Raw genomic sequence first — 127,148 nt, 5'->3', positions numbered from 1 at the left:
AACTTTTGGCAAAGTTTTAAAAAATTCTGTAGGTAGGGTTCAGAGCCACTCTAAAGTTTCGAAAATTTAAGGTAGCTCTGAACACTACCTACAATTTTTTTTAGAAATCCCGATCACAATTGTTTGAACCTAAACTACCATGAAGATCCACCAAGATCAAAGACATCAGAGGTCAAGACAAGGACGAAAAAGACTAGAAAATGGTGTCGCGTCTGCCATGATTTATTAGGGAGTTTACGGAACAATGACGGCAACGGCAACGGGAACGTCACTGAACAAAAGAATTAATGAGCAGTACAATAGCTGTGAACGTGCGTTATAATTCTTGGTACATTTCTTTGCCGTCCTCTGCAAAACAACAACGTGAAATGACCAAATTTTGCGTTGTCTGGAGGACGTGAACCACGACGGCTAATTTTTTAAATTTTTATTTCAAATTTATCGCTGTGTTCCGGATTTACTTTTGCGATAGTTTTGACAGTCATAAACGAAGTAAATGACTTGAGAGTATCGCGAGATTCGTAGGTAAAATATAAATTCATTTTTTAATCGACGTTGTCCTCGGCGTCGGCGTCGTGGTTTCGTAAACTCCCTATTTATCTTCTTAAAGACTCTATTTACCATTTACTTTGAATGAATGATATCCTTCTAGTTCAAAGAACATTTACTTATCACGGAAATCTAACTGATAAATAACGCATCATGGGCTTAAAAAAATAGCAAATCACGTATCACGTTATGATGTCCTGTCCCGCGTCACGCGGCTAATTTGGCCTCAATCACGCATCACGCTGCTAATTTTGGGCGATCACGCGTCACGCATTAACTCTTTGCCACCCTCCGGTTAACTAGTTCTAGAAACTTGTAACGGCCTTGATTTGGATTTTTTTAAATACAAGTTCAAACTTTTAACTCGAAAAGAAAGTAGTCTAGATCATAGCCCTCACTGGTCCGAGAGGCTACTTTCTTCTGTAAAGGAAGGAACACTCATGCAAACGTTACGTCGCCTCGCGATTTTTCTTTTAGATTTTTTGCTCCACAAGTACTGCGTCATTGCTTTTATTCATATGGTGGCTCCTAAAGGCTGGTTTTCACTAGCGACGGAGGCGTAGTCGGAGTCATGAGAGCGCTTACGACCTAGTGAAAATCGAAAATCGGAGTCATAAGCTCGACGGAATCGGAGTCGGAAGAATCAGAATGTTTCCATTTCTTCCGATTTCGTCCACACTATTCTTAATTTTTATTTTTCCCTTCAATAAGGTGTCATTTTTCGGGTTTGGGCCTCAGAAATGGACCTAGGGTGTCATTTTTCATGTCCTTTATCCTTAAATAGGGTCAAGGTTTAAGACCCTTCGCGGCACACACCTATCCGAAATCCACGGAAGTAGGCTAATCTGAGTGATATTCAGTCTAACCGGAGCGCTATTCAGGCTAATCGGAGTGCAGCATTCGCTGCGATTAGCCTGAATAATCCTGTTTTCGGTCGACTCAGCGCTCGATAATGGAAATAACACGATACTGACAAGTCTGTAGTCTGCATTTTACCCTTGGTCTGCAGTCTGCAGTCCGGTGTCTTCGTCAAGTTACACTGACCGGATACTGAGTAATGAGTCCGCCCGAAGTCACACTGGGGATTAGAGCGGTTTTCACTTGACTGTCGAAATTAATTCAAATTTGCTTTGTCTAGATCTTTTGAATTTGACTTCGCTAACTTAGGTTGTATATTTTGGCCTCGATCTGTCGGTCAGCCTCGTAAAAGTCTGCATACGAGCAGAGTGGCTCATCAGTCCGGAGTTTATCCCGGTTTCAGTAGCGTGAAGCGACTAGGAGTATTTCGACTCCCCCTGGATGGGATGCTAGTCCATCGCAAGGTACCCCCCATCATTAAATTCGCCGGTGCTCGTTTATACACCTGGATGGAGAGAGGCACCGTGAAAATAAAGTGTCGTGCCCAGAAACACAACACATGCCCCCGGCGAGGCTCGATTCCGAACCGTCGGCTCCGGAGTCGAGGACAAATTGTTAGGTATTACATAACAAGAAATTGCGGTTTTTGGGTCAGCAGACAGACATAAAGTGCCCGGATGTTTCTCCATGTGACTTCACAAGCGCCTTCAAAGTTGTTGTTGTTGTCCTCGAAAAGCAGGTTATTTTGACGTCTTAAAGGTATTTACATTTTACTGTCCTTCCTTTTTGGTTACTATAAACTTTTCTGAACATACTGGTTGTACAGACACTAAATGAAGTTGTTTGTAGTTTCGATTTAGTCTCACCTAACTTCGCACGTGTTTATTCGCTATCACAGAACTGTTCGTGACGTTCTTGTGTTTGTAACCTCGTGCTTTGACTCGTTTACCAGATTTGAAAGAAGTATGCGCCGTACTCGGTCTAGAGGAATGCGTGGAGGACCTGGCCGAATGCCGCCTTTCATGCGCGGTCCTCCAGGACAGAAATTTGTTGTTAGTCATTCTACGTTTGATCCAGCAATGGTAGGTCAATTGATAGTGAGTGATAAGTGATGAGAGAGGGAAGTAAGTGAAGAACTTGGTTGTTTGTATCTCCGTATCTCCAAACTGCCTACAGCTGTTTACATTTGCCCTCATGGTAGACTGTCCGACAGAAGGAAGTCTTCCAGACTTGTTATGTACAATATGTGTCTGACCGGAGTCACGAATTAACCTTATGTGACTGCTCTGTTAGGTATCCAGTTTAAATCTGGAAGAATCATAAGGTGAAATAACTTGATGTAATTATTGCCCAGATGAACTATTTTTTGTGCACAATTCAAGATGCACATGAGCAGATTGTCTAGACAGAGACAAGAATTGTAACCAGGCACAAAGTTGTCCAAACTATGTGTTGCTAGTTTGAAAACTGTCAAAGAGTATGTGTTCTGGAACCAGACCCCAATCGAGAACTGGAGATGGAATCATTACTGCCTGTTATAACACTTGCTTACAGTCTGTTATGATAGGACTTAATTTAGCAACAAGATATTGTCCCATTGTTGCAGTGACTGAAATGAAGCCCACTAAATTATACACGTATGTCTTTTGTTCAGTTGATTTCAAACAGTGGCCTGCTTTTTGTGTTAAAATTAAAAAGAAAAACAAACATTTATTTTCCAAAGGAACTTAGTACAAGATTTAAGTAAATATTGATGGCTTTTAAGAATGCAATAGTTGTTGTTTGATCTATAATTGTTTGTTTTGTTTCTCCCACTTGCGCATGTAGGCTGAAAACTTCTTTCCAAGAACTACTCCTGTCTTGGATGAAACAGCTTTTACACAGGTATGCCTGCAAGGAAATTCAAACAGATTGAAGGATTTGTGCTGCATACAAGTTCAACAGCCCTCAAACAATTAGGCTAGATTACGTGGATCAAAAGCTTTAGCTGTAGCTGAGATCCTGCATCCTTCATTCATTTAATTTTCCCCTAAAATGGCTGGTTATTGAGCTTACAGCCTTTTTGTCATTGTCTTCATTGCTTTTGTCATTGTCCTTCTCTTCCTTCTCTTCCTTTCGATTCTTGTCCTGCATGTAGACCTGAACATCATTATGAACACAATAGTGTGGAAAGGTTTGTTACATTCCACCTGTGAAAATGTAAACTTAATTGTGAACCATGATCTACATGAACATGTATGAATCATTTTGTACATAATATGTCAATTTATTTTCACACTTTGACTGGTTCTTACTTATGGACAGACACATAGATGATGTCGGAAACATGTTTTGTTTCTTTGTCATATAAAAACAGTTAGATTCAATGGTGCCTCGTGTCTGTACAAAAATTAAATAGATCATAGATGATGTCAAAATGTGGTAAGAACATTAATGACACCTACCGAATGGATTGTGTTTCACTGTTTTTGTTCTTACCACATTTTGATTTCATCTGTAATCTATCACTGAACAGAAGAATGGCAACATGGAACAGGTCTATTTGTTAATTAGTGACTGGTATCTGTTGAACCTTAGTGTACTGTATTATTCAATGTATCTTTATATCATTAGGCTCTTCTGAAAAGAAATCAAGAGTTAACTCCCAGTGGACAGGAACAGGTAACAGATTATAAACAGTGATAAACTGATATACATGTATAGCATAATTGTTTTTAGATGAATGGACAACATTCAAGGAAAATACACATGTAATCCAGTTGATTGCTGCGGAGCGAGCGTAATGAGCGAGCAGCAACATAATCAGGATTAAAGAAGAATATATAAAAGGGAGTACGAATTCTCGAATTCATCACATTTTACCAGAATGCATTGCATTTAACCAGAGTGCACTGCACCACTTTTTACCAGAGTGCATTGCACCACGAACAACACGAGGTTGGGACGTCGAGCTGTCGTCCTTTTTCGCCTTTTTCGCTTGGATTCCAGTGAGAAAGATTAGTGGTTATGTTTTGGTCTGATTAACTTGTGAAGGAGATCGTGCTTGACTTTCACAACTCTTGCTTTTGCTCTTAATGTAGAGTGTGAAAGTTTGTAAATCTGGACGATTAATAGTCCAATTTTGACACATTAAAATTCAGCCTAAAACAACAGACCTCAGTACGAGTCTCTGGGGAATAACTACAGAGATTGAAAGGGGTTTATTCCCCAGAGTCTCATGCTGAGGTCTATTGTTTTAGGCTGAATTTTACTAGATCGAAATTGGTATCTTAATTCTAAAATTAGTATGTCATTTCTTAGCAGTCTCGCCACCTTGGGTGAATGCTTAAATTAAGAGAAATCGTCGTTACTAAAACTTGTAGAACAATTAAAACAAACGAAAACCGTAAAACACGCTAACTTCATATACGCGATCTCTTCCTTTTCATCCAAACATGAATTTAAGCTGAAGCTTTGGCATTTTCACACATCGCGATGGACGCGTCCTCGACAGAGTCTGTCAACATTCTAGAGACATTTAATGCATATCAGTACAGAAGTTAAGTTTCTGCTCCTACAATTTCCACATCTTTCGACTTTCGCGATCTGATAAAGGGGACGTTGATGTGTATCGTTTTATGTCTAGACATAGTTCAGATTACTATGTGCTTTTTGTCACAATCGCTTCTTACACTTCGCCATTGATGTGTCATCGTGCTTGAAGTTGTTGATGAATCACTGCGAAAAATATGTCACTATCAACAGAATGTGCCGCAGCATTACTATCTTTTAGATACCCTAGTAAATAATTTAATATTGGTGTATAATCAAGTGTTGCATCATGATGAGTTTCAATTTTGTTTTTTTTTTTTTATGTTTTATCAAGTCATTGTCAAACTGTAAAAGCAATTAAAATTCAACACAACAATCCTGACTGCATATTGTGCGTATCTGTAGAGCTTTATGTACAGTTCAATATTATTGTTGAATCGTGGTATTTATTTTCTGCATTATTTTTTCAGGCTGCTGTTCAAAATCTTGTGACCAAAGTGACAACAGTTTTAGATAATTTGATTGTTACACCAGATGCAGCTGAACTGGTAAAGATATTTTTAAGTGTGATTTGTCCTTCATTGGGTTCACGTAGTGTAACACAATCCTAATCCAGTTGGTATCTAGATTTTTTTGGGACAACCATGTTCACTGATTTGGCCTCCCCACAGGAGGGTCAAACTGCATAATGAGCTCATGAACAGAGTCACGACCAGTCATGTGCACTATGTAGATTGTATGGTTTCTGCAAAGCTGTAGTTTGCATATTAGCACTGTGATTTTGGCCTGCTTGCCTTTGGCAACAAGTATCGAAGCCTGCATCATGGGAAACGAATATTTTCTAGCTTGGTGATGGCAAATGACCATGATTTGTGGTCAGAAAACAAATCTTCCGAGTTGTGTAGCTCGCAGAGTAGCTCTGCAAATTTGTTGTGGTCGTAATTGGCTGCCACAAGACAAACTTTCCATGTTTGGTAGCTTGTGTAAAGGTCGTGATTTTTGGTCAGAATGGTTTATTTGCCTTTTTCGTTTGCAAAAACAAGAATGATGTAAATTCAAGCAGTGCAAAAAAATACAAACACGTGGGTAAAATTGACAAAATCTAGACATTTGGCAACGCGCTGTTGTGCAGGGCCGGTCACTGTTCAAAACTTTATTTTCTATGCAAGAGAGATTTGGTACAAGTGTTGATAATCTGAAATTGAAGCTGCAGTAAGTGTGGCCAACAGTTAAAAAAATGGCTTTTCTGGAAAACATTTTGTCTAGTGCAAGTTAATACTTTATTAAAAACACTTTTACAGCAGGTTATAAATTTATTCATCGCTAGTCAGCCTCCTGTACAGATTGTTATCTGTCATTCAATCAAAGTTAATTTTTTATCCAACCACTTGAATGCCACCAAAGTTGACCAAACATGCAAAGTATGCGTGTGAATGCGCTGCTCTAATCTTTGATTACTGTCAGTATTATAAACACATGTACATGTAGTTATGTGGCCTGTGTATTACAGCATTACAGTGTGAAGAACATGAGTACCGTAATGAACCCTCATTCAAGTGTAGTTATTTCCTTATAGGGTTTAGAAGAGGTTCGTGCTGTAGGCTCACACAAAAAAGGAACAATGCTGCTTGGTCATCCAGTTGCTGATTTGACTGTAATTCTTAAAAAGTTGCCATCAGGTATGCAAATGAAATAAGCCCTCTAATCCATGCTAGGGTCAATTACAATATTTGAATATATGCAATAGCTGAATTCTAATTGTAATTTCCAGCTCTGCTGTTTCATAGAAATGTTCTACAGATAACACTAGCCAAATGATATGAGGCCATAGATGAAAAAAACATTTAGATTCATCTTGTTAAATTTTGTGTTGCTTTCAGAAATCTTCTTGGCTGTGGAAAAGTGATAGGTTACATGTACATCTTTAGTTACTGTCTAGGAAGTCCAATACAATGTACATTGTACACTAAACTTTTCATCAATTTTGTTATTTACTTGCTGGTCTTTATATCTGTTTTGTTAACAGAAAGTGATATTCTTGCTCTGGCAACAAGAGTGCAGAAATCATTAAAGGATGATGGTGCATCAGCAGGTATAAACAATGTTACAATAATTATTGCAATGCATGTACAGACCCATGTATTGTATTTGTAGTTCTTTCCCTGTTCCCTTCATCAGATTATTTTAATCATGTTTGTATTAAAATGGCTCGTGCCTCTGTTACCTTTACATACAAGTTGTAATGTGTGCACAGCTTGTTCACTGTGCAGCACATGTCCACTGTACATGAATTATGGTTTGTAGAACCTTGTTAATCTTTTTTTTTTTTTTCATTTTTGGCAGATTATCCAATGCAGTCAAATGAGGGTGGTAGGTATCCACTTAGTGCTCAATGTATTTAATTATTATAATTAAAATAATCCAAGCCCACAGCAATTGAATGAGTGGGCGCTCCTTCCTCCAGGTCAGTTAGATGTACAGAGTCTGAAGAGTGAAAGAAATTAGGTGACTACAGGGTGTAGCTGTAGCCAATGTCATAACTTGACCTAATAGGATGATTTTCTTTTTTGTTTCTGTGTCAAGGATTCAATATAAGCAGTCCTGAGGGTGCCCTTGTTCGTGTACTGATCACAACACTTCCCAAAAATCTCCGAGATGCTGACCCAACAAAGCATGGTAAGTGAACTGTCATAGACCATATTAGCATGCAAGGCTACACATATTATTCAGCATTGTACGATAGAATTACAGTCATGTGCATGTATGTGAAGTGGCACACAAATTCCAAATTGTTTGTCTGGTGAGGTAGTGAATGTGTACGTCAGTCTGGAAGGAAACAAGCAGCCATGGGATAGATGCACATGTGCTGTGGCTTGTGGATGTGACCAGTATAGTATTCCAAAGGTATTTAAAAAACTAAATATTGTTTTCACTTTTGACAGTTGATGTGAAGCTTCTAGAAGGAGCGCTGGCAACAATTAGACATGCTCGCTGGTTTGAAGAAAATGCTTTTCATACAAGGTAGAGTTTGTACGCATGTGACTGTCGTGTTTTGTATGTAGATTTTGACTAAAACAGGTTCCTTTGGCAACATGAGCCAACAGTTATTTATAATTGGTACTAAATTAATAATTGATTTTTTTTTTCCTTTTCAGTACCCGTCTGTTGGTGAGACTTTTTAAAGACCTTAGAAAACGTTTTACAGGATTACAGGGTCTCACACCATGGCTTATAGACTTGCTTGTAAGTCCAGTCAATATTGGTCAAATATTAAAGTCTGATATGTAATATTGAGAGCTCAATAAATACGAAAAAAAAAATAGAAAATGTGAAAGATGTTACACTGCAAACTGTTGAGTGTAAATCAAATCTGTTAACAGAGAGTCACTATGCAATTGCTACTGAATTGAGATTGACATTGACATTGAATTGAGCTTTCCAGGAAATGTTTATGTATAGTTCTACAAAAAATTTTGTGCTTTAACTTATACCTTGTAGGCCCATCGTGCTGCTATGGTGAATTCTTCTCGACAACCTCTTCCAGTCAATGTTGCTTTTAGGTAAGAGCAGAAATTTCTCTTGTTTTGTTAAAACAGCTAGGTAACAAAACACAAATAAATGTGCACTATGCTACTGTATTTGCCTCCTTGCTAACTTTTAATTCCTCTGAGTTACCAGCAATATGGATCATGATCACAGTATTAATAATGTCACAAGCATGTGAAGAGCATTTTCTCTGAAAACCACTGAAATACTTTTTTACAATGCCTCACTTGCAACTTGCAGAGTTTCCTTGCACGTGTACAACTTTATTACCAAAATTTCATTACAGAAATGTATGTTTGAAAGAATACTGTGGTTTAATTTGTCATTTGTATGTGTAATACTTTGGTACAATGTACAGTAGTGTGGATTGTAGCTCTATTTTTGTCATTTTATCTCAGGCGTGCCTTCCAGCTCCTCTCAGCGGGACTGTTTTTGCCAGGTTCTTTAGGAATAATTGACCCATGTGAGGTAAATGTAATTGTAATATGTTTACTCTGTACTTGGATGTGTGCTTTTAGCTCTCCTAACTGCACCAATCTCACAAGTACAATGTATGTACAACAATACTACATTGTACAAGTTTGTTCAGACTGTTTTACAAGAGACACAAGTTTGAGTGATGTTCTGTACACGTTTGAGTGATGTTTTTTTTTCATCTCACAGCTTTAACACATTTTCCCTTTCCTTGTTATAGTCAGGAAATGTGCGTGCCCACAGTGTTCTAAGCCTGGAGGAGCAGGTACGAAACAAAAGATCGTTTTAGAGTTTGTGAAACTTGCAATGTAGTTGAACCTTTTGTTGAACATCTTGTAAGCAGATGCCATTGGAACCTGAAAAAATTTCAGTTCAGGAGGGGTTACCACATGACATGTATGGGAGGCTACAAATGTTGTGCTAGTACAGATTGTTCACGTATCAGTATGTAACAGAAACTGTGACTCACTACATGCTAGTTTCTGCTTATGAGTGGTGTTTGTTAGCAGACATTCAACTGTATTAAATGCTTGATAATTGATTTCCTCTGCCAATCTTTGTTTAAATTGGCATACATTAATATGACCACCTCACAATGGGCTCATTGAATGGTACTCTTACACATGCAGTGTGTACCTGTAGATTATTGGTTTTGCACATGCCGAGCCACCCAGGTCTGTACATGGACGTCTGCATTTTTTCCATTGCCACAAACCTGAAGATTTTATCATCCAGTGCTAAGGATGTGTATTACTTTGTCAATGAAGTTAAAGTAAATGCGACAATGAAGGTCTGACATGAAGGTTTGATATTCATCAATGTTTTTATTGTTGTCTTCATTACCCCCCAGACAACATGTGTAGCATGTAACTAGTTATCAAGCCTACACTGTCGCCTGTGCTTTAAAACATGTAATTGATTGTTTATGGTTATTACTTTCAGGATGCAGTGACAACTTGTGCCCAGACTCTTCTTCGATGCTTGAATCATGGCGCGTACAATGAAATATTAGGATTGGTAAGAACATGTGTACTTTGTATCTTACTGATGCTTAAATGCATGTCTAGTGTGTTAATGGCCAAAGGAATAATTAACCTTATCTTTTATTATAGCTGGTATCAAGGGTATGTTTAAATTTAAAATTTGTATTCGTTATTTTCTATTGCCCTTTTTCTCTTTAGAATCAGGAAGGAATTCCTCCAGTTGGTAAGTAGTTTAACACTGTCCAATGAACAGAAGCAGCTGATCTTGAATTTTCATGTACATGTAGAAATACACAGATAGGACTCTGAGGAGGTTGTTGTTGAATCATGTTGGCACATACATTTATTTTGTTAAATTGAAATCAATAATAGGCTACTTTTGATATGTTTAAACTCAGCTTTATAGTGAGGCCTTTAGGACACTAACAACAGGAATGAATAAACAATTTCCTTTGTTTGCGTTTTTTTTTGGTCTCCCCTTCAAGCTGAAATTTAATGTATCGAAAACAGGCTATTGATTGATGATATTATTGTTTCCTAAAAATTTTGATGCCCACTTTTGAAATTCCATCTAAATGGCTGTTTTTTCTTACTGCATGTGTGTACTCTGTAACACCTCAGCATTAGACACCGAGGTATCCAGCTGGGGAGGGGTGATTGTCACACCAGGACAGAAAGCTTATGAGAAGCAACAAGACCAAGAAGACGAAGAGGGGGAGGGTGATGGAGACGACGATGATGAGGAATCATCTGAGATGTCAGGCCAGGAACTGGCTGAAGAAAAGATGGAGACAAGCCAGGAGAGCTGAACATGAAGTCCTGGTTAGGATATAGAGAAGAGCTTCATTTGTTACGAACCATAAATGCCTGGAGTTCCGAAAACTATGTCAATCTCAAAACAGCAAGTCTACAACATTTTCAATCCAGGAAGTAAACTGAAAGGACCAGTTTTCAGTTCGAAAGGCTTTTTTTTACCCCCACCCCCCCCCCCCCCATCCCTAGGATTAGACCATTCACTCCCCAAGGTTAAAAGCATCAGAGGAACCTGACCCTCGGCTATCGATGGTCTCGGCTAAAAAAGGTTCCGGTACCAGAGATAAATCCAAAGATGCATGTATATACATGTACATAGTAACAGTTGTGCATGGTGTAGTTTTAGTGAGACAATTTTTAACAAGAGGCAAAAGGGTACCTGTAATGTCAGATTTTTTTGGTACTAAACAATTGCTGAAATCATAAAGAAAATTACAGGAGTGGAAATACATGGAACAAAAAAGCATTTCACGTGTTCCGTGTCCTTCGTACTAATCCTCGTGTTGTCTTTGCCTTTTGTTTTTTGCAGAGGATGCCTTCTGGACCACTTGCTGTATCGCAATTTTAGATTTTGCTTTGTAAATTATTGTTTACTTCGTAGTGCGACATTAAGAAATGTTTTAGCATTAAAACTGTGTACTTTCATCTCGCTTTGTATCGTCTTTTGCTTCAACAAAAATAATTTTGTTTGGGTTCTTGTTTCTTGAGGTAAATCCCTTCCCAATTTCCCTCTTCGACAGTTCAACTTTCAACTCGGATTCCTTAACCCTTTACCCCCTAAGAGTGCAAATTGGCATACAACGTCAACTTTGTGAGTATTTGATAGATTTTGTATGAATTTTTGCCATGAAAATTGTCTTGTGAAGATCTGCTCATTGAAGTCATAAAATTTTGACCCCCTCCCATCCAAGACATGGTTGACAACCCCCAGAAGTTTTTAGTTCCTTTTTCGGGATGGAAATGGAATGCAAAACTTGTTTCATATCAAGCTATGCACTAAGAGGTGCTAAATAAGCTATAGTTTAGGCCGGGGTATACCTAATATAGTAGAAGATTGATACATTTTTGTAGTCGTTCATTTTCCCATTTTAAAGCAATTTCTCTCAAAATGTCTACCTCCTTCATAGCTGCTGATGCCAATTCTTAAATAAGCTGATTAGTGGCTTTCAAATGGCATATTGTACACAGGCAGAGTGTCTTTATTTGCCGATTTGGGAAAAACTGCCGTTCGCCTTAGGGGGTAAAGGGTTAATCGATTCGGATACCGGACATTGCTTTGCGAGTTTGAATCCGAATTACAGAGACGAAGTGGGCTGGATCGAATCCAATGCAGGCTAGAGGGTAGACTCGATCATTTCCAGCGAGAAAACTTTTCCAGCCGTTTTGGGAGTCCGGTTGTTGATCCTCCTCCTAACGGAGCAAGGAACGCGGGTTCAGTGAACGGCTGGAAATCGCGTCTAGCTTGAGGGACGGGAGACACGTTTTCACGATAACTTGCTATGACTGTAGATAAACCTGCCATAAAGTGTTTTTTTGTTTGTTTGTTTGTTTGTTTAAAGAGAAGAAAAAGGAAAAAGAAATGCCTGATTGCAGGTTATAATGGAAATAAGACAATGCCGGGAAAATAGGTTTGTTCTGATAGTCAAGCATTTGTGCCAAAATCACTCAGGAGGCAAACTAAGGAAGCCTGTTTTAAATATTGTGGCTGTTTGGAATAACTGCTCGGACCACACCAGACGTTTGTCTTTCTTGAAGTTGTCTAAAACCTTGGAAAAAAAGGTTGCTTTAACATTTAAAGCATGGCACTGCTACTGCTTGGAAGCATCAGGAACAATAGATCTTTCCAAAGTTCCAACAAAAAATTGCTTTAGTCTAGGTGGACAAAATTTAAGGGGGCGTTCCGTTGGGGTGATGTGGATCAGGATCAGTGATCCAGGATCACTCAGATCATGGTACATCATAGGAACTGATGAGTGCCTTCGATGCACCATGATCCGAGTAATCTTAGATCACTGAACCTGATCTATATCAGGCGAAAGGTTCTGGTGCTATTCCTTGCAAAACACCTGTTCGTAAAAAGCGACCTGATAAGATTCGCATATTATCGAGTGGAAGTTGCAACAGCTAGGGTAAAAACGTCGGAACTGACGAGCACGCGGTGGCAAGACTGGTAAAGTATTGCTTTAGAGTCAACCCGCAGAGCTGTCCGTTTCCAGAAATGTTTACACTGATTGCAGCGTTTTGCGCGAGATCCAGTTTACGCTAGATTCAGAAGTGCGCGCGACAAAACCCGCTGTTGTCATATCAGTTCAAATCTTTTTTATACAACGACGTCGTGCGCGCAACTTATAAATCAGCCTGACCTAAACTGCAGCCTCTGTTGAACAACTTACACTTTTATTACCCATTTGGTGAGTATATTATTTCTAAAGATTGGACAGTTGTGTGCACGCCACTTTAGGACCGGTTATATGGTCAGAGCTCGGCAAAATCTCACAATTCGAGAGTAAGTAACGACATTTTTTGACGAATCCATCCTTGCTGAATTCTTCATTTTGACACCTTTCAGTTTTGTAAAACAGAGATTACAAAATGGTTTGCTTTTCCTTTTTACCTTGGGTCCTTAACTAATCTCTTTAATGTTCAACGTACCAACACGCTCTTGAAATGGAGAATTTTTATTTCGCGCGCGAAGAGTTCAAATTTTGTAGTTCCCAGGCTTCACACCAGTTTTATGATTCTCTGGCATGACGTTGATACATGACGTAGGATATAAACACAATCAGTTACCAAGGCATTGTCATAGCAACTAATCAGATTAGAAAATTTCCGATTTCGTGTTGAGCGCTTGCTGAAGCACTGCGTAAAAACATGGATTCTTCGTGGTTATCAGAGACTTCGAGTGAGATAGTAAACTATTTGTACGAACATATTACACCCTCAGGCGATGAAGAAACTGCGGGAGTACAAGCTTCCAGTTCTTTACGTGCTCTTTCAAAAGGATTCTGGATTACAGATTTACCAATAAATGACTACGAGCCGCTTGAAAATTCACCGGTGGCCAAAGAGGTAAGCGTTTTCTTTTTCTTGCTTTTTTTACGATGACAAATTTGTTTTATTGTATCACGCGCCTGGCTATCGTCTCAAAGAAATTGTTTAAGTGCTACATGAGGACAAAGAAGTTAAAACTTACAGTGTTTGTCTATCTGGAATTTTATAGGAAGAAATGACCGAAAACGATTAGAACAAACACTTGTTTAAGATAATTTTCAAAGGAAATGTAAAATAATACTGAAACTAGAAATCAAATAACTTAGTCCGATCCGTTCAAAAGATTTTTTAAAATCTTTTCAAATTTTTGGGTTTTAATCGATCTGCGAGTGAGATAAATAGCGCGCGCGGGTGATTGTTTCATTTCTGACGCAGCTTCAATGTTTTATTTGAGTTTAAACAAATTAAACCTGATCAGTTTTTCATGCAAGTGATACGCATTTGAAGGTTTTTAAGATTTAGTTTCAGATCCTTTATTCTACTATAAGTTTATGAGGTTTTAATTTTATTTACAAAGGTTAATCGAACTTTCGTAACAAAACTCAAGCTTCCTTGAGGGAATACCTCCGGACGCAGTTAATGAGATTTGCTTCACTCTATGTACCATGATGACCTTAATTTTATTTTTTATTTGCAGCAATAGTTAATCTGAAAAAGGAAAACAAGGTTACGTTAAGAGTTTTTCAATTTTATTTTATTTTTTGTCCTGTAGCTTAAGCGAGAAAAAGTACTCGAGCAGAAGATTGCTGCTCTTGAGGCGGAATGTGATGGTAAGTTGTGTATATATTAGCCAATCCTTGCGGTTAACTTAAGCCATCTCCATAAAATTTTTGGTTGCCATCGCCCGACAAACCAATTTTTCTCGAGAAGTACAATAGGAAAAAATTCCTGTTTAGCCGTTTCCTTAGATGTTGGCAGATTTTAACTAGGCTTTTGATAACGGCATTTCTCAAATTGAACATCTCTTAGATCGATAGCAGCTCGTTCCAAAATGGTAGTCATAGAGTAAATATAATCAACCCTAGCTTGCAATCTTTCATTTATTTGTTTTTCAATATTTATTTGCAACGTTTTTCCTTCGTAATTAAAAAAAACCTTGAGGACTATTTATTCCAAAAACGTCCAGATTATTAGTCTTATTAGTATTTAAAACAATCTCTCTCATTTCAGAAAAAGAACAGCAGCGAAAGAAAGCAAAGAAGAACACTTTCCTAGCTAAAGGAAACTTTCTTAAAAAGAAAGCAGAAGTGGAAAAACTTAGCGACGAGCTGCAGTCAGCCAAAGGCAAGTAAACACGCTACTGTATGTATTCTAATTACTTTCAGTTATTAAATGGGTGTAAAGGCAGCATTTTGAGATGATGTTGGAGGCACCGGTAGCCAAAGTCATAACTGGAGATCATGGTTGTTGTGTTGTCTTTAAGGGAAGCCACTTTACATTCACTGAGCCTTTTTTAACGCAGGACTACATGTTTATAAAAAAGGAAAAAACTATAGTATAAAGCAAACCATTTTTTCAAAATGGCATTACTTTAGACCGTCTTCATTTTTCAAGCGTACTTCGTTGGACAATTTTAGAAAACGAGAGAAAGTTGGAGGCGACTAATTCCTCTCTGAAAGAACAACTCCAGAAACTACAAGAGAAGCTGGACAAAAATCAAGTTCAGGATGAATCAGAGATCGCTCAGTCGTTTCTTTCTCAGGAGATTTGTGCTCTGAATCGTCAACTAGCTGCTTGCAAGTCTGAACTTGCTAAAGATGCCACAGAAAAAGAGCGCATGGAAGCCGAGATGGAAATCTTTAAAGGTAACTTTAATAATGCAGTTGTGAAAATTAAAACTTGCAACACGTACCTTTAGTTGATGAACAGGCAATTACGTAGGTTAGAACGACGCATCTATCAATCAGAAAGAGGGTAAAATATTTTGGCATAAAGAATCAATTGTCTAAAGAGAGGAGGATATTTTAAGTCGTAATTTTCTAAACGCATTTAACAATTTTAGAAAACGAGAAAAAGATGGAGGCGACAAATTCCTCTCTGAAACAAGAACTCAAGGAATTACAAGAGAAGCTGGAAAAAAGTCAACTTCAGGAGAAATCAGAGATTTTTGCACTGAAAAGTCAACTGGCTGCTTGCAATGATGAACTAATTCATCAAGAAGCTATAGCTAAAGAGAAGCTAAAAGCCGAGATGAAGACCTTCAAAGGTAATTTTTAGTATACAGTCGTGTAAATTAAAACTTGTGACATATTTTAGTTGACGATCTGGCCAAAAGTTACCTAAGTTAGACCAATACATCTATTATTCAGGAAGAAAGTAAAATATTATGGTATATAGCAAACACTCCATAGCAAGGAGAATATTTTAGTCGTCATTTCAAAAACGTACCTCTTGTAAAAATTTCAGAGAACGAGAAAATGATGGAGGTGACAAATTCCTGTCTAAAACAACAACTCCAGGAACTAAAAGAGAAGCTGGACAACAGTCAACTCGGGGAGCAATCGAAGATTTGTGCACTGAATCGTCAGCTGGCTGCTTGCAAGTCTGAACTTGCAGAAGATGCTAAAGAAAAAGAACGTATAAAAGCGGAGATAAAGACCTTCAAAGGTAACTTTTAGTGATAAAGTCGTGTGAAATAAAAAAAACTTGTGACATTTTTTAGTTGACGAACTCAGGGGTAAAAATTTACGGAGGTTACACCGAGCCTCTATCATTCAGGAAGAAAGTAAAATATTATGGTATAAAGCAAACAATTCTCTATAGTGAATATTTGAAGTCGTCTTTTTCTAAACGTACTTCGTTTAACAATTTCAGAGAACGAGAGAAAGACGGAGGCAACAAATTCCTCTCTCAAACAACAACTCCAGGAACTACAAGAGAAGCTGGAAAACAGTCAACTCCGAGAGCAATCGGAGATTTGTGAACTGAAAAGTCAACTGGCTGCTTGGAAGTCTAAACTTGTTAAAGATACTGAGACATTCAAAGGTAACTTTTAGTATTCAGTCAAACGAATTAAAACTTACGTCACTTTCGAGTTGACGGAAAATAGGGCAAACAATAAAAAGAGGTACAGAAATGAATAGGGAGTTGAGCTCTTGTACCTGTCTTGTACCTTTGTTCTGAAAAGCCCAATTGGGACGACTAAAGTATGTATGTATAATTCACGGAGGCTAGACCAACGCATCTATTTTTCAGGAACAGTAAAATATTATGGTATAAAGCAAACAGTTCTCTATAGTGAGGAGAATATTTTAGTCGTCATTTTCTAAACGTACCTCCTGTAAAAAATTTTAGAGAACGAGAAAAAGATGGAGGCGACAAATTTCTACCTGAAACAACAACTCCAGGAACTACAAGAGAAGCTGGAAAAAAGTCATCTTCGGGGGAACTCGGAGATTTGTGCACTGGATAGTCAACTGGCTGTTTGCAAGTCTGAACTTGCTAAAGATGCTACAGAAAAAGATCGCATAAAAGCGGAGATGAAGACATTTAAAGGTAACTTTTAGTTTTCAGTCTTGCAAATTAAGACTTTTATTTGACCAACTGGCAAAATTTAGGTTTAAAAGGTTGGAAACTGGAACGATCAAATATTTGTGACCTTGCAATAAACGCTGCGAAACATTTTTGAGAGTTTTCGAGAGTTCTTGGCTGCATAATAAATATAATAACTCAGGTTAATTCCATGAAAAATGATCAAAAGTGCAAAGACGATTTAAGCGTATTTCCGTAAAGTTTACTGAAAGAGAAAATGATTTCTACGTGTTTATTCACTGTACATACTGGAAGATATTTTGGCTGATCTCTTGGAATACTCTCAGAATGTGCCATAGAGTTGCTGGAGCCGGAGGTGTTGCTGTGAAATTTGATGTTAATAATAGACGGCTTGTACAGAAAATATCAAGCTCTTTTTCGTGTGTTCCCTTGTTTAACGCAAATAGAACTCAGGTTGACCAAAACGCTCATCGCTTTGGACAGCTCAGTGAGCTCTGCTTGCGTTAAGCAGTGGGAGAGTGGTGTTCTTCCAGCACAAATAGAAGATCGATCATCCTACGAACAGGAAGTTATGATTCGCTCATGCAAATCGTAGTGAAGGAAAATAGTAAAGATTTAATTATAAAGCTTGGCAAATCAGAAAAGCAAAGCCTTAGCGTGATCAAATTTCAGGGAATTATTGGCCCGACGTCTTGACAGTACGTACTTTATAAAGCATGGCAGCTGGTCCGCAAGGAAAATATCCAGCTCTTCTCGAGCTCCTCCTTGTTCAAATGAAGGAATGTTTCCGTCTATTTAGGAGGGGAATTTCCTTCATTTGAATAAGGTGGGAATACATTGTCAAGAGCAGCCGATGCCAGGGATCTAATAACAAAGAAGACCTCTTTTTTGTTTTCTCAAGGTATAGACGAGTTTTCTAATTTCCGTTTTTTGCTATTGAGTATTATATACTCACAATTGATAAATGCCTGGAGTCCAGTTGAATCTAAATCGCGCCTCAAAAAAGAAGAATTTCGATTTTACCTGAGAATCTCGCGATGATCTGTTTTTTAATTTATTTATTTATTTATTTTTTAGTGAGAGATATCAAGACTGTGCCATCATCAGCGGTACCACCCCCCCTAACGTCACCGGCACAAGCACCGGTGCCTCTGTTTGACCCGCGTGAGGTTCAGCTTGAGAAACAAGATACTCTCCCACCAGAGGAGAAGGATGGAGGGAATCCGTTTGGAAAAACGGCCACTGGTAGGGATATCGATAAGTAAAGCGTTATACACAAGAGGACATTCTCTGGGTATCATAAATGTCTTAGAGAGGTGACTCAGGAGGCTCACCGAAAAGCCGAAACCCTTGTTTCAACACTGATTCAAGACACGTGCTAAAACGTTTTTATACTCGACGACGCGACGAATAAAACACAAAAACGAGAGTTAGTGAGCCGTCACAATGAATTCCGAGATTCTGAGATCCTACGTATCTAAATTAAGAACAGTGTCAAATATTGTCAGAAGTATATAAACGCAGAAGCGGCAGCTGGAAAGTATTTGCAAATATTCGTGCCTTTTTGGTATGCTTCAGCGGTATATCGGGCGCGTTGGGTTTGTTGAATACATGATAAAAAAAAAAGAATTTACCATTCCGCTATGAATCTCACGATAACCTTTATTTTATTTATTTTTAGTGAGAGGTATCGAAACTGTATCACCCCCGCCACCACCTCCGCCTCCACCACCGGTAAAAACACCAATATCTCGGTTTAACCAACGTGAAATTCAGCTTAAGAAAAAAGATGCTTTGGCCTCTCGTCAAGGTAAATGCCTTTTTGACTCACTTTATAAACAATAGCCTTTTGTCTACTGGTATTGCTGGGGTTTTCGTGTCTACTGAAGGCAGGATTTTAAATTTAGCAGTCCTTGTATTGGTCACTTATTTTGCTGAAAAATTGAACATGGACGCGGGATTTACGATATTTAATCGGACGCTGTGAAAGGTGAAAGATTTCCAAGTGTTTGGGAGAATTGTAACTAGTGTAATTACCACTACAGCTAACTTTTACTGTGGAAGCGGGCAAAGAGTGTCTCTGTTGATGTACTTTTAACCTTCTCAATTTCTTCTAATGACAGTTGGTTCACAAAGAAAATATCAGCGTTCTCCTCGTTCAGAGGCAGGAAAGGCTTCCTTTTTAGAAGGAAAACGTCCTTCCTCTGAACAAGGGGCAAAGCCTTGTCAAAAGCAGCTAATACCAGGGATTTGTTAAACCTGTACATGGTTTATTTCTTATCATTGTTCATGTTCCAATCAGAATTTTTTTCTCAAGATAAACGAGCTTTCTAAACTAATCACCTTTTTGATTGTATTGGTTTTGGTGGGAGTATCACAATATTTATGTCTAAAAAGTGAACACAGGATATTCTATATACAGGGTCCGGTTTCAAATATTATTATACATTGAACTCACTATCTCTTTTCTGATTTGTCGAAAGCGTACAGTGAATTTTCGAAATCAGCGCCTGTGACGTCATCTCTGCAGATTATACAATAATCATGTCAAGGACACTCAAGGTCACGGGTAATCATGTTAAGTTCGCGCGCTTTGTGTTTGTTTGCTGTCAGTGAAGAAGCAAAAACATGACTTCCATTTTTTTCGTTCAATGTATAATAAAACAATTATTAGATTCGGTTTTTGTGATATCCAGAATAATCAAGGTCTCAGCAAGGGTTATCACGAAAACCTCACCCAATAATTGTTTAGTATATGCGGGTGCAGTAAGAATTATTCTGGACGAGGCATGTACAGTTTGATTTGACGTTGTGACAGGTGAAAGGTTTGTTCGAGGAATATATAATTCAATTACAATATTGGCATGTTAAGGTCATTAGGATAAACTACATGCAGTTTTGAAACTGGACTACTTTCTCTGTGGGGCCGTTGGTTTGCCAAGAAAATAGCCAGCTCTTCTGATCTCTATGACACATATATTTATATAGAACGATAATAATAGGGACCTTAAGCAACAACGACCTCGACTGCGACACCAAGGATGGTGCAGATTAAAAAATGAATTTTGATTTTGCCTGAGAATCTTTCGATAATTTATTTTTTCTTTATTATTTTTTCTTAGTAAGAGACATCAAGACAGCGCCGTCAGCGGCACCATCCCAGCTACCATCACAGGTACAAGCACCAGTACCTCTGTTTAACCCTCGTGAAATTCAGCTTGGGAAAGAAGATGCTTTGATTCCTCAAGGTAAGCTAAGTACTTTTCTCACTGGTTTTTTAAACGAATTACCCTTTTTATACACTGCTGGCAATGCTGGAAATTACATATGATCACAATTCTTCTAATGGCAGTCAGTTCGCAAAGAAAATACCAGCTTTCTCGTCGTTCCGGGGATCGAGCAGTTTCTCTGTTTAGGAGAGAAAATGTCCTTCCTCTGAACGTAACAAGGGAGGAGCTTAGTCAAAAGCAATCAATACCAGGGATTAGTAAGAAATGCTGTATTTGCTATCATAATACCAAAGAAGACAGACTTTATTTTCTCAAGATAAATTAGTTTGCTAAACGAATTGCCATTTTTCATTGAGTTGGTCGATTGGTGAAAATGACATTACAAAATCACAGAATTTTTTTTTCTGGCATATCATATGCAGCTTCCTTTTAAACACTATATATCGGGCTCAGTATTGTTAAATAATTCATGAGGCTAAATATACCGTTTGACTAGACGCTGTAAAAGATGAAGGATATATGATTCCATTCCAATACATTGGCAAGTTGTTATTCGAATAACACTACAGTTAACTTGGACTACAGAGTGGCAAAACGTCTCCCTGTTGACCTACTTTTTAGCATATTTCGTCTAATAATAATTGGTTCGCAAAGAAAATATTTTATCATAAACGATGTATGAGGGTTTAAGCCGGCATGACTGCGATGCGAGGACAACGTCCAGTAAAAAAACCAAAATATTTTTTTACCTGCGAATCTTGCGATCATCGTTTTTGAGAATTTTTCAAAATTTATTTTTTCAGTGCAAAATTTTAAGCCCGTGCCGCCGCCACCCCCTCTGCCACCGGCACCGTCGGCACCGCCGCCACCCCCTCCGCCACCGGCACCACTGGCACGTCTGTTTAAACCACGTGAAATTCAGCTTGGAAAAGAAGTTGATCAACAAACAAAAGGAGATATTCCACCATTTGAACAAGGAGGAAATCCCTTCAGAAAAAAAGCCAAAGGCAAATGTAGGGATTAGAAAACATGCTGTATTTTCTATCATTGAAATTCTTTGTTTTATGAAGATCCATGTGTTTAAGGGCCGGGTTGACGCAAGATAAGACGAGGCGAGGTGATCCTTGGCAAAATGCAGCAAATTGTTCAAAACAATCTGAACAAATGGGAAGATTTGGGTGTGAATGCCCTGAAACAGAATATGCTGTGTATATTACTTTAGTAAAAAAACTCAGTATGTTTGACCGTACTGAACACTGTGTATGAACGATATGAACGATATGAACGATATGGAATTCCGTTTCCTTATATTGGAAAGTCAAAAGAAAAATACCAATTTGAATTTGGAAGCGGGAGAGAGGTTTCCCTGTCGAGAGAATTAAAAGCTTATCATAGCTAGTTGACCTGAGTATTAGGCTTTTCTTTTTCTTTTTGTAAAGGCAGAAAGGGAAGAAGCGCAAAGAAAAGCCTTCCTCCCCTCCCCCCCCCCTCCCTTGCCCTCTCCCCTTAGAAAAGGCGTGTATATCATAGTCTACTAATGGTAATTGGTTTGCAAGGAAAATATCAAGTTTTATTCAGGGACACAAGCAATCATTTTATCTAAAACAATGATAAGGATTTTAGCGGCCATAACTGCGATGCGAGAATGACGTCGATCGAAAAGAATTGCTATTTACCTACGAATTTGACGAAAATCTATTTTTAATTATTATTTCTTATGTATATTTCAGTGAATAATATCAAGTCTGTTTCACCACCAACGGTTCCTCTGTATAACCCGAGTGAAATTCAGTTTGGGAAAGAAGATACTCGCACGGCCTCTCTCACAGCACAGCGAAACTTGCCTTCTAAAGGTAGGGATTAGAAAAACGTGTTGTGTTTCCAGTCACATTGATTCCCAGAAGTCATTATTCTTTTTCTCTAGGTAAATGAGTTTTTTAAACGAACTGCCCTTTTGACATTGTGTGGGTATCGCTGGTAATGATACTACATGTAATTATTCACGTATCAGCTACACTGATTACATAATTTAGGATACGGTAACTGATACCGTTTGACCGGACTCGGTGACAGGTAACGGGTTTGTTTAGAAGAATTTGTAAAAGTTTTCTTCCCGTATATTTGTTGTCATAATACTATAGTTAACGCGGGAAGAATCCTTTTCCTCTAAATGGGAAAATGTCCTTCCTCGGAACAAGGATAGAATCCATGATCAAAATCAGCAAATCGTAGAGACAATTTATTTTCGAGTAAAATAAGTTTTTTGACTAAACGCTGTGGAAGGTGAAGGCAGTTTGTTTGGAAGAATATGTAATTCCTTTCCCTGATACTGGTTCAGTAGCTACTACTAGATAAAAGCTACAGTCAAAATGGACTGGGAAAGTGGGCAAAAGGACGTTATTGAAGCTTTTCATTGCGTTCTTGGTTGGTCAGGATCAAGCTCTTCCTCTGTTTATTCAGAGGAAAGAAGGACATTTTCCCTCTGAAAGGGAAAGACCAAAATATCAAGTTTTTGTTGGTCACCAACAATCATTTTATACAGAACGATAATAGTGCTGTTTAAGCAATCATGTTGCAACGACGAGAACAACGCCGATAAACCAAAAATTATTTTTTATCTGCCAACATCGCGATAACCTATTTTGCATTTATTTTTTAGTGAGAGATATTAAGCCCGCACCGCCTCCGGTACCACCACCGCTACCACCTTCACCGATACCTCTGTTTAACCCGAGTGAAATTCAGCTTGGGAAAAAAAATGCTCCCCCAGCAGATCAAAAGAATTCTGCCAATAAACAAGGACAGAACCCTTTTAGGAAATCAGCCCGCAGCAATGGTATGGATAAGTAAGACATGCTGTATTTGCTATCATTCATACCTAAGAAGACATTCTTTGTTTTGTCGAGGTAAATACGTTTTAGGGTCGACGAATGGTAAAATCGTGCAAACTCGCATGAAAAAGTTTTCCTGTTGAGGTACTTTAAACCGAATTCAAGCTGGCTGCAAAGAATCGAAAAGAAAAAAAACAAATTTAATTAAGGACATACGCAATCAATTTATACAAAAAATTTGTAAGGAGTTTTAGCAATAGCCTGCAGTGCAGGTGTACGTATTTTGTGGGCGCGAGTGCACATTTTCGTATTGGGCCGCCATCTTGGATTTGATAAGCATCCAATTGCATACCAAGATGGCGGCATCGAAAAGCGGGTCTATCGAACGTTCTATTCCAAATGAACGCCTGCACTGAAGGCTATTTTACCAAACATAACTGCGATGCCGAGAAAGATGTCGATCACAGAACTGTATTTTACCTACGAATCCCGCAAAAATGCATCATTTATTTTTCATGTATACTTCAGTGAGAGATATCAAGTCTGTTCCACCACCAACGGTTCCTCTGTTTAACCCCCGTGAAATTCAGTTTGGAAAAGAAGATACCCCCAGGGCCTCTCCCACAGCACAGCGAAACTTGCCTTCTAAAGGTAGGGATTAGTAAATCTATCGTTCAATTCAACTGGAAGAAGACATTATTCATTTTCATGAAGTAAAACATATTGGGTACATTATAACGTAAGCTTAATCCAGGAAGCCGCATATCCTGTTTGGCCAGACGTTGGGAAAGATGATCGAAGGGTTTGTTTGGAAATTTTGTAATTCCCTTCGTTTGTTTTGGTTCAGTAGCTACGACTAGACTAACACTACAGTTAAATAGTGCCATTTAAGCAATCATGCGGCAACGACGAGGACAACGCCGATAAACCAAAAAGTCTATTTTATCTGCGAAAATCACTATAACCTATTTTGTACCTTTTTTTCAGCGAGAGATATTGAACCCGTACCACCTCCGGTACCACCACCGCTACCACCTTCACCGATACCTCTGTTTAACCCGCGTGAAATACACCTTGGGAAAAAAGATGCTCTCCCAGCAGAAGCACAGAATTCTTCCAGTAAACAAAAAGGGAATCCCTACAGAAAATCAGCCAATGGTAGGGATTAGTAAGACATGCCGTATCTGCTATCTTTGATACCTAAGAAGACATTCTTTGTTTTGTCGAGGTAGATACGTTTTAGGGTCGACGAATGGTAAAACCAGGCAAACTCGCGGGTAAACGTTTTCCTGTTGAGGTACTTTAAACTGGCTTTATCATTGTCTACAAATTCCAGCTGGCTGCAAAGAATCAAAAAGAAAAAAACAAATTTTGCTTAATTAAGGGCACACAATCATTTTATCAAAACAGTTACAGGGAGGTTTAGCAATAGCCTGCAGTGCAGGCGTATTTTGGATTTGATAAGCGTCCAACTGCAATCCAAGATGGCGGCATCGAAAAATGGGTCTATCGAGTGTTCCGTTCCAAATTAATATAACGCTTGCACTAAAGGCTATTTTACCAACCAGAACCGCGATATGTATATTTCAGTGAGAGATATCAAGTCTGTTCCACCACCAACGGTTCCTCTGTCTAACCCGAGTGAAATTCAGTTTGGGAAAGAAGATACTCGCACGGCCTCTCCAACCGCACAGCGAAACTTGCCTTCTAAAGGTAGGAATTAGTCAATCTATCATAAAATTCCAAGAAGACATTAAGCATTTTTCTGAGGTAAAGCATATTTGGTACATTATAACATAATTCAGGAAGCAGCACTCCTGTTTGGCCGGACGCCGGCAAAGGTGAAGGGTTTGTTTGGAAGAATTTGTTATCCCCTTCCTTTCTATTGGTTTAGCAGTTGCGACTAGAATAAATGGCACTAAGTACGCTTAAACTGGACTGGAAAAGTAGGCAAACGGACGTCATTAAAGCTTATCACTGCCTTCTTGATTGGTAAGCAAGCTTTTCTTCTCCTTATTCAGAGGAGTGAAGGACATTTTCCCTTTAAAAGAAAAGATCAAAATGTATATCAAGTTTTTCTCTAGATCATCAACAATCATTTTTTCCAGAGCGATAATTGTGCCGTTTAAGCAGGCAAACGGACGTTATTAAAGCTTATCACTGCCTTCTTGATTGGTAAGCAAGCTTTAATAACGTCCTTTATTAAAGCAATCATGTTGCAACGACGAGCACAGCGTCTTTTTAACGAAATTTCTTTCTTATCTGCGAATATCACGATAAAATATTTTGTGTTTATTTTTCAGCGAGTGATAACAAGCCCGTACCACCACCGCTACCACCTTCACCAATACGTTTGTTTAACCCGCGTGAAATTCAGCTTGGGACAAAAGATGCTCTCCCAGCAGAAGCACAGAGTTCTGCCTATGAACAAGAAGGGAATCCGTTCAGAAAAACAGCCAAAGGTAGGGATTAGTAAGAAATGCTGTATTATTTTGCTATCATTGATACCTAAGCAGAAATTGTTTGTTTTGTCGAGGTAAATAAGTTTAAGGGTTGAGACTGAGACCTTTGATTGAAAGTAAAGTTGAAGTTACGTTATCGATCTAGAAATCTTCATTCGACTTATTTTTTCCAGCGCTGAAAGCAATGAAGCGGATTTCGCGTTACAAAGCTTAAGCTTCCGCTAGATCTAGATAAAACCATTTATAGTGCTGTTTAAGCAATCATGATGCAACGACAAGGACGACGTCTTGATAACGAAGTTGTCCTTTTTATCTGTGAATATCACAATAATCTATTTTGTATTTATTTTTCAGCGAGAAATATCAAGCCCTCACAGCCACCGGTACCACCACCGCTACCACCTTCACCGATACCTCTGTTTACCCCGGGTGAAATACAGCTTGGGAAAAAAGATGCTCCCCCAGCAGATCAAAAGAATTCTGCCAATAAACAAGAAGCGAATCCCTATAGAAAAGCAGCCAATGGTAGGGATTAGTAAGACATGCAGTATTTGCTATCATTTAATTGATACCTAAGCAGACATTCTTTGTTTTGTCGACGTAAATAGGTTTTAGGGTGAACGAATGATAAATCAGCTGAGACTAATAGATGCTGAGACCCTTGATCTAAAATTTAAGACTGAAACTTAAAGATTTTTGACTCGTGGGCAAATGAAACGCAAAAAGAGACTTGTGACTCATCGCAACGGATACTGAGATTTCGAGTTCAAAACAAAAAGTTTCATGGGGAGTCAAGATTATTTCTAGGTACAATTCGCCACCTCTTGTTTTCTACAGAATTACCTATTTCTATCTTGCTGACATTAATGGAATCAAAATTGCGTTCTAATAAAGTGCAGCGACCTGTTAAACAGTTTAGTTTATATGTTATGCCGGTTACATTATTATAATAAATGATATTCTGCATAGACGTGGAATTTACTTTTTGACCGGTCGCTGCGAGGGAAGAATAATTAACTTTGTCCACGTTTATTAGCAAGTTGTTATCGGACAGTTCAATTAGCCAATCACATTCAAAGTTGTAGTTTAAATCAACCAATCACACTTAACCAGCAAGCCATTACGTTTTGATTGTGGTCAGTTTCAGAGCAACATTAAACAATTTTCGCCTCCTTTGTCAGTCTTTGAATACATATCTTCCCTTTCTTTCATAACTTGGCTATTCTTCTTTTCCAAGAAATTGTAATTTTTATGATTAATTAGTCCGAGACTTCGTGTCGTCCAATTCGGCCTGTAATCAGTCATACTCGTGATAAACAACTATCACTCCCGAATGGGTACCGGCGAATTTAATGCTGTGGGTAACCCTGCGATGGACCAGCATCCCATCCAGGGGGGAGTGGAAATACTCCAAGTCGTTTCATGCTACAGAAACCGGGATAAGCTTCGGCCTGATGAGCCACTTGGCACACAATCACTAGTGTATATTCATTTTATCCAGAATAACAATAGGTTAAGTAATCATACTGCAACGACGAGGATAACGTTGATTTACAGCAATTTTCTTTCTTCTTATTGCATATTTTAGGGAGAAAAACTAAGCCCGTACTATCCTCACTACCATCAACAGGAGCGGCGCCGGCTCCTCTGTTTAACCCTCGTGAGATTCAGCTTGAGAAAAAAGATGCTCCCCCACCAGAGGAGGCGAATTCTTCAAGTGATCAAGGAGGGAATCCTTTTCGAAAAACAGCCAATCGTAAGGATCAGTAAGAGATGTTGTAAATGCGTTTTATGATTGACGAATGATAAAAATCCGTTTAGGCTAGCAGGTGCCGAGACCCTTGATTAAAAATTCACGACTTATTTTAGATTCCGTAGACAAGTGAAACACAGAAACGAGACTTCGTAACTCATCACAATGAATTCCGAGGTTTCAAGATCAGATCAAAAGTTACGGGGACCCAAAAGTATTTCAAGGTACAACTGGCCACCTGTTTTCGTACAGAAAGATCTTTTTCTATCGTGCTGGCATTGCTGGCAATAACATTATGTTTCAGTTTTTAGCCATAGTAAAGGCGGGATTACCTATGTAGCGGCCTTTTGAACACTATAATTATACCGGGTGTATTATTTTAGTAAATAATTCAGCATAGACAAGGCATATGCTGTTTCGCCGGACGTTATGACGGAAGAATATATAATTTTATTTCCAGTGAGAGATATCAAGCCTGCCCAACCACCACCCCTGCCACCGGTGAAAGGAGCGGTACCTCTGTTCAACCCAAGTGAAATTCAGCTTGAGAAAAAAGATGCTCTCCTAGCAGAGGAGAAGAAGTCTTCAAGTGCTCAAGGAGGGAATCCTTTTAGAAAGGCAGCCAGTGGTAGGGATTGTTAACTTGATGTATTTGCTATCATTGAAACCAAACAAGACATTCTTTGTTTTGTCAGGGTAATGTTTTAGGACTGATATATGAATGGCAAAGAGAAAATGCCGAGACCTTTGATTGAATATTCAAGACTTACTTTAGACCCCGAAGTCAAACGATACACTCAAAAACAGGACTTTGTGACTAATCCTAATGGATTCCGAGGTTTTCAGTTGGGATCAAAAGTTACCGCGACCCAAGATTATTTCTAGGTACAATTCGCCACCTCTCTACGTACTGAAATATCTTTTTATATCGTGCTTGTATTGTTACGGAATGCCATCAGTTAAAATTTTAGTTTTTGGGTCTCTAGTAAAGGCGGGATAACCTATGTTGTTGTCTTTGAAACAGTATAATTATGCCGGGTGCATTATTTTAGTAAATAATTCAGCATAGGCAAGGCTATGCTGTTTAACCGGACGCTATGACGGAAGAATACATTATTTTATTTTCAGTGAGAGATATCCAGCCTGTTCAACCACCGCCCCCGCCACCGGTGAAAGGAGCGGTACCTCTGTTCAACCCAAGTGAAATTCAGCTTGGGAAAAAAGATGCTTTCCCAGCAGCGCAACCGCATCACCCTTTACCTGAAGAAGGAGGGAACCCGTTTAAAAGAGCGGCCAACGGTACGGATCAGTAAAAATTGATGTATTTACTGTCATCACACTGGGATCTATGATGCCAGCTTTATAATCTTCTGCCACCATTTTCGGATACCTAACCAGGCATTTTTTTTCTCGAGGTAGATGCGTTTTCTAAACGACCCACCTTTTCCTATTGTTATTAATCGAAGTTGTCTTTTGTTTCACTGTAGGGAAAGGCTATCCCAGTATTCCGCATTCTGTCAAACCGCAATACATGCTACATCCTCAAAGTTTTAATGCTATGCCAGGCGAAGGTTTTGTTCGAAAGAATGTGAACCCCTTCCCTCATATTGGTAAGTCATTTTTACCAGCTCTGATTACAGCGCTATAAAACGATTAGCGATATAATATTAAACCAAGAAAATTCAAGGATATTGTAAAGGTTTCAGTGAAAGGACGGCCACGAGACTTGTATCACAACCATGTTTTGATTGGCTTCTCAACCAAAACAATTTCAACTTTAAATACTAATTCCAATCTTTTGCACAGTGTTATTATTCTTTTGTTTTACTCTTGGTAAAGTCAGTGTTACAGCCGAGCTTCCCTTATTGACAAATTACATTCATTCCAAATCCCATTTTGTTGATTTGCTTTCGATATCAGGTATAGCATATAATGTGTTCTGTATCACTCGTAGAGATATTGCCGAGACTCGATCTCGTTTATTGCTTTACAGAAGAGCGAGGATTTCTGAGAAGGTCGATTGCATGGTTCGGCTTCTAAGGTAAGTGTTTGCCATACAATAGCCTTGACTCAGTTTGAACCAACTGTAGTTGATAGCCTTCTGACTTCTTCTTTGCTTAAGCTCTCTAGTAAGCTATAGAGAGCTTAAGCAAACCACGACCACGACGGCAGTGAGAACGTCACCAGACAAAAGATTTAATGAGCAGAACAATAGCTGTGCACGTGCGTTATAAATCTTTGTACATTTCTTTGCCGTCCTCTGCAAAACAACAACGTGAAATGACTAAGTTCTGTGTATTTTGGAGAACGTGAACGAGAGTGGCTAATTTTTCGTATTGTCTCGTAAAATAACGATAGGATTATTAGTATAGTCAACTGCTCTATATTTACCTATCTCTGTTTTTTTTTCTTTATAGGGCCCATAAGCAAGTGAAAATTCAAGTTAATCAACTATCTTTGTGACTTCATTGTAAATAGCAATTAATTGTTTGTATTGATATCTCATTGATAAATAGTTTGGCGGATAAGAGTTTTCTAAAAAATGATTGTCTTCCTCAAATGTTTGTGCATATGTAATATGCATATATTGATATCTTTCTAAGGCAATTGTAAAATGATACATTTTTGTAAAATATCTAATGTACTATACTGTATTAACACATCTGTAAAGTCACTTTTAGTTGACACAAACTGTCTGATAACACTCAGATAACGTTATTGCTTTTACGTTCTTATTTACACTTAAAAACTTTCAACTGCTTCTGAGATTTTACTGGTATTCAAACTAGTTAAATTTTGAAGAGGTGTGTGAGATGGCAATTAATGTATGAAGACACTTTCCTTTTTCTTAACATAACACTATACCTTATTTTGCTTTTGCCTACGTGTGTGGTAATTTTTGTAATTTCTTTTTTTATGTGAAATGTACATAACATGAGACTAATGTCTATTTATAAACACGTCTAAACATAATTTTGTTTTATAATAAACTGATGCAAATCGATGACTTTGTTTCTGTTCACTTTTATTTCTATAAAATTTGAACGTTGTCTACAAGTTGGCACAAATCAAGGGTCGGGTCCCAAGAATGACTTTGACTCTTAGCAAGCTTCTGTAACTTCACAACTGAGCTTTGAAAGAGCGCTCTTAGCGTGCCAATTGATTTCTTGTATTCAGTTGCCGACTGGTATCTATTTTGTGGCAAAGCGATCACGATTTCGTTGACTTCTCCTTCAATTCCGATGCTGTAGAGCTCAGGGAACACGGTGTAAAGATCACTCACAACTTGATCTCTCAGGTCTGTGTTACGACAAACTAAGTTTAGGATGAAAACACCTGAAATAGGGGACATAACAAGTACATTAGTAAAATTACAGTATCCAGACATTTTTAATCATATTGGATAGAAAACACAAACATTTGTTTTTGTGAGGCCATTACTTGACAAGGGATCAGCAGCAACTTCAAACTTCACTTTCAAATAAAGTAGAGAACCTGATGCCGTTACAATCAAATGTCAAATTATGACAACAGCGTCGAGCAGAAGGTCAGAGGAAAATGCTTAGATTAGAAAGACCTCAGTATTCGAGTTCGGTAGAGCTTAGGACATTTTGGGTTGAGAACTGACCTACAGTATCATTCACGCTACGCGTAGATTCAAAATTCTTTCCTCAGCAACAAACGAGTCCGTCACCGCTATGGAGAACAGCTAATCGCCGTGAATCTCGGAAAATCCTTCTAAAAATTTTTAATTTATATGCGCACCTGACGTTTTTTCTCACACTGACCTGAGGGAGAGAGAAGGGAATGGACCCGAGTTAGAAATGTTCTGTCGACAAATGCTTGTGGCGGGCTGCTCATTCCTACACCGGTGTCTTTGGAATCCACGTCAAAAATAATCACATCATAACCATGGTCACTTTCTGAAGTAAAGCGAGGGAAAAACAATTGACATGTTTGTCCTCATTAAACGGCAAAAGTACCGCACACATCTGCTTAAAATTTTTCCATAATTCTCCTGTGAGCCACTGGACAACAAAACAGAAATAAAGAAACAAAGAGAGAAAGACCTTACATGTATTTTAAACGCAAAAAATGCAGAACACAAACCTTTGGTCTCAATGTATTTCAAACCGTCTTCAATGATGATTTTCATTCGCTCATCTTCCTTGAATTCAAACCAGGTTTTGGCAATTTCAGAAATGCATGGATCCAACTCAACAACTTCCATGGAAAGCTTAAGAAAGGTGAAAACGAATTATTTCCAAGTGGCAGTGAAAAGCACGGAGTAAAACACAAATCAACACAAGACAATGGAAATACACGTAAGTCACCCCAAACTTGTCATCGTACAAGTTAATCATTGCAACATAAAAGTTAACACAAGTAATGTTAAGTCAACATAAGTCAACACAGTCACGTGCATGTGAACACATACCGAGTCTCCAGCTCAGACCTAATAGGGAGTTTCAGGCGCCGTCCACACTAGACCGGAGGAAGTTGAAAACGCAGTTTCATTTCTACGGTTAGGCCTACCATCCACACCAATCCGTCACGAAAACGGAGCTTTTCAAAAACGCTCTTCAAACCAGAGGAATTTGAAAACGCAGCTCTACTTCTACGCTTAGGCCTACAGTCCACACTAATCCGTCACGAAAACGGAGCTTTTCAAAAACGCTCTTCAAACCGGAGGAATTTGAAAACGCCGGCGTTTAGTTTCCATGTGGACGGAAAACATTTTGAAGATGAAGCTTTTTGAAAACGATGACCTCACGAATACCCTGTGATTTCCCTGCCCGATATATATTTTTTCAAAAACAAAATTAATCCAAAATGAGCATTGATTGTTGCATTTTTAAATTCCTCCAGTGTAGTGTGGACGGAAAACATTTGATGCTTTTTCAGACTGAAACCTCCGTTTTCAAATTCTTAAGGCGTAGTGTGGATGGGGCATATGCAAAAAAACGGCGGCGACGCTTAGGACAACGTCGATTAAAAAATGAATTTATATTTTACCTATAAATCTCGCGACACCCTAAAGTTATTTAGTTTGTTTCTCACCGTCAAAACTATCTCAATTCTGAATCCGGAACACAGCGTAAAATTCGAAATAAGAATTTTAAAAATTAGCCGTACGCAGAATTTGGTGATTTCACGTTGTTGTTTTACAGAGAACGGCAAAGAAATGTACCAAGAATAACAATAACGTTTCCGTTGCTGTTATGGTTTTCTTAAACTCCTACTCTTTATGAGAGTAGAGCGTAACGAGCCAAAGAAATGTGGTAAATTTAAGTCATCTCCATTACAAGTACATTATCACAAGGCCAACACAACTTAGTGCAAAGCGAAACAAACCACTGCAGGTCAATGCTTGTTTTCTTTGAAAGGCAAATTATCAGGTACAGTAGTTTGTTGTCTTTACCTGTTTGAAGTACTGATAAAGGAACATTGCAAGTCCTCCACCACCCAGACCAACTATTAAACCTTTCTTTGGGTCACCTGAAAAAGAAAATGTTTAGATACTATTAGCAGAAATATTAGGATATTCCAAGGCACTTGTTTCTGTCAAACATAAATAAACGCCTATTAGCATTATGTTTATCATTACATGCTTTTGTCTTCAAAAAGCAAAACAAAACAAAAACAATACGGTCTTAAATTGCATACATGTACATACAATGTACAAACTACTGCCATGGAATAGTACCTGTTGCAACAAATCCTTCAATCCAGGCTAAACCAGTCACAATAACCCTGTGATGCTGACATGCTAAATACCCATGATCCACTTGGGGACTGCCGCCGCTAACAGCAGCCTTCTTCTTCTGTTTCCCTTTGCTTTTCTTAGTATTTGCCTTATCTGCAAAGCAGTAAATTCTGCTAGTAAAATTACATTGTTTCACACTAAGCAAGCAATTGAGCCAGATTTCACACCACTGAACCATCTTCATCTACCTACTTACTGATTGGCCTTCTTCAATCCCCCCCCCCCCCCCCTTTGGTTTCCCTAACAGAATATAACAGAAAAAGAAGAATAAAGTGGTAGATCTCCAAGAATTTGCTGAGTGCTTGTTCTTTCAGTTCATTAATTTCTTGATAAGTTAATTCTTTCAAGGGAATTTATAAAGATGGCTAAATGGAATTAGGGCTAGGTCAGACTTAAAGCAATGTTCCACAGTGGTCATGTGTACTATGGCTACAAGAGTTTAGACTTCATACTTCAGGTGTATCATATTTCAACTGGCTCTGAACTGACGGCTTTTGCTTTGTAAGGTAAACCTTTTTTTTTCCCTATAAGACATGGTGACAAATCCTGCAATCTGATTGGCTCTTAGCAAGGCTTGGATAAATAAATTATACGTTATTGAACCAGCTTACGGTCAGTCTGTATAGTGCAAAAATTGTGAACCTCACACAGCATTTTCAAGATCTATGTCACAGTTTTTCACCACACAGACCTCCCACCCAGCAAATAGCATACGATACATCGATTTACCACAAGTGCTAATGTGTTGAGAATTCAAACATCAAATGATTATATTTTCTTTGCCAAGCTACAAAATACATTGAATAACGAACACTTGAAATTATCTTTGAAAAGAGAACTCAAGGCTTTTGAAGAGCTTTGTCTTACAGTCACCTGTTACTAGCCTAGCCTCTGATTGTATCACATTCTTGTTGTTCAGGAAAATCAGTCGGCGAAATTTCTGTCCACTATCTCCGTCAATGTCTTCCACCACATAGTCACCACTTAATGCTGAACTTCCTTCATGTAAGACCACACGATTTCCAAGATCTTCTCCAATAGAAAGAAATGGCACCTGGCACATGAAAACAAAAATAAACAAAGAAAAAACAGGGTGGGGGGGGGGGGGGGAGGGATAACATATTAACATCACTAACATCAAGTAATGTTATCTGCACTGACCTGGCCTGTAGCCAGAGACTTTCAGGTTATTAGAGTACATTTAAGATTCTAATCTTAACTAAAGCTACACTGTATTTAAGCTACTGACCGTATATTGACAGTGTTTAATAGCCAGCTTATTTAATTGGCTATTATCCTCATGAGCATTCGAGTGACAAAAACATCCACAGAATGAGAAAAAAAACACACCATCATAAAAAAGCATCATGAATTTTGCTGCACTTAGGCTATTCTACAGGGCCAAATTACCTGCGCATTTTGATTGAGTCTTCTGGGAGCAAGTTCCATGACTTTTGTAGACAGTTCCTTCTTAATAGAGTCCATGTCACTAAATGTATGCCCTCTTCCTAGAGTAACTATGACGACACGCTCAAAACTTGCATTGGTGGTCAGTTCCATTTGTCCGTCTTTGGATGAGAATAGCCACTCTGTCTCCCTTCCTGTAGAACAGCAATAAAAAGAGTCCAAACAGCTGCTTACAGTAAAATAATACCATAGACATGCCATGTGTGGGGAGGGCATACATGTACGTAGATTCATAGCTATTTGCACACATTACATACCTACAATGCTTTACTATAATATCGTGGTATGTATAAATAAATGGTGGAGTTAGCTTTGGAGCCCTTTACACAAATAATAATTATATGTAATGCACTAACAGCATGAACAGGCAAGTGATAGATCTTCAAAGGGTATAGCTTTGACACAGCTCCTTGCATACACATGCACGTACGTCACATCCATATGTCGTAGGACATTACAGTATTGGTGAAATGTACAATCCATGCAAGTTGACCTAAGTTGACTTAAATGTTTAGCAAGAATCAAAACTCAAGTTTAAAAATAAAAAAAATGGCATCAAAAAGATGTTGTTACTTTAATAAACCACAACACTTACCTTGTGGAACAATGAATATTGCGAATTTTCCATTTTTTGCTGATGAATGTTGTAAGTCAACAGTTGTCATTGAGTAACGAGTTTCACTTCTTTGTTTTTGATTTCCTGATGCTTGATACAAATCCACCGTGACATGCTGGCCAGGACATAATTTCTCTGAATAATGCACACATGAAAACAACAAATTCAAAATCAGAAAAAGATAAGGAAAGAATGGCAAAAAAGGAAAATGAAATTGAATGGAGACTATGCACATGTAGAATCAATTTCAATTGAATTCTACAAATTTCTCTCAAGTGATTTGACCATTAAGTCTGCTTTATCAGTCTATAGACTGAGTCTAACAAAAGATATTTCTTTATACATTAAACAACAGTACTACTAATTATATATAAATTGCAAATCTGGAGGCACGATGCCCATGATAATAAATAACAATTATTATTCATGTGCATGTATGGGAGTTGAACTTTTAAATATTATATAATTGAGAAACCACTTCAAGGCTCAGTGGTACACTTTAACATTAATGCAGCAGTTAAAATATGTAATAAAGAACACTAAAAACTCACTGTTCACAGTATAATACAATAATATTTAAAATTAATGCCTCACGTTTAAACATGTATAGGTACATGAACATACCTAGTGATCTCTTTGTGACAAAATACTGTTGGATTTCTTGCAGAGTAATCTTGACATCTGAGAAAGAGTTTACTCTTTGGATAGTCTCTATTCCATCCAGACATATTTCAATGATTTGTAGCGATTGAGTTGATGACCCTGAATACCATTGAATGCAAAAATCAACAATTAACAGCGTTAGTTTTCTCTTACACATGGCAAGCATGAATTCCACAAATGTTGCACTGAAAGCACTATAGCCTTCCATGCAGAAGTTTTTATGGCTTGTCATGCGTTCCTTCCCCATGAGGGAAGGAAAGCGTGATGAGCCCTGAGAGCGACTGACAAAATACTGTTGGATTTCTTGCAGAGTAATCTTGACATCTGAGAAAGAGTTTACTCTTTGGATAGTCTCTATTCCATCCAGACATATTTCAATGATTTGTAGCGATTGAGTTGATGACCCTGAATACCATTGAATGCAAAAATCAACAATTAACAGCGTTAGTTTTCTCTTACACATGGCAAGCATGAATTCCACAAATGTTGCACTGAAAGCACTATAGCCTTCCATGCAGAAGTTTTTATGGCTTGTCATGCGTTCCTTCCCCATGAGGGAAGGAAAGCGTGATGAGCCCTGAGAGCGACTGCGAGAGAGGCTATAAAAAAAACCAACCTGCAAATTTTGTCTTTGTTAACACAAGACAAAACAGTGGTAATGGTATCGATTTTCCACCTGATGTCTCTTTGTTTACCAAATGTACCCTAAAAAACCATCCAGATGAAAAATAATGCAGCAGTTTGTCCAAGATGTCTTCTGTTGCAAATGAGAAACAAATAAAGCGGCCTCCTACTTTAAGAATTCTTTGTACTACTTCAAAGTACTCTATGATGTTTGAATCAGTTCTCTGGCAAGATGAGCAATCTTTATGCAGTCTGTCCAGTTCACCCCTATCTATCGAAACATTAAAACTTTCATCATTAAGATCAACCTGCAAAAAAAGAAAGAAAGATGATATTTCAAGCACTTGCCTAATTTCAACCCCTTCCTCCTCCTCTCACACTGGGTTGTTACTTATCATTTTGAAGTATATGGCTTTATTTTCAGAGCAGGTGGTTGATTTTACCATCACTTTCTTTCTCAAGAATCTGGTAAATACCCTAGCAGTGAAGCTGGCTTAGATCGTGAAGTACATGTACATGATCATCTTTGCCAGCACCTGTTGACTTTTGACATTACCCTGCTCTCTAACAGTTCCACCCTGACCATTGCTTCTGTTCATTTCCTCAACTGGAAAAACATAATTTCGATGTCTGTTGATTTAATGACATCTTATCAATCTCTGAATGTCTTTGTATAGTGGCCGATTTGAGATTTGAAACAAGATCCCCTGTCTTCATACCTCCCTGCCCATCCTGTGTTCAGTCACGCTCCCACCTTCACAACTCAACCTTGGAGGGCAAGTCTTAGACAGGGTCTAGGGGTCTGGGTTGATAGGTAGTAAGCCTGACTAGCACTCTAGAACTTAGCCTATTTACAGTTAGACTAAGCTGACTACCCTAAATAATTCTCAGGTTTGCCTATTTACAGGTAACTCTCAATAATGGTAATGGTAGCACCTCCCACCGCTCATCCTTATCCTGGAACTAGGGAGGGAGAAGTGGGGGCAGGGCAGGGGGGGGGGGGGTGAAGAGATGAACATTACAAAATCTGAAAATCCCCGTCAGATATCTTCTTGGGAGATAAAAGTGGTGATTGTGATTCCCGGCACTGGTCGAAACTGCTAGGAGACCTTTCTTGAATCCCCAGATTACGGTTGTGTTTCTAAGCAGATCTTGAAATGCAATGGTCCTTACATTCAAGACATGTCCCTCAATAAAGTGCATTTCTGGTCTCTTCTCCTTGTTTCTTTCCCTGGAACTAGTAACGAAGTTCTCTGAGCTCTCCACACCAACAACAGAATGATAACCCGCATCATACAAATCTTCAATCAGAGAGTCGCCATTACTACAGTCTGACAGTGCACAGCCAGCAGTTATAATTCGATCGCTCGCCTTACAGTACTTCTGGAGAAAACCACATAGTTCTTTATAACCTCCATAACAGGAAGGAGACTCCATGAGTTCATAAAAAAGCTGGTCATGGCGTTTCTTGAGATCTGGATTGACAGCACAGCGAAAAATTAACGCCATAGAGCTTTAATTTAGACACATGTGTTTAAATGTACCTTTCAACAGCTGTCGAGGGGATACCTACTGTAGTATTACATGAATCAACGTTGCACTGCTGTGCTTCTCAACGAAGGCTCGTAGAGTGGGTGGAGGGAGGGAGGGTGAGGAAGAGATTTTTGTCACGCACCGTCAAGTGCTTGGTGAAACTACTTCTGGGGGCAGTTGAGAAAGAAAAGTCGTCTTTATGGCTTCGAAAGTGGAAGTTTCCATAGAATATTGGTAAGATGTTGTGTCCTTTTTGTTCCACCGTCGCTTTGACTTCTCACTTTTCGAGAAAACATTCTAGAAAACGGCGCTTAACAAATTCGTGCTGTTTCACATTTCGTTTTCAATGGTTCATTTTCATAATTAAGCGTAAACATTTATTGTTTGAAGCTTAACGTTCTGGAAAACTTCATTGATATGGAATGTGCGCTTGTAAGTGCGGATATGGAATTTGCGCTTTTAAGTGCAGATAAATGATCTGAGGTTTTTAGCATTCCCTTTACTTTCGATTGGTCCTGAACTGCCCGATCGTTTCTCGTTCTTGAAATGACGTGCAGAGGCGTAAACTTATTTACATGGCTGTGTCAGCTGTTCTTTAAACGAAGCTGTGGCTTAAAACGGGACATTTTCTACACAGTCCTGCAATGAAGTTGATACTTGTAAATAATGTAAGCTTACTTTGGTTTGCAGCTTAGTACGTTCAAAACAATGGCGTCAGTTCATTACTTAGCAGTATTTGGGGAAAAAAATCAGCCTCATTTACATGTGTTGTAGATTGGCTGAGGACAACAAGCTCTATTCATATTCAGTGAGATGTGCAATATTGATTTAAATCGATATTGCACTTGCTTGCAAACCATCTACTGACTGGGGCAGTGATGGCAAATGCACACTGACTGTATTTAATTGCTCTTGGAAAAAAAATTTCAAAACCTATCAGGAAATGTGTCGGACTAAAATTTTACAAAAATTGAACTGTTTTGTTTGATTCTTTAGTGGTGCATGAGGATACGCCCCACGCTACAGGGAACTGGCGGATAAAATCAAAGCCGATATCCCTGCAGCAAATGTGGCTGGTCATGTCGGCCGCAGATGTAAGTTTGTGATTGTTTTTCTTGTTGTACATGCTTATTTAAACCATCCACACCAAGGGTAGTTAAGCGATTGGTTATTAAATATTAAAAACCTGCAGAGGGTTAAGGGAAAATAGGGTTAATAATTCTACACATTTTTGTGTTTTACCACAGCCTCATTTGAAGTCACAGTGAATGGGAAATTGATTTTCTCCAAGCTTTCACAAGGAAGTTTTCCTTCCTTTAAAGAGGTTGGTATACATGTAGATTTAAGAGATAATAATGGGTTGCCACTGTTCAGGAAATGGTCAGAGAAAGAAAATTCTTCAAGGTCAGGGAAATTTATTTTTATCAAGGAAATGTTAGGGAATATCTAGGGAATTTTGAAAAATGATGTCTGTGGCAACCATGTGTTTATACAAATAAAATCTCAATTTTTTGGACACCAATTAATAAAATTAGCCTGTTGTAAGTAAACTGCATAATACATGTACATGTCTATGTATACATTGCATTACACTGTTTGCCTTGTATGGTTATAAATATAATGTTCTTTACTGTTTTGCTTTACAATTCATACTTTTTCATCTCAAATAGGTCGTCAGTGTGGTACGTGAGTGCAGCCAAGGAAAAGGCACACGTGAAGTGAAGGAGAAAGAAGAATCTGAATGTATTTTGCTTTAAAATGCATCATGCCAGTCCAACTACTGCAAATTTTACGGCACATTATTTATTGCTTTTATTATAAATTTAAAACAAAATAATCATTTCATAGCATTTTGCAGAGGGCCTGCCTATTTCAAGCTCTCAATGAGTAAAGAACAAGCCAAAATCTGATGAGGCACAAAAAGGAGCATGCTCTTCCCTCAAGGGATTACATGTCATTACTGTCCTGCAGCTTGTTTTGTTCTTCAATCACACATGTGGCCTTAATTAACCTACACAATAATGCAGGCATCTGTTCTGGTGCTACTCTCTTAACACCCAAGCGAGATTCATCTGTACATGTACATCTGTATGCTCTATCTTAGACCAGAGCCAAGTGTTATTGAGCATGTGCACTATGCATACACATAGATATCTTTGTCGTGGCTATGATGAGTTGTTTGCTTGCAAATTATTACACAGATTGCTGTAGTGTCTTTTACAAAGGGTTGAGAAACTGGTTCCCAGACTTTTCAGGTACCTACAAATTATGCATTGTATGTTTTTTTAATGTCAGCACACACAAGGGGACTGGTCCCTACGACTAGTCCCTGTAACAAGTCGCAGGGACAAGTCCCATGATGTGAACTGGCCATTTTTGCCACAAAACTAGTCGCAGGGACTAAAATTTGGTCCCTATGACCAGTCCCACGAATTCAAACTGGTTTGAATTTTTGGGACAAGTCCATGCGACTTGTTCCTCTAAATGCTCCGTGTGAACTGTTCGTGGGACAAGTCCCTGGGACCAGTCCCTTCGTGTAAACTCTTCAGGGGACTAGTTGCAGGGACTGGTCGCAGGGACCAGTCCCCTTGTGTGCCAACCTTTAGATGCCAAGAAGAATGGAACAGGCTCAATTCATTCAGCACTTCCAATGTTTGTTTTTAAATTTTGGTAGCAAGGCCTTCTTAGGTCAGTGAATGAGCACATGTTGACAAGCAAGTTTTGCAATAAATTTTAGTGTCGCACGTTATTATTTAATTGTATTTAGCAGTGTGGCAAACTACACATATCCTTTGTTGATGCAAAGAGTTATGTTGTTTGTATTTTTGTATGATAGTCACGTCTAAAAATGCTCTCAGTAATGATGCTGACTTGATGTTTAAAATGCAACAGTGTAACAGCAGAGGCATGTGGATATACCAGTTTTGTTATGCAGGTAAATTTGAACATTATAACAATGACATTGTAAGATCAATTAATAAATCAATGGAATCAACATCAATCATGGCCATTTTTATTGTATTTTCTGTTATATTACTCCAATTCTTCCTAAGATTACAACTGTGTGCCATGAACGGTCTGCGGATTGGAGATTTTCCAAGTATTCCTTTTGTTTTAAGCAGTCTCTCAATAGGTTTATGATGCAGATGTACAAAGCTGATGATGAAAACTTAAATACTCTGCATGGGCTCAAAGTAGTTTATTTTCACAATGCAAGGACCAGCATGTTTTTCCAAAGCCAGTCCTCAGTGAAACAAAATAACTGCCCCTGAAACAAAGCATTTCCGCACAAAACAAGACTGGCTATGGTACAAATGTAGCTAGCAATGGCAAGTCATCAACAGAAATGTTGCCGATACCTAGGGTTGATTTCTGTGGCTTTCAAGTCTGGTCTACGTTTCTCCCCAAGAAAAGTTTGAGTTAGCTGTGCAGGCCTCTGTCCTTAGTAGTGGTTCGTAATCATGCCTACATGTAGCTGATAGCAAGCAAGGAAACTTTACAAGTCTACAGGTTTGCTTTTGCCCACCCTCCTACAGTTGTAAGTCCCCACTCATCCATTTTCACTAGCAATAATTTGGATTCTACTGATTAGTGGGTGAATGTGTCAACTGTGATAACCAAACACTGAGTTGATCATTCCAAAGTGCTGAGGTGCTTTGATGATGAAGAGTGGAAAACAAGAAGTGCATAGTTAAGCGGATTGGTAGGCAGCAAACAGTACAGCCCGTGTGTCTGACTTTGTGAATTCAACAGGCAAAAAACTCTGAGAGCACCTTACTTCGACTAAGAAGGGACACCTGTGTTCAATACAGACTCAGTAGTGCAGGTATGACTCACAACAAAACCTAAAAGGAAAACATAACACAACATGCATGTTGACCAGTCTTTATCCTTTAATAAGCTCTGCCATACATTGTACATTTTACTAAGTTAAGCTGTCTACATGCAACTTTTAATTGCATTCACCTGCTACAAAACTGAAGACAAAATATACTGGAAGTTCATGTAGCAAGTTGAATCTCATTGTAACTTAAACAAGACAAAATGACAAAACATACATCACATTGATCAGCAAGCAGCTTTATGGTTACTACAGAAAACTGTCTGTGCATAAGTACACGATCTACATTACTGACCATGGTTAACTTCTGCTGTAATATAATAATATTAATACTGAAAAGTACAAGTTCATACAAGCAGCAGAATGAGCTGCAAAATGGAAGTTTGTTTCAACCTCCTGAACATCTCTAATTAACATGGAAGCACTACTGATGATGACAAAATTTTATAATAATTTCCACATTCACTTATATCGACTGTAAATTGTGGCAGTAAGAAACAATAGCCTAGAGTTTTGAAAAATTTGAAGGCTTCTGAAAGTAGTAAGGACAGAAATCAGAATACCACCACAGAAGGGTTTAAAATCAAGCAAATATTTGAAACTAAAATCTTAGTTTTCAAGCACTTGAGAGTTTCTGTCATTCATACAGTCACAGATCATGACTGCAGTAAAGAAAAAAACCTACAGTAATATATTGTATTAACCAGAACACTTCTTAATGAAAATGAAAAAAAAAAAAAGAAAAGAAATGGAAACACTAATTTTACATTAATGTACTGTTCCAGTATTCTGTGCTAGATATATGTACAGCACATACTGTAAAAACCTTCAACTTCTACATTTCAGACACTGACAGCTTTTAATCAATAGTGTACGCCATAAAGATGAAATGTGAATTGTCTGGGCACAACTCATGACCTGGTTTCACTGTCTCAAAACCCATGAACATGAAGGTGCGCATCAGGCTTGCTGCAAAAGGAAAAACAGTATCAAAGTTTTGTATACCTATTCAGTGGTTACAATGTGGCTAATGTAACTTAGGGAAAGTTTGATTCAAGCCAATACTGGCCAACAGGCTTTAAAGGGTGGCCATACTCTGTGGAGTCTCATACAGAGTGCAAAGGCCTCGCATGCTTGTTTTCCTACCGTGCAAGAACATGCAGCTACACCATGTACCCTCAGTGTCTTCTGTGCTTGTGGCGTACTTTACTCCTTCTCTCCCCCCCCCCCCCCCCCCCCTACCATTGTTATAGTACACTGTAAGTATTACCACTGATTTTGTCAGTGTGACAGTGCCTGCTGGTTGCCACTCTCAGGGTTGCTATGCATACCTGCGTGCTCTGCTAATGGCTGGTATTCTGCCTCCTAAGTTCCCAGGCTCATCATTTGGTCAGGAGTTCAGACTATACTATACAATAATTACAGGCTTAAAAGGGCCAGATGGCTCTGAAACTATGGGAACAGATCAGCATTAAATTTGCTATTCACAACTGAATGAAGTATATTCCCCTCACCTCTGTCTTTTCTATCCTTTAGTAGACCAACAAATACATGGGTGCAATCCAAGTGCTCCTCTGCATACTCAAGTAGTGAAATAAGGCTGCGGGAAAAGAGTAACTTTCATTTAACAAAATGATGTTCAAATGTTGAAAGTTACAGATTAACAATACTATTATTATGAAACAGCTATAAATTGTATCTTGCAGAGTCATCCAGAACTGTGCAACACGCACACAAAGAGTTTTAAATACCATTCTTTGGCTCCAGGGGGAATGTCTCCTTGTGGCACCTCTACGTAGAGCTTTTCATTTTGCAATACAGCCATCCATTCTGCTACGTCATGTTCACCGCTTTTAAGGTGGAAGTTGTACAGTACCGACTTCGATGAAACTGCTTCATCTTTCTCCAAAGCTATTTCTGAATCCTGTAAAGAATAAGCAAACACAAGTACATCTGGTTAACACAACCAAAGACAAAATGGTTTCACTGAATGCTTGATGAACTCGGCAAATCCTAACTTGAAACAAGCTTGAAATTACTTTTTGTACTAACTCACTTTGTACAAATCATAATCCCACAAGAACTTGTCAAAGCGTCAATGATAACTCCTAAAGAAAACATAACTTCATAATACTACATGAAGTCAAGTTGATACCGTACTGATTACTGGCAACTTAATGATAGTAAAGATGTACAATGTAACTTACCCAAAATAGCCCAAGAAAGGATATGTCATCCTCATCATCATCACCCCCACCTCCACCCTCTCCTGAAGATCCTGCCTCATCATAACGGACATCAGGTATACCAGTCCATCCACTGTCGCAGCTTATAATTACAATACACTGCTGGCTCCCTGACGAGTTAAAGTACATATGATACTGACGAACAGGTTGTTTGCAAGCAAAACAAAAACTTACTGTATCCCCAAGGGCATTTACAGGAAATATAATTCTACCAGTTACTGCGGTGACTGGACATAAAGAAGTTATTTGAAACTCAGTATAGTATCAGTAAATTTGGTGTTAGGAGATCTTGCCTTTACTAGAGTGATGAAGAATGCGGTGTAGAAATGACTGCAAATCAGTATCTCCCCAGGAGCATAATTCCATGTAAATGCAATGTCAAAAATAAAAGGTTGTCAAAGTTCTACGTGCACCGAAGTACATGGACATCTACATGTAGGTCATCAGTAGACCGTGTCATTTCATCAAATATAGCCACACTCTGAGCATACAACATCATGCTTTTGAAACACCCACATTCAACACAAAACACACCCTAAATTATGCGTCTGAGGTTTACAGTTTATTTATAGCTTATACTTACTGTAGCTCAATCTTACATAATCATTAACAATTGGTGGTTGATCACACAACTTAACTGCCATGGGCTTGCAACAGAAAAATCTAAGCCTTGTATGAAAATTCCGGATGAAAAATGACCAAACGCGTTTGCACGAAAACCGATAATGAAAGATCATTTAAGCTTTAATATGCTGATTGTAAACTTCTCACGTAGAATTATATTATCCAACACGCATGGATGCTAAAACGTTGCAGATACTTCGGGATGATAACTGGCAACACGTCAGTTGTTAAGGGTGGCAGGATAAAATCACTAGTTAACCACTGTCATATAAAACTGAACTATGGATTAATTAACGTTATATTTATAAGGAGTTTTGCAATTAAATCTTTACATACGTACAGGGCTGCTTGGCGAATTTCCCTGGATTGTTCTGATTAGAATTGTGATTTTCCTTCTTCTTGTGCGGCGAAATTGTTACCAAGTCGCTGCCGAAGCAGACTACTGACAATCACGGCAACTATAACACGTCTAAAGGGCAGAAAACTCGAACAACGACCACCGAACTATTCCCTTGCGTCTCGAGGAAAACATGGAAAGATGTCGGTGACCAAGATGTAGCATGCTTTGCGCGCTTTTCTTGTACCCAGTGTCTTTGACCCTCCATTCGTCCAGGACGTTCTCGCAGGCAGAATTCGCGAAAGAGTGCGTAGGTGTAGCAGGGTTAGATCCTGAAACACCCTACTACAATCATCGCAATTTATTTAGTCTCGAAGAGGTTAACGGTAGTTTTCTTGGTAAATTTTGCTAACACTAAATAGTGCTAATAGTCACGAAACGTAGCGAAGATTAGCCATAATGGCAATTATTAAATTCTCACCTTGAATATAGCCTGCGTAGCAGGCGTATAAACGGGAGGGGGTGGGGGAGGAGGAAAAGAATTCGGGGAAGGGAATAATCAATCAAAAACTGCCTACCATATCCAAAATAGTACGTGACGTCACCAGACGACATTATAACGCTCGGAATTTACCCCTCGGGGTAAAGGGAAGAGACGGCTGAAATTCAGACTACTTTTTTTGTCCCAGCTGACGGTCCATCTGAAATGTTTGATTTGTTCATTACAGGGCAAGCTTAAAAAATGTTGTTAGAAATGTGCGTTAAAATATTTGCATTTGTTGTTTCAGGATTTAGGCTTATGCCCTTGTAGTGGATGCGTTTCACAGAATGGACGTTGTTTTTGATGACATTAAAATTGCGGAGTTGAAGTTATCAGAGTAGAGCGTTTGCTGCCTAACTACTTGGAACAAACTGTATTTATATCAAGTCTTGTTGCAGCAAAATTAACTATGGTGTTGTTTACTCGATGAAATGTGTCCTTCTCAGTATATGTTACAAATGAGCTTATCATGCTCAGATTCCTCCTTGGTTATTCTCTGGCAGCTAATCCTAACGCACGAAATGAAACCATTTGAAGCAAAGAAGCTACTCCACGCTTAGCTACAACAGACAGGGGTTCGGAAGCTTTACTGGCTACATTTACCACTACATGTCCGTGACTTCGCTCTCAGTTTTCAATTCAAAGGGCAACGGCATTATTTATCTAGATGTTTATTATTTCTACTTTGATCTATTACAGGCCTACAAAATGTTATTTCTGTTATTTCTTATTTATTTTTATTATGTCATTTCTGTTATTTCTCAGTTTACAGAGAGCCACGACACTCTTTCAAATTTTTCTTTTTAGTAGTATATTACCCATTACATAGCAGAAGAAAGTGATAAACCTATTTTGCGGAACGATAAATTCACACTGAGAATCGATCGATCAATTCATTGTTCTCTTTAAAAAAAGTTGCATATGTCTTTTTTCGCCCTTAGCTTAGCATCTGAAAAGGGAGTCTTTCTGGCAAAGTCATCAATTGATACGAATTTAAATGTACATTTATCAAAATCACATTTCATCGTTTAAGTTTCAGTAATTACTAAAGAAGACAAAAACTGAGAGCGACAAATCTAACAGTTTAAGTATGACCCACTGATTGATCAATTAACACAAAATATCGATAAAGTTAATTTATTGATGGAGGAACAACAAAACCGTGTAATCCATGGACCCTCTATCTTAACAATGGACTCCTGTCAACTATGCAGCCAACCAAAGTCTGAGTTTGCCAACTGACCAGTCAGTTATGTTACAAAGCGACACTTTGTAGCTAACTGACTTGAACTGAAATGCCTTGCAAGAGACTGTCCCGTGAAGATCAGCTCACAATTTTCTTTATCATGGTTTCGCATTTGATTTGTCATATACTACTTTACTGTTTGAAGACTCCTTACTATCTTGAATTAGCTTTTCATCAATGGTCTGAAACCTGCATGCAGACATAAAAAAACATTGAGCGGCTGTTAGCACCGGATACCAACATTACACATCTACCTGTTGTTTCAGAGACGCAAAATGAAGACAAAGAAAAATTCACCATCTTATTTTCGACATGGGGAAATCGCCTTAGCAGTTGATCCAAAATTAGCACAAAAATAATAACTCCGCAATGAATCATATACAGTTAATAGCTGCTGCGTGAACGAGTGCAACGGAAAATTTTATTAAAACGCTGAAAAATTCAACCAGAGCAAGGAAGGCATCAACAACTACTAAGTGTTTTATCATTCCAATACAAAAATCTTTCGCAATTTTCGAAACCTTTTTTTCCTTCTGTGCCCCAGAGTTAACACTTGTTTAGATGGGAAGGGTTGACTGATTTTGTCGTCAAACGTCGGTTTATCTGCTGACCTGCCTAAAAGCAAGCTACTTAGCTCGTTGCTGACACTGCATATGTTTAAATGCATATCGTGTTGAAACTGGGAGATCCAAGGTGGCAGATGTTTTCAAATATATGACGTCATTATGGCGTGAAAGGACGTCATCGTGGTGTGGTATGGCATCATGATTGCGGCGTGAGTGCTACTAAAATAACGAGTTAATCAACTAAAAAATTCAACAGATGAACAAAATAAGGCCCAAGCTGAAAAAGATTATCCGAACGACGTTACGATGGTGACGTTAACAGGGTATCAATTGAAATACTTCCGATCGTGGATACCCTCTCTTGTCATTTCAAAATAAAATGTTCATTACAGAGCTGAGTTTACAACTTGCAATTACAAGTTAATGTTTGAATTTTTTTTTCTTACCTAGTTCATAGAACTCTTTATTTCACAGCAGTCAATATCTGTTTCACCGAAACAGATCCGCGGTCAAGGCGTATCGGCAAATGAATTGTCCCAAGAACAGTAATGTTTTAAATCAGGAGAAAATCAAGCTGAGGTAAGCTTCTTGATATTCTCTTGTTCAAACACATGCTTGGCATCTTGTTTGCGCTTTTTACCCCTATGGAGTATTTATACTCACTTAGCCTGCGTAGCAGGCATATAAAGGGGAGGGGTGGGGGAGGAGGAAGAGAATACCCTGACCCTAACCCTAACCCTAACCTCTTCCCCCACCCACTCCTCCGTTTTTTTTTCCCGAATTCCCTTCCTCCTCCCCCACCCCCTACCCTTTATACCCCTGCTACGCGGGCTAATACTCACTGGAATTAAAAGTATGTATCCTTTTCTTTCTTGTGAATTATGGCAGCAGCAGTGATGAGAGGCACTACCGTTTGCGTCTCTTTGTGGCACTTTGCTTCATTGTGCTCGGAGTCTTTGCAATTTGCAGCTCCTTTAACGATAGTTCCATCATATCTTTTCTCAAGAGTAACATTAACAGCGCCACTCTCCTTCACGGCAGAAAATATGGTGGGCATTTCTGTTTCTCCTGTTTGTAGCTGACTTTTAAGTGCATCAGTTTCAGCCAGACCAAAAATTTCTCCTTCCAAATCGTTGAGAGGGAGAAGCAAAACCAGACAGCAAGAAAAAGACCAATGGGGATTTTTTCGCCATTCCTTGACGTAGCGATATAGGTTCACTGAGTACTGGACTAAAAAGCAAATGATCAATAACAAGAAATTCCTTTGTAAAAAGTCTTTGTATTCACACACTTACCGGTAGTTCCTTTACAGTTCGAGGTAAGTTTAGAAGTATGGATAGTAATCAGTTCAGAAATTTTTCAGTCGAAGCTCAGCAAATGGTAAAACATTCGCGCTTATCGTCAGAGAGTATCCCAGTTAATTCAGCATTAAGCGACTAGTAATCAATCTACCTGTCCGTGAATGGAATGATAGTCCACGGCAGGGTTTACCGTCGCCCCCCTCCCCCCTCAAACTACCGTCACCACCAAGCACTTAATTCGAAGATGCCCACTTATATCACTGAGTCAGTGAAGAGAGGCAGTGTAAGCTGGAGTAAGGTGCCTAGTAGCATAGCCCAATGACCCCGGCCAGGGCTCCAATTTACACTACTCAATCTGGTGTCTACCACAATAACAATTAGGCAGAGAAATACGCCCGTAGATTCACGCGTTATAAAAATAAGTCGAACATAAGCTGACAACATCGAAACATTTGATTATAGATTTCTTATCTTACTTCTAATCTTTCTTACTATTTTCCATCGGGTGCATATCACGATTCCATCTGTGCCAAGTTTGGACTCGCCAGCTGCAAGCTCTCAAGACAGTGCGCAAGTGAAAAACAATACGCCTGAAGAGATCGATGCCATCTAGATCTCTAGAACGTGGCGTTAGCATTTGCATGCATGATATTTGGAGGTATACTTAGCAACAAATGCGGGCGAGGATCGGCTTCAACCATGCATGGCTCGAACAGACTCGTCTGAAATGTCGCCGAATTGCACCGGCAAAATTTCACGATTAGGCATGCATACCATATGAATCCGAAGACTAAAGTTAAAGGCTGTAACGACAAGGGAAGCTGACATCAGCTTGTTGTCGAACTCTTCTTGTATTGGACGAATCCAGCAGAAAAGTATTCCATACATTCTGGCGATAACCAATGCCAAGCCGATGTAGGACCTGCTCTCTCGTCCCACAAGGATAGACCAGATGTAAGGATTACATTTCGAGACATCTCAACCCATTCCCAATACCATGAGCGAGGTTTATAGTTTTCAAAATTTGAAGAAAACACATTCCTGTGATCATTTCCATGCTACCTCCAGGATGCTGAGTTATCCGCTTGGCGTCGCCAGCAGTTAATATCAATTTTTGTTGTCTCCAAAGAGCGATAAAAGAGGCTGCAGGTAGGGCCACAATATATGCAATAGAAATGTACGCTCCCATAAGAAAGTAGTGATACTTTGGTCCTTGGCACTGTATACTGTAATCTGCTTTCAAATACTCGTTGCATAGCTCGTCCTTTTCATCTCGTTAAAGCTTGTGGCAAGCAAGTGGCATAACAACACCTGTCTTCGAAAAGATGTTCAGATACGCCACATACAGGACTAAAAACAAATTCCTGTACACAAGTTCTTTTGTCTCTGAAATCTTTCTTGACTTTTTCTTGTCCTCCAGATTTTTCCTGTTGATAATCTTTATACGTACACTATAGCCAATGCCAAAAAGGCCAATAGCAGTGACGTTTATAGCCATGGTCGCAAACAGGCTTCCAAACGCATCAACGTGTGATCTCGGGAAAAGACAATGAAGGGGTGTAATCTGAAGAATGTTCAGTTAGAGTATTTCAGAATACTTGGCGATGGCCTCCAGGGAGTCTGGTCATTTTATGTAGGAAAACGCTTGCAATAAACCACTAGTGACTTGATAAAAAAACAATTACGATCTTAAGGTTCGATAGAACCACTGATGTCTATATATATTAGAGAGACTTCTCGAGTCCATCCACACCAAAGTCACCATGATAATCGCTAGTACAACAAGGATAATCGACAACTGTCCGACAGTCCACTTCTTTGACGGACATCGCTTGCATGTCTGCATTTGCTTATAGTAGTTTAAACTGCAACTCCACAGAGGGGTCGTTCGTACCCCTTTTCAATTCAAACCACATTTGCAAGATTCCCCTCTGAGACATTTATGAGCCTCAGGTATTGGATAAGGGAACTGTACCAGGTAGGCATCCGACGATGGTTGATTCGCCAAAAGATTTTTAATAAAATCTTTGTATCGATCTTTGTACGTCTCGTTGCGCCATTTCCACCAATAACCAGGCTTCAAAGAAGCAGACTCATTCTTGCATTCCAGTCCACCATTTTCACATTTGTAACATTTCTCGAACAAATGGAGTCGATAAAATCCTTTCAAGCATTTACAAGCGCGATATTAAGCGAAGTAATCAGTGTTTTTTCCTGTTTAGGACGCAAAAAGAAAACAAAGCGCGTTAATCTTGGTATGGGGAATGAGTAAGTCGACAAGCTAAATAATGATAAATAGCTTAAAATGTTTGCTCGATACTACAATTTAGCCTGTACATAATATGATCATGATATTGAGCGGTCATCGCGACATTTGCAGCTCAAACGTTCCTTGGTTCACGCTGGCATTTTTCGGAGAATTTTGCTCCTTATTTGCAGCTGGATAGCGATGGAAATGGAAGCTCTCGACGCAAGCTATGTTTCTTGTTCAATGTTCTTCTCTTTGTGTCAGATAAAATTAGAAAAGTTAACTGTCAACGTGTGTCCTGGTTAAATGAATTGCTATACCCTTTTCCCCTGTTCACTAATTTTATATGATGGGGCATCGCGTTGTAATGAATGTCAGTATGTACCGATAACATTGATCTATCTGACTGGAATGATGGTTTTTCAGTTGTTAAAGGCCTGATAAAAGCGCAATGATAATAATGCGGTTTATAGTCGGTTGCTTACCCTCAGGACACGACTTGCAAACATGTGGTAGTTTTCCTGGTGTTTTATCAAACGGAACAAATGAGCCAGTCGGACATTTCTTACAGCTTGTGCTTACATGACTGTCAGAGTAAAAGCCGCCTGAAAAAGGAAGCACAACAATTTAACTAGAGCAGTTCAAGAAGAATCGTAAAGATCTCGGTTTTACCAAGATAGTTTAGGGACATGTTTGAACATAAAGAATGACTTAAGAACTTTTCAGGCTCAACTGACAAAAAATGAAGAAAGTTCAACCTAAGTCCAAAAATAGGAGTATAAGATGCTTGATATTTATGAAGTATTCCACGTATCAGTATCCACCCGTAAACATTTCGTCCCGATTCCTTGTGCCTCATGCAGACAGAATGATTTTGGCCTTTGGAAAACGAGATCATCGGCGTTGCAAAGTTTTTAGTAGTTTTTTTTATTATTATTATTACGCAGTACTTTATTCGGAAAGAAACACAAGCCTGCCATGGAGCTTCCTTGGAGTAGAGCAGTGCAAAGAAAACTTGCAGGCTTTACAGACTATAAGAATGATCTAACATACCTGGCGGGCATTCTTTGCATCCATCAGCTCCTCGAGAGGAAGAATTGGAAAATGTTCCCAGCGGACATGGTAGGAATGTATCGTAGTCTGAGCTATTATCAGATATTTCTCTAAATCCCGCGGCTGAGAGAGCGGACTTGACAAGATTTCTTTGAAAGTCGTCATGCGCTTTGAATGTGATAGCTTCTGCATTAGAATCGATGGCATTCCTAGGAGAACATGAACTGAAACTGGGCGACTCTACTGTCTCCGTTAAAAGAGAAGAGTCAAATCAAACATAGCGTAATGAATTCATTTTAGTTTCAGGACACATTTTTCATTCATGATTAGACTTAACTTAACACCCAGCGTTGGGTGTTTGTCGAAGTCAATTCATGATTGTTCAGAGACACGCCATGCCGCCTTACAAAACCTTTCTTACTAGATTCAATTACTTTTTAAAAACAGATGCTCACAGCAATAAAACGCATAGTGCACTTGATGAAGAAAACTATTCATATGTCAATATTACGATACTTGTTTAGTTCAAAGAACTTCTTAGTGACCCTTAGTGGCAATTTTCATTCCGGCCAATTCCAGACAAATCTTCCTCGCGAATTAACAATCCTTAAGTCAAAACACTGAACTGATAACTGGTAGTTGCGTCAAACTTTTCCGTATTTGCGGAACTTTAAACGAAATAATCTTCAAAATCACTGACTGGAGGAAGTTTTTTCAAAACAGAAAGCTTTTGTTTTCCATTTGTAGCTCTAACTTGATTTTCTGTCTGCTCCTTGTTCAATGAAGAGTACCCGAAAACTACGATGGGAATGATCTTAGAAAAAACTCTCGCTGTTTTAAAGCAATCTCGTCAAAATATTGTACATCTGTCGGTCCATCTATTATTATTTCACAGAAACTATGGTTTGAAATGCGATTTACTTGAAATCGTGATTGCCTCTTGCCATACTCCATAGGTGGACCGGATGGGTATTAGCTTTGTTATGGCAAGTAAAAATTCAAGTTTTATCAATATAATTTCGAATTTTTCTGTTTATCTTTTTTATGGATATTCGACTGCCTTTAAAATACATTAATAGCAGACTTGAACCTATTTACAATAACTGGTTCAATTTCTACATCGATTCATTTAAAGAAAGACTGTTAAAAAGTCAGATTGAACATGTTAGATAGGGTCAACAAAAATAAACTATATCATGAGACGCGACTGCACCTACGATGGTCCAATTTGAAAATCTCCTTCAAAGTGAAAAATGCCTAAAATTAAAGTCCAGTAAACGACGGGAACAGAAAAAACGAAAAATAAACGCAGAAGGAACAATCATGAATTAAACTGAATATAAAAGCGGATTCCGAACTTGAACAGAAGGGATTTTTACAAGATTTAGCACGTAACGAAGCTTATGTGAATGTGAAACGGTCGCCTCGTTTTCTCTCAAAGTTCAATTTCGGTTCTGACATTACAATAAAACACGCTCGGTTTTGATATTACGTTAAAAATCAAACCTGCTTGTGTAGGCCCTGTCCGCTAGGGAGAGGTAGTCTTGAAGTGAAGTTCTTGAATAAACGGAATACTTTGCAAGTTCCCCTTTGTTCTAAATACATGTGTTTAAACACCTATGACTACTAAGTCCATCGACACGACTCCATGCTAAGCGCTGGATTTGATGAAGGAGAGAAACGTATTTATCAAAATGACAACGGTGGTTCGTTTAAGTACAATAAGAAGAAGCAGTTGTGGGAGAGGTGGATTCGCCGTGTGTCATAGATCAGCCAGCAGTGTATACTAAGTGTATGCCAACACCTTAGCAACACCTTAGTAACAAAAAAAAGTGCAATCTTCAGAAGTGGGATTATTTTTCAAAATAAGCTTCGGACGTACCTAAAATTAAGAACATGATGAATAACTAATATACACCGTCCACCTCTTTTAATTAACTCAAAGCTGATAAGAAAAACCTTGAAATAATGAGGGAGTATAATGTTTTCAAGGGGGTATATGTATTGGCTATTTAAAAAGTTACATCTGTAGCTTTTAGATGAATGTAGAGGTGAGCCCGAGTTATAGTAAGGCCTTATACATAATACATCGAGCATCCGGACATTCAACAATTAGACCTCATTTTTTTGTGATCTACACTCTTCCAAGAAAAACATAAAGAATGTCCCGGAATATGTTCAAAAGTCAAGCCGTACTCGAAATTAATACCAAAGTGAGTAGCTATACTTTATCGGTATTATAAGCTAGGTAGCAAGTTGCGGGGTCTAAGGCAGTTTATAATAAGGTAGCTGTCGAGCTAGGTTTACTCTGTGGACCCTCCGTTGTCCCTTTCAACTTTCACTACACGTCATTCACCATTAAAACTCGTTGTCCAGCTTTTCTGCAAGAAAATCACCATTTGCCACGGCGTCTTAAAAATTGACTGCACTGATTGCCAGTCGGTATCTTTGGAGACCTGCTGTCTAAACAGTCGTCTTTTCGTTTATTTTCTCTCCCGCAAAGTTCTTTTCAAGATGATGGCAGCACTGTCAAAAACAATGCACCCAATTTTCAGTTGTCAAATTCGAACTTAAGGAAGCCAATATTTTGATTTTTCTCTTTAACGTTATTTGGTTTTGGCAATTTCAAAAAGTAGACACAACCTACAGAAAGTTAACATAAAAGACGTTTTCACTTCATAGGCATATGCGCCACCACCTAGAATTAGAACCGTGCGCATGCTTCTCGTCACGTTTCTGTTTTCCGCAAAACAGAGGTTGAAATAATTCTGCCGGGTGAAAGGAACAGATAGATTTGCCAGTGACTAAAAAAGCGCTTATTTGTTAGTTGTTTTGATCGCGGCCATAATGATCCCAAATGAATTTTGACGAATTGGCTCGTTGTGCTCGACATCATATAAACATCGTCAATAAAATGTGAAATGCGGTTTTTAAATGATAATTTGGTAATAACAAAAACTGTATTAATGCATGCTTATCTTTTTTAGAGTATATCAAATAGCACTTTGCTAACAATGTTTTCCTTTGAGTTGTTTTTCACCTAAAGAACACGATGTAAATGACATGATCTTTCGATCTTTAACAAAAAAAAAAAAATATATGGTCAAAGGTGATGTCTTACAACAATGCATTATATATATATGGTAATGCTCATTTATTAGTTTTATTGTTTACATCATATCAAGATCTGCAACCTCTGCTGAAACCCCCTATCAGAAATGACTGGAAATGGCTGGGAATTATGCTGTAGAATTTGTGCCCAAAGCCGAAAATAGCTATTGTGAACAGTAATATCAAACGGGCTGTGAACGTTTAATTGGTTGCTTAATTAAAATATATATGTGTCATCATTTATTTCTGCGCTACGTTAGAGAAGCCTCTTTTCAAATAACGAATCACGTTGAACATTAGGTTAATGTAACAAGAAACAGAAAAAGTAAATAACCATCAAGATGAACAAATAAGTTGAAATGGCTTTTTCCTTGAGAATTTGAACGACTTGAACACAGATCGAAAAAAAAAATGACAATTTCTAAAAGCGGTAAAATCAAACATTTCACAAACTATCAATTGTTTGTTTTAATGAAACATGTTACAAACTGTGAATTGATCGTTTTTAATCAAGAATTTTAACAAACTATACATCGTTTGTTTTTAATGAAACATTTTACAAACTGTGAAATGTTTGTTTCATAGGCTTTTAGCACTAATACTTCATTTGTACGCAGAGGATTGGAAGCAAATAAAACTGCACGCATTACGACCAACTCCCCAAGCTTAAACAAACGAACATCTTCAGCTCTTTCTTACTACTGAGTAAAACGGTCAGTTAGTATGGAGGTGTAATCCCGTTTGTATTGCTCAGCCCTATACACATGAACAGTTAGTAGAGATTTCACCCAAGTGGAAAGAGCGTTATTGCAAACTGAGCCGTAAACTTGACATGATTTAAACGTTTTAAAAAAAACGTCGTTTATTATTAACGCGTGTCAGATAGCATTAATAGTAGTACAAAAAACTCACGGAAAAATAAGCTAACAACTTTTAATCGTTTTAAACGCTACAAAAGTGTTAAAGAGTAACTGATAATCACGATCAACAACTCGCAAAATTTGGTAGACTAAGAATCAAACTAGAAATATTGTAAGGTGTATATTTTTATGCATGAGTGTTAGATCAAACATGTTAAGAACTTTAGGTGGTTATTTACTCTGCTTTCAGTGCTTTGTCTTTTATTGACACGCAGATTGCCAAAAGAGAATCAAAGTTGGACTTATCAGGACAGTTTGAAGCAGGAATAACAATGTGTAAACCAAACGTATTATCACCTTAAGGTATCGATCTGCCACGATGGGTGTTACTCCTCTATGTAGTGAAAGTGTTCCGTACGTATGTGGGTTCAAAACCGGCAAAATTATCGTAAACAAAAGATCAAACATAACGCCGAGTCTTTTAATCGCTTACAACTCATTATCCTTTGTTTATGCACTGTGTTTAAGAAGCCTATAGATCTAGCGCTTAAAATTGTACAGAAAGTTGTACACCAGTTAGTGGAATTTTATTTAACAAACATCTTTCAGTCCCTTCAAAGAAAGTCACGAACAAGGTCAACAAATGCTGAATGGTGGTTTAGAAAAAGGGACAGCTGTAAGAATAAGGTGTTGTCATGGAGGTATCGGGGAAATTAACGCGTGTGCGCTATAAAAGTAAGCTGATAATTGAGGCCTTACCATTGAAGTTAGTCGTTCACGACTACTAAGAACTTCAAAGGAACTCATTCATAAGTATGACTCTGGTACTTTTTACCTTGGTTACATTGTTTGCCGGGATTCAAGGTAGTGAAAATGGCGTTTTAGCTTGCTATTTTCGTAGAATGATATGTAGTACGGTAGTTGCAAAAATAATCGATGCAGAGTTACCAATATGATACTTCGTAAAATTGGTGATTCATTGAAAAGCCGTACTGAAAAAACTGGCTCCTCATTTCAAACTCGTGTACCCTAACATTGTTTGCGATATCGAAAATATTTTCCATCTGATGATGTTTAATGGCTTCAGTTTGTGTTTCCGAAAGCTGATGTCCTAGTTAGGAACCCCGCATGTTTTTCTTTTCTTTTCTTTTTTTTTTTTTCCCTACTTGCACCGTCGATCATTGTGTGCAGTTCAATTCTAGGTAAATTGCAGTTTTCTTGTTTTCCCGTTAATTCTTTGTTGCATCGTCATTGTTGTCGGCAATTAACTCGTACTCATCTGAGTTATAGCAGGCATTAATAAATCAATTTTACTTTTTATTCTCGTTTAAGGTAATCCCGTTCCGGACTTTCTTGATGACTGTCCCGGAGGATCGGGCGACTGCCCTCGTAAGTTAAATAGGGTAAAACGAACATAAAAAATTACTTGATTTTCTAGAGGGTTAGATTAGGCGTGGTATCTCACATTTATGTTCCAGGGCCTGGTTTCAATTGAAAAGCCTATTAGGGCTAATCTGCAATTAAAAATTACTGGTGAGGTTTAAAATATAAAAGTGTTCTTCACTGCTAATGAGATACTACATAGGCAAAACTGAAAGCAAAAAATACGAACAGCAAATATTCATCAACAAATGTGTCAAAATGTTCTCTAACTAATGGTAACCTAATCATGATGGAACAAACCGACTTAGCACACTACATTTTCGCTCTGTTCAGATGTCGTAATTCCCTGTTGTAATTACGTACCTTTTTGTCTATGATTGTCACTGACACTAATTCTTCATTGACGAGTTCTGGAGTTTTGAATTCCTCCCAGATTTTGCGATTTAGCATGATTTAAACTGAAACTCGATAAAAAGCCTCTTCGAAACAACTTTACCTTTGTTATTAGTCATTTACATCATTGTAAGAAGCAAAGCGGGACGTTCTTCCCTATTTCAAATAACTAGTCACTAAAGAAAGGAGACGAATGAGGGAAACGGAGGAGAAAACAGCTCTCTGTTTAACCGAGTACAAAAATAAAAAATGTCATTATTTGGAGCAGTGAACAATAGGTCAAACTTTGTAGATATATCAAAGTTTACTGCAGCTTATCTAATACTGTTCTTCTGCCAATTCAAGCCGGCCCACCACCTCCGACTGGCCATCCACTCCCTCCACTCCCTTGTGGCGACCGTCCGTCCTCCGGTGCCCGAATCGTTGGTGGACAGGAAACAGTGAAGAACAGCATTCCATGGCAGGCTATGTTACGAACCGACAGGGCTCAGTTCTGTGGTGGCTCGCTTGTTCATAAGCAATGGGTCCTAACGGCTGCTCACTGTGTTCAAGGTTCATCGCCAAACAGCTTTAAAATTTGGTACAGTTTACTTTTCGTACTTAGTTATTTTGTTTTTGTTTGTTTTATTCAGCTATGTTGTTTTGTTGTTATATTCAGCAAAGTTGAGAAGCTTTTTTCAGGTTGTGTCCTTAGGCTACTTTTCCTGTACTTTATTTTATTATTATGCGTGACAATTTTCACCGCTCAGTACTGAGTTTATTCAAGAGATTATCAAGGTAAGAGAGTGAATCCTCCATATAGGCCTTATGTCCAAGGTAATCCCTCTATTGTACCCAGTTCTTCCGCGGATATTACTCGCGAGTTGCGTGGATGTTTCCGTGGAGGATCTGTTTATGTCGTTTCGTTTCGTTTCAAAGCAAAGGAAAACCTCCAACGCTGTGGGGATGTCTTCTTTGATATTTTAATTACAAGCAAAGGAGCTTCGGCTCTTGGTATGTTTTAAAACATTTCGAAATTTCAATAGGAGTTTAAATAAGAGACGGATGTCCCCTGCACAAACAAAATAACAACTAAATGAACGGCAGAGAAATTAGTAGACAAACGAGTGCAAAGCAAACAAACGCCCAAACACAAGCTAGGCAACGGAACAAACAAATGATCGAAAGTGCAGGCAGACGCTCGCTGCCCAAGTAGCAAAAAGCAGTTTAAGCAGCAATGACAACAACGCCAAAGACAACGTTGATTAAAAAACGACTTTATATTCAACCTATGAATCTCGCGAGAATTTAGATTCATTCAGTTTGTCCTACTGTCAGAAATATCCCAAACAGAAAATGCAAGACAGCGTCAAAATTCGAAAAAGAAATTTTAAAAATTGGCCCTAGTATAGTTCAGGTTCTCTTGAGTATGCAGAATGTGGCTATTTCACGCTGTTGTTTTGTGACCTAAACAACGGCAAAGAAATGAACAAAGAATTATAACGCGCGCTTACACAGCCATTGTACTAGTTGCCGTTCCCGATAAAGCTTGCTTAATTAAACTCCCTAAAACCGAATCAACGGCGAAATAATGAACAGCCAAACGAGCCTAACCAAACGACGGCTGAGAGTACAGAAAACATCTCTTCTATGAAACGAAATCAAAACATGTAAAATGACGTTCCCGCCATTTTCGAGATGGTCGCTTCGGCTATCCAAGCATCGCGCGAGTAACCGGCTGCGGAAGAACTGGGTACCATGTCTAAAAATAACTTAAGAGAGATTACCTTGGGTAGGAAGCCTATATGGGTGATTCACTCTCTTACCTTGATAATCTGTTGGTTTATTTAATCACCAAATCGGCATTGAAATTGAACTGTTTTCTAGGCTAGGTGCTCATCGCAAAGAGACCCAAGAGGATACAACCCAAGAAAGAGCTGTTGCCCAAGTCGTGATCCATCCAGGATATAACTCTGGCACTAATGCAAACGACATTGCCATGGTCAAGCTTAAGCAAGAGGCTGTCCTGGGAAAGGGAGTCGGCCTTATCTGCCTCGGAGACAGCGCATTACACCTCCCAATTGACGATCTCAACAACCAGTGTCTGATAAGCGGTTGGGGTACTCTTGAAAGCGGAGGCCAGCAGCCCGATACTTTGCAAGAGGTCTTGGTCCCCCTGGTTTCCAAGAACAGGTGTGAGGGTGCCTATGGTAGTCTGCACGACTCTATGCTGTGCGCTGGGTTCGATCAAGGCGGAAAAGACAGTTGCCAGGGAGACAGCGGTGGTCCGTTGGCATGTCAATACAATGGGAAGTATTACATTGAAGGAGCGACAAGCTGGGGCAGCGGATGCGCTGGTGCTAACGCGTACGGAGTGTACGCTAAGGTACGCGAGCTGAGATCCTGGATCGATGGAATAATCCAAGGATGAAGCAATCTCTTCCGACTATTTAGAATGAGAGTAAAGTTCAAAAGCTGTAAAAGATTTTAGCTTAAAATAAACAGATGAATGAGCATTCAACGAAGTCCAATATGTTCTACAATTTCGGAAAATCAAAATTATTGATAGAGAAGGAATAAACATGTCTTGCAGTGTCTAGGCGCTTCGAGCCACAGAGTCCAGTAGATTAAAATTTTTACATTGACTGTATTGAAAATCTGAACATAGCTGACTGCCATTGTTACCCCTCAGTGACAAAAGGAACGGACGATTTGTTTATTCTAAGCGACAACATGACTCTCCTTGCCCTTATTTTGGCTTGGCTATTGGTTTACCCACTGTTTTAAGACCCAAACCTCAAACTGCATTTGACTTTGCAACAAACATCAGTTGAAAGTCAAGAAAATAGCAAAAAAAAAATTTATTTTAAGCCATTTAATCTCTAAACCAAGATCATTATACACATTGAGAGGTTGAAAACACAGCTTTATTTCTACTGTTTGACCTACCGTCCACACTAACCTGTCACGAAAACGGAGCTTTTAAATTTCGAAAACGCTCTTCAAACCGGGTAATAACGGGACATTTTAAAAATAGATACTCTAAGGGTGCATGTGTGGGATATAAATAACCATTAGCATTAACGGACACGAGTCGATGACAATAGTGTGGGATACCACAGGTATCGCACACAAAACGGACCTTTGCCATAGGTATGACGTCACCATGACGGATTTCGCTGCCCAAGTTTTCCTCAAAGACAAATCCAAAATGACTGGTGATTGTTGCGTTTTCAAATTTCTCCAGCGTAGCGCGGGCGGAAAACATTTGTCTCGTATTCAGAGTGAAAACGCCGATTTCAAATTTCTTCGGCGTAGTGTAGTCAGGGCCTTAGATCGTGCCAGTCTACTGGCAGTCTATTTCGCAGCCGTTATTAGGGAAGTGACGCAACGCTTCTCAATGGGGAAGAAACGTTGCGTGACGACCCAAATAGCGGTTGCTCTAGAGGCTACTGTACTGGCCATGTTGCAATACATTTTAATTGAAATTTTTCCAATTTTAGGATAATTATAAACTGCGTTTGCCAAACTTCATTTTACTCACTATTTCCTAGTTGTGTACAAAGAACGTTTTCCTTGCTTAGCGGGTTGCGATAGTGCATGATTAGCTGTTTATCACTTTTTCAATTTACCCATTTTCACTCAATTTTTTGTTTGGATCGAAGCAAATAATATTAAGTCAACGATCTAAGGACTATAGTGTGCTTTTATTGAACCTCATTTCAATACTTTGTTTAATTTTACTAGTAAACTTATATACGCATTTACTACACTTTGATTATTCTCAAGTTACATCCATTTCCCGGGTAAGCACTCCCGCAGATGCAGTGTGGATCGTTCAATTAAGGGACCACTCCGATTGTCACTGAAAATTCATCAAGCACCACCATTGAAACAATAACGTTTTCTTTCCAAATCTGTTTTGCATTCTGAAAAGCCAATTAAATGGAGCAAAGAAATGAATAACAATATAGAAACCACATATTGAAAAAATGTAATCAATACTGTCTCACAGATCACATTCATCCCTCTAAGGTTTTGATCCTGTCGAACCTCCGCTTACCGACAACTCCCGAGAGCGGACAGTTTTTAAACAATGTAGATGGATACCTTCTGTAAGCAAAGCGTTCAAAATGTAATCATGTTTAAGTTGAATGGCCTTATTTTGCTTTTCATACAATTCAGGAGACACTGCAATTTTAAAGTGTCTATACGGCCAACAGGATTTTTTTTGTGTGGTTTTGGTATCTCTATAATGTGTAAAAAGGCATTCTAAGAAAAAAAAAACTGGATTCCGACGTTTTAATGCCCAAAGTTCTAACTTTAAAGTTCGCACTTCAGCCACGCCCAATGAAGTTGACCGTGAGTCTGTGCAAAAAAGGGTCTGGGTTTCTGAATGGGTCGAGACGTCAAGTCAGGAATTGTCAAATCTAGTTCAGGTCGTTGTTGTTTCAGTAGTGATTAGGAGTTTTCATCGACAAAAAGCAAACAAACCGAAGCTGGTGAAACAATGTGGTCGTCAATCAAGCAAAATAAAAACATGAAACTTTGAGATGTTCCTGAAGTGACGTCATTCGTCACCAATTACGCGGTCAACTTCATTGGGCGTGGTCGAACGGGAAATTTAAAGCTTGATTTCATGGCGAAAAAGCACCGGAATTAATTAAATTGGGTTGAATACATTTTTAGGTGTTATAGAGATACCAAAACCACAAAAACCCTGTTGGCCGTATGGACACTTTAAGGAAAAGCACGAAAATCTCTTAATAGGCCATCTCTATGTAGTGCAATACATGCATGGCAGCCTAATTTCCAATTTTTGGAAAGAACCTGACGGACGGCAAAATCGCCCTGTGGTGGACGGCCTCCCTCTCAAATAATGGTAGTCGGTAGCTGTTTTGCTACATCTGGCTCCAAGTTAACGTCCGCTTTTAAGCTACTAATTGTTTAATTCTTCGACTTAGAAACGCCTTACCACTGATGGGATGACCACCCAATTCCCAAGAAAAATCATTATTCCTTTGCTAGAGCCATCTGCAAATAAAACCTCATAAAAGGACCTGCCAATAGATTTATCATCCACTTAATAAGATACTTGGTTTTGCGTTAACCTCTTTTCATTCATACTTATTTTTCTGGTACAATTTTGTCCAAGGGGGACAGTTGCAATGAGGTTTACCCTATGTAAAGCACCAACCCGTGAGACAAGGCCAGACCACAACACCGGGAACTACGTGCCCTACTCTTTTTGCATCAACATTTGGCGTCAAGCTCAGCAAATACGGTAATCCTTGGATTAAGAAAACTCTTTATTATATTGTTCCGCTGTCTCCCAGAGGAAAATAGTGTTCCATCTCCATATAATAAATCCTGGCTGCATATTAGCTTCATTCTGTTTTTTTTTTGTGTGTGTGTGTGTGTGTGTGTGTGTTTTGTTTTATGGACCTCGACTCTGTCTCGGTCCATAAACACACAAAAAAAGCACCTGGCCAATATCCAGCCATCTTGACCTCACGCCAGCCGGGTCAGCAACCCATATGTATATAGGTGCCTATATACGAAAGTCTCAAGAACCTAGGCAGTTGCGTATTCCATTTCAATACGAAGGAAAAGAATTGTCCCTATCTTCTTCATTGTCGGACAGTCTTATTATTAAACCGAAGAAATTTGACGAATATTAGCTTGTTGAGGTTTAATCCTTTATTATTTTGTCTATCTGAAAAGTTGGCTGTGTACCATTTAATCAAACCACCAGCTCTTTCTAACCAAATCTGGTGGAACTGGTGTTCCACAAAGCTCGTGCTCCTCGCTATTGATTTAATAAACTAAATCATATCAATTGATGAGACCTACGTTAAATTAGACCTTTTATTCTCACAATAGCGTATGACCTTTTATATATATTCTTAAATATCGCGGATCGTGGATCAGCTATGAATTTCAGCCTGGAGTCCGAATTCTGCACTGTCATGGATCCTAAACGAAGTTTGGATCTGAGTTCTTTGGAGGGCATTGGTCGGTACGTTAGTTTTATTCACTTTATTTCTTTTTTCGGACGAAGCGAAATTATTTAAACACGGGCGCACATTGTTGTTAGAAATGTGTAATCCTTATTGAGTATGTTGAATTCTTTACAATTTTTGCAAGCTTGACAAAAGCCCCTGGGAACGTCGTGAAGTATACGTAGTTTTGATGGCAGAGCAACGTGTGTATAGCCCAAGATAGTGCCCCAGACCATTCATTGGTGATTTTGTTGGTGCTTTAGATAATGCTGTACTTGCGTTCGCATAAACAGGCAATTGGGGAACTTTGTTAAAGATCGATTTCACAGCCCCAAAATATGCGATTATCTCCTTCCCTATTATAGCCTAAACCAAAAGTCGATACCCTGTTTCAGACTAGACCCTGCTTAGGAACTGCTATGGTTTAGGTAAACAATTGAGAAGGGCTTCGAATACCTGATTGGAACTCACTTTCCAACAGATGGTCAGAGATGAATACCAACAATGTTAATAGCCAGCGGCATGGGCGTGGACTCCTGTAATAGCAGACACCAATCATACTTCATTGCGGACCCTTTGTCAGACCAATACGGATCAAAAGTCATGGCCTTTGGTGCCACACATGCCTGTACGCACATGACCCCACGGGGGAAGGGCAGAAACAAACATCTTGCGTACTGTTGCTGTGAAACTACGCCATAGAAAGTTTTCAAGCCATGTGGTTCCAGGTTTGAACGAAAATTTTGGCGGGTCGGCGAATTTGGCAAAACAGTTGTAGGGATTGGAGGATTTATGTTCCCCTATTCACTCCCCTCGTTTAGCTTTTGTTTTTGCGTTTTCTGACGTACCGCGCGCTGTAATTTCAAAGTTTATTTTCAAAGCTAAATATTTTATGCTCATGTGGGACTTAACAAATTCATAAATAACAGTAACTTTTTAATTTGGCTGGAAGAACTGAAGTTATGACAGATATATCAAGTAACGTACATTCTTTCGTCTTGGCGCAATTTCGCGCAGTTCTCTTGTCGATACAAGAAAATCTGACCAACGTCGGCTTAACCGTTTACTTGGTACTAGTTGAATTGACGTACGCTGACTTTTAAGTTAAATCCTTTATAGACTCATGGTATTGAAATGATGCCAGTTTGACATCATTTTCGACCAAAACAGCATTCTCACCTAAAGTATGTTGATGGGCTTTGGTGTTCTGGAACGCCCATAATTGTTTGCTTTGTCAGTTCGTACTCCTTTCGGTCGTGTTACTTAATTTTCTACAAGTAAATTCGGTGATCTATGATTATTCGAGAGTCGTCTTTTCTAGTATCTAAACAGACTAGAATGTTAAGATATCTCTAGCCTGTTCCTAGCTTCCTTTAGTAGAAAATCAGAGCGAAGAACTACCAATATAAAAAACAAAGACAAGGTTAGTCGAAATAGAGTCTCGGCCAAAGAACACTCTTTTGCTTCCTCTTTCCAAGCCCGTTGCTCTTTATTTTTAGTTGTTTTTATAATATCTATCTCGCTGGTAAGCTGGAAATCAGCCTATTTTCTTTAAAATGGGATACAAATTGACCCTATCATTCTATAAAACCCAGTAACTATATTTCTTTATTACCTTTAACGGTGGTTATTCGCAGTTTCGAGGCTTGGCCCACGTTATCTCTGGTCCTTCAATTATTCATCGGTATTTACATTTATATATTTAGCAAAACACCGACCAGCGACGAAAACAAGTGCACGACTAGCAGTTATATCAAGCGGTCAGTAAAATAAACACCATTTTTAACAAATATTCCACGAGTGCATGTTGGATATCACTTGGTTCTATTCATCTCATATCTAACAAGCGCGAGTGGAATAATCGTTTTATTATAATTAAAAACGCCCCCAAAATATACAAAACTAATTAATATAAAATTTAAAAACACAAACACCCAAAAGAATTACTCTGACGCTTATTATATTTGTAGAGAATGGTATAAAGGCTCATATACCATGATGGCTGAGTCAGTGAAAACTCCTGTATTGCATTATCCAAAGATCCGGTTTCAAAATATGTAACAGTCAACTGCACTGACAAATTGCCTTTTGGTTCGTGTTTTTACTGAAGTTGCAGTTATGAGACATTCAGTACCTCATTTGAATATTAGAATTTTGCAGTCGTTCTTATTTCCCTGCGATCGATCATACCGAGACGAAAACTAATAATTGTGGCAGCAAAGAAGCTCGAGAGGCCAGAACGCAGTTCCAAACATTCTTGGCTCTGATCTCGTCTCTTTTTACAACAGTTCTGTTGTACACACACAATGAAACCTTGCAAGCATCTTACATAACCTTGGCCCCTGCTAAGATTTAGTCCTTTATTACCTGTGGTGAGAAATGCTGCTTGTATTCCATTGTTTTGTAACCAGTAACGCGTTCTCTTTTGTTTTGGTGGAGCTAGTGATCCGGAACACTCATATGTAATTGTCTGTCTAGACAGCTTGCGCTCTTCTCTGTTCAGTCCTTCAATTTCTGTTAAGGGGGGAGATTCTCTTCTCGCAAAGATGTTCTCTTTAAGCTCGTGACGTGACTATGTTTAACTTGCAAAAGAAAACTAGACTTCAAGACTGCATTGAAAAAACAATTCGAGAGAGCGAAACCCGCGAAATTTGACTGTGATGCTGCGAGACAGTATTTTCCTGTCTGAAAGACCATTCTTCATCCCTTTAATAAGATAAATTCTGTGGTTTCTACCTGTTGTAAGAACCTTTTTTCAAAATTAACTCTAACGCATTTCTAATAGCAACGATTCTGTGAGCATGCGTTGAATGTGTATACACATCATTTCCTTATTGGTGAAATATTACAAACCACTGTTTCGCTTTTGAAATGTCCAAATAACAAATCTTGTTCCTTCGCGCTATCTTGAAGGCACCATAACGTTCCTATCTCTCCGTTAAATTGGTTGTCTCTTAAAGAGAACTAGTAAAGAAAATTCTTCACTACCGAATAGAATCGAATTATTGAATAAGTCAAAAGCAAATGAGCTTGTGGGCTGTTCCATGGCGTCAAATTTCCGAGTTGCCTTTTGCCTCGGAGTCGAAACGAGGCTTCATGCAAAACCATTCATATGAAAATGTGTTCCCTACAGGTCCTTTTTCAAGGAAATCAAACTCATTTTCATTTGAAATATTTTTCACGAGGATTCAGTTTAAAACAGAGGCACAAGGTAACTCGGAAATGGTCTATTCCCCAACATAAATGCCAGTGGAGTCAAAGAATAGATGTTTCTTGAACTATAACAATTATTCACTGATTTTTATTATTAAGAATTAACGCACAGAATTGGAGGAGTGCGGACTGAAAACAGGCAATGTGGGCTTTCCAGGACACCAAATCCATCAACAAAGGTTAAAAAGTTTTATTGCTTTGAAAATCATGATTAAAAGAAACATGAAATGTCTGGTGAATTTCTATTCCTGAAAAAAGTTATTTGTATCGGTTTATCAAAAATTAAATCTGGGAGGGACAAGAACTGAAAACAAACATGTAGGGGCGTTCCAGAACACTAAATCCCTCAACAAAGGTTAAAAAGTTTTATTATTTTATTATTTTTATTAATGGAAAACAAGCAACATTCTACGCCCACCATGAAATAAAAAGTGAAGGGGTCAAAACAATTTTCATGTCAGTCCCTGAGTTAACAACAGATTAGATATACTCCTCGAACACAAAGAACACAGCCATGTTGGCCTGTTTTATTCTTCGTATAGAAAGATTTCGTTCTCAGGCGCCAAGAAAAAGGAAAGTAGGTTACCAGGTAATCGCGAAATATACCTTGCGTTTATTACCTTGTTTAATGATCGGTTATAAACTTGGTTATGATTTCACTTACAATTTCTTCTGAACATTGTACATTTTACTAAGGAGGTTATGAAATCAATTGAGATGCCCTTTTTTTTTCAGATGGCGCAACACCACTGAGAGAAAAAGATCTACCCGAAGAAGTTTAATGGGCATCCCATCGCTAGTGAGTCACTAGTAAGCTAACCCATATATCATTAAAACATTGAGACTACAGAATTGGACCATTGCACCACAACATTGCAGAGTTCGCATCAAAAGAACATCCGATTTTACTGTAATATAGACCAAATTACAAAACTTCTACAACTCAATCCTTTATCACCCACATCTTGACGCTAACACTGGTTTATTCTTAGAATATTTTCTGCCTTCCCCTGCCAGTTCTTCGCGCAAATCATGTTTTCCTTTTTTTTTTCTTTTTTTCTTTCTTGTTGTGAATAAAAACTGTTAATTAAAAAAAAAAGATATCCATGCCGTCCAAACACCACGGTAAAGATTTTCTTTTGTTCCAATTTGATGATGAAGTAAAAAGTTTAACTTGAAGTTCAACCATTTGGCCAAACTCGTGACTTCAAGATTTCAAAGAGCTTGCAAGTACATATCGTATTTTGAATATTGTTTTAATGTTCCTTTCACATTATCGCCATTATGCTTTATTTGTTTAACTTTAAAATCGATTTCTACTCTTTGTACTTCGCCGTTTATTTTTCATTAACTGGTAATCTGTTTTTCAGTTATTATTTGTTACATTTTACCTTTCCAGAATGTGACACAGAATTGGAGAGAGAAAATTATTGAAACAACTGGTAGCACTGGTAGCAATGCACGATCACTAATGAACAAGCTGTGGCCACCCTCATCGCATAATAGGTTACCATAATAATGATACAACCTGCTTAAAATACCCTTAATTTTAGCTTTAAGTGTCTATAATTCAAAAACAGCTCCGTTAAACCTGTTTTATTATTATCGAATTAGACAAGAAATAACTTCTCGCACAGCTTGAAAAAAAATTATGTGGAGAGGGTCCAGAGCCATCTTAAATTTTCGACAATTAAGTCGGCTCTGAACTTCCGCTACACAATTTTATGAATCATTACCTCAAAAGAGTGTAAAAGACTATTTAATCGATTAATACAACTACTTTATTTTCAGCTTTAAGTGTCTATAATTCAAAAACGGCCCCGTTAAACCCGTTTTTTATTATCTAATTAGACAAGAAATAACTTTTTGCACAGCTTGAAAACAATTATGTGGAGAGGGTCCAGAGCCATCTTAAATTTTCGACAATTAAGGCGGCTCTGAACTTCCGCTACGCAATTTTATGAATCCTTACCTCAAAAGAGTGTAAAAGACCATTTAATCAATTAATACAACCATTCCTTTCGTCGTAAAATCCACAGAACAAGCCAAGATGCTTCACGGAAAGCGTTTTTCTCGGGCTAAGCAACAAATTCTCAACCAGGGAAAATCTGTAGTCATAAAAAACGTTTGCTATTAAGGAAACAGAACAGGCTAAATTTATCAACAGGCCATATTGATCATAAAATTAATTCACAAACCATTCACTTGGCCATGTCTGTCTGCAATAGCCATGGCATTTCCTCGTTACTTATGGAAATTGTAATTGAAAAGAGTCGCATATTTTGAAATGTAGTCAACGTCTGTGGCACATTTGTTACCAAGAAACTTTTTACCTTGGTAGATTCTTGTAAAGAGTAACTTCTTGCTACAGCTAAAGCTAACCACAGTCACTTTCGATGAGATGAGTGTTATTGAATGACTTTTTGTGCTTATTGTAGTATTTATACATACAAATTGTCAGTTCGTTACGAAAATTGTTCTCCAAACATGAAGGTCTGATCAACAAAAAACTGTTTAAAAGTGAAAGTGTAGAATGATCATCGCAGTAAATTTTCCAATTTAAGCAATTGGAAAGAAGCCTGAAAAAAAAAATCAGGGCTTCAACCGCAGTTCAAATATGAATAATTTCATATATACTTCACAAAAAAACTGTTTATTTTGTGGAATGAATTGAAAATGCAAGATGAGGAATCTTTGTGGTCCATACTGCAAAATTCGGACCTCTAAGAGAACCAATCAGAATTCTCCCTTTGATCGTGGACCAGTTCAGCCATAAAATAATTAGTGTTAATCTCACTTTGTTAGTCCTCTAAATATCAGATAAAATTTAATAGGATGCAGTGACGGTGGACTAGACATTAGCTTGTGGTATTGCTCTTTTGACAGAAGAGGACTTCATGGCCGACTCCGCTGACCAGAGCAGTTCAGGTTATCGTCTCACTAGAGTTTAGGAAGGGCGTTTAAAGGACGCACCCGCATTCATATGAACACCTATACTAGCCTTATCGTTTTTTCGTTCCCAGAGCTACTCGTTATATAACTGTTGCGCCAACCACGTGACCAAAAACTACGGAAGGCTCTGGGGACGAGATTAAGCTTACCAAGGACGCAGGTGACCACCCTTAAGGATCGAAACCAAAATTGACATATACAATAGATTTAAAACACCAAGAGTTGAAGAAATATAGGCATATTTTTTGAAACTACAGTTACCGCAAAATGGACTGGATTTCTGTATTTGATATTAAATTTTTATTGTAGAATAGAATCTTGTACATTTTAGGTCACATCTGCTATTTTAAAGTTTCTTTAGTCTCCGCATTTAAATTTAAGTTTAGCAATTATAACAATTATTTCGTGGAGAATTTCTAGTTTTACAAGAGGGGTTACATTTCACAGTCTCCGTCTATGCGTATTGATTATCTGCTATTGTATTGTCTATCCACTCTCTCATGTACCTGACATTAGAGTACATTTGATGCTTGTACCCTTTCAAGGGTTTGCAATCAGCTCCCCAGCTAAACACTCCTTCAAGGTACCATTTTCCATGGACGTTTCTCACAAGAGGCCCACCATTATCACCCTGACATCCGCTGATACCAGTGATATTAGAGCCAGCACACAGCATAGACTCGTCAATTGTCCTTGTAGGGTGATCAGCGGCGCATTTGGCCCTCGGAACCAAGGGAATCTGGCCTTGTTTGAGTTTTTCGGGTAGGGTCCCTGCAGCTATTTCGGTGTAGCCCCACCCGGTAACCCAGCATGATTCGCCCACAGGCAACGGCAACAGCTTGTTTGGTAGGCAGACTAAACCAGTTCCATGAGACAGGCTAGCAGTTTGGGTTAACTTCAGCAAAGCCAGGTCATTGGAGAAAAGGTTGGGGATGTGGTATTTAGGGTGAATGAATATCTTTTCCACGGTGATGTCTTGCTCTGTGCCAATAGTTTTTTCTCTGTAGTAAGCGCCAAGCCTGTTTGTGTCGTAACACCAGATACATTATTATAACGTAACCCACCAGCCTTAACAGCTACATGAAACAAGTTAGTTCTATTTTGTTTGAAACGTTCGAGACAGAATTCACTTTTAAAGAGTAATTTAATTACGATTGACTATCAGAACGCAATTATACTTTTGTTTTGTGCTTGCTGTTTACTCGAACGTGCTACTTTCCTCAACCTGTAACCAAGCACATCCGCAGACAGATTTTGTTTGTTTGTTTGCTTGTTTTTTTGCTCAGTTGCTTTCTTTTTCTCTTTTTTTTCAGGGCAGTCACTTGTCTCCACCGGTTAGGATATTATTGCGGGTTAAGCTTGCAACCAAATCATCTGGCGTGGGTACGATCGACGAGTTTCATTTGACTCATTCTGCTAAGCCTATGTTACATTCGCCCTCCTTGAGAAAGAAAAGGAGATCGCAGTTTTCTCCGATTTGTTCCCTTGGGGGAGGGCGCCTGTAACTCAAACTACATTATCCTCTGGTCCACTGTTCTATCTCACCATATGTATTTAAATTAAAATATCGAGCGCTATTCAGAGATAAACACTTAACGGGATTGAATTCTAACGAGGATATTAAATAATGCCGAGATAATACGGATGTGTAATCGAGTCCAGGACAATTTAGCGGTAAGGCTTGGTATAGAATGACCTTGAGATAATTTTTCTCTTTAAATGCCCTAACGTTTTACCGGATTTGGTTTCTACCTGACAAAGATGTTTGACGCTTTCTTGCCATAAACGCAGTAAGCAGTGGTAAGAACCCATTGAGGCAAAATTAAGGAACCTCCACAGAACATTGCACGGTCATAAACCGTGAATCTCAGCATGGCCTGCCACGGCCAGGCTCCTTGAGGTGCCACGGAACCGCTGGATATTCGTAAAGAGGGCCGTGAACCACAAGTTGCTGAAAAGAATGGAGTAAGAATAGAGATATCAGAGGCTCAAGCGTACACTTTGTTGGGATCAGAAAATAAGTTAAACATACGTTACCACAAACCAGGGAATCACAATTTTTGCATGAAGCACAAGACAAATGTAAACTTAATTTTAGCGCGACTTAGGACGACGCAGACGAGAGGTAAAAATGCGTCCTCGCCAGCTATCTACTGATTTCATTTACAAATAATCCCGCAATTCTCTTAGTATCTTATTACTGTGTCGTCCCCAGAGTCGCCTGTTACTCTTGACCGGTGAGGCCTAGACACGAGGAAAATTAAGATGGGTCTGGTGACACTTGTTTTGTTCCTTAAAGTTATTTCCAATCGATTTCATTAGTGGCAGAATTATTTCTGTTACTTACGACCAAAACAAGTTCCAGTTGCTGGATTTTTACGAAAACCAGGTTCACAGGTAACTGAAAAGAGAAAAAAAATACTAAACCATTCATAGGACCTTAGCCTGCGAGTGCTCTGATTGGTCAAAAACCCGTAGAAAAAGCGTGTTTTATTGTTTTTTGCCACATTACCTCTAGTCAACATTGATGTTAGAGATGGCGAAAAACATTTTCTTTGAAGAAATTTGTGACCGAGTTCTCTGCGAAGCAGCAGAAAGTTTTTAAGACGAGGCATGTAGCACTTAAGTGGTACTAGCTGCGTCATAAAGCAAATAAAGAAGCCTAAGCCGCGTTTACTGTACTGTGATAAAACACTCCGGGCATTTGAGAAGACTCGAGAAATTAAGAAAACACCGTGCCTGCGGTTCGTGTTTTCTATATTTTCCTCGTGTTCTCAAATGCTCGTCGTGTTTTATCACAGTGTAATACAAGGCTTAGGCTTCTTCATTTGTCGGTTAAATAATTTGTGATTCATCAGCGATCAAATTCTACATTCAGGTAGGGTAAGTGAGTTTATAGACCTAGGATACCTTGAATTGTAAACCACTCGTTTGGTTCAGTCCAATCATTGTGCTCAAACAGCAACCATTTCCGAGAACTGCTTTCCTTCAACAGAACCTGCAGTAAGTAGAGAAGAGACTTTTTGAATACGAAATAACCAGAACACTGTTTGTGGCAAAGTTGTTCTTGTATAAAGTCGCTTTCACCAGTTTCTTGACTTACAAACTCCTGATCAGCTCCCATTGTACATTAAATCTTTGAAAATTTAAGACCTTCAGACGTCAGTGTTACTTAAGCTTCAAAAACTTTAAATCACTTTCAGAAGAACATGGCATTCGTTAAACTTCCTCAGCTTGTTGCAAATCTCTCTGATAGTCAGTTCTGTCATTAAAATTTTGTAATCCTTTCTCTGGACCAAATGAATCTCGCTGCATGTGAGGTGAGGTAAAGACGTTAGTGTAAAATGCAAGACTACGCTACAATTGTAATAAACAATTTTAGTATTTATCGATAAAAAAAAGCTATGTAGATAATATGGTGTATTAAATAAAATAGATATAGTGCCGGCGTGACTTTTTCGCCCGTTGGTTTTTTTGGTCAGCGACTGATCTAGAAGACTATTAAGTAATAAAGGAGTGAGCTGTTAACTGATTGGATATAAACTTTTAACAGTATAGAAAAAATTGCCAAAAGGAATGAGTCAGCTTTACTTACACGAGCGAGCTGCCACTTGGGAAACCAACCAGCTTCGTCTCTTTTGAGTGATATGGCTGTGATGTCTCCAACGTCAGCGGCGTCCTTGAAGGAGAACTGGGCAGTACTGACAACAGAAAAATAACTCAACTTATTACAATTGTGTGAGTTGTATTTTTAGTGTCTGCTGCAACAACATCTTGCTGAATTTAGTTCAGTTATTCTGCATAGTCCTTAGTTTCATTGTTTTTCCTCTATATATCCCTTAATCTCGTTTTCAGAGCTCTTCTTCTATTTCCCGCAAATGAAATTCCCAAAAGAGAGCAATGTTACACATTTCCCTTTTACTTTTCTCCACACTAATCCGTCACGAAAACGGGGCTTTTCGAAAATGCTCTTCAAACCGGAGGAATTGGGAAACGTCGACTTTTCGTTTTCGTGTGGACGGAAAACATTTGGAAAACGACGATGGTGTCGCGACAATCATGTGATCTCCTTGACCGAGTTTACCTCAAACACAACTCCAAAATGACCGCTGATTGTTGCGTTTTTAAACTCGTCCAGCATAGAGTGGACGGAAAACATTTGATGCGTTTTCAGAGTGAAACCTCCGTTTTCAAATTCCTCCGGTGTAGTGAAGACGGAGCCTAAATTTGACGTCATCGTCTTACTTTCCTCTGTCAAAAGCGTCTCCTGAGCCCTCCAGCTTATGTTCAGCGGTAGTACCCCTTGTGCCGATGATCTTTATGAGCACGTTTGCGTCCGTCCCCGCTCCAAGTGAACTTCCTGTGGTTACTTTTAAGGAATATTCTGAAAAGATTGACAATGATCAACAATTTTATCTTCCAAAGACGTCCCCATGGCAACAACAAAATTTTCTATTCTTGCGTTCATACGACTCCCAACTCGGTCGCCCCAGTACTTTTTTGGCTAATTTCTAAAACAAGTTACACACCTGAAACAAAGATTGGCGCCATTTGCTTCTGCACATCCTTACTGCGCTCGCTGTTCATTGTTCCAACGTCGCGCCACGTCATACATCAAGCGCGCGCCAAGGAAGAAAAAATATAAACAAGTATAGGGGTTGGTACCCACGGCGTGCAATCCACCTGCAGTTTACTCTCTCAACGGGTCAGTGACTCCCTCTTCTTTTTCATAGATCACTTCCAATACTGATTTTCTCCATTTCAACAATAAACAAAAAAAATCTGTAGGTGAGAAGTTAAAATTTTTCACCTTTTCTGCTCTCGTGTGACAGAAGTGTTCTTCGAATTTGAACGGGCAGGACTAATATGCATTCATTTTCAAGACCTACTCTAGCTCACGCGGAACGACATCGGCTGCAAAAATTGACTCCATGTACTTAGTTGTGTTGATTTGAGCACGCTTGCCTGATCTAAATTTTACTATTGTAAGTATTTTTTATTGCTGATAGTCGTATTCTAAGACTGTCTTAAAATAACGAAAGCTTGATTGTCTTATTTCGAAAACGAGCACGGTGACCCCAGCACAAAGACGCGGGAATTGTTGGGCGCGAAGGTCCCTAAGGCTACCTGAGAAAGCTTTCTTTCTACAAAAAACGATTCAGAGTGGTTATTTCAGTTTACAGGTAAAGTTGAGTTTGTAGGTAGAGTTTAAAAGTGAACAACATTGAGAAATCCTCTGAAATTCGTGGTTTTGTGTTGTTAAGAGCACATTCAAGGCTCTGATTTTTTTAACCCGTGTTCTGTTCTAACTCTGAAATAATTCGTCCATCAACTACTTACCAGCGCAAAGACAGCCACTGAACCATGTTGAACAAAGCGCTAGTGTTAGTAGTGTGTAAGGGTATACCATAGCCGTGTGTGATCTAGTTCTCTAGGAGATGATCTGCGATACTTCGATGCTCGATTTAAGAACACCTCCTTTGTACACGTGGTATCTTTTTGTGCTGTCGAAGTAGGAAATGCATGTATTTTGGCTGAATTTCGAAATCAGGGATATCGGATGACGCGTGGAAGTTATTGGACGGGAAACGTGTGTGAAATAGATCCTTTTGTTCTCGACCTCAGCTAAATAAATTGTTTCGCCATTTTGTGTTAAGAGGTGCAGTTAACTAAAATTGTTGCAACGCGATCATCATACTACCTCTTCGTTATTGTTGAGTAAATATTCCTTGCAAGAGCTATCAACTGCAAAATCTTTTCATTAATAAGTTATTAAAATGACAAAGAATTTTCTTCCAAGTGCAGCCAATAAGACCGAGCAAGACTGATTGGTTTTTGCGCACTTTGTGGTGATCGTCACCAAATTGAATGATATTGACTCATCTGTTTCTTAGTAAATTAAACGCGCCAAAACGGAGAGGATATTCAACCCAAATTTCCAAAAATATGAAATTTGTTGAAATCAAAGATTTCACTATAAATCAAAACCTTTTGCTTAGAAAATGGACAATTAAGAAAGAGAAAACATTTCCTGTATTTCGGTCGAGGTATGGGAGTGGAAGTATATAGGAGAACGAGAATTGCTGTGGGAGCACGAGCCGCAGGAAAGTGTTTTCACAGCTTTTCGAGCTATTGTAGGTTTGCATGATTGCTGAAGATGGTTAGATCTTGAATTAAGCCAAGAGTGAATATCATTTTTTTAATACAAATCTACCAGCGTTCTATCACGAATGCCGTTCTCTGATTGGCTCCGCTACTCATTATGTATTCTTTTGTAGATAGTGAGTAGCCCGGCAATACGCGCTTGTTAACTAGCTGGTGGCCGCTTCTTTGAGTTTTCCAAGTGTCTGTGAAGAAAACTTTTAGATAAAGTTTTATACTAGCAGATTCATACTAAATCAGTTACATTATTCGCTCTCGATTTCTATCCGTGCGCCCTTGTCAACTATCACGCGGAAGAAATCTCGAGCTCATAATCGTATTGTTAAATCCCATGCATAGCTTATCGACTTTCTCTCACTGTCACGAATTATAAGTTCCAGACAGCAGCCCCTCTTAACCCCGTGCTAGTGACGCGAGGGAAAGTGCGAAAGGAAAATATATCACTCTCTATGGCTGCTCGTTGCCTCAAGAAGCTACAATACTTCCCAAGAGCTTTGGTTGGGTATACAAGTTAAACAAGGAGCTTAGCAGCAGTTAATTATAAGTAGGCCGAACGAAAGTTTACTTTTCGCCCCGAGTTTCGGAAACGAAAACGTTTGCTCGTATTTGATCCTACGTTCAGGCACACTAAACTACCCTTCATTTAGCACAATAAAATTGCATAACAAAGAGAAATCCGTTCTTACACAATGTTCATGGGAAGGGAAACACGAAAGGAAAGGGAGAGGTGAGAGAAGTCGTCTTGTTGATCCTTGAATACTGGTGGTGTCTCGCCTTCAACTTCAACTTCAACTCTATTGAACGGAACACAACTGATATTCAACCGCCTCTATGGTACACAAAAAAACATTTCTCGAATAAGGCAGTTTTTCTAAGAAAACCGCCTCATTCACGGTTCCTTTTTCATGGCGTTAAACATAAAGTCACATGTACGAGAAATAACAGCCTTTATATAAAAAGAAAAACTTTATTTCTTAGAAATAAGTTTTCAAAACTCGGTTCATTAAATTCGCTATCTTATTGTATTTCATACTCACTGTCCTTGTTTCACTTTCAAGTTAAATTTCTCTCTTATTTACAACTATTTACACTTTGTACACCGTACATAACCAACAAGACTTCGCTATCTAACAGGTAAGATCTCAGGCGATACAAGTCGTGTATGTGTATCGTGTCCATTAACCGTCCCCTGTGTACTGGGTCTTGCGTCTTCAAACTTTGTCCCAGCCAAAGGAGTCCCAGCTTCTGAAAGCGTCACCGTGCCACTGTCACGTGATTTGCCTGATCGGGACTCCTGACGTAACTTAGGCATGTGAATAGGAGGGAGGGGAGAGTAGTGTGTTAACAGAGAACCGCTGTAGGGACGGGAGGTCGTAGCATCCTGAGCTGTGTTGGGTGGAGAGTGGTTGTAAGAGGCTGCAAAGAGAGAATAACAAATTGGATCATGAATCGTATCTATTAAAAAAATTCTCGATCGTGATTGGCTCTCAGCGCGCCTATTTATCGCGTAATCGACGCGCGATCACGTGGGTATTCAGTTACAACTTTTTGAAATTGGCTACCTGAAATTGGATACCTACTGTTTAAGCTTATGGAGAGCGCTACTGATTTTTTCGTTCAAAACAAGTTGTCAAAAGACTGTCATTATAGATACGATTTACTGGACCTCGTGTCGTACAATTCAGCGAGTAACCGTGCTCGCAATTTCAAATCAGCCTTGCGATTACTCCCTGAATTGTGCTCCAATGAATAATTATATGGCTAGCCATATAATTATCCAATGTCAAACTCTTACACTTTTTCACGTAATTGTACTCCACTCGGTCCAATTACTATTACTAATATCATTCTGACTCCAAGTCATCATTGGTATTCATCTCATTCAAAACGATTTACTTAAAAATGCACATATCACGTCCCATGCCCTGTTCAAAAGGCGTTCCCTTATAACTTTGTTAGGGTTTTACTACGAAATTATGACACTGTATAAGATCGTCTCAGGAAATATTTCACGGTGATTTGGATGAGATACTGCAAAGATTATGCCCTTTCCGATTGAATTAATATTCAAGAGAGCCCCATGACCCGGAGTTACTAATAATTGTTCACAGCATTGTTAGACTTTGTACGCTTGGATTGGACTTCCGAATGGCTTACCCGGAGTATGTTGCTTGGCTTTTCGGATTTGCTTGCCTCCTGAAGGTCGTTCTACAGTAACATAACTTCTTACAGCGGAGCCTGTCATTTCTCCGGCGTCATCTACAGGAACAATGTTCTTACTGGAAAAAAAGAAGAAACGGTGAAATTAAATCAACGAGTCTACCACTGCTTGTTTTTTTTAGCGAGAGCTGTCTATCATAATTATGACAGCCGCCGACTTAAACCTGGCTTGAGACGCCTTATCAATGGCAGGTCTATAGAGACACGGCAAAGTTTATTAGTCTTGAGCCGATCGTTAGCCGATAACTGAACTTTAAATTCATATAATGCGATTGCATTAATTCAGTAATCGGTATTTTTCACAAGTTTAGGTCCAGATGTGATTTCCAGCCCAAAGTTACGAAACTACGTGCAATGTTGCCATTTCCGGAAAAATAAAATGAGGCGTGGTATTCATAAGGTTTAGGTGGCTAATAACAAGGTTTAGGTTACCGCGTAACAAATCTTGATTTCTAACGTTGATAATTTCAAGGTCTAACCGTCAATTGACCTCTCAATTACACGAAATTCCAGCATTTCGTCCACGTTCACTGGATTCGTTTCGTAACACTGTTCCTCAACAGTGAATCGAGAGAAGCCAAATGAAGGTTGCCCTTGGCGTTTGGATAAAAGTGATTACAATGTACCTGACATCTATCTGACCAATCATCATGCGATTAACGTCGAGCTCCAGAATCCTGGGAGTATTCAGTTGTACAGCAGCTGATGATGGCGTACCCAACACTTGAGATTTAGACGCCTGCCACGCCACACCCACCGACGAGCTTATAAGGCCATCTCTATCCATGGGCTGTGTCACTCTCATCTTCATCGTGCCATCTTCAAGCTGACCCATTGCAGGGATTGAAGAGGCGGCCCTGGCGAGGGAGCTTTGTGTAAGGTCACGGTAGAGCCCTGCTGATATTGGTGCCCTGCTGCCAAACTGCAGCCATGGTGTAGGTGCAGGGGTCGCGGGGCCGCTGGGTTTAGGAGGTGCTGGGGATGGCTTATGCTTCTGCGCGATAACGTAACCAGTGTTTTCTTCAGGTCTGTTTTAAAAAGAACTTTCATCGTAAATCGTTTCACTCCACTTCACATACATAGTACATACATAGTGCGTATGTGTTTACACGTAAGTGAAATGATAGTATGCTTAAGAGAACATGGCTCACCAGTTAACGACAGTAACACTTTTCAATGCAAAGGGCCACACAAAGAAAACAACCTGATTCTCTTGGTCCTTTTACTGCCGGATCTCTGATTTTTACGTGCATGTCCATTATAAATAAGTGCATGCTTATATGATCTACATTTTAAGGTCTAAACTAAATCAAGTTGAACACAAGGCTGACGCGAAGGTAAAAGGGCAAAGTAGCATTTACTGACCCAAGCTATATTTCATCTAGCAGAGATAGTCTTTGTAAGGGTGCACCAGGGCTTAAATCATAATTATTCCCCTACATTGTAGCCCTGACCTTGGCGACTAGCTCTGTCAGTTTAAATATGGACCAAATAAGTACCTCTCTGGCGGTCTGCCAAACTGACAGCCTTGCAATCAGTTAGATTTAGTTTACACAAAAGCAATGATATCAGACACGAAGGTCTTTCCGTCCGCGTAAGAATAGAGAAATAGAAACAGAATAATCAATTGCCTTACAAATATTATCTTACCTTCCTTTCAGTGAGTATACAGGTTTGATGAGGAAAATTCCTGTCTCTTGTTCCAGGTTTTCAAAGCAAGATGTCAACTGTTGTGCGAGCCGTTCTCTGTCGCTGGCATATCTGTCCATTTTATCACCCCACCACTGAGCGCGTTTGTTCTGCAGCGATTCCATCTTATCCAAGGTGGAAAACACGCCTTCGTCAAGACTGCGACTTTGTTTCAAGCTTTGTTCTAAAAAGAGGAATGCATTCAGGGTCAAAAATAAGTGCAAAAATTGAAATTATACGAGAAATGTTTAATCGCATTCAGAAATGCTGCGCGTCGAATTTTCAACTCTCCTCTCGGTGTTTGGAAATGTGGTCAAGCACGGTCTTTCGTGCTTGATATATGACCCAATTCCTGCACCACACACAACTTACCGATATCTTTCATGGCTCGATGGTGGCTGTACCGTCTGACGATGTGTGCCAGTCGTTTGGACGGTAAACTAACATAGTCATCCATGTGTTCTATGATCACCGAGAAACTGTTTTCAGACAATCGACCTTCGTTAACAGCGCGCTTTAGGATCTTGCCGTTCCGCTCTGCATCGAGTCGCGTGAACATGATGGAAGAACTTGTACGCTGTTAGGAAAGAGGAAATTCAAATGTTAAGTCATTGTAAGAGAAAAGTTTGTGTGCAAGAGGTGAATTTAGGAAGTAACTAACATAAAGTAAACATAAAACATTCAAAAGAGAGACAGCTTTCAACTATTAAAATAAGGCTATAGCATAGCCTGTCGCTACGACCGATTTTCCAATAACAACTCGAAGCAAAAACATTTGACCGGTGGAAAGGGCGGGAAATAGCTAATTAATACAGAGTGTTAGATAAGAATAATCTAATTTTCCTTATGATTTTAGGCTTTTTATTGTGACTTTTATCTAACTCTAACAATGTATATATTTCGTCGCCCCCCCCCCCCCCTCCCCCTTTTGTCTTGACCTCTTAGTCTCGCAGTGATGGGTATATCCCTTTGCAGGCCCCGCTGTTGCAAAACAAGTAAGCAGCAGAGAGTGCGGGAAAACATGCAACCTGTAAGGAGTAAACGATCGAAAGCGCGGGAAAACATGAAACCAGTGAAAAGCGCGGAAAAACATTTCAATGCTGAAAAGCACGGGAGAAAATGTAGCCAGTCGGAAGAGCAGGAAAGAATGTAACCGGTGAAACGCGCGGAAAGTGACAGCCAACTGGCCAAAGGTCCGGTATCCTTAATCTGACGGTTGGCTTGTAGTTATTTTCAGTCGATAAAGTCTTATTATACATGTAGATAGCAAGTTAAATTTCAGTAATGTATACCCCAGATGAAGCGGAGCGTGTGTTCCTGAGCTCTGCCAGTTGATTTCTCAGCTGTGTTATGGTGTCCTGCATGTCTGTCATCACTGCTACGTTCTGACTGGTTTGTTCTTGATGGAACTTTGTTTCCTCGTCCAGATGTTGTTGCAGACGCTCGTAGCTTTCAGCCAGGTCGTTGTATTCCTTCAGCAATTTGACATAGTTGGATTCCATGGCTGATATATCTGGCAAATCCTCCTTCTACAATAGATGCAAACAGTTGAAAAGAGAACGAACTCAGGCAACACACTTGGAGAACAAAATTGCAGTTTACAAACGAAGCAATAATTTAAATTGCAAAACCTTAATTCACCACTCATCTATGTGGTTTATCAACTCAGTTTAAAACGCGAGATGGTGAAAGAACGCATCAAAACAGTTTTAACAACTGCTAAATAGTTAATTTAGCCGATATATCACACTTTAAAATATGTGGTCCTTTCCCACAATGAAGCGACCATATTTTTCATGCGTTTTACTCATGCAATAAAAATCAAGTACAGTTATTCTACAACAGCATGCAAAGGAAGATCTACCTTTAAGCTTTTTGGCCGCCACTCTGGGCGAATAGTTGGCTCCTGTACGGATTCCTCAGCGGTAATCAGTCCTACACTCTTTGTTTCAACAGCAATGGACTGGGAGAGGTGCTGACTGGACAGAACAGTGCCCAGCTGATTCAGAATCTGATTTTAAAAACAATAATAAATTGATCAAAAAAAAAAATCGATAACCAAGTTCAATAAACTAATAAATACACATAGAAGGAGTTGAAGAGTTTTCGATTTCACCAGCTTAAAGCTCAAAATGGTGACTTTACATTAAGAAAGTGCACACCAACACAGCTGTAATTAATTTTTCCCTACGATTCTCCTATCAATGTTAATTTGCCAAGCAAGAGAACTCTACGGAACAAGAAAGAGCTACTAACTATTAAGCTTTTCACTCACCTCGGAAATACTGTTACGGATCTCCGGCATACTTTCTATTATTTGCATGGTGTCCTCCTGGGAATATAATACAACACCACGTGATTAGCTATTTCAAGAGTTTATAAATCTCTATGCAATGAAAGTGTTAACAAAACAAACCATGCTATCCACTGGATACGGATTCCTCCGGTGGATAGCATTATTCAACTTTTGAACAACCCAGGCCTGCCCGAAAGGGTTTTGGGGCAGCGGAGGGGGGAGGGGAAGATTGATGATGGAAAATATAACTTTCGCAAGTTACTATAAAATCAATATGTATTTATATTCTTGTAGATGGAACAAATCTCTCCCTTCAATTTAAGTATTTAATTCCAAAATTAAAATGATTCACCAGCTTGAGACAATGATCGCAAAATCAAATAATAAATTAAAAGCTCACAATATGGAACGGGGCAAGTACAAAAACAATTAGATTGACATAGAATCTCGTACTGTTGCTACACTGCACTAGTATCATATCTAAAAGTAGAAGAGAGTTAAGAGGAACTGACGTGTGTGTGCATGTTAATGTATGAGTTACCGTGTCTGTTTGTTTCTGAACTATGTGTGTTTATAAAAAAAAAAATGTAAGTAACCTCAAATCAATGAAAACTAATAAAATACAAAAAAAATTGATATAAAACTCATTCACCTGGTTGAGAATGACAGGCTTTACGCTCTTGACCAGATTAGCTTCCTCACTAAGCCCTTCAGCATCCAGCCACTGCACCATGTTACGACTAAACAACAGGACTGCCTCGTAAGTGCGCATGGTCTCCTGGGCCACTGGGTGCTCAGTCAGAGCAGAGTTTATGAGCCGTCTGCGAGCCCTCGCACTCATGATAGGCCTTTTCTCCTCGGGAGGAGACAGCATTGCTGGTTTAGATTGACGAGGAGCATTCTTTCAAACCAAAGAAAACAAATTATTAGACAGTCAATAGCAGAGTAATGTAATTTCACCTTTTTTCAGTTTTTCATCTTTCGTCATATCCGTCACCCTTTTTAGTTTAAATCCAGGGTTATGCTCAATTCTCTGCTCGAGTTATACATACATAAACGCGGAAGAACTTGACCGAACATTGAATCACTCGTCACCATCAGAGCAATAAAAGGTTTTGTGAATAAGCGATACTCTAACAACTCGAACGAGACTGAGGGACGAATTGGCAATGGAATACTATGCTTAAAAAGTAAAAATAAATAAGTTTATTTACGTGTGAGATGTAGATGCACGTAGAAGGACACAGATGGATGTTTAATAAAGTATTAAGCAAGTCAAAACCTGGACGACTCTTAAAGCGTTGATTTAAAGCTTGAAACGATGTATAACAGGAAGTAGTCTCTCTGACCTCGTCCGTTTCCAATTTAGCTGTGCCCGAGCTTGGTCTGGAGTCAAATTTAAGGCTTGAAGCAGCCCCGTCAAATCCACTGTCACGTGGGCTAAGTTCCCTTCCAGCAACTTGCTCTTCTGTTCCAGTGTCAATCAAATGAGCGGATGATTGACGGGACGACTGGCTTCCAACTGAATGATACCTGGTGGCCTCCTAAGAAAACAAGACCAGATCAGTAAACGTAACAGAAAACGAGGGACTCGAAGACTCTAATGATTATAGCGCTGAACTAATAATCTAGCTGTTCGGGTTCAAACCTTAGTCGCGGTCACAGTTCTGTCCACCGAGGTGTACTTAAATGGGAACTAGCGAATTGCTGGGGCAATCTGACAGAATGCAGGGGGGAGGGGGTCAACCCTGCGAAGGACTGGCATCCCAAAGAGGGGGAAGTATCAGCAATAATTTTAGCCGCTTCATGTCACATAAACCGCTATTCGCTATAACCAAAAGCATTGCTACTCTCCTCCCATTGGTTGGAATGTTAGTCCACCGCAAGCTATCCCTCAGCATGATATCCCATGTACGGTGGCCTAGTGGTTAGTGCGTTGACTCCGGATCGAGCGGTCTATCCAGGATCATTTCGATGTGTTCTGGGTAAGATCATTTTATTACTCTCTCTGTGTTTCTCAGACCATGTGTAAACATGAGTACTAGCGAATTTCGGGGGCGACCTGACAAAAAAGTCATGAGACAGACTGCTAACCAGATCAAATGATGCATTGCATCGAAAAGCTCAACTCGGATGTCATACCTGTTCGGTTCCCAAGGACATGGAGGTCATGGTCTGTTCCTCACGCATGTTTGCTAAGGATTTACTTGTCATTGTTTCCTGCTCTTGCTTGTCAAATAATGAGCCGCTTGTCATGGTCTCCTCTTCAGTCCTGTCGTACAGTGATAAACCTGTCATGGTCTGCTCTTCGTGTTTGTCTTGTAAAGCCTTCTCCCTTAGTTTTTTCTGTAAACAAAATCAATTTCATGACTATACATTACGTGCCAATACACTAGGCAACTATTCCATGGTAAAATGTTGACGTCGGCACGGTATTGTTCCCAGGATTCCGACAGATTAGAAGATTATTATTTTTATTAGTTTTAGTATAGATATGAATATATTCATTGTATTTGTAAATCCTGATGAAAAGATTAACAGTACAAATTCCCAATAAACTACCAAATAAACTTGTAAAATGAGGTGTTACTTTTTGTTTCTGGTTTTTTAGAAAGACAAGTGTCAAAGTGAGGTGGAATTACTGAACATTTTAAATCGATCTATCAAAGTCACTACTTGTATGCCTGGTGACCGACACGTGCTTTAATTTACGACACAGAGACTGAAACAGTGCTTTATGCTCAGTTAGGTACTTCCACAACCGCCAGTTTCTACTTTACAATTTGATCAATCCCAGATGTGCGTGACTGTTACATGACCTCAGGGCTGTCATTATGGGCCGTAACCCGTATCACCTGTTACGGCCGAGTATGCTTGATTGGCCATTGATGTTACGGCCAACGGGTGAACTTACCTGTTCTTGGTAAAATGCACCCACAAGTAACAAGTTTGTTACAGGTGTGAGGACTAAGGCAATGGGTGACTCAAAACTTAATGACAGCCCTGCATGTAGCTACATCGATGAGAACGGCGCGGTCGGATGAAATCTTTTATAGCAGATTTTCACTATCGCATTTTTTTCCAGCAATGAATCGATAAAAATGACTGTCAAATTGAGGCTTCTGGCTCAGCCTTAAGTATTCTTACCATTTCCTCCTGTTCTGAAAGGTATTCTTCCTACAAGAGAAAGTGATTACACCTGTCAATAGTTGATATAAAATACTCTCTGATTGGCCAGTCATCAATTAGTTTAAATAAGTACAAAGCGGCGTTATCAAATCAAAATTCGACCAAAAAGAAACTTGTCACTAGCATCAAAAAAGGCAAACTCCAGAAACACAAAACGTAGGTATATGGCACTGCATGTACGATATATAGTACCAAGGCAATGAAGACAGTGGTCATGATTAAGCATGTCTTTCTTGAAATCACAGAGAAATTGATTAATTCAGCACACCAGCTACAAAGAGAAACATTTACATTACCATGTCTACGTCAGGATAAATTGAGACTTAACATATTGGTCATTTTGGGGAAGAAAATTGTAACGAAAACTCACCAGTTGCAAGACTGCCTGTTCAGCCTGAAAGAAAAAAGGAGTTACTTGGTAAACAGCCCACTTCATGGTCGCGGCCGGTTTGCAAATTACTGCTCTGACACATCCATACTGAATTTGACACGCAAAGAATTCCCACATTTGTTGACTCCGACCTTCTCCTTACGCAGCGTAGATTTTTTACTATCTTCACAATATATAGTAAACATAAAATGTACTAATTTTGTTTCTTGTCGTCTGGCTGCCATGCATCGACCGAGAACTTTTGTAGGTATTAGAATACCACGCAACTCGAAGTACTTTACAAGCATAATCTAACTATTGCAAACATGTTTCCTTCGTAGCAGGTGATTGTTTAAATGTTCCCAGAAGTTGAAATCCCAATAATTATTAAACTGATAAAAAAAACACAGAGAGAAACTGAAGTATTTTAAAATGCTGTTGACAAAAAATGCTCTGGCTAAATGTACAGCATTCTTACCTCTTTTTCCGCTTGTTCCTGGGGGAATAACGAGTAAGAAAATTAGATGACATAGCATTTTATTTGAACAAACTATCACGAGACGACTAAATTTGTTTGCCTCGACGAAAATTTAGCTATACGAAGACATTGTTTGAAGTTTAGTACAATTGACTACGGTACTACGCTGTTAAATAATACATTGGAACTCCGTTAACACGAGCACTTTAAAATTGTGGTCGTATATGTATATAAGCAGTGGTCGTGATTAACGGAGTGCCTAAACTAATAAAATGACTAGCTGAGTGCTTTTGTCGCGCCAGAAAAGTAGCTTTGATAACGAACGTGTCGAGGTCGTTTCAACGTGGGGTTCTAAGGTGGGAGTTCTTTGTGACTGAATAATAAAAGTGTTGATACCAAAAACATCTATCAGTCTAGCATATCACTTCTCACCACTACGATCTATTAACAACCCAAAATTACCTTGAGTAACTCAGCGTCTTTTATCCTGCTAAGCAACACTTCTTTTTCCTGTTGGTCAAATAAAAGACTTGAGAGGCAATTCGCAGCTACACTTTCTGTTGCCTACTGTTGAACATCTAGCTTCTCTTTACTTTTTTCAGTTGGCACGTCAGGAGAATTAAGAACTTGATTTTTGAAGGAAAAACATTTGAAAACAAACTTCTTCACAGAGAAATAGGAAGCGAGAATTTTGAAAATTCTAAATTTTAAGATGGTTTTCCACCAAGAAAAAGCAGCTTGTTACACCTATACTGGTAATGAACACTTAAAAAGCAACATAAAGCACGCTAAGAACGAGTAATACAAAATAAAGCTCATTATATTTATTTCTTACCTTTTGGAAACTGTCTTGAAATTCCTCATTTTGCTTTTTCAAGGAATTCGTTTTCATTATATACTACAAAGAAAAGAAACAAAAACAAATATCTTCAAACTGGCTGCACCAAAGATGCCTTGTAATCTGCCGAATTTCGAAGCTTATTTCAGTAATAACTTTGTAAAATCCTTGATGAACGAATTCGTTCACGTACATAAATTGCTACTGAAAATAGCAACTTGAACGTATTATTAGCGTTGAAGTGCAATAAACAAACCAAAGCAAATTGTTCACATGCCTTGTTTTTCAATTCTGCAAGTTCTAACTCCAGCTTCTTCTGTCTCTCTTGCGCCTAAAACACAAAGTAAGCTCAGACATTGAGGCGCAAAGAACTTGAACATCACTGTTCTTCATGACATTCACCATTACAAATAAGTCAACCTGGCAAGCATTGTACACAAAGAACTACACACCGTAACCTTGTAATCTTCTAGTTTCTGCATAAGACGTTCTTTAGAAAGTGATTCCTACGAAGTAAACGGACACAAGGAACATTAGACGTGTCATGATACAGTTTAATTTCCGAAAATCTGCATCCCGTTCCTTGACGAGTTTTAAAACTTGGTTACTGGTGATTTTCAAACAGTGACAATACAGTTGCATACTGAGTTTCCAAGAAACACACAACGTGTGTATCATTCAATGGTGCACACGTCTGGGAAGATTTTTTTCCTACATTTTCCCAACATAAGTTGAACCCTCAACCTTCTGCCAAAAGTTGTATTCTCTTACATGATGGTTTCTAAGTTTAGTAGACTTCTGGGAACTACATGTAAGCCGTGTACATGTCACAAGTTCCGCACAACAAGTTGATGCAAATCAGTAGTAGCTTCTAATGTGAATTTTGTGATTCTACAGTCACACTCATGTAAAAACAACTGTATAGCTCTGGTTTGTGTAACTGGCTAAAAAGTATTCTCGGATTTACAGTGTGGATGAAAAAGAGGAAATGCTCAATTTACCAATTCATCGTCCTCGTCTTCTTCCTCCGGAACAACTTGCAGAAAAGACGGTTTCCTAGAACTCTGCTGGGCATTGCTCTCAATGTCACTCAAGTCTTCAGTCTCACTCTGGGTGGCCATGTCTACCATCTCAACAGCTGTTGTGCCTACATGCATTGTAGAGAAAAGAATCAAACACCTTATTTTAGGCATTCATGAGTACGTGTAGATTGGTGATGATGTACAGGTGTAACTGAACGATATAGCCCACATGATATATTCTGGACACAAACACGAGTTACCCACATGCTTGTATAAATTCTTTGTGTCAGTCCAAAAGGAAGAGCTTTATAACATACTGAGGAAAAAGAAATTCACTTAGCCTTAATTTACGCAGATGTAGCTGAAGTTTTTTGCACACATTTGGGCGGTTTTCAATGGAGTTTTGTAGAGTGGTTTTCATTTGACTAATTGAGTGTCAAAGAGAAGGAAAATGTGTACTTGCACCTCACGATTGGTTTCATTTGTGACTGGAAGAAAAAGTGGCACAAGATTTTTAAGCTAACAATGTAGCGAAGTAATGCAAACCTAAATACTTCTCAACACTAAAGTGAAAACTGCTCTATGAAACTATGATATTGCACTTCTTTAATACAATAAATGTATTTGTAATCCTGTCCCACAAATGCCTTGTAAAAAATTCCCACTCTATACAATCAGAGGCACAAACCCCTCCATTTACCTTGGTTATCTGTTGTTTCTTTTGTAACACTTTGTTTCTTTTCTGAATTGTCCTCTGTTGTCCTTGTTTTCTCAGCTGGCTCAATGACAGCTTGAGGTTTATCAGGAGACTTGGATTTTATAGATTTTTCTGGTGTTCCTCCAGCGTTTTTCTCCTTCATGCTGCTCTTCCTCTTGTCAGATTTGGAATCCTTGCGGGAAAGAGAAGACTTCCTTGAAGAACTCTCACTGGACTTATCTTGAGTAATCTCAACAGCTGGTGATGTTTGAGTCGGTGTGGTGGATTTGTTTAATGGAGTTGAAGAACTGTCACTCTGATCTGAGCCTGAACCTGCATCACTCTGTGAATTGGAAAGGCACTATAAATATTGTACTATTTTACGTACTTATGAGAGTAATGCGGATGTTATTAGGAATTACTAACTGAAGGGGTGCATGGAAAAAGACCCTAAGTGACATCTGATAGACTGCAAAATTCTCCTAACAAATTGCTTTTCACTTCCTTGTACAGAAAGGGAGAACTTGACATGAGATCAAAAAACACTTAGGGCCTTTCTCCACGCACCCCTCCAACTGTAACAACAAAATGAATCAGGGTAAGGCATCATCCATTCCAAAAATATTACATCGACGACATATTTAGTGGAACAATACATGTCTATGATATACAGCACTACTGCAATTGATCCTTTCTTGTAACTTGATACACTACTCTGTGGAATGCTTGTAGTATATTCCCTCATCAGTGCATTACACTAGAGTAATCATATTTTCTGTCTAACTAGTTCTGAATCAAAATGAAAGGGCTGCCCTGCACTATAAATTTACTGGAACTGGCATAACATTCTAGATCAACTTGCACCTGCCGGTCATTGGCTGCACTATTAGCAACATTTCACGTGGAAACGTCACTGAGACAAACCCTTAAAATATACAACAAAATCAAAAATACTTTAGCCTTACCTGCTGTTTGCTCTTGTTCATGAATCTTACAGCCTGAGCAGAAGACTTGAGGGATAGCTTCCTGGGTGATTCCCCGCCATCACTCTCAGGTGAGAAAAGACTGCTTCGCTTACTTCCAGAATCAGTTGCTATGGAGTTACGCTTGCTAGAATCTGACAGTTCACTCTTAAGCTCCTCGCTTTTTCTTCTTGCCTGCAAAGTGATTGAAAGAGAGAATTGGCCTTGCCATAAAAAACGATAGGAGTGATTTACTCTGAGGAGGGGAAGAGACTACAATAAAGCATGAGAGAGGTGGTTATTGGAAATTCCAAATGGGACCAGTAAATTGTTTAAGTACATGAGACTTGCTCTGCTGGTGTGGCTCAAACTCCTTTTCAAATCCACAAGAAAGCAAATCTAAAACAAAGCTAATTCGTAAAAGATATTTTTATCAAGTGTGAACATGACTAAGTCATGTGACACAGGACAACAAGAGCAACAAAAACATTCTCTCTATTACCCTTTAAATTACTTACTAGATTACATATAGATACATTTTTGAAAAACAAGAGTATGGGCAACGTGAACTAACCATTAAGTAAAAAAAAAAACCAAGGTTGTCAGTTCACAAATTATCGAAATGCTAGTTTTGGTTGGACACAACCATACAAACACACACAAAAAAAGAAAATATAAACCACAAAGAAAAGAAAAAGAGAACCCAAAATCACACACCAATGTAAATATTAAACACCCAAATCACAATAATTCACCCCTAAACAGAAGTAAAATCACCTCAACCCTTAAAAATTTTATTTGAAACTTCCCACAAGTCCCGTCCCTTCCCTCCCCTTCCCTCCTGCTTCTCCTTTTTCCAGGCCCATTGCAGAAGTCTGTTGGTCTCGATACTGACGCTTACCACATCTAGTGCCTTCTGCATCCTGTTCAATTCCACCTTGTGTTCTTCCTGAATCTGGCTCAATTCTCTATGATGCTTGCCCATCATTTCCTTGACTTGTTCATCATAATGCTGCTTTAGCTCTACAGTAATGAACAGCAACAAAAATCCAGATCTCGTTTATCTTTCATTGGTTAGTTACAGGTACCCAGCCTTTTACACACTCTTAATATATACAGTACAAATGCACATACAAGTACATGTTCACATACACATCAAGATGTCACCTAACTGTTAACAGACAAATTATAACATGCAGCAATGAATTTATTATCATAATCTATTATCATAACCTAAAACTTCTAGGAAAATAAAATGAAACTGGTCTGAAAGTTTGAAACCAAAACCAAATTTAAACGACAACATACATCTACATGTGTAACACTTAAGTCCATCTGCACCCTAAAACTGACTAAACTACGATGTACGGTCATTCAAGTACATACTACATGTAGTAATGCAACGCTTTCAAGTGGTATACACACGAGCCTTTAGGCGAGTAGAAAGAGTAGAAAATACAAGTGACAAGTGGAATAAGAGAGAGTTGCATTACTATTTTATACCATGCCATAGAAAATACAGTGCCCAACATAATCAATGCGACATACACGCAGTGCATGATGGAATACCACTGAATATACAACAGCTTTCCTGCATTCTGATTAGCTGTATTTTCCATGGCATGGTATAAAATGTAATAAAAAAGTATATTATTTTATACTGCAGTCTTGTTAAAATTATTTATACACTCAACTGCACCTGTTCTCACATCTGCTATATACTGCTGTTGATCTCGGATTTTTTCCTCATACATATGCTTTGATTTCTACACAGGAATGAATGAAAATACTTGCACCTAAGCATTATCACAATTTACTTTAACTTTTATGAATGCATGCATAATAGAACTCAGATAAAGAAATGTGTAAGTAGACTACATGTAAGTAAGCTTCAGTGCAGTGTAAACTGTACCTGTATGTTTTTAAAGGTTGCAATAGAAAGTTTCCAAGACGCATAAGTGAACTCACAGGCCCACAACAGGAAATCCAGTTAACACAGATTCCACCTTGACAACCTCGACACCTTGAGTTTGTTGCAGCCCAATAAACCTCTTTACTTTCCCAGAGAAGAACTTATTGTGGAAATTATATGTAAGCCAGTGAAGATAATGACAGAAAAAAATTCTTACAGCATAAAGGAGATCCTTGCTTTGAGTTGAAAGGCTATTCTGAAAATCTTTGTTCAAAATATCATTAAGTTGTACAGATGGATGTGTTCAAAATAACATTTTTGTTGTACAAGAAAATTAGTACTGTACCTCGTTCTCTTCTCGTATTTTCTTATGTCTTTCAAAGTCTCTCTCTTGTTTATCTTCCAAATGAGCCACACTTAGCTCCAGTTCTTGGATTGACTAGAAAAAAGTTGAGAAAAATTAGAGTCTAATTATAACATAGAGCACAACAAAGCATGCAAACAGGATACTCCAGCTACATGTAGCTGTATCTCAAACTGTAATTTAAAAAACAAAACATTTAAAGCATGCTAATAGGAGGTTGAAGAAATCAGGACCTACATTTTATGTAAACAACAAACAAATATATCACTGATCATCCTCATCTGAAATATTACTAATATATATAGAGATTACCTTGTTGGCTCTTTGAAGATCGTTCTCCTTTACAGCAAGTTCAGATTTCAGTTCTTTTACTGAGTCTGCAGCTTTCTACATGGACAATAACAAATAAAATAAATATCATGTGATTAGTTTATTTCAGAGTGCTGTACTACATACCAGGAAACAGTTACCACTGTTTAGGAGAGTTTTTTGTTTTAGTTTAATAATGCCCAAAAGGGACACCAAAATAGTGTCTTGTAAACCAAAGAGTTCAATCGTTGGAAAGGCAATTAGGGAAATCACAACTCTGAGAAAGCCATTTATTTACATGAATTTATTTTAATAATTATGGTAGTTGACCATATAAACAGATATATTTAAATTAAGAAAATAATAATAAATCACACCAGTGAAGTATCTATACCCCTTGTCAAGCCAGAGGTGCTGAGGAATGATTCAATGAACTTAATAGAAAGTGAAGTTACTACTACTATATCAGTGGCATGGATTAAATAAAATATTGAGCATGAACAACATCACTTACCTTTGCATTGTCTGCTTGAACTTTGAGCCTTTAAAAGATGATTGAAATAACCTGTGACTATTCAGCAAGTAGTCATAATAATTATAATAAATTATTACTTTGATAAGAGCATTCAACACTTTTCCTGGTCTATGGAACATAAACATGTTTCATCCACATATAATAAAGCAATAGAGTTTTGTCCACAGGCGTAAATATGTTTTGGGCCTGACTCAGACTCATTTAAGCCCGAGCCGCTAAGCAAGGGTTTAAATGAGCTCTGAGAAGGGCCCAAAACATATTTATGCTAAAGAACATAAACTCTATTACTATTATTATCACCTTCAAGGGCATTGAGAAAATAAAAACTAAAATGACAATAATAAAAACAGTCTGAACAATCACAAGAGGGTTTACAAGTTGAAAGGCTTTTATTTTCCCTGAATGAAAATATACAACACATCAAGCGAAGCTGACTAGAAATTACCAAATCTTGCCATCTGAGTTTTCAAAAATTGTAGAAGACATTCGTGAAAGGAAAGATCAATAAAGCTTATTTGTAAGCATTGAATTAATTGTGCAATTGCTAAACTGACAGTTTGGCATACTTGATTGAACTGAGCATGTTTGGCTTGAAGCTGCAAACTTACATGTACAGGTGTACTTCACTACCGGCCATAGAGCTACTACATGCGGTATTTACATCAGAAGCTTCTCTTGAAATAAACGGACAACTAATTGTGGTAATGGTTTCTCGATTTTGATTGCCTGCTCACATGGTTTGATTGTTTGATCCTCACTTTTCATTGATTTATTTCAGCGGGCCAAAATAAATTTTAGCCTGCCAAATTCTTCAGTTTAGTCCACAAAATGCGCCACAAAGCCCAAAGAAGTGATAATAACAGTTTATTTTAACTAGATACATGTAGTGAATATTTTGCAAAATTCCTCCTAAGAGAAATCAAATCCAAATCCACTCCAGCCAGTTATATAGCAAATACCTTTCAACTTCCACTTGTTTCATCTCCATGGACTTGTACATCTGGGACATCTTACCCTCACTGTCCTCAAGATCTACAACAAATTGATTCCAAAAACATTATTTCACAATCAACATGCAACATAGAACCACTACTAACAATATATATAAATATATAATATACACATAAGACACTAGGCAAATATGCATGTTTTAGTTATCAAGCAAAATTACAAGGGGATGCATGTTAATAAAGACCAACTTCCAGGTGCATTCATGTTGATTTTGCAAGTGCAGTGTCCAATTACTAATAGTTCAGATAAAGATGACTGCAGACTCTACTCTCTCTGCTAAATTGAATGATTAAAAGTCAGGATGTTTACAATAACATGTACTTAACTTGGCTGTTTCACAAGATTTACAACCAGGTATCAATAATGAAACCATATTTTTCATATATTTGTATCTGCTGGATAGAGACTTTTACAATTTTCTTTCACAAAAGTTCTAACCAACCATTCATTGACTTACCATTTTGTACTCTGATCAGTTTTTCAGTGAGAGACATGATATCTTGCTGTGCCTGTTGAAGAGCTTTTTCAAGTTTCTTTTTCCCTCTAACAAAAGAAAAATAATGGCTCTTCAATCTCAACAGATATTATCTTACTTAAAAGTATAAACTAAGAAACAAGATAATTCTTAAATTGTGGTCATGATAAATGACACGTAATGTACATGTCTAGATATATAAAAATACAACATAGATCTAAACAAAGCATATGTTAAAGACTTATTAAATCCAGATGCAGAGCCAAAGTACTTACATGTGGCTTAAAAGAGATATGGCTGGCTCTATTTAAATAACTAGTAACCAATTAATGTTGAAAAGTAACTGGGCTTAGAAACGTCTGTTCTTTCTCATGTGGAACAAAATTAATTAAAATGCATATCACTGCAAATGGATTAACACTCACAGTTTTCATAACGAATATGTTAATACACAAATAAAAGTTCAAGACTTCTGTACTTTCTTTTAAGAGTGCTTTATAACAATTCAAAAAACAGAAAGTACAAAATTTGTCAGCTGAGATCAACCAATTCACTGAAAAGAAACCACAGCAAGCATACATTGATAGTAACTCTGAGCAATATACACGATTTGCTACTTGACCAAACACTAAAGTTATTGTTAATTAGTGAACAAACAAAACGATGAAGTGATGACCCAACTAGGTATTACAACTGAGTAACTACAAGTTAACACTAGAAACCAACCCATTGCCAGATGTGTTTAATATCCTTTGAGTTTCAAGAGTACATTGATTTCCTTTGCCCAACTGGATTGATCACTTCAAGTGAAACTCAACACCACAGACAAAAGTGACTGTCTCGTGTGTTGACCTGTTGCTGCAGGGGGTTATGTTTAACTGAAATCTAAGCCCTCTCTTCAAAATGCCTAGCAACAGTATTAACATTAGCATATGAACAATAGTCATATGACTACTGAGGCAGCCCCTTGAGAGACTCACAAAGAAACCAATTAATGAGCACTGATGATATGCATGCCAAACACTTTCAATGGACCAAAGCTAATGACGGTTTAGAGTTTATTTAAATGACAATATTGTCAATAAAAGCTTTTCAAAACCTCAATATAATTAGAATTATTGCTAAAAAAGCTAGCCTTTTGAGAAAATATTCTTATCCTTCAATTTTACATTATTAGGAGTACATATAAGTAAGCCTTCCAAAACCCCAGTTGGGTTATTGACAAAAAAGCTTGCCTTTTGAGTAAATTTTCTAATTATTCAATTCTATTTAGAAGGCGGTATACATGAATTAGTAATCAAACATTTTCATTCCAGATCCAGAGACTCTGACTGGCCACAATTCAGTTTTCCAAATGTCTATGTAAGTACACAGAGTTTGATGAAACTCGAATAGGCCATTTCCAAATTACCTTTAGCCTCTTTCTCAAAGCGAGTCTTGGTGCACAACCTTTCATATGAAAATGAGTTTTCATTCACATGCAAATTAAACTCATTTTCATATAAGTGGTTGAGCACCAGGCCTCACTTTGATAGGGAGGCTTAAGGCAACTCAGAAATGGGCTATTCTAGCATACCGGTACCTGTTAGACTTGTAAGTACAGTTCTCTCAACTCAGGGCAGTTACATATTCACATACTAAGTTTACTATTTTGTCTTGAAGACAGTCAAGGTAAGCATAAAACTCTGGAGAAAACTAAGTGACCTTAAATATACATTGTCACTGAGATCATCATACAAAGTTAAGCTTGTCACAACAAAACTCTTCACAGAAAACTGCCCTTACTTAATTTGCCAGAAAATGACCAAGACAAGGTACATTGTATTTTCCAAAATAAACATCATTGTTAAAGGGACACAGTCAGCTGGCACACATGCACATTTCATAGCTAATTTGCATATCACGGAGATGCAATCCATACTGTTTTTAACCAAATTTGATGAAATGTTATCATAGGATGAGCAAGAGCTCACTAAAAAACAGGTTTTTCGGTAAACGATTGAAAGTAAAGCAAAGCACTCTTCACCCTCGGATTTCTAGATGTACTCGACGCGTATCTTTGATTTCAGGTTAAGGTGAACTCTTTTCAAAGTGAGAAAACTAGTGTCTAGGTCAGCACAGCCCCAAAGCTGACTGTGTCCCTTTAAGAACTAGAGGTTAAGAGCTAAAAGGCATGTTAAGATGGTCAACATAAAACCAGACATTCTTTTGTTCTTGACATCATCTTGACCAGCCATACAATCTACTACTTAATTTCCTGGTACATGTACATTTTCACTTATCTAAAGGTCTGTTTAGACCATTTATTTCAAAGGTTACATGTATGTGTGTTCAATTTTAAGACCAAGCAGTTTGTACCACTGCCTATGGCAGGATGATCTAAAACTAGGCATGATCTACACATACATGTCCCAGTAACCCCAATAAGTTACATTACTGAGTCATTCATGTTTATTAACTTACTTTTTGGTTTCTTTAGGATTCACTATCTCTAAAGCTTTGATGACATCTTTTGAGACTGTGGCCAGTCGCTGTGTTGCTTTTTCTGCTTTGTCCAGGGCATCTCTGAAATACAAACAGCAAGTCAACTTGATTAAGCTTATACAATTCAAACTGAAGGATATTTTACCACTAAAACTAAGGAAACGCCACACTGCACATTTATACTGCCATATTTTAACTAATTGTAACCAAGTCTGGCACCTGTCTGTGGAAAAAGAAGGAAGAGTCAACAAAAGACCTTTGAGGTACACCTTCAAAGAAAAAAGTGCATCTTATCAAGATCTCTTGCAAAGAATCAGACTCCCATTCCAAGGAAACTTGAAGAATCCAAGACATGCTATTGACAATAAACAATTGTATATCAGACAAAGCTCCATCTGCAATTAAAAAATCTTACCACCTTATGAAAATTAACACAACTAATGGAGATATTTTGCCGCAAAGAAATGGAACGAGCTAACAAATGATACAAGAACTAAAGTAGGCACTAATGAAGTGAACAACAAAATTTGATCGCTTAAGTTTGACTGATATCAGAATTTATTGTAATTTGACTCTCTAAATTTTTAGTTCTCTGCATTTATAGTTTTATACGATCAATTATTGTACATTTTTAGTTTTTAATTTTAGAATATACTAGGGTCTAGATTACCTGTAAACTAGCTGATTAGGTAAGCATAACTCCATGTTAAATAAAGTATCCTATTGTTTCGTGAATGTATGCATAATGAAAATAACTCCAATAGTCTCAAACCACAACAATATTCACACATGGTCATGAATACAGGGTTGTTCCTAAGCATCGGCTGCCGGTTAAATTTGCCGGCTGAGAAAGAGGCAATGGCCGACTGGATTTTGGAGGGTCATCACTTGGTAAAAGGTTTTTAGGCTATGCACATACAATCATTTGATATCTGGACGGGCATATTGAACCGCCTAAATCAAAAGTTTGGAATAAATTCTTGACTACCTAGAGTATCAGTGCCACCGTACCAAGTAAAGTAATTGACATAAAATCTTGTTGTGATCACATGTTTAGCATGTTCTCTTTCCGTGTACTGTGTCTGCCATCTTGTAAACACAAAGCTTGGTATCCGCACATTCAAGGCGTTGCCAAAGATTGGGGACAAAAATTTTGTTCCAGGTCTCCCGCAAAAAATGGTGACCAGCCTAATGAAAATCTTAGCCAGGAGACTATTTTCTGAGCTACAACCCTGTGAATGTCAGTTGAATGATTCATGTTTACCTGACTTGAGCACCAACATCTTCAATGTCAAATTCTGGTGGCTCTACATCAAACTGATCTTCATTTCTCCCATTTTGTACAAAAAACTGAAAGAGAAGGATACATTATCTATTGCATTGACTACTAAATATATTAACAACTTGAAAAAGTAATAACTCTTTTTTGTTAATTCACACAAAATATACTTTAATTTTTCATATCTGCTGACTGCAGAAAAAAGACTTAACGTGCCAGATATTATATGGCTTTCATCCTCCCCTCCTCCTCTGGAAAAATAGAATGTTTAATATAACATTTTCATTAACATTTTCCAAAAAACAACTGCACAGCCAATATCCAGCCTGGCCAAAATGCTTTGTAGTGGCATTTAGGATAACAGATTCAGAAGTAGTAGACGAGGAAGACCAGAGATGGATTTGTTAGTTATAGTCAGGATAAGAGTATTCCAGTGTAAAGTAGGCAGCAAATAATTTTAGCGTAAGCTGCAAAATTGCTGCTTGCCAGCCCATTTCAAAATGGCCTAACACTCATGCAGTCTCTTTGACCACTCTGCAAATTTCCATTTCTAATTTTTATAGGTCTATCTCAAGAATTTAATTTTTTAAATAAAATAATTTTATATGAAATTGATTATAAGACTAATAGTTAATATTTTAATAATTATAAATACTATTTTGCTTGCTTACCTCTTGCAACTGGGCTAAAAGCTGAAGGAAATAAAATATTTCATTTAGATCAGAAAAATTGAAGCTAATTATTTATTATTATGTTGAGGTACTGCATTATTCACTCTCATTCTCTCATTCTTTCACAAGACAGTCCAAGGGGTAAGCAACAACACACAGGAACCAGTCACACAGTTAAGTGAAGTAATACTCAAGAAATGGTAATAACACTTACCCTTGCCCTTCGTCCACAAAGATTTTCAAATCCAACAATGAAAACTGCAACCTGTTGTTGATACTAAAAAAAAATTTACAGCAACAATATATTAATAGATTTGGTTATTATGATGAAATCTTAGGACAATAACTATCCAATTACACGGATAAATCTTACCTTTCGTTTAGCAACAGGGTCTGATAAAATTATGAGCAGCTGAGTCTACAAAAGACACAGAAAAAGATTTGCTTTTATCATCACATATCACAAGTCAGATCAATATGAGCAGTGTATCTACATGCTTTTTAATTTATGTAAGCCATTACACAAATTAAATATGCCTTGGTCCTTTGCCTTTGATACCTTGCCACAATATAGATGTGAACAGAAAGCCTTAAGAATGGTGCCTACTAAAAACAAAGGTCTATTGCCCAAAGTAGGACTACATGCAAGTAGAAAAAGAAGATCTTAGAAAGGGCAGTTGGAATCCAAAAAGAAAACTGGGAGTAGCCGCACATTTTACCAAACAACTGTGACCTCACATGGGAAAACATACACCAACAGCTATCCGTTAAAACGGGCAAAACAAACCGCTGAGAAACATGTATCAAACAGATAATTAAAGCTTTAAAATGGTTTCTTGGGTGATTCAAATGGCTCAACAAAAAATGCTGACATCAACTTCCTTTCTAAATGAACAAAAATTATTCGTTCACAGATTTCATTGGAATTTGCCTTAAATAAAACACAAAACCAAGTCATATTTATTAACCATAATTATCTTTATAATACATGTACATGGCAAACAGTAAGTAAACATAAAAACTTCTTTTGGTATTTTTTTGTAACAAAATGGTCACAACAACACAATTAGCATCCTTGACACACTGTAATGTGCAGTTCCAGAAAATATCCGTACTCCCCCCACAAAAGGGATTGGAATTTCTTGAGGAGTGGGAGATTCTCAAACACCAAAAAATTTAAAGAAATGTGTGAAGCTTAACTGGAATTTCCAGAGGGGTGGGGAGGTCTTAGAAAAGATCCCTTCTGTGGGGGAGGTATGGATATTTTCTGGAACTGCACAATAAGGTAGCTGTGCACTTGATAGCGTAGTTGATTTCATCAGTTTCAACCCTAGCGTACACATGCTGTGTAGTAATACCCATGCCTTGCATGATGTGCAGACGTAAGCTAACTAGCAGTGAGAGGGAGAGACAAATGGTGAAATTGGGATCTCCTGGGTAATCTTTTTTTCAATTTTTTTTTTACGTTCAATGGCATCTCTGAATGTTGTGTTACCAATTGATAAACACAAAACAAAGAAGAAGACCCTCAATACAGCTGTAAATAAAGGTCGTCTCACTCCATCGAATGAAATGGCACAAATTGGTGTCTGACTGTCTCTGAAGCCCAGGGATAATAAAGGCTCAGGAAAAATGGAGAGAGCAGGTGTACATGAAAAAGCACTTTCACACCCCCACTCCTAACCCAACCGAAAGTATAAGGTATATAAACCCCCAAAATACTCTTGAAAATCTTGATTCCAAAGATGTATAAGATTCAACGAGTATAGTACACCCCAACAAAATAAATTTCAGTAACACACAGACACAGAGCTAAAGATATAGAATGATTTAAAATGAGCATTTGCACTTTAAGTGATGACCGATTATATCTGAGTACCCCTCGATGACCAAACATATATTTTGTACTTCCGTGACATTTTCTTCCCTGGTTACTCTTCAATGCTTTTCATACCGGTCTTTCTCAACAGGTCTTTGTTGTAAGCTTACATGGTCCACGCTAAAGCCTTTTTTATATACGAGTTCAAGATAGTTTCTACAAGGGCCTTGGCATAACAGGAAAACCAACATATAAATAGTTTTCAAAATATCAGGAAAAATAAGGCCGGAAAGACGACCAAAATTGATCAAAACAACAGAACTGATGTACATAATTTTCGAACTCTGTCTATTCATGAACTCTTTCGAAGATCATACTCAAATATCTCGAACCGGGCCGCGAAGGTCAGTTGATCAGAAGTAGCTATTATAATTATAAACCTCTTCCTTTAAACGGTTTAGAAAAATACAACAAAAAGACAGAGAATGTCTAGTCACGAACATTAATTCTAAAACAAAAGACAAGAGCACCAAAATATGACAGAGCAATTTATATGGACGCCTTTTGACTCCCAAGAGGCCACACACAAAGAAAACAAAATGACGGCTTGGTATTGAAGGCAAGCTTACGATTCGAGCCAGGTTTGTAATCAAAGATTAAAAAGCTAAAATCGTTCTTTACATTACGGTGACCTGGCATGGTACACGAAGCGATCTCACTCACCGTATCGTCTACAAATTCCAAAGTCGCTTGCTCCCTGATAAAATCCTCGGCGATTCGTTCAACTTCTTTCTCGTCGAGTTGATGTCCGGACAGTTTTTCACTTAGTTCGTACGCGTCTATGGTCTGCGGAAGACATCAAAAAATAAAAAAAAAAGAAGAAAGGATCCAACAAGGACAGAAAGAGGAAAAAACGGCCCGTAAAAGCGGGTTAACTTACTCTCGTTACGCGCTCATGAATTCGAGTAAGCTCCTCTTGTGTTTCGACAACCTGCCTCACGGCCTTCTTTCTCGCGTTGTCTTGAATGATAGCCAGAGCCGGAGCATCTCCACGCTCAGAAAAATCCTCCACTTCCAACATTTTTTCTTTTTTAAAGTAACTAGCCCATGACTTAAGCGATATTTTCGCTCAGGTTCTCAAAGCTAGCAGCGTAAAAAGACAGAGTTTATAATCTGGAGATGAGCTTGGGTTGCTATATAAACTGTTTATGAAATCTCAAATAGCCACTAATTCTCCTGTCGAGGGACGGGTAGGGAAATACTACCCATCATCCTTTGTGTGTATGGCGGGAAAAGGGCGAGAATTGGGGTGCTTACCATTTGACAGAAAAAATCCGGAAATTTCGGTTGAAAGTCAAATGGAACAGTACTTTTCCGGAAAATCCGTTCGGAAATTGTAGACTACCTCTAGAGGCAGTCCTCTTTTTCCGTTCGGAACGGAACGGCGGAAATTTCCTTACCATTTGGCAAATTTTCCAGTTTCCAATCTCTCATCAGCCGAAAACAATTACGAGAAATCGAATTGCAAGTGGTAAGCGTCATCTCGTTCGGTTGGTTTGCTAATTTTGGAAAAACCCTTACCATTACACAACGGTCATCCCAACCGGTTTATTCTGACAAATGGTAAGCACCCGTGGTCATTGCCTGAAGACCTTGAAGCATTGTTCATGCGTATTTGCACCTGACCTTAAAAACATAAACTAGGAGGCGCAAGAAAAGAAGAAGCAACAATGAAAAATCTAAAATGGAACAGGCTAAACAGGAATTAAAACACGATTTTCATCCTCGTAACAATTTGCAAGCCTTAACAAGTCTTCCTCATGAACAGCTAACACTACCCAGGCCAAGCGAAAATGTTGATCCTCTTTACTTCAGCGTCTTTGTCCAACTTACTTTCATTTCTCAGCTAACGTGCCAATTGGTTTCGGCTTCAAAAGGAAAAACGAAAAAAAGCACTACGTCAAATTTTCAAGGGGTTACTAGCAGTCCGATAGTTCCGAGACATAAATACTCTATTGTCTTTATTGTTCACCACTATTTTTCTGTTTCCGCGCGCCAGTTCAAAAGTGATGTTCAATTATTTTCAGCTATTTTGGACGAAAGTCGTGAAAATTTGAAAAAGAAAACAGAAATAAACCCACTAAATACAAATCAATCCATCTCTCAATTTTTTTGTATAAGCCCGCTTGTTGCGCATGCCCGAGGCGCGAATACAAGGGTCCCATTTTCCAGCTCCTTAACCGTCATCTGATTTGGGCTGCAATCAAAATCTGCGTATAATGAACAGGTCTACAACGTAGGGAATTAAAAAAATAGCTGACCATATATGAACACTCGTGGCTCCTCGAAATTGCATATAGGAACGATGTTAGGCGAGTTAACGACTTAACGAGTTAGGCGAGTATAACGAGTAGAATGGTGACGATTGAAGAGGGGAGGGACGAGACCGGGCAACCGTACATATTTATAATTAAGACCAGGCCTGGGTTGTTCGAAAGCTGGATAACGCTATTTACTATCCAACTGCAGCGAATACTGTCCAAATAACAGTACAAATATACAGCGATATTGTACAGTTAGTTGTACAGTAGAAAACTGTTTACCGTACAAGTTGGCGCGCGCACGCAAAATTGTCACACTCTCCATCTTTCATTGATAAATTTATTGACTACAGCAGTTGGATAATAAATCTTTTATTAGATGTTTTGGTATGTAGTATCCCTTTACATTTTTACTCGTTGTTTGTATTTTGACTCGCCCTTCGCTAATTCGGGCTCGTCAAAATACGACACAACTCGTAAAAATATACAGCGATACTACACACCAAAACATCTAATAAGATATATATACACCGAATAAATCACTATCCAGCAGATAGCGTGGTTTAGTTGTCGGTTAGCACTTATTGACTGGATAGTGATTTATCCGGTGGATAGCGTTATCCAGCCTTAGAACAACTGGGGCCTGATAAATCACTATCCAGCGGATAGCGTGGTTTGTTTTGTTATCACTTAACCACTGGATAGCGATTTATCCGGTGGATAGCGTTATCCAGCCTTCGAACAATTTTTTGCTTCTTGATGTCCATGCATAATAACACAGCCTTAAATTTAATCTATTCCCTCTTGGCAATAACCCCGAATAAAATTCTTTTCAGATGCGAACTTTCCGTCAAGTTTCTTTTTTTCTGACTGTTTATATATTCAAAGCGCACAACCGCAACGTGCAGTACATTCCTTTTGTGTAAAGCATATTTCTCATTGTTAAAATGAATTTTAATGTCGGTATTTAAGGAGGTGTAAAATGACACACCCATTTTAGCGTCAGTCGCGGTTGCATTGCAGGGAAGGCAAGAGCGAAGACATCTTCGTCGATGTACTTTCTTCAGGCAAGTTTATGTTTCCTCTTCCTCTCTTATGTGAATTCTTGTTTAATTAGTTGTTATCTTTTCTTTTAGTCTCCCTAGCTTTTCAGTTTTAGCCTTTTAATAGCTCAAAATAGCCTTACCGTTGTGAAAGTCTCGAGGTCATGATAAACATGTATTCTAATCGCCGTTCCTTTCCAAGCACGACCATCCACACTTTCTCCCTTACGATGAAAACAGAAAACCCTCTCCGCGCCTGCCATTGCTGGTAGTCGTTTTAACGTTTTATTTCACATGTAGAGGGAAACTTCTTTTTAATTGCGAAAGAGGTCGGGCAACGTTGCTCAGTATACTAAGTAATTAGTTCAAGTCTAATCGCGTTTATTCATCGCTTGAGCCTGAAACATGATTTTGTTGTTGTTTGCACTAGTCGAACAGAGCCAGCAAAGGTGAATCCAAAGAAATTGTATTGGAGTGTTAGGTTCAGCTTTGGCACTGCTTTCATGATCAACGCGTTCATTATCAATTCAAATGAAGTGTGACACGACAAGTAATGGACTCCTGTGAAGCCGCTGTTTGTTACATCCTGCTTGGCTTGTTCTCGTTGGAAACAATTCAACTGAACCGCAGATAAGTGAATCACAGTTGTTGCTAAATTTACTTTAACTAGACTTTTTTTTAATCTGGTCTTTCCTTCTTTCTTGGCACGAGGTCTTCCTAATAAGCCCAGTTAAAAACCCTAGGGGTATTCAGATATAGGGGGTTTCTAGATAACCGATAGTAAATGACGGAAAATTATATTTAAGGGAACGTGATTACAGTGAGATCGAAATAGCCAGGTTAAAACTTCAGTAGAGACTGGAAAGGGTGAGGCCCTTTCAAGGGTTCGAATTTTACGAAGGCTGAGGACCTGTGGGTTAGAAATTTTGTAATATCTTGTTTCAGTTTGGGGTGCAAACTTTTCTTGAAAACTCTTTCAGAAGGTTAATAAAAAGTGTAAACCTGATTGCAAGTAGACAATGCAACGGTTTGTGACAGATGGAGGCTGAATAAGGAAAGGTGGACTCGAAAATGGTCTTGATTTTTGAATTGTCTGTGCAGAAAAAATTAACTTCTTGAGGATTGTGTTGTGGCCGTGTGACTTCTTTTGGGTCTGGTACTAGCCCTATCGGACTTAATTAGTTGCAATAATTTACTATTATTTCTCCTCTCCATCATCACTTACTCACCCGAGTAACTTTCCCCTCAACCACCTCCCCTAAGGTCCGAATTTTCTGAGGTATGTACTAGATTTCCAAATTGATTCATCTCAATCGCTGGTTTTGCTCTGCTGCTGAATTTTTTATAATCTGTTGGACGGGCCTCCGGGGTGGAAGGAGGGCGGATACGCGTTTCGCCAAGATTTCTTAAACAAATGCGAAACCACATCAAATGACTACTGTTTTCTAAAAACTTATGAAATCGTCAACGTGACTGCAAATTTGTCAGTTGACTGAGTGAGGTAAAATGGTGTTATTTATTGATATTTCAATTTCTTTCTCCAGGTTGGAAATATATATACTAGTGTTGAAAGAAAGCGCCGCCATCCTGGATCGCAGAGTACTCTTGCACTCTGGAGCAACTGAGTTGGCTATTGGAAACATCAACTTCAGATAAGTGCATTTAATATTTGTGCTCTTTGTAACCATTTAACGGTTTCTGTGAAAGAATGATACAAAAAGAAAATTATCAACCGGAGTAACTGTATTGTTGATGAACCAAATTCTCAGAATTAATATAAATTTAATAGTATACGACGACACGGTAATGAGAAATAACGTTTTGAGTATGGGATGTACCTTAACAGTTACCACCGAGTTCGTTATCTTAGGGATGACCCTGAAATTGTCGAATACTGTGTCTTGTGATTTTCATTTTAAAACTAAGTTCCTCTTTCGTAATGCGTATGACATTTCGATCAATAACCAGAACCAAACGTTTTCAAAAAAAGTTGATGAGAAAACAACAGTTTTCCTAAACAACTGAAAACAATGGTCACTTCTCTTCGAGAAAAAATTAAATGAAAAGCAACAGATAGCATGCCCATGGTTTAGCAAATGAATAATACAAACTTGGAACTGAAAAGCTTTCTTGTTTTTCGCATCAAGTCCGATATGACTTATTGTAGTTGTTTTGCATGTTTACATCCTATAAACTTGAGGAGTATCTGGGGTATATACTGTGAAGTATCTCAGTTGAAGGGTTTAAACTTCCAGTTCGTAAATTATATTGTAAACTTCACGAAAAAATGCTACACATTCTTACAGCCTATCACTGCGAACGGGTCTCGACATTTTTCAAGCTAAACTAAATCTGTTCGATTGAAATTCAAGGGAAATTATGCCAGTTGACTTAATTTTTCTTTTAAGAAACATTCAGTTAACTGCTAGACAGATTATCAGGCTACAAATGTTTTTGATTCTAAACAAGAGAACATCAAAACACTGGATTGAGCATGGTAGCTTTTTAAGAGACTTGTGTAAAGAGTAAGTACATTGGGAGAGAATAAAGTAAATACAAAGGTAATATAAATAAACTCCTAAACAGTTGTTAGTTCGTGCTACTCAATTCAATTCTTCAATGAAGAGACTTGAAAAGCAACCCGGTGAGTAATTTGAAAAGGAGGCCGTGAAACATATTTCATACTGTACTTTACTTCTGGACTTTAATTAAAACTCAAATGACTCTAAGGAATTTTCGTTACTTCTGATTTCTACCAAATTTGGAGTTCGGGCTGAAAGAATTACAAAATTGAGCTATTAAGGTGATTCCTCAGGAATCAAAGTTTTCGAACGATTCTTTTGAAACTTTCTATGAATGTTCCCTACCAAGCACTGTTTCGAGAAATACAATAAAAAAGATAGGTCACCATGCTCTCAAAAGAGCCCATTTATGCCTAATCACCAGTGCGTTATTTCATCAGTTCAAGTTACATTTTGCGGTAGCTGGAAGCGAGATTTTTTTGAGAAATACTAAGTAAAAAGCTTGATAGATAGAAAGTCTCGAGCATATGGAGCAATGTAATATTTAATTAATGGAACATTCACACAATTTTCAACGAAATCGACTCAAAACGTTCGTCGAGTCGTTGTTTTCAAGTTCATAATTTGCATCCTCGAGCAACGGTCTTGTGTCCGCTTTTAGCTATACCTTTTTTTCCGTTACACCAAAATTATGTAATAAACAATATAGGTTGCCATGCTAGCATTTATTTCTCCGTAGAGCTTACCTTGAAGGAAATCTCTTGATGTTGTGTATGTGCTCGCGCTAATGGCGCGAAAATCGTACGCATAAGGGATGCGCAATTCAAATAGCGGACTTAAGGTGGCTCCCTATGGTTTTGCGATCGTGCGGGCGCTGAAGACGAAATCTTAAAGCCTGGTTTACACTTGTGGGATAAGCGTAACACAAGTGAAATAAGCACAAGCATAAGACAGAAACATGTTCCTTTTTTCTTGTGCTCTGTGGGCGCTCAAAGGAAAACGTGTTTTACGATATTTTATGACATCAACATGACCACAAAATGCAAAACTGACAGTGTTTTTCTCGCGTTTCCTTCGGTGAAATTCCGTAGAATTTGGCAGACTGGCAATAAATATTGAAGAGGCAGAGGGCCGACTTCAAACACAACTTAAAGCGAGATTCAATTAGTCCTGACCAGCAAATTTATTTGACTTTCCATAGGAGGAAGGCAAATTCCTAAAGATAAACATAAGACGAATTAATACAAATTACTAACGGAAGACGGCAGAAAACTAAGAGGAAAATACAAAACAGACGATGAACTGAACGGCTTACCAAAATGCTGGCAACGGGGTTCTGAGAACCAAGAAGTTAGAAGTGTACCGGACGATAAACTAGCACTAAATGAACATGAAGGAATAACACAAATATATACGCAACGAAATTTACATACGACGCGAGAAAAAAAGCGTGCAGAATGTGAAAAAATACATTAACATACGGAACAAAAAAGGACACAAAGAAAACACGAAATATGGAAAACACCAAATATAGAAAACAAGAAATAGCCGCAACAAATATTTTACTTTAGTCGGAGCTCTTTTTTCAAGGAATTCTATTTGACCAGTTTTTCAACAGCGGTCAAAGACATAAATTTGCAAAATAAAAAAAAAGTTGCCTTTACAAACCCTACTTTTTCCGTATTAAAAATTCGTAGTCCTGCGGATTCGATGTACTGTGAAAATTTTGGAAGATTTTTACTGAAGGAAATTCAAGAAAATCGCAAATAAAGCCATAAAAAACGGTAAAAAAATACATTTGCTTGGGCATTTATAATTCAAGACTAAAAGGCAAACTTTTCACAGAGATGACAGTAAAACAATATTTTGACCTTGCATATTACATTGAATAAGTTTGAGAGGGCTGGGTGTAAAAACGAATGCAAAAACAGCGTTCAAACATAACACTAACGCGCGCAACACTATAAATGATTACTCTATGGAGCCACGTACCTTAAAACGATTTAAAAGATCCTGAAGATGGTGTTTTGGGAGGAAGGTTTCGTAAATAATTAAGAATCAAAGTAATTTCCAGAATTATCTCTAAATTCGAAGCCAGAATTTTAGATAAAAAATCGTACGTGGGCTATGCACAAATTCGCTATATGCAGACATTTGCGCTCAAATTTGACTAAATACAACAACAATAATTTTATTCACTCGAACATTTACAGCTGCACAAAAACATGTATAAATAGAAAGACAGAAAAAAATAATGCAATTCGAGTCCGAGACTGAAGTAACCCGAACGTTTTCTAGTCATTCTCCAGTTATTGTAAGGTTTCTATAAATTTTAAGAGTATACAGAACTCTTAAGAGAAAAATGAGACGTGTGTAAGTACTCTTCGGATCGCCAGTTTTACGTTTAGAATCTCGCTTATTTATTGGATTGTGCGTATTGAGTCAAATTACGAATCACAGAGCTCAATAACTTTCAATCGTTGCATTGCGGACTCTAATTTGCTCATACGGGCGGTTGCCGTGTTGACTGACACCCGATCTTTCAGTTTACGTCTAGGGAAAAATAATGGTTAATTTTCAATTCAATTTTTAATTTATTGTCTGGCTTCTTACAATTCTCGTTATTACATGGCAGTGAAGCTGTTGGCAGGAGATCCCAGCAAGTTTTTACCAATCTTTCTACGGTATCTATCTACCAGGAGAGCCGATAATAACATGGTGATCATGATGATACTTATTAATTGTTAAGCTAATCAATGCAGTTGCTTATTGAGTAAGATCATTTACATTTTTCTTATAAATATAGGATAAAAATGGGAGGGAGTCTTCTTCTGTCATAATGTAGATCATTTCATATTTTGGTTCCTATGGCTTTTAGTGAGAATTTACCGTAATTTGTGCTATGATATTCCATGTAAAGTTTCTCTCTAGATCTTGCATTATATTAGTTCAGAAGATAATTTTGCAAAAAGTAATTGTTACCTGTGATTGGTAAACGTGTTTGTTCTTTGTGAGTACATAAAATCCTAGATTTTCCTGATTTCTGCTCTGTTTTCGGGAGGCTTTTGCTGATATATCAAGCAAAAACGTTTTTTCTGCATGAAATACAAATAGCAGAGTAGCTTTATAGTATCTTTTGTACCTTTTTGCCAAGTTCTACTGAATAAAATTTTTGTGAAACTAATATTATAGTTTTCATAAAGTCATATTAGTTAATGTTTTTGTGGAACGTAACTTTTGTGCCCTTTCAAATAAGACATGGTGAACTGCACTGCTGTAAATACAAATAAATAAAAATAAGATGTGGTCAATTTGATATTTTTGTTATGGCACAGAGGTTTAACACAGAATTTGGCAACATGGCTAGTATTGTAAAGTAGTTTTTCATTATTAGAAAGTTCCTTAAAGCACATTGTGAAGAATTGTCTTAGTCTTTTTTAACCAAGATCGAATTACAAAATCAATTTCAAAATTCCAGATTTGTGACCTAGATTTGGGCTCTTGCGTGGTTTTCAGAACACTATTTCACATTGGTGCTTCAAATTCTGCACAATGCCTCAGAAATTAGAGAGTTAGATGTTCCACACATTCAGGGATAATTGGGTCAGAAAAGGCGAAATTTTGTACTTAATTTAGCTCTACTTTAAAATTTTTGGAGGAAAAGTTTCGCAAAATTGTGATGAGTTCTCTTTCTGGGAATGAATTTTCGCTCTTACAATATATTTATGTCATGTTAGAAAATTTAACAACACATTTGGCACTAGGGCACAATAACACGAAATCCAATAGGAAATCTAGCAATTTCAGTTCAAGTGGACGAAAATCTTGTACCAGAATAATGCTAACTATATTAAAATTATTTTTGCATTTTCTAAATGCTACAGCTATAAATAATTGTCTGGAATAACACCAGAACCAATTTCCCATAGGAACTCGAGAAAATAAATTTCATACTTTAAAGAAATTATGCAAACACAGATAAACTTTTTAAAATCATCATTGTCATTTCACCAGAGTACTTTTCAAGTGTTTCTTATGAGCTTCAAAATTTGATTTCAACATTTGGTGTTATTAGAAATGGTTACTTAAAACATTCGCACAGACGTTTGCGATATGATGCAAATAATCTTGGTACAAAGTTTTTGTCCACTTGTTACTTGAATTTCTGATGAATTCCATCTTAATGTATGTAAAAGAAGTTTTTGACTGACACTTGACTAGAGAAAAGGGATTTTGTTGGAGGGCCATATTGTTGGATGGAATGTAACACTGAGAAAAAAATCAAAAATTTTGCTAAGAACACATCATATATTATCACAGGATGAAAATCAAAACTGTGTAAATACAGTGATATTAGACACAAAATAGCTGAACTAGACATCAAAAGTCGCTCAACATTTTACTACGATAGAAGTGCAAAATTGACAAGCTCTAAAACCAGAAGAAATTAAATATTCCTCAAAAGATAAATTTAAACTCCAGGCATTAGTAATTAAATTCAGAGAGAGCTTATTATCAGAAAGAATTTTTACATCTGAGCTATACCTTATTAGGTTTTACTTATTGAACTTCAAGGTACTTCAAGTGCTGTTCGGGTTCCATTTCAACTTACTTGGACAACATATCCAGTTATTATTTGCTTGATATATGGAATTTTGTCTTGTTGTACACTCGACCTAGACCGACATTTCTTGGTTGAAATGTTTAAAAACATTTCTTTGCTTTCGATTTGATTAGAAAACGTAGAGACTTCTGTTTCTTATGAGAAGTGAATAAATTTTGAGTGATGTCTGGGAAAATTGGAACTACTGGTAACCAGTAAGCATAGGGCTGGTGTTTCAGAAAATATATTTAAAATTTATAATTGTATTGTCCTTGAAGGATAGCTGTGTGTAATTGGTTAAATTGTTCCTTGGTCATTTTTAGCAGATTGTTGTTTTTCCTTTGGTATCAATGGAAAGCCAATACGAGATTTCCACTTTTCCTGAGCGTTCATTGTTCCAGCTACTGATCAGTTAAAAAAATTAGAAAGTATTCCGTTTGCGAACGGGTAATTTAATGACTGAGGTGACATGAAGGTTTTAAAACAGGATTTCAGCGAGGCATCAATTCTAAAACAAATCTGTTACTGCATATAAACTATTAAAAACATTCTGTTTGGGTTTACCACCTGTCAACTGATCAGCGTGAGAGCCTCACCATCACTCCCCTAAAATGAAAAGAACTTTTTGCTATCATTCATAGGGTGAAAAAGATATGTACGCTCAATCTACTGTTGAAAAAATGTAGAGCAATTTGAGTCTTGCGAAATAAAGGACTTGACTTTAGGTTAAAAATTCATTTCATGGGCGCTTAATAACAGTGATTGAGCCAACATAAACGGTAATGGTCTTGTGGAAATCGAAGGTTAAAAGTTGATGGTGTATGAGAAAAGGAACAATGTGTTGTGTCACTTAATTACAAAATAGGGGCTTATTAGCAATGAGCCGTTCACTTTTCAAGAACTAGTGATTAACCTATAATTTCTCCTTACTGTAGCAAGACATTTACAAGCAGACAAGTCATGAGAATTAAAAAAATCGTCAGCCAACGAAAATTGTTTTGATGTCAAATTTTCCAATTATATCATCGAATTTATGTTTTATTATAATTATAGAAATATACGACAAGTAATGAAGGGAATTCAATTAAGATCAAAAGCTTGATATTTTTAACTTAGAAAACATCAAAGAACCAGCACTGGATTATTATTTTCCGCTGCCTATGTTTTAAGGCAAAAACTGACTTTATTCAATGTTAACAGAGTAAGTAAAAGAATTGTAAAATGTTCAAGCTCTTGAGCGTTAAATTTGTTAGCAGTTTTTTTCTTTTGAATTGATCCAGCCGTTTGAAAACGTTATTAAAGTTCACAGTTCAGTGACACTGAAAATTGCGCCATGAGCACACGAAGTGAATTCAGTTAATGTTCTCAAAATAACTGTTGCTTTTAACTTAGAAAATCTGGCTCAATAAATAACCCACAGGTTGAAAAACTGTTTTTGTGGCATTAAATCTCAAAATTTTACGTCAATGCCTTACTTTTTAGATAAAGACGTGAAGCCGTTCTTAGATTTGTGACAGCTAAATGCTACACAATGACTAAGAATTGTTCAACAACATAGGAAACAAATTCCATAGTAAACCCCGGGCAGAATTTCTTCTAGGCTACAGTTACCAAACAATGATATAAATTGAAGACTGTATTGTTGTTTTAAGCATCCTGCACACAGAAAAGTCCATATTTGTACCGTCAGAACAAATGGTGTGGTCAGTTTACAAGATGAGTTGTATAAGAAAACATCCGGAAATGAAGAATTGTGATTCTGGAATTTATTAACTATGAATTCAACACCAACAACAACTTTACTTTAGTATTCCCATTTCTTAATTAAAGCAGGTATTTTACCGATATCAAGCAAATTGATATTCATCACAATAAAGAAATATGTATCAAGAGTAGGTGAATTTGTAAAATACAGACTAATCAATGACATGTTCTACAAAACAAAACCGGCTGTTAATCTACTGACATGTAGATTAGCATTACGGAAAAGAAAAAAATAACTTTTCATCATTATTAACCTCCATGAGTGGCCTTTTTCGTTCAATCATTTTCCCAACAAGGAAATTTCTTGGGTCATGTAAAATGAAATAAAAAATGCACAAATTTCATTTTCAACCGAGTTGAATGTGCAGTGTTGAGACCCTCAAGCTTTCAGGAGTTCTTAGAGAATGGAAAATCTTCCAGTTTCGATTTTCGGGTTGAGTTTTGAGCAACTTTTCTGTGTCCAGTAGCTTTTTATATGTTTAGTAGTCTAAGCATTTTGTCATTTTTAAAACCCTAAGTAAACTAACAGCTAATTTTCCGCTTTTCTGAAATGGTAATAGAATCCAAGGTGGCAGATATTGAGAGGCTTTAAAACATTGGTGTCTACATCTCAAACTTGAAAAATTACATTAACTTGTGTCGAAAAATATGAAAGAAATTAGGAAACGGACAAAATTTACAATTACAGAGTTTTGCGAATTCTTACGCTCATTCTTTGTTAATTAAACCAGTATGTCAAAGTGTGGCAATTCAAATAGCGTAAAACTTCTAAGCAATTGCATTCATATTGTTAATCACTTATAAAATATTCGGAAAGTTGAAAATAAGTTTCTTGCCTTTTGATTGATCAATAATGATTACTCTTGTCGACAGGCACACGGATATGAAAACAGCCAGGCCAGAAAACGTACTGAGGAACTACACAATATTAAAATCAACCAGTTTGAAATGAAGTAACACGTCTTCGACACATAATGTGAACACCTCTGCAGTATACATTTAGTGATTTTCTAAAACTCTTTAAATATGTAAAAATTACGGGCCATGCCTACAAGTACAATACTTTCACAAAACCTTTCTAGTGTTAAGAAGGTTTAAGAGCTCAATAAAGGTGTCTGACAAAGGGCTCTAAAAACCATCTAAAAAAATTACAGCTAAACAAATAGATCAAAATATATAAACCAAGCCACACAATCAGTGTGGAAAAAACCTGTCTCCTTGTCCATTATTCTAATGTACCGGAGAGGAGGTTGGAGGGGGTAAGATTACTCTTCCTCCCACCTTCCTCCACTCCACCGGAGAGGAGGTTGGAGGGGGTAAGATTACTCTTCCTCCCACCTTCCTCCACTCCACCGGAGAGGAGGTTGGAGGGGGTAAGATTACTCTTCCTCCCACCTTCCTCCACTCCACCGGAGAGGAGGTTGGAGGGGGTAAGATTACTCTTCCTCCCACCTTCCTCCACTCCACCGGAGAGGAGGTTGGAGGGGGTAAGATTACTCTTCCTCCCACCTTCCTCCACTCCACCGGAGAGGAGGTTGGAGGGGGTAAGATTACTCTTCCTCCCACCTTCCTCCACTCCACCGGAGAGGAGGTTGGAGGGGGTAAGATTACTCTTCCTCCCACCTTCCTCCACTCCACCGGAGAGGAGGTTGGAGGGGGTAAGATTACTCTTCCTCCCACCTTCCTCCACTCCACCGGAGAGGAGGTTGGAGGGGGTAAGATTACTCTTCCTCCCACCTTCCTCCACTCCACCGGAGAGGAGGTTGGAGGGGGTAAGATTACTCTTCCTCCCACCTTCCTCCACTCCACCGGAGAGGAGGTTGGAGGGGGTAAGATTACTCTTCCTCCCACCTTCCTCCACTCCACCGGAGAGGAGGTTGGAGGGGGTAAGATTACTCTTCCTCCCACCTTCCTCCACTCCACCGGAGAGGAGGTTGGAGGGGGTAAGATTACTCTTCCTCCCACCTTCCTCCACTCCACCGGAGAGGAGGTTGGAGGGGGTAAGATTACTCTTCCTCCCACCTTCCTCCACTCCACCGGAGAGGAGGTTGGAGGGGGTAAGATTACTCTTCCTCCCACCTTCCTCCACTCCACCGGAGAGGAGGTTGGAGGGGGTAAGATTACTCTTCCTCCCACCTTCCTCCACTCCACCGGAGAGGAGGTTGGAGGGGGTAAGATTACTCTTCCTCCCACCTTCCTCCACTCCACCGGAGAGGAGGTTGGAGGGGGTAAGATTACTCTTCCTCCCACCTTCCTCCACTCCACCGGAGAGGAGGTTGGAGGGGGTAAGATTACTCTTCCTCCCACCTTCCTCCACTCCACCGGAGAGGAGGTTGGAGGGGGTAAGATTACTCTTCCTCCCACCTTCCTCCACTCCACCGGAGAGGAGGTTGGAGGGGGTAAGATTACTCTTCCTCCCACCTTCCTCCACTCCACCGGAGAGGAGGTTGGAGGGGGTAAGATTACTCTTCCTCCCACCTTCCTCCACTCCACCGGAGAGGAGGTTGGAGGGGGTAAGATTACTCTTCCTCCCACCTTCCTCCACTCCACCGGAGAGGAGGTTGGAGGGGGTAAGATTACTCTTCCTCCCACCTTCCTCCACTCCACCGGAGAGGAGGTTGGAGGGGGTAAGATTACTCTTCCTCCCACCTTCCTCCACTCCACCGGAGAGGAGGTTGGAGGGGGTAAGATTACTCTTCCTCCCACCTTCCTCCACTCCACCGGAGAGGAGGTTGGAGGGGGTAAGATTACTCTTCCTCCCACCTTCCTCCACTCCACCGGAGAGGAGGTTGGAGGGGGTAAGATTACTCTTCCTCCCACCTTCCTCCACTCCACCGGAGAGGAGGTTGGAGGGGGTAAGATTACTCTTCCTCCCACCTTCCTCCACTCCACCGGAGAGGAGGTTGGAGGGGGTAAGATTACTCTTCCTCCCACCTTCCTCCACTCCACCGGAGAGGAGGTTGGAGGGGGTAAGATTACTCTTCCTCCCACCTTCCTCCACTCCACCGGAGAGGAGGTTGGAGGGGGTAAGATTACTCTTCCTCCCACCTTCCTCCACTCCACCGGAGAGGAGGTTGGAGGGGGTAAGATTACTCTTCCTCCCACCTTCCTCCACTCCACCGGAGAGGAGGTTGGAGGGGGTAAGATTACTCTTCCTCCCACCTTCCTCCACTCCACCGGAGAGGAGGTTGGAGGGGGTAAGATTACTCTTCCTCCCACCTTCCTCCACTCCACCGGAGAGGAGGTTGGAGGGGGTAAGATTACTCTTCCTCCCACCTTCCTCCACTCCACCGGAGAGGAGGTTGGAGGGGGTAAGATTACTCTTCCTCCCACCTTCCTCCACTCCACCGGAGAGGAGGTTGGAGGGGGTAAGATTACTCTTCCTCCCACCTTCCTCCACTCCACCGGAGAGGAGGTTGGAGGGGGTAAGATTACTCTTCCTCCCACCTTCCTCCACTCCACCGGAGAGGAGGTTGGAGGGGGTAAGATTACTCTTCCTCCCACCTTCCTCCACTCCACCGGAGAGGAGGTTGGAGGGGGTAAGATTACTCTTCCTCCCACCTTCCTCCACTCCACCGGAGAGGAGGTTGGAGGGGGTAAGATTACTCTTCCTCCCACCTTCCTCCACTCCACCGGAGAGGAGGTTGGAGGGGGTAAGATTACTCTTCCTCCCACCTTCCTCCACTCCACCGGAGAGGAGGTTGGAGGGGGTAAGATTACTCTTCCTCCCACCTTCCTCCACTCCACCGGAGAGGAGGTTGGAGGGGGTAAGATTACTCTTCCTCCCACCTTCCTCCACTCCACCGGAGAGGAGGTTGGAGGGGGTAAGATTACTCTTCCTCCCACCTTCCTCCACTCCACCGGAGAGGAGGTTGGAGGGGGTAAGATTACTCTTCCTCCCACCTTCCTCCACTCCACCGGAGAGGAGGTTGGAGGGGGTAAGATTACTCTTCCTCCCACCTTCCTCCACTCCACCGGAGAGGAGGTTGGAGGGGGTAAGATTACTCTTCCTCCCACCTTCCTCCACTCCACCGGAGAGGAGGTTGGAGGGGGTAAGATTACTCTTCCTCCCACCTTCCTCCACTCCACCGGAGAGGAGGTTGGAGGGGGTAAGATTACTCTTCCTCCCACCTTCCTCCACTCCACCGGAGAGGAGGTTGGAGGGGGTAAGATTACTCTTCCTCCCACCTTCCTCCACTCCACCGGAGAGGAGGTTGGAGGGGGTAAGATTACTCTTCCTCCCACCTTCCTCCACTCCACCGGAGAGGAGGTTGGAGGGGGTAAGATTACTCTTCCTCCCACCTTCCTCCACTCCACCGGAGAGGAGGTTGGAGGGGGTAAGATTACTCTTCCTCCCACCTTCCTCCACTCCACCGGAGAGGAGGTTGGAGGGGGTAAGATTACTCTTCCTCCCACCTTCCTCCACTCCACCGGAGAGGAGGTTGGAGGGGGTAAGATTACTCTTCCTCCCACCTTCCTCCACTCCACCGGAGAGGAGGTTGGAGGGGGTAAGATTACTCTTCCTCCCACCTTCCTCCACTCCACCGGAGAGGAGGTTGGAGGGGGTAAGATTACTCTTCCTCCCACCTTCCTCCACTCCACCGGAGAGGAGGTTGGAGGGGGTAAGATTACTCTTCCTCCCACCTTCCTCCACTCCACCGGAGAGGAGGTTGGAGGGGGTAAGATTACTCTTCCTCCCACCTTCCTCCACTCCACCGGAGAGGAGGTTGGAGGGGGTAAGATTACTCTTCCTCCCACCTTCCTCCACTCCACCGGAGAGGAGGTTGGAGGGGGTAAGATTACTCTTCCTCCCACCTTCCTCCACTCCACCGGAGAGGAGGTTGGAGGGGGTAAGATTACTCTTCCTCCCACCTTCCTCCACTCCACCGGAGAGGAGGTTGGAGGGGGTAAGATTACTCTTCCTCCCACCTTCCTCCACTCCACCGGAGAGGAGGTTGGAGGGGGTAAGATTACTCTTCCTCCCACCTTCCCAAGGTTAATTTATTCATATATTCCAACTAGTCTTTGGCAAATTAAAATGACCAAGGTGAAAAAGGTAGTCTTTTATTGAGACTTTTTATTTCTTATCTGCAAATTCGTCTTTTTATGGAGAGCAGTTTGGTAGAGATTTATTCTGAGTGTTTTTGTGAGTGATTTTTGTCATTCTGTGAAACAGAAACTACTCGTTAGTGTGTAATATTTTCTGCCAGTTAGTATTAGTGGGTGGTATAGGAAACCAAAGGGTAGAAAACAAAAGAAATACTAAGTACAGGGGGATAGTAGGAACTAATACGAAGTTGTGGTGTGTACAATTCCACTATCTATTTCACAGGTTAAGTAAAACCACTCTAATCGGAGGATCGTAAACCCTTTAGTATTTGAGTAGTCTCTTATACCAATGTGGAGGAAATTAGTTTGGCAGGAAGGTGCTCTGAAAAAGGATGATTGAAGGATTGTTGGTTATAGTTAAACTTACTCTTTAAATCTTTACCCTGGGGAAGTAGAGGAATGTGGATTTCATTGACAATTATTCATTCAGGTGAGGTTCATGGGGGTTGGGGACAGAAATTACAGCTCTTTGAATGATCTTTGCTCGGAGGAAAGTAGAGGATTTTAAATTGGAGGCAAACCACCAGGCTTGATGTTCTCAGGAAAGAAGGAAAATTGTTTATGAGATTTTAACTCCATTCCACAATTCCCTCTAGAAGAAAACAGGATTGTGGAGGGGTGTTAAACTCTCTCAATTTTCTTCTTTAGGACAGAGCAGGATATTGAATGTAAGCCTTTACTCACTATGGGATTAACCATCTCGGCATTACTGGCAGCTTTGGGAGAGGGGAATGTTGATAGGAGTAATCCAAATTTATATAGAGAAGTAAAGGACAACGACACAAGTTCAACCACATTAAGGTTTTGCGGCTCATTTGTTTTTCCATGTTTAAGTTTCTGGTTGTTATTTATTATAGTAAGGTTTTAAGAGCTTATTGGAGTGTAGTCTTTAATTTGCTCTTAGCGCCTTCTTTACATCAGTGAAGTTTACTTTCGTTTACTACGAAAATCTCCTTGCCATTCAGTTCTCAAACATGATTTTAATATAGACATATCTACATGACCATGTCAGGATTGAAAGATGTACATTAAAATGAATTTTATTCTTCAAGTTTTACTGCTTAGTTCAAAGCATTTATTCTTAAGTGTTCCTGCACTTGTCTTGGAGCCAGATCTTTGCTGTGGTGCTCCGTCATATTTCACTTTCTTGACTATTGCTCATCCTGCCTGTTGATAGAACTAAATTTTAATGGTACATTACTACGTGTTAACTAGAATATCAGCCATCTTGATCTCACACATGGTAAATAACCCATCTATACTGATGGTCATTCATTTTTACCTTGTCCAGTGTCAGGAGTGAAATAGTAAATTCAGAAATGATTCTGCACTTGTCTTGTAGCCAGAATTTTGCTGCAGTGCTTTGTCACTGTTCAGTTTCTTGACTATTCCTCGCCCTACCTGCTGATAGAATCAAATATTTAATGGTAGATTAAAACATGTCAACTAGAATTTCCAGCCATCTTGACCTTGTGCTTGGTAGATAACCCATATTGAAGCAATAGAGCACTTTTTCCGTGTTAACATAGCCTAATCTAAACACTCGGAGGGTTAGGAGAATTTGAGACGATTATGCAAACCTGAGACATACTCGAGGGTTTGCATAACTGTGTTTACATAGCCTCATCTAAACACTCAGAGGGTTAGGAGAATTTGAGACAGTTATGCAAACCCTCGACTATGTCTCAGGTTTGCATAACTTTTGGGAATTCTCCCAACCCTCCAAGTGTTTAGATGAGGCTATGTTAACATGGAAAATGTGCTCTATTGCTTTTATAAAATAATTCTCGAAATATGCACAAATCTAAAATGTCACAACCCTGTTTACATACTCTCATCTAAACACACCAATCAACCAATGAGAGTGTGTGTAGTAGCTCGGTTATTTTAAAAATACATATATACTGATTGCCATTCATTTTTACCTTGTTTGGTGTTAGAACTGAGGCAGTAATCCTCCATACTGCTTGTCATTCCTTTTTTTCTTGTCCAGTGTCATGACTGACGTAGTAATTCCCCATGATGATTATCATTCAACTTTATCTTGTCCAGTACCCAAACTGAAATAGTAATTCTCCAGAGTGATTGTCACTCAGTTCCATCTTGTCTTGTGTCAGAACTAAAATAGTAATTCTCCATACTGATTGTCATTCAGTTTGATCTTGTCCAGTGTAAGAACTGAAATAGCAATAATATTGTCAATGCTGCTTGCCATTTAGCTTTAACTTGTCCAGTGTCAGAATTGAAATAGTAATTCTCCATACTGATTGTCATTCAGTTTGATCTTGTCCAGTGTCAGAAGTGAAATAGCAATTGTCCATGCTGTTTGCCATTTAGCTTTATCTTGTCCAGTGTCAGAACTGACATAGTAATTCTCCATAATGATTTTTATTCAGCTTTATTTTGTCCACTGTTACAACTGAAGAGTTGATTCTCCATAGTGACTGAGTGTTTTTATCTTGTCCAGTGAGTGTCAGAACTGTAAGTAATTCTCCATACTTAGTCATTCAGTTTAATCTTGTCCAGTGGCAGAACTGAAATAGTAAATCTCCATACTGATTGCCATTCCGTGTTATCTTGTCCAGCAGCAGAACTGAAATAGTAATTGCTGTCCATACTGATTGTCGCTCAGTTTTATCTTGTCCGGTGTCAGAGCTCAAATAGTGCTTCTCCATACTGAGTCATTCAGTTTTATCTTGTTCAGTGTCAGAACTGAATAGCAATTGTCCATACTGATTATCATTCAGTTTTATCTTACCCAGTGTCAGAACTGGAATAGCGATTCTCCATACCGATTGTCATTCAGTTTCATTGGCTTCTATGGTTTCCACACGTTGTGGCTCAACAATACTTAAATTCTGGCAGTTCATAGTAGAACATAAAGAGTTGCAATGCAAAATCAGATTTTGCAGAAATATAGACCTTTTATTAATGAGAATTTAATATGTGAAGACATTCTCAAGTCCTGCATCATTAACTAGAAGTATGGATTGAAGTTTCAGCAATATTTATGAAATATCAAAACTAAGAACTCTTTTTGCCAATACCAGTGTGCTATGTTTGACACCATATAAGTTCCCAAATTGGGATTTGCAAAATCTTTAAAAGTGCTTTCTCTCAGGTATTGATGAACAGAGACAAATGTTTTGACAGGTAACAAAAATTGCTCCAAGTTAAAAGCAGTGCCACACAGGGGCAAAGGCCATGAAAAACTTCAAGCCACATGAAGATGATGGCAAGAGTCAATCATGGCCACCAACCTATAGAGTCCATTGCTGTCAGCACCACTTCTTTCTCGTTCTTCCTTCTTGTCTTGGGCACAGTTGAAGCATATTTTGCGTTTAAAATCTGGTGATTGGCTACCATTCAGTATGTTATGGCTAAACAAAGTCCAGCAACAAAGTGAAAAAAAAAGACCAATATGGCACACTAGTGCAGCTCATTCATGTTAGCGATTTTCTTTTGCAAGTAAAAATAATTGAATGGTTTTTCTATGCCTTTCAGCATTGAATCATTCCTCATCTTATCATTATTGTGGAAATCATTTTGTTTCATTTTAATAGTTACATCATCTACCATTTCCTTTAAGAATTGTTTGCTTGGAGAGATTTTACTTAACCTATGTACATATAACAAAACAGTTGATTAGTTATTACAGTAACTATAATATTAAATGTAATGAATTCAGTCTACTGATTTTAAGTATTGTGAAGGGTACAATGTCTGCTATACATTTAGTTAATAAAGACAGTTATGTCAGTTTAATTATTACTTAGCTTTGTATAAGATTTAAACCAGGATCTCTGATGTGTTTTTAGAAAACTGAGGAACTGTCATGGCAAAATAACACTTCCATATGATAAATGCTATCACAGCTATCGGCAGCCTACGTGTCGCTTAACCAGTGAGAGTAATTCTTCCTGCATGATCCCAAAGTTAAAGGCCTTTTAAGACAGCAAAGACATCATGCCCAAAAAAGCAGTCATTATAGCTCAACAGCATCACAATTCATATTCAGGCAATTGCCTGGCAAGATTTAAACAGTCCATCAGCCATGTTGAAAACAGTTATTTGGTTATCCAAAAGCAGCCCTAGCTGATAATGGGTTAACATTCCCTCAACACACAAACTAGTACCAATACAGCCCTATAAACAAAGTTGTATATATAACATCCCTGGCTCATTTTCAATTTAAAGATCCCCTGGAAAACTTGAACCAGGTGTTACTGTTTGGGTCCAAATTAGTCAAGCTGGCTTTGTCTTGTAACTTTGAGAGAGGAAAGATGAACAATATTTGTGTAACAAATCTTTGCCTTGAGCACAGATGAAGAAGCTGAGTGGACTGATTTTAGGAGATAGATAAAATTAAATCTGTTACAAGAATGGTAGCCCGGAAGACAATTAAACAGTATATTCTGATTAAGCAGCCATGTAACTGCAAGACCTTGTCCGAGTGTCTGTCAAAATCAGCATGTTGAAGAATATTAAAAAATATGACTGCATTTTTCTGAGACTCCAGCTCTCAACCATGAAGGCACCTGCTATTCACAAAATCGTAGGGTTACAGTCATAAGAAATGAGTTGTTCATAACATTGTAACCAGTATGCATGTGCAAAAGCAATGTTATGGACCATGTGTTATTTTAAATGACAACTTAAACAATGAATCGTGAAAAACTTTTAGGGCAACGATGTAAATGGCCACATTGTGACAATTTATCAGTTTTCTTATTTTAGCCACTATTGACTTTAGGATTTTTAATTCTACACAACTGTATATACTCCCAGGACTTTAGGGATACAACTGCAACGGTTGTCAAGGAAGTGGCTGGAAAGGCGAATTAGAGGATTTTGTGCAAGAGTTAAAAGGTGAAATTGCTGTTTTGAGGGGGAAAGTCAAAATTTTGGAGGATACCATTGAGAAGGTGGCTGAAGACGAACAAGAACGAGCAGTATTCCCCTCACAAAAAAGCAAGAGTTACTGGTTTTGCGGATGAAGTTGACGAAAATTGTGCAGCTAAATTTGTAACACTATGCAGGGAGAAAATTGGTTTGGACATCAGTGATGACATAGTTGACAGAGTTCATGATCACCTGTTTTGGAGAAAGCAATTATCACAACAAATATGTTTGAATAAGAAATAAAAAAGGTAGTACAATATTTAGCTTCTGTTTTAATTTTTAACTTTGGTTCGTGGTTTTACTTTTAGGATAGTATATATTGAAAATTTTTCACATTATTCTTAATTGTAATTAATTATTAATAGCCGTTTAATGTTTTAACACCCCTAGCTTTTTGTTCCCAATAAGCATCCTGTCTTTACAAGGACCTTGTAGATTTTTTTAGACACATAAATATAGTTAATATCATTTTAAACTCAGAGTTCATGATGATGTTATAGTTCTGTTGACATTCAGTCATAGCTACTGATACTCTTTGAAGAGTCCCACTGCAACCTTCCTCAGAAACATCAGACTTGAGAGGGCATTCAGCTAATGTTGATGTAGTAATCAGTATCAAACTACTTGTGGAAATCAAACAACAACACTGTCTAATCCAAAACTCAGTCCATGCTGGAATACACATTGAGTAATTGATGACTATAGAAGTATGCAGATGATGTTCCAAACCTAAACATGAGCTGACTTTACATTAATATAATTTCCAAATTCATTGAAGTAAGACAGCTGGTTACACAAAACCCCTGCCTACTGTGGTCAACTCATCACAGAACGTGATACTAACCTAGCAATCTGGACCTTGGTGCTGTCAGTTCTAGGACACTGACAGATGGCATATACAAGAGACCACTACATGCAACCATAAAGAAAGAGATGTTGGCCATTGTCTAAAGTCTGCACTGGTAAAAATGGCAACAATAATATATTTTTCTATGGCTGACATGAGAAGGCCAAAAGGCTTCACAAACCCTTGAGACCATCACTTGAAATCACAGGGCACCAAAGCACTCACAAGGTATGCTCCTGGGAACTATGGACTACAACACTGAGGTGAAGTATACCCAAGTCATTGTACCCAGCACCTGGCAGAGATGTCAAGTAAATCATTATCTACATTGTAGGCTTTTCATAACTATTCACTTAATTTTTTTATATTAATATTGTTTTTTTATGCTGAAATGAATTTTGACATGTTCCACAATGTCAGATTCCCCATATATTCAAGCACTAATGAAAGCATGTGTAAATTAGAATTAGCCTACAAGTACACTTTTTGTCGATTTCCACAAAGATGCATCTTGTTACCACCTAATCAACGCATTTTGACTTTCAAGACCAAATCGCATAACTCTTCCATAATGTAACATCATTCTGATATGAAAATGGAGGAATGTGAGATGCTTTTTTTAGGAATTGGGTTGGATAAAATAATTATGCCTGTCCACTTGTCTGCCTTATCCTTCGTGTCTAACTTCATATGCATAATAATTATTGTAAGGCTTGACAGGTTCTCTTGTTGTCCCTTTGTGGCATTCCAACTCCTTTTGGCCCATGAAGTGTCCAGATGGAAAACATTTTGCCAGTTTTATTGTTGACTGGATGGAACTTACCACATTGAAAGGAGCTTTCATTTCAGGCAGTTGTAATGGCGTGTTTAGAAGTTGAGGATAATTGCTTTGAGAATGCACTTTGATTGTTAGGTATCTTTCTTTCTTTGATGTGCCATTTTGTGGCAGGCTGTTTTTTTTCTTTCTTTGTACTTTGCATTGTGCTTTGCGTTTATACAACATGTTTTAGATTTGTGCTTAAGGACCATCTCGGCCCTTTGCTAGACTTTGGACTACCTGTGCCCATGAGTGTTGGTTTATTTGTGTCATCCTGTTTTTGACTTAAAATTCACTCTCTGCCTAGCTGCTTTGTGTTGGCATCCTCGTCTCAGAGAGGCGATGGTCAGCGCATCAGTGTCGACAGGCTCTTGAGTGACTCAAAAGCCCGATTCTTGAGTGGCAGTCTTTGTTGCAGCTGTAGTTGGTGGCCTCATGAACTGATACTTGTCGTTCCTTTCTCGCCGCCCACTTGATTGTCGCCTCGGCCCTGGCCTTCGTCTCGGCCCTGAGTGCCCCCTCCTTCACACCGTGACGCCAGGCGGCGCAGTCTTGCACGAGGACCTCCCTGCTTTAATCGTTGCTTAATATCAGTTTCTTATTCTTGCTTTCACAATTATATATCAATTTGTTTTTCATTTGTATGTGTGGTATTTTTTATTCATTCATTGATATTTTTAATCTGTAATTATTAATTTATTTAAAAGATATTTATTTAGGTATTTATTTAATAATTAACTATTTTATTACTCTGTTAGTTAATTATTGGTCAGGTGGTATAACTAATTTTTCTTTCATTCCTAATTGTCAGTTAGTTCTGTCTCTTTTCAAAGTCTGAAATGTGGTCAACATTTTTCTCCTCAACCCCGATCATCTCCAACTCACTAGAGAGTTTAAGAAGCTACAATGGCAATGCTGAGGACAACATCGATTAAATAGTTTATATTTTACCTACAAACCTCACGATACTCCAAAGTCAATTAGTTTGTTTCTCTTTGTCAAAAGTATCTCAAAACTGGTTATGGAGCAGAACATAAAATTCAAAATATAAATGTTAAAAATTATCTGTTGTGGCTCACGTTCTCCACACAACACAAAATTTGGTCATTTCACGTTGTTGTTTTGCAGAGAACGGCAAAGAAATGTACCAAGAATTATAAAACACGTGCACAGCTATTGTTCTGCTCGTTAAACCTTTTGTTGAGCAATGTTCCTGTTGCCGAAGTGATTTTCTTTAACTCCCTACTGCTTCCCTGGTGAAGAGCACCACTGTTCTTGCATCTAAACTGGATGGTACTGTGTGTACCTACCTTGGAGGTCTTAGATGGAAATGTTGGGCTTCATCCAATCGCATCTGCAACTTTCCTGCTAATCCTTTTCAGGTCGCAATCTACTTCCAGTGCTTGCTTTAGAATGCTAATCCTCCTTTAGAATTGACTGGGTGCAGCAGATGGCTGGCTTAACATCCTCAGGTTTCTTCAATGGCCAGTGCACCTCGAAGGGATAGGCCCAAGGTAAAAAAAAATCCTGTGACCCCTGAGATATCAAAATCCCAAGAGGAATCGAGGATTACAGATAAGTCTCTTACTCTTTCAGATCTCAGATTGATTGCTTTAATTGCTGTGCTGATTACACAGGGTTTTTCCATTTTAGTGAGTAATGCCATATAAAGGCCTGCAATATTAAATGTCTCCACTTATATGTTTCCATTTTTCTAGAATCATCACAAAAAAAACTGACCAATTTCTTGATGGGGCATGAATTGTTGTCACAAGGTCAGATCTGCCAACTTGTCCTGTCAAGGCCTTGGAAAACTACAGCTCAGTTGCGCAAATCAACCTCTCCGAAGATTTACCACAGTCTGTTCAGAGCCCTTGCTACTCCTTTGTCAAAAGAGAATGTCAGAGCCCATGGGATTACCTAAACAAGAGCTCCAGAACTTATAAAGGACACTTTTTGAGGTTTAACAGATGCTTTGAAGATCAGTGCTCATAGCCTTAGAGCCGAAGGAGCCACCTCAGCAGCTAATGCCAGAATTTCTTGTAGACTCTTAAAGCATCATGGTTGTTGGGCAAGTGAAAACACCAAGGATGGCCATGTTAAGGGTGATTTTAATTCTCATGTATTAATCAGGCAATCTTAAGGAACCCAAATAATATAGTTTTTCTCGTACTTTTGTAAGCTGTCATTTGCCTTGGGCATCTTAATTTTGTAATTGTTCTGTTGGCCTGACTCAATAAACATGCAGCCTCCAGTCAGCACACAATGTTCTCCATTGCTGTTTTTGCATGGGTTTGAT

At 38.7% G+C, this 127,148-nt stretch overlaps 10 protein-coding genes, 1 long non-coding RNA gene and 1 pseudogene across 11 annotated transcripts; 5 read left to right on the top strand and 7 right to left on the bottom strand.

Annotated features, from left to right (window-relative positions):
• Positions 1-2,066: 2,066 nt before the first annotated feature.
• LOC145479507 (interleukin enhancer-binding factor 2 homolog) lies at positions 2,067-11,399 on the top strand. The gene is made up of 18 exons (XM_081457889.1): positions 2,067-2,166; positions 2,360-2,489; positions 3,235-3,291; positions 4,021-4,068; positions 5,409-5,486; positions 6,515-6,617; positions 6,965-7,030; positions 7,282-7,308; positions 7,522-7,614; positions 7,881-7,959; positions 8,094-8,181; positions 8,437-8,498; positions 8,883-8,952; positions 9,179-9,223; positions 9,901-9,975; positions 10,140-10,164; positions 10,563-10,763; positions 11,284-11,399. The coding sequence occupies exons 2-17, from the start codon at positions 2,373-2,375 to the stop codon at positions 10,748-10,750; spliced, it is 1,221 nt and encodes a 406-aa protein (XP_081314015.1). The 5' UTR covers positions 2,067-2,166; positions 2,360-2,372; the 3' UTR covers positions 10,751-10,763; positions 11,284-11,399.
• A 6,252-nt stretch (positions 11,400-17,651) lies between these two features.
• Positions 17,652-19,149, top strand: LOC145469872 (uncharacterized). The gene is made up of 2 exons (XM_081453687.1): positions 17,652-18,542; positions 18,979-19,149. Exons 1-2 carry the CDS (start codon positions 18,335-18,337, stop codon positions 19,140-19,142), a joined length of 372 nt encoding a protein of 123 aa, XP_081309813.1. The 5' UTR covers positions 17,652-18,334; the 3' UTR covers positions 19,143-19,149.
• Positions 19,150-27,806: 8,657 nt separating this feature from the next.
• On the top strand, positions 27,807-30,204 carry LOC145479504 (uncharacterized). The gene is made up of 5 exons (XM_081457885.1): positions 27,807-28,201; positions 28,702-28,872; positions 29,061-29,183; positions 29,567-29,614; positions 29,991-30,204. The coding sequence occupies exons 1-4, from the start codon at positions 28,003-28,005 to the stop codon at positions 29,611-29,613; spliced, it is 540 nt and encodes a 179-aa protein (XP_081314011.1). The 5' UTR covers positions 27,807-28,002; the 3' UTR covers position 29,614; positions 29,991-30,204.
• Position 30,205: 1 nt separating this feature from the next.
• LOC145479506 (eEF1A lysine and N-terminal methyltransferase-like) lies at positions 30,206-38,267 on the bottom strand. The gene is made up of 11 exons (XM_081457887.1): positions 37,884-38,267; positions 36,703-37,018; positions 36,048-36,185; positions 35,403-35,558; positions 34,751-34,941; positions 34,214-34,394; positions 33,281-33,433; positions 32,996-33,072; positions 31,684-31,810; positions 31,362-31,496; positions 30,206-30,909 (listed from the first exon to the last, which is right to left on the bottom strand). The coding sequence occupies exons 1-11, from the start codon at positions 38,217-38,219 to the stop codon at positions 30,605-30,607; spliced, it is 2,115 nt and encodes a 704-aa protein (XP_081314013.1). The 5' UTR covers positions 38,220-38,267; the 3' UTR covers positions 30,206-30,604.
• Positions 38,268-38,660: 393 nt separating this feature from the next.
• Positions 38,661-41,244, top strand: LOC145473666 (migration and invasion enhancer 1-like). The gene is made up of 5 exons (XM_081455069.1): positions 38,661-38,675; positions 38,934-38,937; positions 39,251-39,337; positions 39,491-39,567; positions 39,914-41,244. The coding sequence occupies exons 1-5, from the start codon at positions 38,661-38,663 to the stop codon at positions 39,998-40,000; spliced, it is 270 nt and encodes an 89-aa protein (XP_081311195.1). The 3' UTR covers positions 40,001-41,244.
• An 870-nt stretch (positions 41,245-42,114) lies between these two features.
• LOC145479505 (ornithine decarboxylase antizyme 2-like) lies at positions 42,115-45,287 on the bottom strand. The gene is made up of 4 exons (XM_081457886.1): positions 44,292-45,287; positions 43,836-44,008; positions 43,599-43,684; positions 42,115-43,053 (listed from the first exon to the last, which is right to left on the bottom strand). The coding sequence occupies exons 1-4, from the start codon at positions 44,457-44,459 to the stop codon at positions 42,944-42,946; spliced, it is 537 nt and encodes a 178-aa protein (XP_081314012.1). The 5' UTR covers positions 44,460-45,287; the 3' UTR covers positions 42,115-42,943.
• Positions 45,288-51,580: 6,293 nt separating this feature from the next.
• On the bottom strand, positions 51,581-53,062 carry LOC145469862 (uncharacterized). The gene is made up of 2 exons (XR_014042387.1): positions 52,247-53,062; positions 51,581-51,798 (listed from the first exon to the last, which is right to left on the bottom strand). It is a non-coding gene; the product is annotated as an uncharacterized LOC145469862 (long non-coding RNA).
• Positions 53,063-56,967: 3,905 nt separating this feature from the next.
• Positions 56,968-61,440, top strand: LOC145479512 (trypsin-3-like). Its single transcript, XM_081457896.1, has 4 exons — positions 56,968-57,081; positions 57,550-57,606; positions 58,339-58,573; positions 59,860-61,440. The coding sequence occupies exons 1-4, from the start codon at positions 57,033-57,035 to the stop codon at positions 60,401-60,403; spliced, it is 885 nt and encodes a 294-aa protein (XP_081314022.1). The 5' UTR covers positions 56,968-57,032; the 3' UTR covers positions 60,404-61,440.
• Positions 61,441-70,593: 9,153 nt separating this feature from the next.
• Positions 70,594-71,513, bottom strand: LOC145473650 (CUB and peptidase domain-containing protein 1 pseudogene; annotated as a pseudogene).
• Positions 71,156-73,277, bottom strand: LOC145479502 (uncharacterized). The gene is made up of 3 exons (XM_081457882.1): positions 73,050-73,277; positions 72,487-72,540; positions 71,156-72,090 (listed from the first exon to the last, which is right to left on the bottom strand). The coding sequence occupies exons 1-3, from the start codon at positions 73,261-73,263 to the stop codon at positions 71,888-71,890; spliced, it is 471 nt and encodes a 156-aa protein (XP_081314008.1). The 5' UTR covers positions 73,264-73,277; the 3' UTR covers positions 71,156-71,887.
• Positions 73,278-73,595: 318 nt separating this feature from the next.
• LOC145479503 (hydroperoxide isomerase ALOXE3-like) lies at positions 73,596-76,151 on the bottom strand. The gene is made up of 3 exons (XM_081457884.1): positions 75,480-76,151; positions 74,385-74,523; positions 73,596-73,840 (listed from the first exon to the last, which is right to left on the bottom strand). The coding sequence occupies exons 1-3, from the start codon at positions 75,547-75,549 to the stop codon at positions 73,630-73,632; spliced, it is 420 nt and encodes a 139-aa protein (XP_081314010.1). The 5' UTR covers positions 75,550-76,151; the 3' UTR covers positions 73,596-73,629.
• A 5,244-nt stretch (positions 76,152-81,395) lies between these two features.
• Positions 81,396-102,130, bottom strand: LOC145479501 (uncharacterized). The gene is made up of 30 exons (XM_081457881.1): positions 101,862-102,130; positions 101,645-101,767; positions 99,476-99,520; positions 99,317-99,379; positions 99,103-99,123; positions 98,417-98,502; positions 97,132-97,233; positions 94,651-94,736; positions 94,142-94,214; positions 93,162-93,189; positions 92,651-92,725; positions 92,321-92,413; positions 91,762-91,828; positions 90,964-91,085; positions 90,066-90,257; positions 89,104-89,443; positions 88,383-88,528; positions 87,834-87,887; positions 87,659-87,712; positions 87,379-87,441; positions 87,006-87,053; positions 86,544-86,561; positions 86,066-86,089; positions 85,654-85,683; positions 84,649-84,852; positions 83,856-84,050; positions 83,159-83,407; positions 82,486-82,542; positions 82,075-82,221; positions 81,396-81,739 (listed from the first exon to the last, which is right to left on the bottom strand). The coding sequence occupies exons 1-30, from the start codon at positions 102,000-102,002 to the stop codon at positions 81,482-81,484; spliced, it is 3,204 nt and encodes a 1,067-aa protein (XP_081314007.1). The 5' UTR covers positions 102,003-102,130; the 3' UTR covers positions 81,396-81,481.
• Between the last annotated feature and the right edge of the window lie 25,018 nt (positions 102,131-127,148).

The sequence above is a fragment of the Orbicella franksi genome, chromosome 2 (assembly GCF_964199315.1).
Source record: "Orbicella franksi chromosome 2, jaOrbFran1.1, whole genome shotgun sequence".
NCBI classification, from domain to species: domain Eukaryota; kingdom Metazoa; phylum Cnidaria; class Anthozoa; order Scleractinia; family Merulinidae; genus Orbicella; species Orbicella franksi.
Note: the sequence above shows the minus strand (reverse complement) of the source record. Positions and strands in the feature narration are given on the sequence as shown.

Bases quoted from the DNA above. Each gene is read 5' to 3' on its own strand.
- LOC145479506 (XM_081457887.1), bottom strand. From the start codon at position 38,219: ATGGCGTTAATTTTTCGCTGTGCTGTCAATCCAGATCTCAAGAAACGC. The intron at 34,942-35,402 runs GTAAGTGTTGTG...GCTGTTCTACAG, and splicing joins AATATTCATTGTTCCACAAG to GAAGGGAGACAGAGTGGCTA. The intron at 33,434-34,213 runs GTGACTGTAAGA...ACTGCTTTGCAG, and splicing joins AGAGGCTAGGCTAGTAACAG to ATAAGGCAAATACTAAGAAA.
- LOC145479504 (XM_081457885.1), top strand. From the start codon at position 28,003: ATGACGGAAGAATATATAATTTTATTTCCAGTGAGAGATATCAAGCCT. The intron at 28,873-29,060 runs GTACGGATCAGT...GTTTCACTGTAG, and splicing joins GTTTAAAAGAGCGGCCAACG to GGAAAGGCTATCCCAGTATT. The intron at 29,184-29,566 runs GTAAGTCATTTT...ATTGCTTTACAG, and splicing joins GAACCCCTTCCCTCATATTG to AAGAGCGAGGATTTCTGAGA.
- LOC145479502 (XM_081457882.1), bottom strand. From the start codon at position 73,263: ATGGGAGCTGATCAGGAGTTTGTAAGTCAAGAAACTGGTGAAAGCGAC. The intron at 72,541-73,049 runs GTATCCTAGGTC...TTCTCTTTTCAG, and splicing joins CGAGTGGTTTACAATTCAAG to TTACCTGTGAACCTGGTTTT. The intron at 72,091-72,486 runs GTAAGTAACAGA...CATTCTTTTCAG, and splicing joins AACTGGAACTTGTTTTGGTC to CAACTTGTGGTTCACGGCCC.
- LOC145479512 (XM_081457896.1), top strand. From the start codon at position 57,033: ATGACTCTGGTACTTTTTACCTTGGTTACATTGTTTGCCGGGATTCAA. The intron at 57,082-57,549 runs GTAGTGAAAATG...TTCTCGTTTAAG, and splicing joins ATTGTTTGCCGGGATTCAAG to GTAATCCCGTTCCGGACTTT. The intron at 57,607-58,338 runs GTAAGTTAAATA...TGCCAATTCAAG, and splicing joins AGGATCGGGCGACTGCCCTC to CCGGCCCACCACCTCCGACT.
- LOC145479505 (XM_081457886.1), bottom strand. From the start codon at position 44,459: ATGTACTTTAACTCGTCAGGGAGCCAGCAGTGTATTGTAATTATAAGC. The intron at 44,009-44,291 runs GTAAGTTACATT...TATTCTTTACAG, and splicing joins CCTTTCTTGGGCTATTTTGG to GATTCAGAAATAGCTTTGGA. The intron at 43,685-43,835 runs GTATTTAAAACT...CTTTTCCCGCAG, and splicing joins CCCCCTGGAGCCAAAGAATG to CCTTATTTCACTACTTGAGT.
- LOC145473666 (XM_081455069.1), top strand. The intron at 39,338-39,490 runs GTAAGTTTGTGA...GTTTTACCACAG, and splicing joins TGGTCATGTCGGCCGCAGAT to CCTCATTTGAAGTCACAGTG. The intron at 39,568-39,913 runs GTTGGTATACAT...CATCTCAAATAG, and splicing joins GTTTTCCTTCCTTTAAAGAG to GTCGTCAGTGTGGTACGTGA.
- LOC145479503 (XM_081457884.1), bottom strand. From the start codon at position 75,549: ATGGTATACCCTTACACACTACTAACACTAGCGCTTTGTTCAACATGG. The intron at 74,524-75,479 runs GTAAGTAGTTGA...CAATCTTTTCAG, and splicing joins CAGTGGCTGTCTTTGCGCTG to AATATTCCTTAAAAGTAACC. The intron at 73,841-74,384 runs GTAAGACGATGA...TTCTGTTGTCAG, and splicing joins GACGCTTTTGACAGAGGAAA to TACTGCCCAGTTCTCCTTCA.
- LOC145479501 (XM_081457881.1), bottom strand. From the start codon at position 102,002: ATGTTGGAAGTGGAGGATTTTTCTGAGCGTGGAGATGCTCCGGCTCTG. The intron at 92,726-93,161 runs GTAAGTGATGTT...TTGTCCATGTAG, and splicing joins TTCAAGCAGACAATGCAAAG to AAAGCTGCAGACTCAGTAAA. The intron at 91,086-91,761 runs GTGCAGTTGAGT...TCATTACTGTAG, and splicing joins TATAGCAGATGTGAGAACAG to AGCTAAAGCAGCATTATGAT.
- LOC145479507 (XM_081457889.1), top strand. From the start codon at position 2,373: ATGCGCCGTACTCGGTCTAGAGGAATGCGTGGAGGACCTGGCCGAATG. The intron at 5,487-6,514 runs GTAAAGATATTT...ATTTCCTTATAG, and splicing joins CACCAGATGCAGCTGAACTG to GGTTTAGAAGAGGTTCGTGC. The intron at 9,224-9,900 runs GTACGAAACAAA...TATTACTTTCAG, and splicing joins TTCTAAGCCTGGAGGAGCAG to GATGCAGTGACAACTTGTGC.
- LOC145469872 (XM_081453687.1), top strand. From the start codon at position 18,335: ATGATCTGTTTTTTAATTTATTTATTTATTTATTTTTTAGTGAGAGAT. The intron at 18,543-18,978 runs GTAGGGATATCG...ATTTATTTTTAG, and splicing joins GTTTGGAAAAACGGCCACTG to TGAGAGGTATCGAAACTGTA.